Raw genomic sequence first — 144,179 nt, 5'->3', positions numbered from 1 at the left:
GATTTATTGTTTTGTTGATTGTCTGGGCTTAAGAAAGGGATGGAGAAAATGTTAATAATGCAGATTCAGTTTAAACATGTTTCTTGCATACATTCCTCTTTCCTACCCCTCAATCCAGAACTGGTTGTTAAACATTTAATCAGCATATTCCTCTTTACAATCTAATTCTAGACTGATATAATTGCAGATTTATAGATTTAAAGCTGGAGGGGATTCCAAGGGGTGATATTATCCAAATTATTTTATGTAAGGGAAAACTGAGGCCCAGAGAGATCAAGTGATTTGACAATGGCTACATTGGTAATAAACGGGAAGATCTGAACATAAAGTCTTTTGACTCCAAATCAAGTGCTCTATCTACTGTACCATGTAACTGTTTCAGTTTTCAGTTTCAGTGTTCAATATTCTTTGCATTTGGAGATACAGCTATTGGGTAGGATGTATCAAGGCTCAAGAGGAGAAACAAAGAGGAATGCATAAAGAGGAAATGCTACAAAGCAAGAAGTGTTTGGATTTCTTAAGGGAAAACCATTTTATTAATGGTTCATTATCTGTATGTACAGAGCAAAACAGGGGATGATATTTCAAGAAGGGAAAAAAAAAAAACAAGGTAGCCCTTGCAAGGAGCTTATCAATGGACCTGCCACAAGAAGAAATTGGAAATCCTGGCAGATTATGTTGATGGGGGGAGTACCATTGCTAGTGAATGAACAGATATTTGAATAGTTGAAATGTCCATCCAATGTTCAGTCAGGTCACTTTTTTTTCCAAGTTGGGCATCTGGGGTTTGGATTAGCCAGTTAATAGTGCACAAAGTGTGATCATAAGGTCAGCTGAGAGTAACCAGCTAATGAGGTCAAGGTCGAAGGTTCCATACCCTGGGGAAGCTATCATAATCAATCAATAAATGTTTATTAAGTGCCTACTATGGGCTGAATGAGAGGCAGTATGCCATAATACAAGGCTTTCTGGGAAAGCCTATAGACTCCTTCTCAGAATGTTTTTAAATGCAAAAGAAAAAAATGTGTAAGATTATAAAGGAAAATAATTATATTGAAATAGTTACCAACATTATTTTTAGGTTAGATATATGCAGTCCTTTTAAACATATTTCCATATTTGTCATGTTGTGCAAGAAAAATCAGACTAAAAGGAAAAAAACAACTATGAGAAAGAAAACAAATAAACAAAAAGGTGAAAGTATTATGCTTTGATCCACATTCATTCTCCATAGTTCTCTTTCTGATTGTGATAATGATTTTCCATTTCAAATCTAATGAAATTGCTTTGAAATCTAAGCAAGCTAAGTCCATCAAAGTTGATCATCACAATCATCCAATGTATCCAATGTATGTATTTTTTAAACAAGTTAACACCTCAGGTTAACTACTTTTGTCATAATGGATAGACTGAACTCAGAGTCAGGAAAACATGGTTCAAGATCCCACCTCTAATAGATAACCTACTTTGTGACCCTAGGTACCTCTTTAAGTAGTAGAGCAGGTTTTGAGCTGCATGGATAAATTAGACAAAAGAGGGAGAGAACATGCAAACAAATAAGATAATTGAATAGATAGATGGATGTTAGATGGATGCTTGGATGGATGGATGGGTGGATAATTAATTGGAAGTCATCAACAAAAGTAAGGCACTAGAATTAAGGGAAATTAGGAAGTATTTCTTGTAGAAGATAGAATTTTACCTAGGACTTGGAGAAAGCCAGGGAAACCAGAAGGCAGAATGAGGAAGGAAAGAATTCTGGACATGGAAGATAGCCAGTGAATATACTTAGAGTAGGGAGATGGAATGAGTATTCTGTATGGGGAAGAGTAAGGAGACTAATGTTTCTAGATTGAAAGTAAGTGGAAAAGAGTAAAAGATAAGAAGACTGGAAGGGTAGAAATAATTATGGAGAACTATAAAAGTCAAGCAGATTTAAATGTGATAGGGTCTTCCAGTTACTTTTGACCTATGTAGGATCTAGGGCTTTATAGAGTCTGATCTCTGATTTGGGTTTTGAATAAGTTTTCTTTCCTTCCTTCCTTCCTTCCTTCCTTCCTTCCTTCCTTCCTTCCTTCCTTCCTTCCTTCCTTCCTTCCTTCCTTCCTTCCTTTCTCTCCTCTCTTTCTTCCTTTCTCTTTCTTTTCTTTCTTCCTCTTCCCCTCTTTTTCTTTCCTTCCTTCTTTCTTTCTTTCAATTCTAATTATTTTTAGTTTTTTCTTTTGATGAATTTTTATTTGTTTTATCAAATATTTCCCAATTGCATGTAAAGTTTTTTTAATATTTATTTTTAAAAATTTTGAGTTCCAAATTCTCTCTTTCTAGCCCTTATCTCACTTTTTAAAAAAGCAAATATGACATAGAGTATACATTTGAAGTCATGCAAAACATATTTCCATATTGTTGTTGAGTCATTTCAGTTCTATCTGACTCTGACCCAATTTAGGGTTAAAGATACCAGAATAGTTTGTCATTTCCTTCTCCAGCTCATTTCACAGATCAGAAATTGAACCAAATAGGGTTAAGTGACTGGCCCAAAGTCAACTAGTAAGTGTCTGAGACCATATTTGAACTCATGAAAAAGAAGTCTTCCTGATTCCAAACCCAGTATTCTATCTACTGTACCACCAAGCAAAGAAAATGTGTGCATGCTTTAATCTGAACCCAGTGTTCTTAATGTAAGTAGCATTTTTCATCATGGGTATTTTGGAATTATCTTAGATCATCGACTTTATCAGAATAGCTAAACTTCTCATAGTTCGTTATCTTTATGATATTGCTATTACTGTGTACAATGTTGTACATTTTTCCTCTTGCCTGCCAATGAAGAATGCCTGTTTAAAGGTATCAATCAAGCTTTAGCTCAGGAGTTCTTAACCTGGAGCTCCTCACACTCCCAAAAAGGGGATCTACAGAAAGATAGATTCATGGGATCTATAAAATTGAATGGGAAAAATACATCTTTATTTCATTAACCTCTGACTGTAATTTAGCATTTCCTTATATTAATAATGTAGGCAACAAGGCATGTTTACAGGGAAAGTCCATAGGTCCAGGTTGCCAAAGGAGTCTCTGACTAAAAATGGATTAAGAACGCCTGCATTTAACTACATGTCCAGCCTTCCAACACTCACTCCAGACCATTATTGCTCCACAGATGCCTTAATCTCCAGAAACTTTTCCTTCTCTAAAAGGAGGAAATCGCAGGAATGTAGATGGAAAGAAAACTTCCTAAAAATGAGAGGTATCCAAAAGCAGGGGCTGCCCTGGGAGACAATGAGTTCCCCCTCACTGGAATCTTCAAGTAGAGATTGGATGACCACTTACTTTGGGAACGCTGAAGAAGGGATTCCCATTCACGTATGTACTGAACTTGATGACCTCTGGCAATTCTTTCCTGTTGTCCTACTATATGTTTAAGGGTATATATGTGCTTTGGACAGGTTTATTTAAAAAGAAAAAGCTAGTTTTTATTTTTTAAAAAAACATTTCCATGTTAGTCATGTTGTGAAAGAATCAGGACAAAAGGGAAAAATCATGGTAAAGAAGAAAAATAAAACCAGAATAGGATACTTCCATCTGCCTTTAGATTCTATAGTCCTTTCTCTGGATGTGGATAGTATTTTCCTTCATGAGTCTTTTGGAATTGTCATTTATTGCTGAGAACGAAGTCTCTCAAAGTTGATGATCACACAGTTGCTGTTACTGTGTACAATGTTTTCTTAGTTCTACTCACTTCATTCAGTATTACTTCATGTAAGTCTTTCCAAATTTTTCTTAGATCTGCTTGCTCATTATTTCTTATACCACAATAATATCCGATTACATCATATATCACATCTTGTTGAGCCCCAATTCATGGGCATTCCCTTGATTTCCAATTCTTTGCCCTCACAAAAAGAGGTGCCATAAATATGAAAAGTTACTTTTTAGATACTACAAATGGGTACAAAGGATCTTTTTTCATGTAATAGGGTAATCTGACATGTACACTAACTTAGCTTGCTGGATGTACGTTAGTTCTAAGCTAGAGAGCCTTCTGATGACAGATAGAAGACAAACCAACACTTAAAGGGGTGGAGAAGTACATTCCTATCTGGAATAGATGAGCATGAGATGGTAGATAAAAGAAGAAAAATGGTTTTCCTTCCTTAAGAGGGGGAAAACAGAAGCAAGGTAAACTAAAAAAGGAAAAACCAAGGTAAAATCTTCTAAGGATTCCATCTGGGTTTCATTTGGTTTCCCAGATCACCAATCTTGGGTTCCTGTTCTGGGGGATCTGAAGAATGTTTTTTTCATTGTCTTCTGCCCTGGGTTGAGTCCACAAATATAGCCTTTTTTCTATTGATAGATTTTTAAAGTCCAGGTCTCTCTCCCAACCAATCTGAAAGTCTTCTGAGAGCTATTACTCTTTCATCCATGTATCAGGTAATCATTGAATGATAGTTAAAGAAGAACCTCACTCTTCCCATACCATTCTCTGTCTTTGTAACCCATCATCATTATAAACAACTCTCCATCACCTGGAGCATAGTGCAACCCAACAACCATACTTAATCACAGATTCACAAAGGCATCCCAGATCTTCACAAGAAAAATGGAACAAGAGAATGATGGTGCTTCAGTGGCTCTTTTCCCCATTTACTGGAGAAATAGTTCAGGCTGATTGCCTCTCCAAAGCTCTCTCTCTCCAGGTTTTCTGGAAAAGTGAAGCTGAGGTAGGCTATCCTCTTTTTCAATACTCCACAGTTCAGTGGCCCATCTCCTGAGATCAGGGACCATATCCTGGAACTGATGAATGGCTAATGGCTTCATATTTCTTTTTAGTCAGTAAAAGGCTTTGCATGAGCAAAGTAAAAACCACCAAGAAAGTCCTCAAATTGAGGTTAAGTCCCACAGGTTTTTGGCATTACAGAAGTAAAGAATTCACATTGGTGTGTGAATTTTCTAGTTCATCTGAACATTTTGGTCCCATGAAATCATCAATTTTAAGTTTAAAAAATGTAGTTTATCTGTTCTAGTATCATCATGTAGACTAAACATCTGGGTGAACAATAATTGACCCAATATTTTTATATTATGTTGACAAGACTCTGAAATAGTTGAATGATTATCTGGAGCACCAATTAAACACCCTTCAAGAACCTGCTAGTTCTTGAAATGGGAGTGGAAATGGTATCATATGGAAAGCTGAGTTTACCAGATGGATGTAAGTCCAGTGAGCTAAATCCTTGTTCCTCTTCCCTTGTGGACATGTAGACACAGCCTCTCTTTTCTGTGATGGTGAATACATGACTTCGGGGCCAGATTTTTTGCAAACAAATCTATTCTTTGGGAGACTTCCTTCTCACCCTGCCCCAATAGTCCTGTTTCTGCATACAGGAAATAATCCCATTAGCTTTTTTATCTCTGGGGAGGAAGGACACGAAGATAGATTTGCCCTTAAGTTCACTGAACTCAGCTCTTTCACCCCAGAGGCAAGCCACAGAGTTGAAACAGTCATCTTGTACAGAAATGTAGGCTTTACAGGAACAGGACCCATGGGATTCAGATAAGTCTTATTGAGGGGGGATGGGGTTCCAGGCTTTCAGTTTCATTCTACTGCTTCTAAGTGGATAAAAAATATTCCAGGGTGTCCTTTGCTTTCTCGCCCCCACCCTGGCCCTTTTTATTTCATTCCTTGGTTCTGTTCCCTCACTCCCTTTTATTATTTCTTCATTCTTTCCTTTTCCCCATTTTTTTCTCTGCTGTTTCCTTTTATACTGTTCCCCATCACTTAAATTCTGATCATTACCCTTTGTTCTGTTTCAGTTTCCCTTGCTCTGTTTGCTCCATCTAGATCCTTCCCCCAAGCTTTGCTCGGTTTCCCCTGTTTTTTTCTTCTCCCCTTCCCCAGCTTTTCTCTTTTCTTTCCCATTGTTCTTTTCTCCTGTGATCTCTTCCCTATCCTCTTGTCCTCTGGCCACCATTTTCCCTTTCTACTTTGTTCCCCCATTAGATTTTCCTGTTCTTTCTGTTCTCCCTTATTTTCCCTTTCTGCTCCAATTCCCACCTGTTTTCCCTTTCTATTATGTTTTCCTCTCTGCTTTCCTTGTTAAATTTTGTCCCCACTTTTTCCCCATCCCCCATCTCTAGTTTTCTCCTTTGGCCAGAAGGAAGGTAATTCTTGTTCTTTTCTTTTTTTTATCTCAACTTAGTCCCCTCTATATAAGAATATGGTCTTCTTCCCCTTTAAGTGCTTGGGGTCATCCATCCATTATCAGAAACAGTAAGCCCAGTAGCACCTGACAAGCATTGATTAAACATGTATTTACTTCTTATTTTCTAAAGATATGGTCCCTGATCTCGGGAGATGAACCACAAGGTTGAGGAGCTCTGAGACAAGGGGACAGCTTAACTCAGTTCTACAAGGAGCCAAGAGATTGAGAGCATTGGAGAGCTGTTCTCCTGGATGTTCAGCCTCTTAGCACTACATATTTGGCATGAGGGAGTGTCACACCAAATTTGAGTGGTTTCCTCAGAATACCCCTTCTTCCTGGACCAGAGTGGATAATGTAAAAGGAATAACAGGATCATAAATCTAGTAGGGACTTCAAGGAACATTTAGTTCAACTCTTTCATTTTACAGATGAAGAAAGTAAGACTCATGGAGTTTGATTTGCTCAAGGCTTAACACAGTTAATAAGCATCAGAAATAAGATTTGAATCCAGTCCCTCTGACTTCAGAAACAGTGCTCTTTCATTGTGCCACCCTATCAGGGGGCACATCAATGGGCCAGGACAGGTGGGCCAGCAGAAGCCTTGGAGGCTGTTTATTTTGCTCAGCTGTGTGTGTCTCCCTTATCAGGAAGCCTAAATCTCTAAGGCTCCCATAGCAAACAGGGGGCTCCATTTGGGGAGGGAGACTTGAAGAAATTCTTCAGTCTTGTCAGGAGTTTGATGTATCTGCCACCTGTCCTGTTCTCCTCAAAGAGACAGGTACTATCTGCAGGGGTGTATGTAGCCTCATTTCCTCTCACCTGCACTTCCCACAGGATACCTTGACTTCTCTGTTAAAATGTCAGTGAAGTCATTTAATTATTTACATAATTCTTGGCTTTAGTCAATATGTTGCTAAATGTGAATTCTTGATTTCTATTTGTATCTATGTATCCTAGCTGAGTTGGTGGTTTGTTTGTTTGTTTTTTTTTTTGGACAGGACCTGTGAGAAACTCTTTTTACCAATATGGACTGCCAAGTGATTTGTAATATATTATTATCTCAAGAGAATTGCCTGGAAAACTGAGAGGTTCAGTGATAAAATTTGGGATAATATGAACTAGAGGCTATGGCTAATCCTTCCATAGAATTTAGTTTTGTTTATACGCATATATAAACAGATATGCACATAAGTAGCTGTGGAATATATAAAGATGTGTGTGTGTGTTTATATATGTATTGTTGTTCAGTAGTTTTCCACTTATATACAACTCTTTGTGACTCTATTTGGGGTTTTCTTGGCAGAGATACTGAAGTGGTTTGCTATTTCCTTTTCTACCTCATTTTATAGATAAGGAAACTGAGGCAAACAGGGTTGAATGAATTGCTCAGAGTCGCATAGCTAGTAAGAGTCTGAAGCCATCTTTGAACTCAGCAAGGAGTTTTCCTGACTCCAGCTGCCTTTATATATGTTTACCTATACTTATATGTACATATATCCATATATGTATATATTATAGCAGCTCAGATAATGGGGCATAACAGATAGAGTATGCCCTAATTAACTTGGGCATAACTGATATGACTCAAACCTGTTGTTGAGGTAGGGGGATGACTCCCCCAAATATGTGAAGACTTTCCCAGTGGAATGGCAGATGAGAACAATTTGTTCCAATGGCTGCGAAGGCAGGTGAAGCAGGCACTTTGGAGTGCTTAGAGTGTGGCCAAACATTGAAGATGCCATGGTCATCTCCTGTATTCCAGCCATCATCAGTTATCCTGATTTTTGTTCTGACACTGATTTCAATGACTGGAAGAGAAAGTGAGTCTGACATCTTTGTGCAACTCTACCTCACTTAAATCTAGTTCATATATAAGTCAAGACATCATCCACATTGTCAGTAGTTCTCATGGAAAAGATCATCACCATTAAAACATGGAAACCACCATAATAACAATAGTTGTGGAATTATGGGCAAGTCCTCACTTTTTTTTATCTGTAAAATGAAGGGGGTTGGACTCAGTGACCTCTAAGACCCCTGTGCACTCTAAATCTAGAATCCTACGAGCATTACTTGCCTAGGTTTGGAGTGGTTGGGATTTAAATCTGTGGAGGGATCACATATACCAGTGACATCTCAACTTTTTTGAAGAATTGAAATAAAATAGGTTAAAAGGTAAAGGAGAAGAATATTTTGTTTCCTGGGGACTCTCTTCTTGTTTTGATAGCCTGGCCTCATTCTATCAGATGAATAACTCCCAGAAATCTTTGCTTCATTCCTTAAAGGTGTGACTAACTAAAACTAGATAAACAAACAGGATTCTTGTAGCCCAGGCTGGTATCCACTGGCCAGGATGGACAGTCCTGGCATCAGTGGATCAAAGGTCATGGGATCACAGATGTAGACCAGCAAGGGGCCTTAAAGATCATTTAATCCAACTTCCCCTTTTTTTCAGATAAGGATCTGAAATTAGATAAGTGATTTATCTTAGGTCCCACAGCCCCAAAGTACCAGAAGTCTGATCTGAATCTGGATGTTTCTGATCCCAGAAAACTTTAGATTATTACAGCTGACTTTGGTTCAGATTTGTCCTTTGATAAGAGAGGAAACTGAGGCACAGAGACATTATTATTATTATTATTTGCTGAGGCAATTGGGGTTAAGTGACTTACCCAGGGTCACACAGCTAGGAAGTGTTAAGTGTCTTAGACCAGATTTGAACTCAGGTCCTCCTGACTTCCAGGTTGGTGCTCTAACCGCCGTGCCACCTAGCTGCCCTGGCACAGAGAAATTAAATAATTTGTCCAAAGCTACACAGCTAGTGTCTGAGATCTAAAACCTGTGAAAAGCAATTCTTGAATAAAGTAGGTAAATGCTTGAAATTCTCCATCATGAAACTTTCCATGATTAATTCTTCCTAACTCTAGTCACTCCAATTTTGCATCCCCTTAACATATTGTAATATATGATTATTATGAAAATAACAAAATGTGTTAGTCTTTTGGGGCCTCATTTTTTTCACCTGTCAAATGATAGGGTTGAACTAAGTTCTAAGGTTTCTTTCAGCTCTGAAATTGCATGATCCTACATCTTCCAAGAGACTTCTAGTGAAGTAAACTAAGACTTTAAAAGAAAAAAAAGTTACTTTAAGAAAAATAACTTAAAATTTAAAAAGATGTTCTCTCCTTTTCTACTCCATCCACCCCACTTCCATCTATAGGATACTTGATCATGCAAACTTTCAATAAATAGGACTTTACTATCCTAATAAGACAATATCAGAGTTTGGTAGCCCCCAGCTCTTGACTGAAAGGAGTACTCCAGTGTCCCTTTTTTCCCTCATGGGGAGAAGGGACCTGGAACTCCCTGTTCCCTCCCCTGCTCCCTACCCATATACATATTAGTTGAAGAAGAGAACCTCTCTGTCCCATTGGAGGTGGTCTGCTGCCAAAAGAAGATGGAACAGGCGTTCTCTAAAATCTCATCTCTTCCCCACAGACATTTTACAACTTGATTGTTCCTGACCACCCACAGGAGACTTTTGCCGGGCAAGATGAAGGTCCAGAAGTCAAGAGGTTGGGTCTGATTCCAGCAGGGCTGAAGGAGATCCATAGTCCCAGGATAGTGCCTTCTGGATCTGGGGCAGTGTGTTGGTGCAAGACCTCAGGGGAGGGGTTCAATGCCTTCAGAAGGCTCAGGCCTGAGGACAGAGACCTTCTACCTTTCTCTTCTGGGCCTGTTCCTTGGTTTAGCCTATTTGCTCTCTGGACCACCCCATGTCACAGAGAGAAACCTAGACTCTTGGAGGGAACTGTGGGGACTTGGGGGTGGGGGGAGGTTATGTCGGGTTATTTACCCGGCAGGATTTATGTGGGGTCTGTGTGTGTGTTTAACAAGGAGCCGTGCCTGCTCAACTTCTGAGCCTGGAATTTATACAGCCCCTTGCTGGGCGGCTGCAGTTTATCTCAAGCAAAAGAATAATAAACTTGCCTGACAGGATGATATATTCAAAGCATCTTCCCCTGGAAGAGCACGCTGTCAGGATGTCTGGCTTGCCCAGGACCGTGTTATCGGGTGTTTAGCCTGGGCAGATTGTCAACAGCATATTGTTTGCAGGGGTGGGCTATGAGGAGAACAGGCAGGAGGATGAGGGGTGGGGGAGGCTAAGAAACCAACAGCTCACCCCTTTCAGACAGGGAATGGGGGGCAACCTCAAGAAAAGACTAAAGGCTCCCACAAGGAGGCTTTTCTGCAAAGGAGGATGCTATCTAAGAAGAGAGTGGGCAGAATAGCATGAGCTATGGAAAGAAAACTGAAATTAAAGTCTAAATTTGGGTTCAAGCCCTCTGCTGTTTCCTACCTTTCTGGGCAAACTCCAGAATTTCACAGTTGAATGAGCCTCAAGTGGTTCTTCTCTACAGCATACATGATCATCCAACATCTTCTTGAAAACCTACAACAAGGGAAAACCCTCTCCTTTGCACAGCAACCTATTCCTTTCTGAGACTGCTCTAATTTCTAGGAAGGGTTTCCTGATATCAAGCCTGTTTGTAATGCTCATCTACTGACTTTAAGATCACACTGAGCATGTCTAACCCCTCTATCTTATGACAGGCTTTAACATATATATGAAGACAGCTATCATGTGATTCTGAGCCTTCTCTCCCCCAAATTAAATATCCTCAGGTCCCTTAAAGGATCTTTATTTGTTATGGTTTCAAGGTCTTTCACCATGCTGATTGCCTTAGAAAAGTCTCTCCCCAGTTTGTCAATGACATTCCTAAATGGTAGCACTCATAGGATACAGGGGTGGTTTGACCAGGAGACAGTACAGAAGATATCATCTGCTTGATTCAATTAATACAGTTGTTCAGGGGTGTATAGGGTATACAGGGAAGAACAGTGTCTCTGGGATAAGAGCCTACTGAGCCCTTTTCAGGGCTATTCATCTACCTTTGGGGTCCAACTTTCGGCCAGCTTTCACCTGTAAGCTGTAGCAAGAACAATGGCCACATCTAGGTAAAACCATCTTGGCAGATAGGCTTAATCAGGTTGAGGGTAACAGACAGACCTCAAACCCATCTGTGAGTTAGAGGGATGTCTACTTCAAGTTATGTGAAAACTTCCCCTGGCAGAATGGATGGATGAGAACAATCTATTCCAATGACCATGAAGGAGGCTGCAATGATAACAAGGTGATCCACTGTATCCTGGGCAACCATTCTGACTTTTTTCTTGTCCTTGGACTTCGATAATTCTGGAAGAGAGAATGAGTTTGAGGATTTTGTCCAGCTCTGACTCCTTAAATCCAATTCACACACAAGTCAAGATGTACTCCCATGATGTCACTGGTCTTCTTTGAAAATGAAGGATGAAAGACAGCAGCAGTTATATACAAATAGTGACCTTAGCGATCTCACCACGGGATTCTAGATTTACAGATGGACAGGCCTTGTGTTATTGGAAGAGAAATTTGAGACTCCTGAGGGATTGAACGCCTAGAGCTGGGTCACACAAATAGTAAATGGTATAGCAAGAATTTGAAGTCAGATCTTCTGATGCCAAATTCAGCATACTCTGCCTCTGGTTCTCTGAATGAGAAATGAGTTCAAATTCCATTTTTGATGCTTATTGAGGACAGTTGGATAAGTTTCTTCATCTATAAGAGGAGGAGATGGACAAAAGGACCCCTAAAGTCCCCTGCATGGTTGTAGATCTATGATCCTCTGGCTAGATCTCTAATATCCTTTTCAGCTCTTCTCTTCTGACCTCAATGACCCAAATTATTTTAGCCCTTCCACAAATATTCAATTCTCTATCTTTATTGTGCTCATCTGTGGTCTTCCAGGGTCTGCATGGGTTGGGCACCCCTGCATTCAGTCCTTTGATTATAGGCTCTCAGAGGTCAGAGGCTACATCCATTGGACTTAAATTTTTTAACCTAGAATAAATGAGTTTATAACTTTAATCAGCAGAATAAAAATAGCTCCTTCTCATTTACAATCATAATTCTTTAAAAAATTAATAATCATTTTTTATTTTCAAAATACAAGCAAAGATAGTTTTCAACATTCATCCTTGCAAAACCTTGTATTCCAAATTTTTCTCCCTTCCCTTCTCCCTTAGACAATAAGTAATACAATAAAGGTTAAATGTGCAATTCTTCTAAACACATTTACATATTTATTATGCTGCACAAGAAAAATCAGATCAAAAAGGGGAAAAAATGAGAAAGAAAAAAACCAAGCAAACCACAACAAAAAGAGGAAAATATGTTGTGATCCATATTCAGTCCCCATAATAATTTTTTTTTCTGAATGTAAATGACTCTCTCCATCACAAGTGTATTGGAATTGGCCTGAATCACCTCATTGTTGAAAAGAGCTGTTTCCCTTACAGTTAATCATCACATAACCTTGTTGTTGCTTTGTACAATGTTCTCTTGGTTCTACTCACTTCACTTAGTATCAAGTATCAAGTATCAAGTATCTTAGTATCAAGCAGGCCTTTTTGAAATCATCTTGCCGATTGTTTTTTATATAATAATAATATTCCATAACATTCATATATCATAACCTATTCAACTGTTCCCCAACTGATGGGCATCCATTCACTTTCCAGTTCCTTAGCACTACAATTTTTCTACATGTGGGTCCTTTTCCCTTTTTTAAATGATCTCTTGGAATACATACCCAATGGAGACACTGCTGGGGCAGAGAGTATGTATGCATAGTTTGATGGCCATTTGGTCACAGTTCCAAATTGCTCTCCAGAATGGTTGGATCCGTTCACAACTCTACCACCAATATATTAGTGCACTGGATTTATTTTTAAACAGAAGTTTTAAATAACTGATTTCCCCTCATAAGAGCCAGGAAAGAAGTTCCTGCTAACTCTCCTGACAGGCTTTGTACAACAAATGCAAAAAGCAAGATGCCCAGGGACCTGTTCTGGGATGGCAATCATGCAAAACACTGTGAGGACATATTAAAAAGCCTACCAGTTTAAGGATCCTCAACAGAGAAGAGATTAGGGATTCTGAGAGTAGTCAACTTAGAGTAAAACCAGAGTTTGTCTCTGGATAAGATGTAGAATCTTAGATTTAGATTTGGAAGGGACCTTAAAAGGTAAGTAGTCCAAGCTCCTTGTTTTATAGCAGAGGAAACTGAAGCCTAGGGTGATTATTAAATGACTTCTCAAAGTCACCTAGGGATTAATGGAGGCAGAATTTGAACCCAGGAACACTAATTCCAGAGCTAGTTACACTATTTCTTCTTTAAGATGAGCTTGACCCAACCCCTTTGTAAGACAAAATTGAAGCCCATAGAAACAAACTAACTTAGCCAAAATTACATAAGAATAAGGGCCCCCATAGGTCTCCTGACTCCAAATCCCATGCTTCTGCTCTGACCCCTTACCTCCTTCTGCAAATAATCACTAATGCCAAAAGCCAGAGACCAAAGAACAGTTTCTGTGTTTGTGAAAGCAATAACAAGTGCTATAGGAACAGCCATACATTCTCAAATGGAGAGAGTATCCCTGTAAGCTGTGTCACTTCACCTTCGCTGGACAATCATCAGTATATCCAGCAGCCTCATAGCTCATGCAATATGAACCTGTTGTCCCTTCCCTGGTGAGATAATGCTCCTTAACCAATGACGGTACCAGAACCTCAGAGCTCAATTTTTCTAGCATTCCAACCAGTCAGTCAGTCAATAAACATTTTTTAAGTGCCTACTATGTGTTAGTGCCTATTATGTGTTAGGCACTGTGCTAAGTCCCAGGGATAAAGATATAAATAAAAAGAAAGGCAATCAAAAGAATAACTAAGTCATTTTGCTGATTATAAATACCCAAATGAATTACAAAGGACATATGGAGGAAGACACTATCTGCATCCAGAGAAAGAACTGATAAAAGAAGTATGTATAGAATGGCTTTACATGTGTGTGTATGTGTGTATATGCATATGTATACATATATGTACATCCATATTTATGTCTAATGGTAGTTATCTCTAGGTTGGGAGAATGGAATAAAAAAGAAAAACAAAGTTATATGATAACTTTATTGTGCATTGCAAAGGATTAGCAAGTTGTACATAATAGATCTGCAGTTTCATGTACAATAATTTTTTTTCTATTTTACTATGTTATGAAGTTGCTTGTTTTATTTCTAATATTCAGAATAAAATACAAAGAAGGAAGGCTGTTGTTATTGCTATTTTTGTTTGTCCTTCATTTTTGAAGAAGGTAATAATGTCAGAGAAGTAATGTCATGACATGCTAGTGAATTGAATTTGAGTGAGAGAGGGCTGTGCAAGGTCACAGGTTTTACTTTCTCCTCAGGAGCCATCTGGGTTCAATGGCAAGATATAGATCAGGAGGGCTGCAGATGACCCTGGATGCATTGAGAGACCTTGACCTTTTTAATCTAAGGTCTTTAGGAGGTTTCAGTTTGACTGAAGCATTGCCTGTTTAGTGATTAAGCTAGGTAAGAATTAAGGCAAAAGGATGAATACAGAGAGGCTTGGAGAGACTTACATGAACTCATGCTAAGTGAAATGAGCAGGACCAGGAGATCATTATATACTTCAACAACAATACTATATGATGGTCAATTCTGATGGATGTGGCCCTCTTCAACAATGAGAGGATCCAAATCAGTTTGAATTGATCAGTAATGAACAGAACCAGCTACACCCAGAGAAAGAACACGGGAAATGAGCATGGACCACAACATAGCATTTCCATTCTTTCAGTTATTGTTTGCTTGCATTTTTGTTTTTTCTTCTCAGGTTATTTTTACTTTCTTTCTAAATCCAATTTTTCTCGTGCAGCAAGATAACTGTATAAATATGTATATATATATATATATATATATATATATATATACTGTATTTAATATATACTTTAATATGTTTAACATGTATGGAACTATCTGCCATCATGGGGAGGGGGTGGAGGGAAGGAGGGGAAAAGTTGAAACAGAAGTTTTTGCAAGGGTCAATGTTGAAAAATTACCCATGCATATATTTTGTATATAAAAAGCTATAATAAAAAATGTAATATTAAAAAAAGAACTGAGGTAAAGAATGGCCATTGTACACAATAGATTTGCATTTCCATATATAAGCAAACACCTTTTTTTCTATTCTACTATGTTATGGAAATGTTTGTTTTATTTCTTATATTCAGAATAAAAAAATAAAATGAAAGAAAAAAGAAAGAGAAAGAAAAAAGGAAGGAAGGAAGGAAGCAAGGAAAGAAGGAAGGAAGGAAAGAAGGGAGGAAGAAACAGAAAATTCCTACCCTTGAGGAGTTTATAATCTAATTCAAGAAGACAAGCCACAAAAAGAAGCTGAGAAGTAGATGTGGATAATGATAGAAGGATCCAAAAAAGTCCCAAAGTAAAACAAATGATGGCAAATGCAGAGGTGATTGTGCATAAATGGAGGTTTTAAAGCTTGTTTGTGTTCCTGCCCTCCAGAGAGAATATAAGAGCCCCCTCCACAATTACCTTGACAAATACTCAGGCAGGCTCTGCTGAGGGACTTAGTGATAGGGATAGTGAATGGCACTACCCTGTGCTATATCCACAGCTTCTTATCCTATTTCTTTCATGAACAAAACCCATATTTGAGTAATAACTCACTAGGATACACAATTATTGGCTTTTGACCATGATTTCTACCATGTGCCAGGAATAGTGCTAGGAAACAGTATACCAAGATCAGGTATGGAATGGAGTGAAGATTTGTATCTGGAATGGGTCAAAAGAATGTTTTGGGAAGATAGGGCTGATCAGTGTTAGAAATCAGTCAGTCAAAACACATTTATCATGCACTTATTATGTGATAGGTGATACAAAAGGGGGTGAAAGACAATAAACAAACTGTCATGAATAAACAAGCTATAAACATAATAAACAAGAAACAAATAAGAGAAGGGAAGTCCTAGAATTAAGAGGAGTTGGTGAAGGCTTCCTATAGCAGATGAGATTTTAGTTCAGACTTAAGGGAAGCAGGGAAGCCAGGAGGTGGAGATGAGGAAGGAGAACTTGGTACAGTACGGAGTTAGAGAAAATGCTTGGAGCTGAGAGATGGAGTGTCTTGATTGTGGAACATCTAGGAGACCAGTTCATGTTGAAGTTTAAGGTATAAGAAGACTAGAAAGGTAAGACAGGGCTGAGTTATAAAGGGTCCTGTATTATATTTGATCCTGGAGGATCAATGGAGCCACTTGAATTTACTGAGTAGGGAAAGTGACATGGTCAGATGTGTATTTTAGAAAAATGTTTGGTAGCTGACTGGAGGACAGATTAGAGTGGGGAGAAGCAGACTCATGGGCAGCTTACTGTAATAATCCAGAAATGAGGTGATGAGGGTCTGTACTAGAATGACGGCAATGTCAGAGGAGAAAAAGGGGCACGTTTAAGAGATGTTGCAAAGGTGAAATCCATAGGCCTTGCAGTAGCATGGATATTGAAGGAAGAGAAGGATTAAGAAGATGAGGATGACATCTAGGCTGTGAGCCTGGAGTGGGGGGTATTTGGAAGATGATTGGCCAGAGCAGGAGATGAAGGCAGATGGGCAGCCTATGTCAAGAAACCAGAGTTAGATCTCTGTGAATTTAATTGGACTATTTAGGGACAGACAATTCAAACAGTATTTAAGTCTCTACAATGTACAAAGCCAAAATAAACTAATCCCTGCTCTCAAGTAGTTTACATCCTATGGGAAGAGAATAAGGACCTCCATATATATATATATATATATATATATATATATATATATATATATAACACATATATATATATATATATATATATAACACATATATACACACACAGACACACATGTGCAACATGCAGTATATATAACACACTGACATATATATGCACATATACCCAATCACACCTTGCACATATACATATGCAGGTATATGTGTTCCTGTGTGTTCACAAACATTTAAAGGTACATATATGTGTATAGATGTATGTATGCACTTATACACATACATATACATACAAACATTGAATACAGGGTAGTTTGGAGTGGAAAAGCACAGAGCAATGGGAAATCAGAAAAAAGTCTGTTGTGGAAGATGATACTTGAATGAATCATACATTTTTGAATGTGACCAATGTGAAAATGTGTTTCGCATATTTGTCATGAGGATTTTTTCTTTTCTAATTGTTCAGTGGCAAGGAAAAATTTTAAAAATCAATATTTTTAAAAAACAAGGTGATACTTGAGCTAAGTCTTAAAGGAAACCAGAGATTCTAAGGAACAGAGGTAAGAAGGGAGTATGTTACAGGTATGGAGTCAGCCAATACAAAGAGCCAGAGACGGGAGAAGAGAAAGTAGGCCAGTAGGGCTGTATTGCAGATTCTATTCAAGATAGCAATATTCAAGAAGATTAAAAAGGTATGAAAGGGCTGGGTTGTAAAGAGATTTAAAAATTAAACAGAGGATTTTATATTTGAGCTAAGGGTACAAGGAGTTAGTGGGAGTTAAAAGGAGGGGGTGACATGACCAGACCTGCTCTTTTGGAAAACCACTTTGGCCAATGTGTGCAGTACAGATTAAAATGGGAAGAGGCCCACTATTGCAACAGCTGAAAAAGAGGTGGTGAGAGCCTGAATAGGGGTGATGGGTATGTGGGTGGAAAGAAGGGGACAAACATGAAAAACATGGAGGAAGAATTGGCAAGACTTGGCACCTTACTGGACCTGTGGAATTGAGGAATGGAAGATGATACCAGGATTATAAATCTGGGTGCCTAAAAGGAGAGTGGTTGTTGAATAGGTAGTTCATGAAATGAGACTCAAGGTCACACAGGTAGTAAGTGGAGGTTTTCTAACTCCAAAGCCACCATTTTTTCACCTTTATCTCTGTATGTCTCAATCAGTAGTTGATAATTAACAAATATTTATTAAGAGCCAGGCACTGTGCTAAGCACTGAGGATACAAAGAAAGGTAAAAGGCCCTCAAGGAACTCATAGTCTAATAAATAGGAGGAGACAATAACTAAAAAGAAGCTGTAAAGGGGGAACAGGAGTGTGAGGGCATAAAGAAGTTCAGAGAAGTATGGTAGCCATGTGTTGTTTATCTTTTGTTTTGAAGAGGACTAAGGACATAATCAGGTGATGGCTTGACTTCCTTGTGAACTGGATTTAAGTGAGGCAGAATTGCACAAAGTCATCGGCCTCATTCTCTTTTCCAGCCATCAAAGTCTACTGTCAAGGCAAAAGTCAGGATGATTGGTGATGGCCAGAGAGGAAGAGGATGACCTTGGGATCTTCAGTGTCTGGCCAAGCTCTAAGCTTTCCACAGCACCTGTTTCAGCTGCAAATGATTAGATGATTCCCCTGAGCACCATCCTTTGTTTTGGGGGAGTTTTTTGGAAGTTTTTAGGATGATTTATTTTTTCCTCAATAGTATTTTATTTTTCCAAATACATGTAAAGATAGTTTTCAATATTAATTGAAAGACAGCAAGCAATATGATATATTAAATATGTGCAATTCTTTTAAATGTATTTCCATATTTGTCATGTCATGCAGTAAAAATCAGATCCAAAGGGAAAAAAACAAACAAGCAAGCAAGCAAGCAATAACAACAAGAAGATAAAAATATATAATTCCATCCACATTCAGTCTCCATAGTTCTCTCTCTGGATGCAAATGTCATTTTCTACCCTGTTTACTTGAATTTCCTGGGTTCAATCCTTAAATGTTAAATGAAAGCTGTGGAAGGAGCTCTCCAATATTTACTCTTAACTCTCTCCAGTCAGAGGGAGGGAGGAGCCCAAGAGTCAGGGAATGGTGAAGAGGTGTGAGTTTCAGAACTTATATGATCCTAGAGTGTGATGAGTTTCTTGAAATCATGATAAAGTCCAGGAGCACAGTTAAGTGGGAAATGTTTCCTCGACTGTAAAATGAGGATTATAAAAGCACCTACCTCATAGGGCTGATATGAGGATCAAATGAGATAATACTTATAAAGAGCTTAGCATAGTGTCTGGCATATAAGTAGATGGTTAATAAATGTCCTCTTCCCCTCTCTTACTATCCTATTGCCCTGATCTTATAAGCCACAAAGAAGTCATTGCCATGGGAGCACCCTAAGAAAGGAGAAGTGAGTATAGTGGGAATGAAATGTGAGCCTGGGGTTCCAGTAGGCATGGATGTGTAGTTATTAAGCTATTAGTGAGGAGAAGGATGTGAAGGAATGACCCTTTCTTGTTGAGGGGAAGTGGTATTGTGAAGCAGATGTATATGATTACCCCATATATTTGTATGGGTCATGGATGTAGAAGAAGGATGTAGAAGGTCATGAGTACTATCTAATATGCTAAGGATAGCCCTCTAGAGATCAAAGCTTTGCTAATATGGTAAACTTCATGAAAGCACAGAATCTGAGGGTGGAAAGGAACCTCAGCAGCTATCTACTCCAATTTATACACAAGAGGAACCTCTACATTAACATAGCTGACAAGTGAACATCCCAGACTCTATTCAAAGACCTCTAAGGAAGAGGAACCCATCCACCATCTATCAAAGAAACTCATTCCACCTTTGGACAGCTCTACATGTCCCATTAAAGGCAGCCAGATGGTGTGATGGGTAGAGTGCCAGAGCTGGAGTCAAGAATCTTCCTGAGTTCAAATTTTACTTCAGATCCTGGGCAAGATACTTAACCACATTTACCTCAGTTTCCTCATCTGTCAAATGAGCTAGAGAAAGAAAGAGCAAACCACTTTAGTGGTTTGCCAAGAAAATACCTAATGAGGTTACAAAGAGTTGAAAATAACAGAAATGACTGAACAACAATGAAATATCTTGAGAACCTCTGGTCCCTGAAGTAGTTAGAGCCAGGCAGGATGCTGGGGGTCTGGGAGGCTGTCCTATCTAGGAATTTCTTGAACAAGATACAGGCTTCATATAGAGCCAAGGCTTTGATTTACTGGTTGGGAATAAAGTGTACTTTAGCATCTAAATTTGAACTGTCCAAACTGGAGAGCTTCTCAATTCAATTCAACAAACATTTATTATATGGCTACTGTGTGTAAGACACTGTGCTAGATGATGGGATTATAAAGACAAAATTCTTTTTTTTAAGTTGAAGTCAAGTGGCAAGGAGAGTTTTTTTTTAATTTTAAGTAAGCTTTTATTTTACTGGAGACTGAATATTTTCTCTCTCTCTCTGTCTTTTTCTCTGTTTCTCTCTTTCGCTTAATTTTATAATTTTATTAAAGTTTTTTTTTATTTACAAAACATATGCATGGGTAATTTTTCAACACTGATCCTTGCAAAACTTTCTGTTCCAAATTTTTCCCTCCTTCCCCCACCCCCTCCCCTATCTGGCAGGTAGTCCAATACATGTTAAATATGTTAAAATACATGTTAAATCCAATATGTATACATATTGATACAATTATTTTGCTGCACAAGAAAAATCAGATCAAGAAGGAAGGAAAAGAAAAACTGAGAAAGAAAACACAATGCAAACAAAATAACAACAGAGAGAATGAGACTGCTATGTTGTGGTCCATACTCAGTTCCCACAGTTCTCTCTCTGGGTATATATGGCTCTCTTTATCACTGAACAATTGGAACTGGTTTGAATCATCTCATTGTTGAAGCGAGCCATGTCCATCAGAATTGATCATCATATAGTCACATAAGGACAAAATTTAAGAAAATTCCTGCCTTCAAGGAGATTAGATTCTATGGAAAGATATAGATAGGGATAAGATAGAATCTTTAGATAAAATATTCCTGGCCTCTGCAATGTATATTTCTCTAACCCACTGCAAACAGCATATTTTTTGCTTTTTCTCTTAATTGCTGGCAAATTCTTTTGAAATACAATTCTGACATGTTCCTGCAGATTGCAAAGAGACTAGGAGGATCTCAGCACAGAGAAGAAACAAGAGACAGAAAAAGTAGACAAAGTAGAAGAGTAGAAGGGGGACTCTCCATGGACCATTATGGTGCCTGGCAATGCTGGATGGTTACAAAGTGAGCCCATAGAAGCTAGAAAGTCAGGTTTCATGTAGGAGATGGATGTAGGTTGCTCTAACAGACCCATTTCACAGGCTCATAGGTTTATGGCATTTAGATCCCAGAGATCATCTAGCTTAGCACTCCATTTTACAAATGAGGAGACTGATGTCGAGTGAGGAAGTGATTACTTCCAGGTAACATAGCTAGTTAAGCATCAAAGTCAAGATTCAAACTAGAGTTTATGATTCCCAATCCAAGGGTTTTTTTTTAAATGATCATATCATATTACCTTCTATCCCAAGGAGAGAAAATTAATGGTACAGTCAAAAATATGTTGAATTGGAAGTTAGAGAACTTGGATTCAAATCCTTGATCCGCTGCTTTCTAGCTACGTAACCTTACAGTCACTTAATTTCCCTGGCTCTCTGTTTCTTCAATAACTAAATGATGTAGCTGGACAAAATCATCTTCTAAGGTCCTTTCCAGCTCTCACTCCATTCCCATGACCCTTTAACTAATCTTTGACCAGTATCTCCAATAGTCAGTTGAATCATGGTGAGTGTTTACTAGCCTACAAAACTTTTACTACCAAAGTTTTCTTGCCTCAAAACAATCCTAAACTGAAAAATCAAATTATTTTCTTTCCTTTGTATCTTTAAGGTCTTTAGTCCCTGATCCTTAAGTCACCCAAAGTAGTTAAATTAAACCTGTCCTAGGGTCTTTGTAGAGAATTTAGATCTTTGACTATAGTTTGAGGTGGGGTACTGGGAGTCCTACATACCCTAAAAGGAGCCCTGGGTACATATTGTGAGGATTAGCACTTGCCTGTGTATTGAAGCAGCCTAAGAGTACATAATTTGCATTTGTCCTTCTGCCCCCCTCCCCCCCTTGGGGATTGACTTGTATGTTCATTTGCATATATTTGCATGAGACAATTCTATCCATATTCATTTTGAGCTCTTAGATTTATGTCTCCGAAGATCCTTCCCCCATCTTTCCTTTTCTTATTACCTTATCTACCAATTTACCCCCACTTTTTGGTTAATTCCACAAAGGGAGGGGGGTGGTAGTAGTAGTAGTAGTAGTAGAGATAGGCTAAAATAGCAGACAACCAAAACAGAAATAGATAAAAATAGCCAATTATTCCCTCTTCCTCCCCCCCCCCCAAATCCACCATTTTTATTTGGCTTTGAGATAGAGCTAAAATTAAAAACACACGTACATCAGATTTGTCTCTCTGGCTGGGTCTTACTCAGGTTAAAATTAATGTGAGGTTGCATTCTCCGAGAATGCATTAGTTGAGTGGTGTCCTGGAAGTTATCAATTTCCTCATCTGTCAAATGAGGGGGTTGGATTAGGTCCCTAAAGTCTCTTCTAGTTCTAGCATTCTGAGCCCCAGTTTCCTCATCCACCAAGTGAAGGGAATGGACTACATTATTCTTTGGATTTCTTCCAAGTCTCAGAGTTCTATTCTAATACCAAAAACAACTTTGGAATCAGAGAATAGCAATAATGATAACTATAATTATAATAACAGCTCACATTTATATATCACTTTACATGAAAAGCATTTCTCTGCCTGATCCTAACAATTCTCAAAGACAAATGCTATGATAATCAAACCCATTTTATAGATGAGGAAATTGAAGGTAAGAGGCAGGATTTGAACCTCAGACTTCTTGACTCCAAATCCAGTGCTCTAGCTACTCTGGTAGGAAGCAATATTTTAGCATGGAAAGAGCACAGGCTTTAGAGCCAGGAGACCATTTTTCAAATCCAACTTCTGATGCTTTTGTTGTTTGTTTTTCAGTTATGTCTGACTCTGTGAGTCCATATGGGTTTTTCTTGGCAAAGATACTGCCATTTCCTTTTCTAGAACATTTTATAGAGGAGGAAATAGAGACAAACAGGATTGAGTGACTTGCCCAGCATCATACATCTCATAATTGTCTGAGGTCAGATCTCAACTCAGGTAAGGATTCCAAGGCCCACTACTCTATTTACCTAGCTGTTGAGAAAATGCTTATGTAACTTTGGACAAGTGCCTTTACTTCTGTGGGTCTTTGTTTTTTTATGTGCATAATGTGGATGCCCTTTCCAGCTTATGACAAATTATGTTAACTATCATAGTATCATAGATTTAGAACTTGCAAGGGCCTCAGGTGTCATCTAGGTGCTATAGTGAATAGATCACTGGGCCAAGAGTCAGGAAGATTTTTCTTCAAATCTGCTCTCAAATACTTATTAGTTGTGTAACCTTAGGCAAGTCATTTAACTGTTTGCCTCAGTTCCCTCAGTTTCCTCATCTGTAGAAAGGGGATAAAATAGCACCTGCCTTGTAGGGTTGATATGAAGATCACATGAAATAGTACTTAATACATCTGCACATAATAAACACTATATAAATGTTAACTGTTATTGTAGTCATTGTTATTATTATTATCTAGTTCTACACTCTCATTTTATAAATGGGAATACCAAGGCCAAGAGAGATAAGTAATTTGCTCAAAATCTCACAGGTAGAAGATTGATGATAAAGTGCTTAAACACTTCTGTGGACAAGTCAAATTTTGTTTTTTTTTTTGTTTTTACTTACGTTAGCATTCGGGGACACTCCTTAGGCAGCTCAATAACACACTGATCCAGTAAAATATACATAGTCCCATATATACATGATACCCTACAAGTCATTCTACTTGTACAACAAGATAGCTGTGTACAAAGACAAACACAACAGATACATTACCCCACACCCATAACACAAACATACTGATACACTTGAAGAAGAACTTTGGTAATGCCATAATGGATCAGTAGAAAGAAAGGTGACTTTGCCATATATTGACTTAACCATGTAACTTGGGCAAATCACAACTTCCACAGGTCTCAGTTTCCTTATTTGTTATATGAGAAAACTGGACTAGATAATTTCAAAATTCCAACTTTTGGTCCTGTGAAATGATCCACTTCATTGGATCTATGTTGAAGACCCAAGCAAAGACCTAAGAAAACATGGATATGAAGTGGATTTCCTAAGAGGAGATGGATTTTAGCTTGATGTCAGGAAATATTTCCTACCTGAGAGCTATCTCAAAGTGAAATGGGCTGAGTGGAAAAAGAGTGGGTTTCTCTTCAGTGGAGGTCTCGAAGCAATAGGCTAAAGGACCACTTGTTAGAGATGTTTGAAGAAGAGAAAATTGTTAAGGCATGACCTCGAAGGTCTCTTCCCATACCAAGACAGAGTATGGGATTCTTTAGGTCTGTAGGAATCTCAGTTCCATTTCCTCTTTTTCCTTTAAACACACACATGCACACTCTACTCTCCCACTTGCCAATATGGCATGAGGTTTAATGAGTCTCAAAGACGTAAGAACCCTAAGGATGTGGGTGTTGCTAATCACTGGACAGTAATTATTGTTGTAAAAATAGCCTGGCCCAGGATTAGGAATATAGCCAAGAAACTCTTGAAAATGACCCCATTTGGGGAGGGATTCTGGGAAGATGATGGCAGTAGGTTGGTAAATTGCAAGCTCTCCAGATTTCCCCAACCATAGAAAAAAAAATTGCACCTCAGGACTGGTGAAAAATCAAGAAGGGTGGGGCAGAATAAGGGTCCTCCAACTACAACCTAAGAAGATCTGAAGAAAGTCCCCAGGCCAGAAATTAACCCAGATGAAGTGCAAACACCTCTAGGCTACTCCACAGAAACCAAGAGAGTATCCCTGGGGCTAGCTAAGTATGTCTGCAGTCTCAGCAAGAACCATAAAAACTTTCACCTCTGGGACTTTTTCAGGAGTCAGAGGTCTGAATCCAGGAAGGGAACTCAAAAAGAATTTAAAAATCAAATGAGAGACACTGAGGAAAAACAAAAAAAGTATATAAAAAAAGTCAACCAACTAGAAAAAGACTCTCAACGATGAAAATAATTCTTTAAAAATTAGAATTGGGCAAGGGGAAGCCAGTGAAGTATGAAAGACCAAGAAATAACAAAATAGAATATAAAGAATGAAAAAATAGAACAGAATGTGAAACATTTTATAAAGAAAAACAATCTATCTGGATAACAGATGAAGAAGAGAAAGTATTAGAATAATTGGACTGCCTGAAAGTTGTGACCAAAAAAAATTAATCTTGACACAATAATGCAAGAAATAATCCAAGAAAATTGTCCTGGAGTAATAGACCATGAGGTGAAAGTAGAAATACAAAAAATCCACCGATCTTTTGTGGAAAACCCATAGGAATATTATTGAAACTTCAAACTTTGAAAACCCCAGATCAAAGAGAAAATTTTGCAAGGAACAAGAAAGAAAAAACAAAACAAAACAATTCAGATATACTGGAACTACAATTAGAAATGTACAGGACTTATCTATCAGCAGCCACAATAATGGACCACAGATCCTGGAATCACATCTATTGACAATCAAAGGAACTAGGTCTGCAACCAAAAATATCATATCCAGCAAAATTATGTATATTGAATGAGGAAAAAAAGGACATTCAACAAACTTGAAGATTTTCAGGACTTTCTATCAATCAAATCTGAACTTAACAGAAAATTTAACATATAAGAGCCAATATCAAAGATCAGTTGCTAAGAACTCAACATGGACAAATTGTTTATGGTTTTTTTTTTAATATGGGAAATGTATATCGTATGTTTAAGTTTTGTCATCAACAATAGAGTTTCTCAAAAGAAAGTTTGAGGTAGAGTTAAGATAAAAATAGTAATCACAACTGAGGTGCAAAGGAAGAATAGACATAGAGGCATTAGAGGGGGAAAGAGGGCTCACGGTTCTGAAAATATACACAAATTGGGAATGGGTTAAATAGGTAACTACATATATATCATGAAGGTCATAGCACCTTCCAAAATCTATAAAGAAATAACAGGGGAAGATGGGGAAGCAAAGGGTGAGAAGACAAGGGAGAGATCCATGACTTGGGGGAGTTTAAGTAATAGCAAGGCAAGTTAAGGAGCAGAATAAAAGCAGAGTCAGTGAGAATAGGAAAGCTATGTGTCGGGGGGGAAAGGGGATATGTGTATATGTATGTGTATGTATATATCTGCATAAGTATTCATAAATATATCTTTTCTTTACTATAGCTTGTTTTGAAGGTTGTAGAGAATGAAAGGGGAAGAATAAAGTAAAACAGTTGCACAACAAAAAACAAAAGAACAATTTAAAAGAAAGTAAAGATGGACATTCATGAATATAATTTCTTCCACTAATATATATATATATATATATATATATATATACTTGTAATTTGTTGTTATATATTTTGAATTCTCCCTGATGTTCTGCTGGGCACATGACAAGATTCTTTTTTGATTTGTTTTATTTTGTTTTGGTATTTCTTTTCTGTTTTTCTTATTCTGTTTTTTAAAAAATAAAACAAGTTTTTAAAAAAGAAAGAAAAAAAATGATCCCATTCTTCTCACTCTCTCTATACTATCTCCATCTCAATGATGTCATTTGAAGATGCTCTAGCAACCCATGAGAATCTTTTTCTAGTAGCTAGAGGAGGGAAGAGCTGTAGGTTTTACTTGGAAAGACCACAATCTCCCCGATCCTGCTATGGGTTCAAGAAATGCAGGGAGAGGGTTGGTTAAGCCATCCTTTAGGTCCATGGCTGGAAAGAAGCAATTTATCTAGTACAGCTTTTCACTTGTGGTTATTCATAGTCTACACTTGGGGAAAAAAATGTTTCCTTTTGACAGTCCTGCTTCTTTCTTTCTAGGTTCTATCATTTCCTGGAAGAGATAGTTGGGCATCATGATGTTTCTCTTATTTGCCAAACAGCCTATTCTTTCTCTACCTCCTTAGTAAAATTAGAACAGAATATAGAATTGGAACTGGAAAATATTTTAAAACATATAATGTTAGAGCTGAAGTGATTTTCAAACAGAATTGCCCCCTCTATCATTCTTATTCTTGTTAATCCTTTGTCTTTTTCTTCTACTAAGTCCTTCCTTACTGCACACAAACATTCTCAAGTCTTTCATATCCTTAAAAAACCCTTACTTGGAAAAATGTAGAACTATGCTCAAAAAAAATACAATAAAACTGCATACTCTTTTAGCAAACAATGCCGCTACTAGGTCCCTATCCCAAAGAAATAAAAATTTTAAAATGGATATATATATGAATAAAATATTTATGGCAGTTCTTTTTTTTCCTGGTGGCAAAAAAATAGGAAATAGAGGCGATACCCATCAATTAGGGAATGATTGAACAAGTTGTGATTTATGATTGTGGCAGAATACAATTGTGCTATAAGGAATAACAAGTGGGAGTAGTTTCAGAAAAACCTCATAAGATTTATATGAATTGATTCAGAGTGAAGCAAGTAGGATCAGAAGATCACTGTATATAGTAAAAGTCATATTGTTTTGATAATGATCAACTTTGAAAGACTTAGCTACTCTAATCAATACAATGATCTGAGACAATTCTAAAGGACTCATGATGAAAAATGTTATTTACCTCCAGAGAGAGAACTGATAAATTCTGAATGCAAATTAAAGTGTGTGTGTGTGTGTGTGTGTGTATATATATATATATATATATATATATATATATATATGTAACTTTATTCTTTCCTTTTTTGCAACATAGATATTGTGGAAATGTGTTTTACACAATTTCACATGTATAATTAATATCATATTTCTTGGGGGAATGACTGGAGGGAGGCAAAGAATTTGGAATTCAAAATTTTTTTAAATGCTGAAAAGTAAATAATAATTTAAAAACTCTCATTTAATCTAATCATCCCTGCCTGCTGTTCTTAATCTTTGTTCTTCTCAGCTAACCACTCTTACAAAACCATCTTTATTCAATGTCTCCACTTCCTTTCTTCTTACTTTCTCCAAACCTCTCTGCAATCTGGCTTCCAACATAATCTTTCAGATGAAACAGTTCTTTTCCAAATTATGAAAGATTTGTTCTTAATTTCCAAATCTAATGTTCTCTTCTTAATCCTGATCCTTCTCAACCTCTTTGCAGCATTTGACAATGCTTCTCCTTCTCCTCCTGAATATTCTCCTCTTTTTGTTCTCTTCCTCTCAGTCCAACTGTTCTGCTCAAAGTCACTTGCTGGTTCTTCATCTTTGTCATTCCCACTAACTGTCCAAGGGTTGGAATAAGTAAGGAGAAAAGCATCAGTGGTCTGAATTTCCCTTCCCCCTCACACATGCACTGGACAATCCCGTCAAATCATTGACCCCTTTCCTTCTCCAGGATGTTGGCAGCTCCCTGTGACATTGGGCCAACATCCAGCCATAAAGAGCCCAGATCCTTCTGAGTGAATGGAGGCCAAAAGGAGGAAGTAGAAGCAGTGGGAGGTTTTGTTTAATGTGGAGCTTTAGCCAGGATTCTTGGGCAGTCCCTGAATTTTTGCCCAGGGGAGGGAAGAGAAAGGGATGGAAAAAAAAGGGAGAGAAAGTAATAAATGAGGGCTAAGTGCTGACCCATACATGACTTGCTCTTTCTCACCCTTGAACCTTCCTTCTCTGGAAGCTATGTCTCTGTCTCTTTCTCTGGGAAGCTTTCCCTGCCTTCTCTGCTCTGACCTCCCCTTATAACTTTTTATCACTTTTTCATACTGATCTCTTTAGGGGATTTATTTCTTTTGAGGACATTCCATTTCTTTTGAGCCACTCCATTGCTCTTCCAAGTTCATAGCCTTCAAGTTAATGGAGTTGAGGCAGCGAAGTGACAAGTGACTAGAATAATGGAGCTGGAATCAGGAAAACCTAGGCTCAAATCTTGGTCTCAGATATTAGCTGTGTGACACTGGACAAGTCATTTCTCTTATTTGTAAAATAGAGGTTAAAAAATGTCACCTATATTCCATAGTTGTTGTGAGAATAAACTGATATTGGACTATTAGGTGGTGCAGTTGATAGAACACTAGTCCTAGCATCAGGAGGAATTGAGTTCAAATATGACCTCAGATACTTGACACTTAGCAGCTGTGTAACTCTAGTAAATAACTTAACCTGATCATCTCCAAAACAAAAAGAAGAAAATAAACTGTGATAATATTTGTAAAATGCTTTGGAAACCTTAAAATCTTATATAAACACTAGCTGTTATTGTTATCCCTAACTCTTCCCTCTCCTTTATCCCACTTCACCCTCTATTCAGTTAGTGGTGATCCCATCAATTCTACCTTCACAACATTTCTCATATCCATTTTCTTCCTCTCTTCTCATATAAGCACCACTCTAATTCAAGTCCCCATCACCTATTGCCTGGATAGCTCTCACATCATCACCCTGGAGTTCTAGGAGTACTTCTTGGAGTATTGGGATACTTTTGATGCTATTGTCTTAAGCCTTCGTTGCTCTGTGTCTTCCCCAGTATCAAGAATGGTAAATCTTTCAATATTACTTGTAGGTGTTATTTAGTATCTCTTTAGTATCATTTCACCAGCTAATATTAATATCATCAAAAGATAATTTTATATTTCCAGCACTTAGCACAGTCCCTGGCACATAAACAAGCACTTAATAAATGTTTAATTATCAATTAACTTTTTAAAAATAATGATTTATTTTTAACATTGGTTTTTGTATTTTGAGCATTAAATTATCTCTCTCTCTCTTCATTTCCTCCCCCCACCCATTGAGGTGATCAATATGATACTCATTCTACATATGAAGTCATAAAAAACATAATCAGCTAACTTTTACAAAGGGGTATTCACAAGAAAGGTATAGCAAGAACCAAAGTATAAGTGTCTTTCTTTCCCACACCAGAGTACACTCTCCATTCAATACCTTGATTGCTAGGGGAAAGTGGGCTCAAAATTGAAGTGGTAGCTGTCAATATTCTTTATACTACTGAGTTCACTTCTGGGGGATGACACAGCTGATGGATGAGTTACTCTTGCTTGCAAGACATGGAAACTTACTTGCTAGGTTGATCCAATACTGGACTGGGGGAAGCAGGTCACTCCTCAGGTTTAGTACCATTCTGGATTCATCTGGGGTGAATCCAATGGACCTAGTTATTATTCTGATCTGTTGAGATCTCAAAAAATTTTGCACAAAAGTAAAAAAAGAAGCAAGACAAAGCCAGGAGGCCATCCAATTTAAAATACAGGATTGAGGAACTAATGAAAAAAAAAATCAAATGAAGGTGGCCTAGCTATACCTGATCTAAAACTATATTATGAAGCAGTGGTCACCAAAACCATTTGGTATTGGCTAAGAAAAAGACTAGTTGATCAGTGGAATAGGTTAGGTTCACAAGACAAAATAGTCAATAAATTTAATAATCTAGTGTTTTTCAAACTCAAAGATCCCAGGTTTTGGGATAAGAATTCATTATTTGACAAAAATTGCTGGGAAAATTAGAAATTAGTATGGCAGAACTTAGTCATTGACCCATACTTAACACAGTTCACCAAGATAAGATCAAAAGGGGTTCATGATCTAGGCATAAAGAATAGAGATTATAAATAAATTAGAAGAAAATAGGATCATTTACCTCTCAGACCTGTGGAGGAAGAAGGAATTTGTGACCAAAGAAGAACTAGAGGTCATTATTGATCACAAAATAGAAAATTTCAATTATATTAAGTTAAAAAACTTTTGTACAAACACAACTAATGCGAACAGGATTAGAAGAGAAGCAATAAACTGGGAAAACATTTTAACAGGCAAAGGTTCTGATAAAGGCCTCATCTCCAAAATATATAGAGAATTGACTCTAATTTATAAGAAATCAAGCCATTCTCCAATTGAGAAATGGTCAAAGGATATAAATAGACAGTTTTCAGGTAAAGAAATTGAAACTATTTCTAGTCATGTGAAAAGGTGTTACAAATCATTATTGATCAGAGAAATGCAAATTAAGACAACTCTGAGATACCACTACACACCTGTCAGATTGGCTAAGATGACAGGAAAAGAGAATGATGAATGTTGGAGGGGATGTGGGAAAACTGGGACACTGATACACTGTTGGTGGAGTTGTGAACTGATCTAACCATTCTGGAGAGCGATTTGGAACTATGCTCAAAAAGTTATCAAACTGTGCCTACCCTTTGATCCAGCAGTGTTACTACTAGGCTTATATCCCAAAGAGAGCTTAAAGAAGGGAAAGGGACCTGTATGTGCACGAGTGTTTGTGGCAGGTCTCTTTGTAGTGGCCAGAAACTGGAAACTGAGTAGATGCCCATCAGTTGGAGAATGGCTGAATAAGTTGTGGTATATGAATATTATGGAATATTATTGTTCTGTAAGAAATGACCAGCAGGATGATTTCAGAAAAGCCTGGAGAGACTTACATGAACTGATGCTAAATGAAATGAGCAAAACCAGGAGATCATTATACACTTCAACACCAATACTACATGATGTTCAATTCTGATGGACATGGCTCTCTTCAACAATGAGAGGACCCAAATCAGTTCCAGTTGATCAGTAATGAACAGAACCAGTTACACCCAGCAAAAGAACACTGGGCAATGAGTGTGGACCACAACATAATATTTTTACTCTTTCTGTTATTGTTTGCTTGCATTTATTTTTCTTCTCAGGTTATTTTTACCTTCTTTCTAAATCTGATCTTTCTTGTACAACAAGATAACTATATAAATATGTATCCATATATTGTATTTAACATATATTTTAACATATTTAACATGTATGGGACTACCTGCCATCTGGGGGAGGGTGGAGGGAAGGAGGGGAAAAGTTGAAACAGAAGTTTTTGCAAGGGTCAATGTTGAAACATTACCATGCATATGTTTTGTATATAAAAAGCTATTTAAAAAAATACAGGCTTAACTAGGAAGTCATACTCTTATGGATCACGTGAATATGGGGGGTGAGGGACGGAAAGAAAAATAATCCTTCCAACCCAGTTGGCCCGCTAGGGCTTAGAAAATCATTCTTAGACCATCAGGGAAGAAAGAGAAGGATATTTGGATTATTAGTGCCTTTTGTATACACACTCAGTTCTGGTTCAGATGTCAATTAAAAGGCTTCCTGTCATCATGCAGTAAGTTGACAGGAAACAGTCACAGAATACCTACTCATTCTCTGAAATGGAAACAGGCTCCCTAAGCATCCATGTGGATTCCACCTTGGCAGAACAGGCTGTGTAAACTTGAAGGACTGGGTCTCCCCATTGCCTAGTTCCCCATTATATGTTCAAGTAAACAAACACAAAGTAATTTCACAAAGGAGAGTATTAGTAATGGGAGGAGCAGAAAAGGATCAGGGTAGTGGTGACATCTGCAGTGTGTTTTGAGGTAAACTGGGGATTATAGAAGATAGAGGTGAGGAGGGAATCCATTTCCTCATGCAAAAGCATAGCAATGGGAAATGGTGTAGTATGACAATCCATTATTTCGCATACAGTTGTATAAAATGAGGCAAGAGAAAGACAATGACTAGTTCTAGATCGTTCAATGAATTCATGTCATTGCCAGGACAAGAACCCTTTCTCCCCCTCCCCCAGGCTATACTTTAAAGTTCAGTATTGTTTCTACTACGTGATGGAGATTAAGCAATCATCTAGGGATCCTTGTTCACCAGTCCAACTAATGTTATTCAGGACAGAAAAATCTTTGTATCCAAATACAGACCAATTTATGTTGAGTGCTTCCAGTTCCTGCAATTAGGTGGGGCCAGAACAGAAACTCTAATTTGTTTGTATTCTCTTTTTAAAAAAATTTTTGAAGTTAAAAAACTTCAAATAAGATGAGCATTCCCATATGCAAAAGGGAACTGAAAAGAAATAGGATTATACATGATACTTCAAATTTATATTATGCACAGCTTGATTTTATTTTAAAATATATAATAAATTCAGTATGTCATTTTTCAGAGCTATCTTGCTCATCTATGTTTCCTTCTTCCCATTCTCTTCTGTCTGTTAAAAATGCTTCCAAAACTTCACTTTTCTTGCTTTTCTTCCCTTTTTTCAGTTTGGTAACTATTTCCCTTGTCTTCCTTCCCAAATCTCTCACAACTGTGAATAGAAAGAAAAAAAAAATGAAACTCTGGTATCAAATATAGCTATTCAAATAAAACAAATCTCCACATTGATCATGTCCAAAAATGCATTTTATTCTGAATTCATCACCTCTCTTTCAGCAAGTATTTCACTACTGATCTTCTGGAATCCCGGTTTGATTATTGATTAGTAGTCTTTGAACATTGATTTCTTTTATATTATTGTAGTCATTGTATAACTTATTCTGTAGTTGTGCTCACTTTATGTTGCATCAGTTCATACAAATCTTCCCAAGTTCATCTGAAACTATTCCTTTTGTCATTTTTTTATGGTATAATAATATTTATTACATTCTTACACCAAATTTGTTTAGCGATTTTTCTCATGATGGACAACCACTTAACTTCCAGTCCTTCACTAAGGCAAGAAGAGCTGTTATGAATATTATTTTATATTCAGGCATAAAAAGCCTTTGCACATGGACCTCTTTGAGGTACATACTTGATAGAGATATCATTGAGTGGGCCTCATTTTCTTGACCTTTCAAATAAGTGTATAAGATAATGGACTAAGTGTTTGTTGCCTAAGGAGCATCCTAGTTAAGTTGAGAAAGGTTCATTAATTAGCCTGACTACACCATTTAGTCACAATTTAGTGACTTTGCAGATATAAAGTCTAATTCCTTTCCAAAATAACTAGACCAACTCACAGCTCCACTGATACTATATTAGTGCTCTGGTTTTCTCACAGTTCCTCCAACAATTAATTAGCATTTTAGTTTCTTGAAATTTCTGCCAATTTTCCTTTAAGAGCTTTCTATTTGTATCCTTTGGCCTTTTATCTATTAGATAATGGCTCGTGTTCAAATATATTTGAATCAGTTTCTTATGTATTTTGGACATCTGACTCTTATTAGAGAAAGTTAATGCAAATTATTTGTTTCTCTTAATTTTAACGGCATTTTGTTTTTATAAAAGCTTTCAGTTTTTATGTCATCAACATTTTTAATTTTATCTTCTATTATTCTCCCTCTTTGGTTATGAAATCTTCCCCCATTCATAGTTGTGATAGGCATTTCCTGCCTTGCTCCTCTAATTTGTTTATGATGTGGACTTTTATTATTTAAATCACACATTTATTTGGAATTTCCCTCCTATGTGATGTGAGATATTGGTATAACACTAATTTCTGCAAGACAACTTTTCAGTTTTCCCACAAGTCTCCCCCATCCACCATAAATAATGAATCCTTGCACTAGGAGTCAAAGGTTCTTGGATTTATCAGACATTATGTTCATTTGCTTCTGCATATTTTTTAGATTTGTCGATTTTCTAGTTTGTTTTAAGGTAGCATACCGAAATCACTGATTTGTCCTTTCTTTCTTTTGTTGATGAAAGTGGTTTGGGATATACAATTTCCTTTAAGGACTTCATCCCAAAATTTCTGGAACATTGTCTTATTGTGGCAATTATCTCTAATGAAATTATTTAATGTTCCTAGGTTTTGTTCATTGACTCAACAATTCTTCAACATCAAGTTATTTAGTCTCTAATTTTTAATTCTTCATTCAAAGACCATTTATTGAATAAAAATTTATTGTGTTGAGGTAAGTAAAGGATGTTTTTAATATTTTAGCTTTCTGGCATTTGTTTTTGAAGTTTTATGCCCCAATATATCAGTTTTTATAAAGGTATCTTATTTACGTTCTTTCCATATTCCATCCAATTATTGCCAGAATTCTATCATTTCTAATTTTTCTAAAATTCTATTCATGTAATTCACTTCTTTTTAAAAAAATATATATTTTACACGAGAGGAAGAAAGAATGGATCTTTTAAAAATTAAAAAAATATATATATTTTTTGTTAGTTTTGTCTAGGTTTGAAAGAGGAAGACAAAGTTTTTACCTTATTACAATTTTGTTATTTCCCTCTCTAAATCATTTAATTTTTCATTTAAGTAAGGTTGCTGCCATTCAATGTATATTAGTGAAGTAGAATTTATTAGTACGTGTCCCATAAACCTAGGGAGCAATATATACTTCTCAGCTCTGTAGCATCACTAGTGTCTTCTGGTGATGTCATTGCACTGGGGCTGCTCCCCATGGGTGTGGAATATAGTCTTTAATGGGCAGTGCCCTTCCAAATACATGATTGTGAAGTTTCTCCCTGCTCCGGCTGCAATTCTCAGATGAATTGCTGTCTCTAACTCATAAAAGGATTAATGAACTCTATTTTCTTTCTTTAGCTATGTATTTTTTAAAAAATATATTAAGAGGCTAGGTGGCACAGCAGATAGAGTGCTGGACCTGGAACTAGGGAGACTCATCTTGCTGAGTTCAAATCTGACCTAAGACACTTACTGGCTATATGACTCTGGGCAAGTCATTTAATCTTGTTTGATTATTTGAAGAAGGAAATCATAAACTACTTCAGTATCTTTGCCAAGAAAACCTCAGGGGGTGGTGGAGGGAGGAGGGGAGAGAGACACAACTGAAACAATTCATGTTAAGTAGTGATATTAATTCACTCTGCTGCATATTATTTTCCTCTATTTCTTTTAGTAAAGTTAATTTTTGTTGTTGCCTGCATTAAAATCAGGATCATTTATTATCCATGCTTCTTTGAATTCATCTCATCATCAAATATAGTAGATTTTTTCTTCAGCTACTTATTTTAACACTGTGTGAATCTTTGCCTCAGATATGTTTTTTGTAATATGTTGTTGGATTCCGCCATCTTCTTACATTTTATTGGTGAATATTCATATTCATGGTTATAACTGTTAAATTGTTTATCTCCATTTCAAGTTCCATATCTTCTGGCAAACAAATCATGTATGGACTCATCCTCCAATCAGACATCCTCTTCCCCAAGAAGAGTGCCATTATAGAAAACTCCTGCTGCTGGTCAGCTCTTGAACTAAATAGAGTTGCCATCAAAACTAGAAACAGCCATCTCAGGATTACTGTTGACACTTCTCTTCAGGCAAAGATACAAGGCAAAAAAAGGTGGCTGAGTTTTTGAGATCCAGTCTCAGACTCACCTAGCCAGCACAGGTTTCTGATGCTATCTGCAATCACCAGTGCTTCCAGAAAGGTTTTTCCATTTAACAAAACATTCCAGGGAGAGTGTTCTAAGACATATATTCAGGAGTGAGTAAAAAGAGATTGAGTGGAAGTTGTCTCACCTCTTTAAAGTTTACTGATTAGGTGATCCTCCTTGATAGAGAATCTCTCACAATATTGCTATCATGGAGCTCAGGAGATCATTGCTTCATTCTAGTCTTATAGCATTGAGCACTTGTGTTTGCAAGTGTCCAAGGTAGATAGTTCAAATCCATGTGTGCTCCAATGGATTGTACTTTATCCAGAACAGGTCAGAGAAGGTCCCTGAGAACTTCCATTATACATTAATTATTTTTTATTTTGATTCTGTGATTTTGCGTTTCATCCTCTTGTCCTTCCCTATTTATCACCCTAGAATTGCTCTAGTACTTTCCCATCTATATATCTTGTTTCCTCAAGTTGCAATGTAGGTATCTCTTACTAAATATGGGACCCTCTAAAAATTATACCAGGTTCAAAATTACTCCTAGACTGAGTCTGCATCCATTCCAATCTATAGCTTCCGAGTCCCCACTGATATACTTACTTATGCTTGTCAACCAGGAGGCATAATTAGTTCAAAACAAAGGCATTTAATGAAAAAGCAAAGCAAGAAAAATAACAATAAAACTCCCTCCTCCCCATATAGCTGGGACACATCCTTCTACAAATATACCTAGAAACAGCAGGAAGAACGGGTATAACCAGGGAACACACAAGGGCAATACCTCCGAATTGAAGCAATACTGATGTCTTCTAATGATGTCATCCTACCACTATTTGTACTTTTACTGTCCCCCATGGAGTATGACATATAATCTCTATTAGGTAGTGCTCCATTGTTTATGTGGTTGCAGATCTTCCTGCTACCAGTATCTGGTTTCAGCTAGAATTTTCAGACAAACTGCTATCTCTAATTCAGAAAAGGAGGAGTGAATGCTGTGTTCTTTTTAACTTGGGATCCAGAGACTTAAACGTCTGTTCTTTAAGGAAGGAGAAAGGTCCTTTTTTACTCAATCATCAAAATGGGGAAGAACCTTCAGCTTTAGAGAGAAATATGTCAGTTCTATGAATCTTAGATACATATGGCTCTTTCTCTTCAGAGAATCTTTGCTTGGAGCAATTTAGCTCTTCTATAATTCTCTAAGCAAACATTCATGTATTTAATATCCCTCTGAACCTACTTCATTCTACGCACTAAATTTTTCTCTGACTTAGAATTAGAAAATCCTTTCTAGTTTCTGTCAATTCCTAGTTGATAACCTGTACTCCTTTTAAATCATTTTGAGGGAATACCTTTCTTTTTATTTTTATTATATCTTTTTATTTACAAAACATATGCATGGGTAATTTTTTCAACATTGACCCTTGCAAAACCTTCTGTTCCAAATTTTCCCCTCCTTCCCTCCATCCTCTTCCCTAGATGGTAAGTAGTCCATAAATATGGTAAATTATATGTTAAATCCAATATAGGTATACATATTTATACAGTTATCTTGCTGCAGAAGAAAAAACGGATCTAGAAAGAAAAAAAAAAAAAACTTGAACAGGAAAACAAAAATGCAAGCAAATAATAACAGAAAGAGTGCAAATGCTATTTTGTGGTCCATACTCAATTCCCATATTCCTCTCTCTGAGTGTAGTTGGCTCTCTTCATTACTGGACAATTGGAACTGGTTTGAATCAACTCATTGTTGAAGAGAACCACGTCCCTCATAATTGATCATCATATAGTCTTGTTGTTGCTGTGTATAATGAATTCCTGGTTCTGCTCATTTCACTGAGCATCAGTTCATGTAAGTCCTCCCAGACCTCTCTAAATCATCCTGTTGGTCATTTCTTACAAAACAATAATAGGGAATAACTTTCAAAAACAGCCCAAGGTTGTGTGAGTCTAAAGTTTCATGGTTTCTTTTTTTCCACCTCATTTCCCTGTCTACGTCTAATATCCTTTAATTCTGTCATGTAAATGAAGGGACAAACCAAGAACAAAAAACCTTGGTTAGGACAGAAGAAAGATATTGCCATCCATTTGAATTCTTCCCCCCCCCCCGCCCCCGCCAAATCTTTGTTTCATGTATACTGGTCAACAAAACTCAGGTCTTTGAGGATCTTACACTTGTTATCCTCATATAAATATCACAAATTTTGAGTGAGAAGGGATCTTAGAGGTAATTTAATCATATAATTAATTTTACCAAAGGGGAAACTGAGATTAAACAATTTGTGTAAGGTCACACCAGTAGTATATAACATCAGAGATTTAATCCAGCTTGTTTTAACTGTCTGTACTTGGCTATCTAGAAGATCCTCAGGGGCAGGAACTTCTGAACCACATACTTCCTTGCAGGAAATAGCTGGAAATTCATAGCATTCTCCTGTTGACAAAGATAAAAATAGAATTCAAGACATTAGCACATAGAATGTTGGAGATAGCAGGGAATTTAAAAGACAAAGTATAACATTCTAGATTAGAAGGGAACATAAGACAGCCCTGAAGTCAGGAGGATGTGAGTTCAAATCTGGCCTCAAACACTTAACATTTCCTAGCTGTGTGACCCTGGGCAAGTCCCTTAATCCCAATTGCCTGAGAAGAAAAAAAAAGAAGGGAAAGTAGACATTGAATGTTAGAGCTAGAAAGAAATTTAGAACATAAAATGTTAGAACTGTAAGGAATCATCTTCTGAATGCTCTTGTATTATTTCCCCATCATGCCTATTCTGTGGGGGGGAATTCAATAAATGTTATCAGACTGAATGATTCAACTTGGGAGATTGTGGAACCTGGTACCTAGGCAGGAGAGGGACCAATTTCTCTGAGGATTTTTTTTTAATACTATGTATCCCCTAAGGCATTGGGCCTGACTGAGTTAAAATCTGGCCTCAAACACTTACTGGCTGTGTGACCCTGGGCAAGTCACTTAACCCTGTTTGCCTCAGTTTCCTCATCTGTAAAATGAATTGGAGAAGGAAATGGCAAACCATCCCAGTATATATACCAGAAAAACCTCAAAAGGCACCACAAAGAGTCAGACATGAATAAAATGACTGAGCAACTTGCTTTTCCTCCCTAAAATGCAGCAGTCACCTATAGACCCCATCCCACCACTAGTTAGCACAGAAGTTTTGACCTGCTCCATTTCCATACTGGATCAATCCACCCTTCCTTCAGCAGCCTTGTCTGCCCAGCCTCCATCCTTGAAAAGCAGTGGCTTACCATAATTGTGCCAGAATTGATTTGAACCCTTGATCAACTTAGCCCTACTGCAACTCAGTATTCCTGAACTTAAACAATCTACCAGCCTCAGCCTCTTCAATAGCAGGGACTATAAGCATGTTCCCCCATATCTCACCTCTGATTTTTAGAAGCAAGTTCTTTACCTAGTATGATTTGTAGCAAACGAGAAAAACACTAAATTTGGATTTAGAGGAACTGGGTTTTCTATATGCTTACTAAATGGGGTAAGGGGGACCAGACGATTTCTAGATTCCATGAAGCATCTTGGTTGCAAAACAGATAGAGCTCTGGGCCTGGAGTCAGGAAGATTGACCTCAGACATTTACTAGCTGTTTGAGACCCTGGGCAAATCAATTAATATCTGGGTCTTAAATGAGAGTCAACTAGATGGTGCCATAGTGCACAGAGTTCTGGGTCTAGAGTTGAGAAGTATGGCCCTGGACATGTCACTTCATTCTGTTTCAGTTTTCTCATGAGTCAAATGAACTGGAGAAGGAAATGGCAATCTATTCCAATCAATATCTTGTCAAGAAAGCCCCAAATGGGGTCATGAAGAGTTAAGTATATGAAGAGTTGGATATAACAAAATAAACACCAAAAATGGGGATCATAGCACCTACATCACATTGTTGTGAGAATCAAATGAGATAATATTTGTAAAATCCTTAGTACAGTGACTGGCACATAGTAGGTGCTTAATAGACATTTATTCCTTTCCTCCTCCCAAAACTCAATAAGCCTAAGTAAATGGGCCATTTGATCTGAACATGGAACATGATCAAAATGGTATCCAAGATAATTTCAGCCCCAAAGTATCATTCTAAAAACCCAGAAAAGGACACAGAGAGGTTTAGCACTGATAAGAACATAGAATTTTTTTCTCCTTTTTTACTTTAAAAAAAAAAAAGGAGCCCCAAACTTCTCTGTTCCCTCCTTCAAGTCGCCTGGACTAGAGAAGTTTATTTGTTTAAAACTTTCTTATCTTCAACACTTGTTTCTACCTCCCTGTTGGGTGCTCTGCACTGAGACTGGTGTTTCTCTTGCTGACAACAGAATGCCCTGCTCCCATAAACTAGCCCATCAGGTGATTAAGGGGAGGAGGAGGAGGAGGAGGTGTTTAAATTGTACGGCTCCTGCTCTTGCTCCCTGATAAAGCTCCCAGATGCAACCCCCCCCCCCACCCCAGACTCAATGAGCTTGCTTTGCTCCCTATCCCATTCTAACAAAAGAAGTCCCAGAGAAATGAAAGGCACAGATAGCACTTTGCTTCCCTCAGTCCTCATTCTACGTGCTTCATATTTCAGCCTCAGAATAGGGGCTGATTGCTTCTTTAACTTTGAGAACATAGCCCTACCAGATGGGGACAGCCCATGTAGATCCCCCAAACTGGTTATATTTCCATCTCCCTTATTTAGTTTCTTCCTACCTTTGGTTTGTTAAGACCGAGCTCAGATTTCACCTTCTCTGGGAAGGATTCCCTGACCACAGTGGCCCACAATGATATCTCCTCTTTCAAATGCATAAGCGAGATGGTTATCAAGCATTTTACTACTATCTATAACTTTAAGTCATCAGCCAGAGGGGGACTATATTCCTGGCTACTGAAAGAATTTGTGGATATGATTGCTAAGCTACTGTTGATAGTATTTTTAAAACCATAAAGAGAACAGAAGTAGAAGGTGCTATAGGGTTAAAAATGGACAAATTCTGTCTCAATTTTCCCAGGCAGAAAGAAAGTTCATTCTTCAATCTATAGACTGATAAGTTTGATTTTTATTCTTAGGAACATTCTAAAATTTATTAGCAAAAAACAGCTTACACACATTTAGAAAAGGAAATACTGATCATGAAGATCCAGCATGAGTTTATTTTGAACAAGCAGGCTGGACTACCTTCATTTTCTTTATTGACAAGATTACTTAATAAGGGATCAGGGAGATGTCATAGACACAATGGTGCTGGATTTTGACTTGGCATTTGACAAAGTTACTCATGATATCTTGGTGGAGAAGATGGGGAGATGTGAATGGGACAGTAATATGGTTAGGTGGTTTCAAAAATGCTTGAATGACAGGCTCCAAAGAATGATTAATGGACCTATGCCAACCCTGAGATGATATAGCAGAGAGCTCTTCTCTTGACCTTTTTCTGTTTGTTATTTTCACAAGTAGATTGGATAGAAACATGGCCTTATAGAAGCTTAAGTCCACAGATGATGAGAAGTTGAGAAGGACAGTTATAACACGCTAAATAAAAGAATCAAAATATAAAATAACTCAACAAGTTAAATCATTTGGCCAAATATAATAGAATGAAGTTTAATTGCTCTAAATGTAACGTGTTCCTGTTGGGTTAAAAATCAATAGAACCACTGCTGAATTGGACAGACACGGTTATACAATAATTCATGCCACAATGACTTGGACTTTTTAATAAATATTAAGTGCTACTTGAGTTAACAGTGTGATAAAGCTTTAGCTAAAAATGCTAATAGAATCTTTTGCTGCATTTATCCAGGCACAGTATCTAGAAGGAAAAAGTGCTAGTGCTACTATTCTCTGCCCTGTTTAGACTATATCAAGAATATTGGATTCATTTGAGATCCCATGTCTGAGAAAAGACATATCCAAAGGAAGTTGATTAAAATGGTTAGAACACTAAAGAACATGCCATATAGAGATGAGCTAAAGTGACTAGAATGTGTAATCTAAGAAGCAAAAGACTTTAATGATCAAAATAATCTACAGATAACTAAAGGGTGTCCTTCATGAAAGCAGTCAGGTTTTCACAAACTATATTCTACAATACAATTTTTTTTTTACCATTATACAACTGACCGGAAGATGCAGAGAAAACAAGTTCCCATTGAATTTATTGTTTGTTGAGTATAAAAAGACATTCAGTAGTTCCAAATATTGTATTAAAAACTCTCATTATATAAGATATATACTACATATGTGTCAAAATCATACAAAATCCCTTGGAGGACATAACAATGAGCTTTGTCTAGTGGCTAACTCTGATTATTAATGAAGGTGTTAATTATAGCACCTCCCACTTCTTAATGTCAATTATTAAAGACATAAATCAAGCAGACACATGGTTGCCAAAGATAATTTCCATTGTCATAGAAGATCTCCAGCACAATGTTTGAAAGGTTGAGGGATTTATGTGGGTCTAACAGATGCTTCTGCTTGTGAATACCATCCTGTTGAAGGTCTCAAGCCCCAAAATATTACATATCCTTCTAAATTATCACTTGATGAGTGATCACAAAAATTTTTGATTTAATTATCCACATAGGAAAAATCAAGTGGGTGAAGAAAGCCAGTAATACAGATCACTATATACAGTTAGGTGGTCAATTTGTAGAACTATTTATCAGTATATACAAATACAGTGAACAAATATTATACAAAGATTATGAGTGGGATCCATTATTGAATAAGCTGATAAGAGCATCCTGGATTGCCTTTGGGAAATTGCTCAAAGTTTTTAATGATTCCAAAGTTTCTATACAAAGCAGAAGCCTATCTTTTTGAAAGAAAATTCTTCCCATGATAATATAAGGCTTCAAATCATGTATTCCTGATGGATTCAAGTTGTAGGTTACCTAAAGGCTAAGTGAGAAGCACATATTGAAGATGAGAATATTGTAACATATTGTCAGTAATGAAATGCTCAAGAGAAGGAGCACAAATCAGCTCATCAGAAAATTGTATAACAGTTATAAGGTGAGATAATCTTGTGCTAGGAATAATGGATAAGTTGTAGAAATACTGTGTGCTTCTTGAATATCCACACATTATCAAGGGAAGGGAATCAGTATTTATATAGCACTTAGTATGTATTGAGTACTTTTTTAAAAAACAAATATCTCATTTGATCCATACAATAACCCTGTGAGATAAGAAGCTAGAGGAAGGCTTTCAGCATATCACATTGATGCCTTGGGGAGAATTTATTGGAGGGCATGAACAAAAGTCATGCAAAATGAGAGGACATAGATGTATTGACTGAGATCACTGGAAGAGTTCCCATATCACTGATCATAGGTCTATTGAGACATAGTATTTTGAACTATCTTCTTTCCCTAGGTCTTCATCTGATATCTCTAATTGGATTATGAACTCCATGAGGGCAGAAACTGGCTCTCATCTTTCTTGTGTTCCTCACAATGACCATCTCAGAAACTATGTTTTCCAAATTGAGGGAAGTTAGGCAGGAAGATGGTTTGGGAATAAAATAGATGGGATGAAGATGGTGGACTAAGAAACTGGCTTCACTTAGGAGCAGTTTGCTGATAGTTCAGTCAGCCATGGTATTATTAGTGTCCTTCCAAATTTGAATACTCCATTTTCCCAGAATGGCCATGTTTAGTCCCTCATATATTACCTTAAGCTAGTTCCGCTTTCTATTATTGCCAAACAATCCTTTCCCAAAGATTGCCTCAGGAATAGGCACTACTTGGGACTGCCACCAAGTACCACTAGCCTATCTGAAGCAACTCTAGAAAAATGTATAAGAATGTGGGAAAGAAAGGTTAGGAGGGAGGGAGAAAGAAAGAAAGAAAGAAAGAAAGAAAGAAAGAAAGAAAGAAAGAAAGGAAGGAAGGAAGGAAAGAAGAGAGAGATGTAAGAAAGGAAAGAAGGGAGAGATATAAGAAAGGAAGGAAGGAGAGAGAGAGGGAGGGAGAGAAGGAAGGAAGGAAAGAAGGAAGAAGAAAGGGAGGGAAAATAATGAAGGAAAGAAGGGAGGGAGAGAAGGAGAAAGAAAGAAGGGAAGGAGAAGAAAATATGGAAGGAGAGAGGGAAGGAAAAAAGAAAAGAAGGAAGGAGAAAAGGATGGAGAGAGAAGAGGAAGGAAGAAAGGAAAGAAGGGAAGAAAGAAAAAGAGGGAGGGAGAAGGAAAGAAGGAAGAAACAGAGGAGGAAGGAAGAAGAAAGAGAGAGAAGGAGGGAGGGAAGAAAAGAGAGAAAAAGAGAGGGAGGAAAAGAGCAAGGAAGGAAGAGAAGAAATAGAAGGAAGTAAGAAGGAAAGGAGAGAATTTAAGAGGCAGGGGAAACTTATAGGGACCAGAGATAAGAGTTCTACCAATAATGGTGGGGTGCTACTTCACATCTGTCCTGCTCTAGGTTAGAGTGGAAGAACTTTCTCAGATCCAGTCAATATCATCTCCAGGCCACAGAACAGAATGGCAGTAATGAAAAGATCATGATCTAGTGATAAGAGTTCTGGTCTTGAAGGCAAAAGATGTGGACTTGAGTCCTAGCTGTAGCAATCACTAGCTACATAATCATGGATAATTTGCTTCACCTATTTAAGGTTCATTTGGGGGGGGGGGTTCTGGTTCAAAGTAGAGATGCTGTAATAATCCTTGCATCATCCATATCACAAACTTGTGAGGGAAATGATTTGTCAAATTCTAAAAGCTTCACCTAAAAGAGCTGTTACTGCATTGGCTCCGGGTGGGGTGGAGGGGAATGGATAGGAGTCCAAGGACCAATCTGGAAGTCATGCCTTTATGGGTTGTTGTTTGTCCCTTGTTCTCAGAGAGGACCATAACATCAGGGAGGTGATGCCATGAATTGTATTGAAGTGAGGGAGGGCTGTGCAAGGTCACCTGCCTCACTTTCCCCTCCAGAGTCTTCTGGGTCCAGTGGCCAGCTAGAGATCAAAAAGATTGGAGATGGTCCTGGATGCTGTGGGAGACTTTGTCTTTTTGAGCTAAGGTCTTCAACAAATCTCAGTTTGACTGAGGCCGTACCCATTCATTTATTAAGACTAAGTAAGAAATGAGGCAGAGAACAGCCTCTTTTATCTAGTGCACCACTAAGGGAGCCCCAGAAGCCTTTTTGTGCCATAGCTTCTGACCACTCCCAATCCAGAAACTTTGCTTGCCTAAGGAATCAGTTCCAATTCCATTTTGCTACTTCCTGGCTGTATGACCCTGGACAATTCACACTCCCCTCTGAGCTGCTGTTTCTTCATCTGTAAAAGGTATCATCAAATTGCTAACACTTGGTTACTTTCCTCACAGTGTGACTTTGAGGATGAGGGAGATAATGGCTGAAAAAAAAAAAAAAAGCATTTAGAAAGCCTTTTATCCATATAACTATCATTAAGTGAGAGAAGGAATTCATTTCTTCTGATTCTGGGCACAGGGCAAGGTAGACTAGACAGCTGATAAAAGGAGGCTGCGGAGCCAGCCTTCACACAGCAGGAGAGGTTCCCGCTCCTACTTTGAAGTCGGCCTTCTGCAGCCTCTGGGGCCAGCTGAGTGTGAAGTGATGAATTTTATTGGCTCTTCCAAGGCACTGCCCCTACAGGCCCTAGTATCTCATTACTGCCTTCCTGGCTCAGAAGTGAATGCTCCCTGCGCAGGTTCCCACCCCCCAGCCCCTTCCATTACCCCTCCTCCCCTCTTGCCATGGTGAGTTTGACATTGGCCAGTGACACAGATTGTCAGTCACTCAGTCATCACTAGGTTTTTCTTGTTAACTGTATTCAAAATCTTGTGCTGGGCTGTGCCGGGGCCCTAGTGGGTGTAAAGGAAGGAGAAGATGTGGCTTGGGGCCATGGACATCTCCCATCCAATTCAAATAATTTAAAGGCATATATTAAGCACCCGCTAGAAAGAACTCAGGACCTCGCACATCATTGGGGTTTAATTCATATTGGACATCAAAGCAGGTTTCCTGTGAATTCTGGCTCCCTCTCGCCTCAGCGATGAAATATAAACTTCTGTTAGCATTTAAAGCTCTCCACAAAACAGGCTCCAACCTACATTTAACTAACATTATTGTACATTCCTGTCCTTCCCAACACTACCGTCCAACCAGACCGACCCTTTTGCTCTTCGCTCACCCAAGAAATACCTTTTCTCACCCCTGGATTTTCACACAGGTTATGGACTCTTAGAACACATTCCCTCCTCACTTCTGCATTTTAGAATCCCCTTGTTTTCTTCAAAATGCGGCTCATGAAACGCTCCCTCATCTTTTCTGATTATAAAATCCTTATTTTCTTTAAAAGTCAGCTCTGGAGGGCTTCTTTCTACATGAAGTCCTTCCTGATCCCTCCAGCTACTCTGGCTTCTCTCTGCCCCCAGTTCCATTGCATTTGTCTTTATATATTCTCTCTCTCTGGTCTCTGTCTCTGTTTGTCTGTCTCTCTCTCTCTCTCTCTCTCTCTCTCTCTCTCTCTCTCTCTCTGTCTTTATCTCTCTCTGTGTCTCTCTCTGTCACACACACACACACACACACACACACACACACTGTTCTCTATAGAATGTAAACTCTTTGAGAACAGCAACTATTTCATTTTTGTCTCTAGCACAGTGTCTAGGGACATAATAGGCACTTAATAAATATTTTTGGATTAATGGATTGTCAGATCTGAACCCGAGATCACTAAGGGCAAGTATTTTCCTTATCAGTCTTTGAGGTCCCCAAGAGCAGGAGCTATACTTCTCCATTAGACTGTCAGGTTCCTGAGAGTTGGTCTTACGTTTTTTAAAGTAATGTCTAATTCTTTGTGATCCCTTAGGGTTTTCTTGGTAAAGATACTGGAGGAGTTTGCCATTTCCTTCTCCATAAAGTTTTATAGATGAGGAAACTGAAGTAATTGGGGTTAAGTTACTTGCCCAGGGTCACAAAGCCAGTGTCTGAAGCTGGATTTGATTTCAGGTCCTCCTGACTTCAGGCGTGGACACTTAAGTACAATGTCATCTAGACACCCCAATGGTTCTGAATTGCCTATCAGGGTGTCTTGAGGACAATCATTAAACCGCCCCCTCTCCCTACACACACCTTACACATAAAAAGGATTTCATACAATCTCACAGATTTCCAGTGTCATCTTATCTGAATGGCTGCCTCCCTGAGGGTGGGGACTGAAAGCTCCCCTGAACCAGGGCCTGGTTCTGCAGTCAGAGGAGGGGCTTCTCAAGGGCAGGGAATGAGTCTCCTTCATTGTGTCCAGGACCCAGGACACACTGGACACTCCAGCCACCTTCCTGGCCACCCTTGCACCCTCTCAGCCATCATCTTCCTCCATGGCTCCCTCCTGCTGCCCAGCTGATGGGAGGCGAGCCAAGCGGCCAGATGTGTGCCGAGGGAGGGGCCTCCTCAGACCTAAAGTTCCCAGGCTCCCAGCCTGGGATCTGTAACCTGATGACTAGAGGGAGGGGATGGGAGCTCACACTGAGCGTTTCAGGCCGGCTGGAAAGCTTGGCCGTCCCTCTCTTGCTTTATTCAGTTCCTGGGGCCTCCGAGGCCTGCCTGTGTCTGTATATAAGGGAGAGTGAGAGCATTGATGTGTCCCAGGGGAGGTGAAGATTTCACCTCCTCTTCCCTCCAAGAGCCTTAGACTTGTTGGGTTGTCTGAAAGCTCTAGTTTCCTGATGGCCTCGAGAAGCGTGATGAGAACCAGACACAGCATCAGCAGAGGCAGCAGGCGCTGGTGACCAGAGCGTGGGAGGCACGAGGTCTGGGGTCAAATCCCAGCTCCTCCCCTACTGTTCTCTCTGACTTGGAAGAAGAGCTGGCTCTCTCTGGTTCCCCATCTTTGAAAAAGAGAGCAGCTAAAGGAGAGCTCAGAGATACCGGCTGCCATGGCTTGTAAGAGCTCTAGGGCACCCAAAGAGCATGAGCCCCTCTCTCCCTTCCAGGGCCCAACCTGTCAGGAGCCAGCTGGCTCCAGCCCACCACTCCAGCCTTATTTTTCCCTTCATGTACTCTGTGGTCTCACAAGGGGACCTTCCCCTCTCTCTGTTTCTGTCTCTGTCTCTCTCTGTCCTCTGTCTCTGTTTCTCTTTCTCTCTCTGTCTCTGTCTCTTTCTCTCTGTCTCTGTCTCTCTCTGTCTCTTTCTCTCTCTCTCTCTCTCTCTCTCTCTCTCTCTCTCTCTCTCTCACACACACACACACACACACACACACACATGCAACAACAGCTTGTCTCCATACCTTTGTACATGCCTGGAGTGCCCTTTCTCCTCCATTCTACCTCCTAAAATCCCTAGTTTCCTTCAAAGCTCAGCTTAAGCATGTCTTCTACATGAGATCCTTTTTAATTTCTCAGCTGCTGGTGCCTCTCTCTTCCCAACAAAATTATATAGTTAGTATCTATTTATTTTGTTCAGATATATATACACACATGTATATGTATATACATACACACACACATATATGAAAACACACACATACACATATACATATTGTCTTCCCTGATAAACTGTAAGTTGTCATTTCATTTCTGTCTTTGGATTCTCACCACCTAACATAAGACTTACTTAGCATACAGTTCATGCTTAATAAATACTTGATTGATTGTTTTCAATGGATGGAATTTTGAAACATCAGAGACTTCACAAGGTGATAATTCAGGAGAATCATTGAATTTTTATGACCTTAGATGTTATGAAACTCATTCCTATAAGATGTTCTTTTAGAACTAGACACGAAGCTGAAAGGGACGTTAAAACATGAGATGTTAGATCCAAGGACAATAGAATGTCAGGGCCAAAAGGGAGCTTAGGACGTGGAATATTACAACATAGAACAGAATGTCAAAGACAGAAGGGACTTTAGAACATGGAATGTTATATCTTAATTTCTTATCTTGGCTCAACCAGATACTCCAGACAAAGAGGATATAGATCTTTATATTCATCCTCGTGGTTTTTGCATGTTTTTCTAGACCAGAAGTCCTTAAAATGTGATTTGGAGACCCAAGGACCTTTGAGGGTGAGTGAAGGTCTACAAGGTCAAAACTATTTTCATAATAGTAAAATGTTATAATCCCTAAAATAATAAATCTCCATATATATATACATGTATAATCCCTAATATAATAAATCTCCATACACACACATATATGCCATCCATACACAATTACTTTGAAGTCTTCAATTAAATTCTAAAAGGGTCCTGAGGTCAAGAAATTTGAGAACCACTGCTCTAGAAGATATGGGATGAATTGCATCACTCCACTAGAATTTGCTCACAAGGTCAAAGGACCTTGTGTTGCTTCCTTCTCTCTACTTCCATACCCCATTTCCACCCCCAAAAGCAAGTAGATTGGTGACTTCTCCCCTGCCCTAAGCATAAGAATTTGATATAGAACCCTAAGTTTGGAATCCAAATTATCAAGCTCAATCCCATTGCCCTTCCCAGGCATGATCCTGGGCAAATTATACATGTATATATTTCTCATACTACTGTACTATTGCCTGTTGTTCTCTGAGGGACACCCAACATGCAAAAGGCTCTCCTCTGGATCTCTTGGCTTTGTAGGACATCAACAGAGCACAAGGAGCTATCTGTTATCTATCATTCAGTGTCACCCCAGGACTGGTCCATCTCCTTTCCCGTTATGATTCTTTCTGATGCTATCTTTTACATCTCTTCTCATTCAATCCTTTATTAATGACATGTTGCAGCCTCCTCCCTCCCACCATTCATCTCTCTATGGCCTTTGGGTGACCCACAATTTTAATTCTTCAGAGACTATGTTATTCCATGACTCAAAGCCATACAGTATCAGTGGAAGAATATTGATGTTAAAAACATGGGCCTTTGCTCCAGGGAGGAGCTTGGACCATTTCCCAGATATAGTCCAGCTTGTTCTCCACAGAATCTTCCTCTGATGTCGGATTGGAGCATGAAGAAGACCACAGCTTCCAAAGGACTGTTCCTTCAGCTTGGGTTGTCTGGGGGAGAGGTTTAAGGTATGGTCTCATGACAATCCATGATGCTCAGTCTCTTCATCTGTTCAAAATAGGGATGGTGATAATTGTTACATGGGTATTGAGAATTAATCAACAAACACTTATTAAGCACTCACTGTACACTAGTCACTGTACCAGCCAATAAGCATACAAATACAAAGAATAAAATAATCTCTACTCTCAAGGAGCTTTCACTCTAATAGGAGAAACAAAATGTTAATATTTAAATACATATCAATAGAATGCTATGAGAATAAATACAAAATGATTTGGAAGGGAAGATGCTAACTGATGGCAGGATTAGGAAAGGTTTCATAAAGAGCAGGAGATCTTAATTTGAGGTCTACTTAAAGGGGAATCCATAAACTTGGATGAAAAAAAATATAATTATTTTCACTAACCTCTAACTGAAATTTAGTATTTCCTCTCATTTGGAATCTACATAATAATATTTTGTTTTTCCTCAATTACATATAGAGATAATTTTAAACATTCATTTAAAAAAATTTTTGAGTTCCAAATTTTCTCTCTCCCTTCCTCATCTCACCACATTCTCCTAAAACAGTAGGAGCAATTTGATATAGGTTACAGACGTGAAATCATGTAAAACACGTTTCCATATTAGTCATGAACAAACATTATTCTTTAAAGAGATCCATTGACTTTACCAGACTGCCAAAGAATTCATAGCACAAAAAGGATTAAGAACCTCCAATGTTGATTGATAAATGATGTGGTTGTTCAATCGTATTTAACTTTCTTCGACCCCTTATGAGGTTTTCTTGGCAAAGATACTGGAGTGGTTTGCCATTTCTTCTCTAAGTTCATTTTACAGATAAGGAAACTGAGGCAAACAGGATTAAGGGACTAGCCCAGAATCACACAGCTAGTAAGTATCTGAAGCCAGATTTAAACTCATAAAGATGAGGCTTCCTGATTCCTATTCTGAGATTCTATCTCCACCTAGTACCACCTAGCTGCCCTAGAAAAATGATAGATTAAATGATACATTAGTTAGTTCAGTGGTCCTCAAAGTGTAGTCCAAAGAATTGTTGGGGTCTCTGAAACCCTTTCAGGGGGTCTACAAATTGAAAATTATTTTTTATTTCTAATATAGTAAATAGCTATAAATATAAGCCATGTGAACAAAAACTCTTTGAACAGATCCTCAATAGTTTTTTTTAACAACATGAAGATACTGAGAACAAAGGTTTGAGAACCCCTGAAGTAGATAGATAGATAATGGATGGATAGATAGACAGACAGACAGATAGATAGAACTTTTGGTTCTTACTGTGTTTCAGGCACTGTGCTAAGCATTGGAGCATGTAAAGATAAACAAGCAAGACAGGTTCTGTCCTTAAAGACCTTCGATTCTAATAGGGGAAGAAAATAAATAAAGGGGTAGATTGGGAGCAAGGTAGGTGACAGGAGGTGAGAATGCCTTGGGATAAACCTGGCAAGATAAGATAAAAACGCAGCATCAGAGGGGAAAATCAAGGTTCTTCTAAGATGGATATGAGGATTATGGCCAGAGAGCAGGTGATAGTAGTGATGAATGGGAAATGATGTGGAGGGCCTGGGTTCCAGCAAGATAAGACAAAAGCTCATCTATTGGTGCAGAAGATCAAATGATGTCTGGGATGGGAAAGACTCTGCAAATCCCCAAATTATATAAATGTCAGCTGTTATCATGCTCAGGCTTAATTCTATTGCAAAGTCACGAGACCACATATTTAGAGCTAGAAGGGCCCTCTCAGCCCTGAGGAAACTGTTGTTAGGTAACTTGTGTAGGGTCACACAGGCAATGGATGGCTAGCCTGATGATACTGGCTCTTTCCATTATCCTACCCTGGCTCCTATACAGAGTGTGTGCCCTTCATACAAAGTTGGGCTATGTGGCTTTGCAAAAGCTTTCTTTTGTCGTCAAGTTCCTCTATTCTCTGCCTCTCTCAGGCTGCCAGTTTCCCTTCTCACCTGCGCTGAAGATGGAAGCAATTGCTCCACTCTGATGAGAGCTCCTTTCCTAACCCCTACGCCTCCTTAGCTCCCAGGAGTATCGCTATCTCTCCAACTAATTGGCTAATCGTCTGGGGCCCCTGATAGGAGCCTGGTCTAGACATGACCTAGTCTGGTCGAGGCTGTGGGAGCTGGACTCTCATTAAGACCATCAGCCCTCTATCCTCACCCCCACCCCATATCCTTCCAGGTCTGGCCCAAGTATGAGAGGGTGGGATTAAAGTGCCAGGTTGGGTACCAGGATGTGCAGATAGATAGGACTCTCAGGGGTTGAGGAAAGGAAAAGCAGAGGGGAGGCCTGGGAAAGCTCAGAACTAGGACAGGGAACAGGGGAGGACCACAAAAGGAATATGGCTGAAATGGAATAGAGGGAGAGACTAAGACTCAATCGTAGATCACAGACTTAGAGCTGGAAGGTCCTGCAGGGGCAAACTAATTCAATACCATTTTACAGTTGAGGAAACTGAGGCTCAGAGAGTTTGTTCAGTCATCCAGGTAATATCAGAAGCAAAATTTCAATCTGGGGTCCTTCCTGAATCCAAGTCCTATCATCTTGACTCTTTAATTCATTCTTTTCATAAACATTTTTGGAAAAGTGGATGTATGCAGTGAGACCTCTAGAATCAAAGAATAGACTGAAAAGGACTCTGCTGAAGGATGGATAAAAGGACTTAATTGCACTTTGTCTTCAGAGAAGAGAATGTTAGAGTGAAGCCATAACTAGAGCAGGGCAGTTGGTGCTTTTCCTCAGGGAAACAATGGAAGATCAAGAGAATTGCCTTTTCTCTCTATGGTGATCGGGAGACTGTTGTCCCTACTCTTTGCCTTACCACCCTGCCCAAGCAAGATATGCCTTCTTTCCCTTTCCCTGAAATAAACCAGACTCTGGGAAATGGGTTGTGACTGTACCTGCAATCAGACTATCATCCATTTCCACCCCTACTCCTTTTCCCCCAACTGTTACTGCTTCAGATAAATATATTCCTAAATATGGCTCTGAGCTTAAAGGTTGGGCAAATGGAGTAAGATTATGTTGGACAAGAATGATATGGGATTTCCTAAGAAAGATTATAGAATCTTTGAATTCCAGGGTTGGAAGGGACCTCAGACATCAGGTAGTCAAACTGCTACCTGAATGAACACTCTCCTACCCCTTTCCATTACAACATCCCTGACAAGGTCATCTAACGTTCTACTTAAAAACCCCTAAGAATTGGAAATACACCATAGTCCTATCCTTACTCAACCCAGGCAGCCCATTCCACTTTTGAACCAATCTAATTGTTGGGAAAATTTCCTGTATATTTAGCCAAAAATTCTGGCCATTAATTTTGGTTCTGCCCTGTGGGTCCCAGCAAAACAAGTGACTATTTGGAAAAGTCATTTGACCTCTTTAACCTGAATTTCCTCTTCTGTAAAAGGAGGGGTTGGTTATAGATGATCTCTCAAGCCCCATTTGATTCTATTCTCCTATAATTAATCTCTCATCTACATTCTTCAGATACTTGAAGATGACTATTATGTCCTATCAAGTTTTCTCCTCTCAAGGTGAAGCATCCCCAGGACCCTCATCCAACTATATGACCCACTTGACAATTAGACCTTGGCCCCTGACATATGTCAGGTTAGGACATAACATGACCTTGGGTAAACCTCTGTAAAAATTAAGATAACAATAGCTCCATTACTTCCCTCTCCAGATTGCTGTAATGATTAAATAAAAGTAAAGAAAAATATAAATGTCAGCTATTAATATCAGCATTTGGTTCCTGTCTCCCATTAATAGCAGAGCAAGGAAGGGACATAAAGAAATCATCTTGGTCCAACTCTTTCATTTGATGAGGTCCAGAAAGGAGACAATGTTCAAAATGATAATATACAACTCTGCAAAACTTCCTTATCCTTAAAAAAATGATACTGGTACATTTTATCTGTAAGGCTTCCTCTAGTTTTAACATTTTGTGTATTGAATATTGACAGTCTATATTTAGTATTCTAACAGTTCTTTCTTTTCTAATTCTAATTCTAATTCTAAAAGTTCTTTCTTTTAAAATTCTATGATCTAAGATGCCATTCAACTCTGAAAGGTTACGTTTTGTGTTCTAACATCATCTTTAGCAAGGACATTCTGTGGCTGCTGTTCTAACATTTCATCTCCTAAATTCCCTTCTAATCCAGAGAGTTTATGATCTAAGAAAAGAGTTAGTGGCAAAGCTGGACCAGATACCAATTATCCTGATTTCTGGTTCGCTGCTTTAGCCACTAGGATCCTGTGTGTGATGCGGAAATGCTTACAAGTAATTGAATGGGCCCCAAATCCCGGCAGGTCTGTGTTCCAAGACCACAAGTCTCCTAGCTCCCAATCTGAAGTACGACTCAGATGAAAATTATAATACTTAGGTGAAAAATCCCAACTCTGTTTGGAGAATTCCTTCCTTTTTTTCTCTACCCTCATGCCCCCTCACTCCCCTTTTCCCTGATCCTTACTCAGTTCATCTAGTGTACCAAACCCACTTCCCAGGAGGCTTTCTGTGCCTGACACCGGAGGTCCATCTCAGAGTGAGCTGGCTGTTTGGAACAGGCCCCCTTTGTCTCACTGAGTGCACCTGTAGTGTTTCACAGGCGGGTGAGTCAGTTCTTGGCAGGTTACTGGGGGTATCCACTCTAAATGATCTAAAGCTTGAAAGGAAACTTTTCTTTCTCTTTTTTTCTCCTCCTTCCTCTCTCCCCTCTCCACTGGTCTTAATGGGGCCGTAATCTCTACAGAGCAGCAATGGAACATCAATATCTTGCCAGAATTTCCTAAGCCTCCTTAGATGGGAGGCAGGGTGAGACAGGAGGGCTCAGGGTTGAGGGCAGTGTAGGGGAGGGATGGATGGACGACTATTCAAGAGCATTGATATAGTTTCACTGCTGTAATTTAGCACATGTGCTAAAGGTCAAGTATTTTAATTCATAAAGGATTCCTCAGATCCCTTCCTTAGGGCCTCTTTCTTCTAACTTTACAAACAATTTTAATAAGTTTGATGATCTTCTTTTCCATGGTGCATCAGGTTAGAAGCAGCTTTTTGGAAGCAGGAGGGCCAGAGGCAAGCATATTGTCCTTAAATAACTACTCTTTTCAAAAGCTCTGGGCTTAAAATTTGAATTGCTTAATTCTTATGTGATCTTGAAGTCCCTTTCCTGGGCTTCAGTTTCTTTGTAATATGAAAGGAGAACAAAACAGCATTCTGAAGGAGAAAAAGAGTGGATTTGGAATTTGGGAAATCTAGATTTGATGAGAAACCTAGATTTGAAGCCTAATTCTGTTATTTATATTAGCCATAAGATCTTGAATAAGTCATTCATTTTTCCCTCTCTGACCTTTCCTCATTTGTTAAAATGAGGCTGCTGACTTTTCTTCTCTAGGAAGTGGATCCTAGATGGTTGACTGTCTGCCATCCATTGCTGATTAGAGCAGTCTCTACATCTGATGGCCTGATTTATGCTAACTGACTTCTGCTGAGTATAATGTAGGAACATTAGATAATAACTTGTTAATGATATAGCTGTAGAACTTTAAAGAAGAGAATCTCTACTTCAAAGTAGAGATTTATCACCAGGACTCTGTGATGATAAAGTCATTTACATTGACATCTTCCTCTCCTATTAGATTCTAACCAGTTCAAGGATCTAAATAATCATTTTTCTTCTCCCTCTACCTCCTTCTTGTCTTCCTTCTCCTATCTGTTCAGAACTAGAGCCAATTTGTTATATATTTAGAATGTTGGTCCAAGATATGTGTGCTGAGAGGTATAGGTTGTGCATACAATAGTGTCCATTGGGCATTTTTCATTCATTTGGCTTTTATTCTGTGGATAGTTGTACCAGATGGGCAGTGAAGGTAGTGCAGTGGATAGGGCAATTATCTTGGAATGAAGACTCATTTCCCGAGTTCAAATCTGGCCTTAGACACTTGCTAGTTGTGTAACCTTAAATGAGGTAGAGAAGAAAATGGCAAACCATTTGCCAAGAAAATCCTAAACAAGGGTCCAAATGTTTTTATACAACTCAACAACAAAAAGTTGAACCAAACTCTTCTGAAGTATTATAGATCTACCCCTGCATCACCGCTTTCCCCACCCCTCCTTTGCTCCTCATTTCTCCTCTTATATGTGGTTTTAAAAGTTCTTTTTATTTTATGCTGTAGAGAATACTTAGTAACCTAATAAATATTCTGAAATATTCTGAGCCTTGATAAAATCAACACAATGAACATGACAAGAGAATCTGGGGAATCTTGAAATTGAAGGGGAATTTCTTTTCAATTGTACATTCTGTAAAACAATGGGCAAACATCTTTGAGGAGAACATATTGTCCTTTCTTAACACAATGAGGTAAATGCAATTTTGTGGATAATACTGAGTTTTTTGAAGTCATGAGACACATGAATGGGTATACTTTCTCTGACTTCTAAGAGATGAAACTATCAAAACATGCCAAAAATATATTAAAAATATATGTTCCAAATACATACAGATGTATATACATACATGTAATATCTATATCTACATATTCTGTTTTTAGCCGAATGATATCTCTAGTCAAAGAACAGATGTTTAAAGCACCTTCCACCTATGTGACAATATCTTTTCATTTCGTCATTAACGAAGCTTCATCCAGATATTTTATCTGGCTAGATGATCTGTGGTATACAACAATACCCTTTTTGTTTCCTTTCTGTCTCTTTTTTACCCTTGCCCATAGAATTTCTACCATGCTTCCCCACTTAGTTCCTGGATTACTATAATTGTGTATTTTTTAAATCTCCTTTTTAAAAAATCTAGTTCACTTGAACAAGTTATCCTCCATAAAGAATTCCATTGAGCTGTCTCCTTGTATTAATGTTTCAAGTTCACCTTGTTCACACTTATATACTATACATTTATACATTTATCTATTTCTACAAATGTATACATACCCTCATATGTGTGTGTCTGAGTCTTTAAGTATTGTTCCTGGCCAGTTCTCCTTCTGTTATTTATATTCTTTCTTTTTTATTGGGATTATATGAAGGTAAATAGTATAATAGCAATAATGATGTGATTTCCCAGTATTGAAACTATATTTTTAGTGACACTGTTGTTATAGTATTGTTTCATCCTGAATTCAGACTAGCCCTATAAATTCAATAGGGTGATGAAGATTCTCTCCATTGTCTAGATGGCTTAAACTAAGATTTGTAGTGGGACGGTCACTAGAAGCAAGGTCTCTTGCCTCCCAGCTCAGGACTGTCCTGACTGGGCCCCACTAAGGTGAACAGCAGGATATGGCCCTGGTTGTAAATGTGACATGTCAGACCAACGGGCTAATCCCAGAGACTGTGTAAATAGAGCTTCTGTGGCTGAGAAAAGGGCTCTTTATGGTCTGCCTCTCATCCCACAAGCACCTGGCGGGGAGAAGAGTCTGCTTACCACGGTCCCCTGAACTCCTCCCCATCACCACCACCACCGGAGGATAAGAGCATCATGTTTACAAGTTCAATGTACATCCAACCCTCCCCATCCCATACCCACATGCATACACACGTGTGCACAGGGATGTTACCACCACCGACTGACCCCCGGCCCCAACCGCAGAGGCAGAGAGTGAGGGGGTGAGACAACCACAGGCCCTACAAATAGCTGGCAAGAACCCCAGCCAGTGACCCACGGAGGGCCTGTGGTATGCCCAGGGGGTGCTCAGAATGAGCCATGAAGATTACAGGGCCCCAGACCAAACTACACAGAGCTACAGATGAATAGTTTGAGCTCAGAAGTGGAAAAGGTAATTTTTCCCTTTCTCTCTCCTTTTCCTATGACCTATATCAGCTCCCTTCCCAAATCTATAGCTAGCCCCTCTGCCCTCTCTTTTTCCCCTCAGTACTCCACATCCCCATCCCTTCTCCCCTCCATCTCCCAGTCTCCTACTTTCCTCACAGTGTTCTAGTCCCTTCTTTCCCCATCAGTTCCCTCTCCTGTTCTTCATGCAGCCAATGCCTTCTTCTCTCCTCTGAATATTTCTCTCCCCTAGAGTGCCCAGCCTCGACTAATCTCCCCCCTCCCTCATCTCTCTCCACAAAAGTGTCCTCAGGCTCCCTCGGCTCTCCCTCAGGGTCCAAGCCTTCCATATTCATAGCTCCCCAACTTAACTCCAAGGTACTTACCTGATGTTTCTGGCCAGAGCAGCGATCAGAGTAGCTGTGGCCTTGGCTCCGGGCCTGGGAGTTCAGGTCTGAGGTAGGAGCACTCAAGGGGAATTTGTTTATTTGGCACCGGGGAACCAGTGACCAGAAAGTTGCAGTGGTGCCATGAATCGCCTCCTCCCCACCTTCAGTGACTTCCTCCCAGCTTCAGCCCTCCTCTCCCTCCCCCAGGCCAGACCTCAGGGCACTACTGCTCCATCCTTCCAGTGAAAGTGTAGAAAAAGTAGGGTCCCTTTTGAGATCCCCTCACACAAACAGCTCATGCCCATTTGCCCTAGAAAATAGTGACTCCACCTCCTCCCTATCTACCCTTTACATGGGCTCTGATACAGTCTTGATTCTCTGAGCAAGCAAAATGCAAGCATTTATCCACAGTGCATTCATTCATTCATTTATTCATTCACTTATTCATTCATTTGACAAATATTTATTGGACTCCCACTCAAAATCAACAGGGGTTTACAAAGTGCACATTTTGTCTTTGATAGGTATCCCATTAGTCTCTTTTGCCACTACAAAAAGAATTGCTATAAACATTTTTGTATCTATGAGTCCTTTCTTTGAACTCTTTAAGATATAGGCCTAATAGTGGCATTGCTGGATCAAAGGGCATTCACAGTTTAGTAACTTTTTGCGCATAGTTCCAAATTGCATTCCAGAAGGGCTAGAAGAATTCACAGCTCCCTCAACAATGCATCAATGTGCTTGGTATTCTACAGGCTCTCCACCATTTATCATTTTTTTTTTCTGATCAACTTTACTAAATTAAAGTGATTCCAAGGTTCTACTTCATACCCGTTAGATTGGCAAAGTTGACCAAAAAAAAAAAAAAAAAAAAAAAAAAAAAAAAAAAAGGGAGGGACAAAAACAGAGAGAGAAATGAGAAAGGAGAGGAAAGGGAAGGGAGGGGTGAAGAGAAAGAAAGAGAGAAAGAGAAACAGAAAGACAGAGATAGAGACAGAAAAAAAGAGATAAAAAAGCGAAGAGAGAATCTTTATTACAATCTATATACAACAGCATTTATCTAATAAAGGGTGTTTCAAAAGCTTAAAATTGGGTGTATAAAATATTGCATATCATGCAATTATGTGTGTATGTATTATAGTATGGAAAAGGTAAATTCTCTTCCATAACCAAGCGTATTTCTTACAAAAATAAGGTCATAAGTAACAGTGCATAATAGCTTGAACATTGTGTCAAGGAAAGAGCTAGAGTCAGAGAATTTGGTTTAAAGTTTAGGCTCTGTTGTATTGTACTTGTGTGACCTTACACAAATAATCTCTGTGCCTCATTTCCCTTATGAGTAAGATAAGGTGGGGTTAGACTAGAAATGGCTTCTGGGGTCTTTTCCAGATCTAAATCTGATAGCAACCATGGCTTGAGCTGAAAGGGATCTCAGAGATCTAGTCCAATCTCTTCATTTTACCATGCTTAGCACAGCATCTGGCGCCTAGTAGGCTCTTTATAAATGCTTATTGACTGACTGACTATTGGTTATTGATTTTCAGCTTCTTCACTGACTAACTATTACTGAGGGAACTAAATAATCAGCAAGTTAAGGAACTTGCTCAAAATCACACAGGTAGGAAGTTGTCTTGAATTCAAGTTGAGGTTCACTGTTACATTCATCTCCCCAGATTGATGATGTTACAATACCAAAATTGAGGACAAGAATAGTTCCATCTAATTTCAGACTTATTTCTATGGTCAAACTTAAACCTGAAATTGGCTTCTTCCAAAAAGCCTTTCCTCATTGATCTTCCTCAGTCAAGATTGATTTTACTTAGCATAGATGTTCTTAGTTTATCTTATAAGGCAAAGTTAATTTAAGATCCATGTGATAGATTTTAGGAAGGATCTATGAATTTGAATGAGGAAAAAATACACTTATTTCAATATTGATTTCCTTTGTAATTCTATGCATTTTATCGTATGCAGTTAAGAAAATTATTCTGACAAAAGGGCTGACAAGACTACCAAAGGGGTCTTTGACACAAAAAAGGGTTCTATGGTCATTCAGTTGTGGGTACCATGAGTTTGCCCAGTGAGCCATTTTCCTAGGTGTGTTCTATGATTCTCTTCCCTTGTGCTGGGGCATATGCTTGCCTGAGCCAGAGTGCTTAACTTAATGCCTTGAAGCAGGGGATGGGCAGGTAACTCTCTGGAGGAGACCCTTGATGGCTCCGGGTCACTAGATGAGTGGGGCCTGAGGCAGGCAGTATTCCTGGATATAGTCTGTCCCTTCTGTCCTGGGTTGGGTGGAGGTAGGGGTTGGAGAAGCAGTGTCCCGAACCCCTTGGACCAGCTTTCTGGTGGAGAAGGAGCAGGAAGGCATTCCATAGGGCCAGTAAAAGGTCTCCTACCTTGGATAGTAGTGCCTTCTGCTGGCCTCTTTCTTAACCAAATACTCTAATTCTAAGAAAGCCTCGGAGGTGGGGCTGAAAGGTCCATGGGACTGGGGTCTGTGGTTCTTTCTGCCTTCTTCTTCCTGTGTTGGTTGCCAGCTCCCTCTGCTGGGCCTGGATCCCGGGAGGCCAGGCAGGATGTGCTCAGACACCCAGTAGCTGCTGCTGTCTGTCTGCACCCCCACACCACTCTGGGGCTGAGCAGGGGGCCCTCCCTGCCCACATGCCCATCACAGGACAGGACCACCTGCTGTGGCTCTCCTCCTGATCTTTTCCTAGTTGCACGAGTCATCCGCCCTCCCAAGGGAAGGGTGTGGTATTGATGGAATGATACTAGTGTTATTTAAGCATATGCATATATACACACACACACATACACTTATATCTTTACCTCTGACATTTATTAGTGGGGTGATCTTGGGTAAGACAAACTTCACGGGCTTCAGATTTCTTAGCTATAAAATAGGGAAATTTCTCACCTATAAAAAGAGGAGATTGAACAAGAGACCTTTTAAAGTCCCTTGAAGCTCTAGATTAAGGGGTTCGTAGCCTGAAGTCCCCTGACTCTCTCTTCCACCTAACAAATCTGTGGACAGATTAAAAAGAGTTTGTAAGAAAAGATGGAGGAAAACATGCAGCATTGTTTCATTTGTAATCTTGTGCATTTTACATGTTTAAAAACATTCTTCTGGAATTGCACATGTTTAACTTACATTGGATTATTTGCTGTCTAGGGGAGGGGAAGGGAGAAAAATTTCTCCCACAAGGTTTTGCAAGGGTGGATGTTGAAAATTATCTTTGCAAGTATTTTGAAAATAAAAATCCATTATTTGAAAAAAAAAAAAAACATTCTTCTGGGAAGGGATCTGTAGGCTTTACCATACTGACAAAAGGTCAATGTTACAAAAAAGCTTAAGAATGCCTGACTTTGATCTTTGATTAATCTTAAAGGGACCTTGGCGATCATCACTGAATATCCCTACCTATCAAATGAGCATAATAGTTCAATACTGTTACTATTTATCTACCTTATAGGCTTGTTAGGAGGAAAGTACTTTGTAAACTGCAACGATGTTTAGAAATGTGAGTGTTGGTTGTGGTGGGGATGGTGTTACTATTATTTCTTTCCTTCAGCTAAACCTCTAGCCCTCTCTGATACTTTGCTTTTCACTGACAGAGTCTATCTAGAAAAGTTTTAAAAGTCTGCCTATGGGGGGACAGGATGTGTGAATCTCATCTGAAGTCCAGCCTAGCTTGTTGTTTGTCCTTTCTTTTCAAAGAGAAATCATGTCATACAAGTGAATTGGATGTAAGTGAGAGATGGCTGTGCAAGGTCACCTGCCTTACTTTCCCTTCCAGAACCATCTGGGTCCAGTGGCCAAATATAGAGCAGGACAAGTAGAAATGGCCAATGCAATGGGAGACCTCAACCTTTGTAAGGTTGGCCATTAGTGGAAGAATTTGTTTTTTTTAATCAGAGCAACTGAGGAAGGGGTTGCAATGTGCACTGGTGGAATGAGTACCACATCCCTGAAATCCCAAGTCTTTTGAAACACTTGGTTTTATCTAGGCCTATCTGCTGTCCCTTCTTGCAAATCTCCATTTTTAAAAGGAAGAAACCAACCCAGAACGATAGTCCAGTTCTCCTGACTCCACAGTAGTACAATTAAAAGCGTCCCAACTTTGTGATCATAGAATCGTGGAACTAGAAATTGAAGGGACCTCAGAATACATCTAGTCCAACATCTTCATTAAACAATGAGAAAACTGAGGCCCTAGGGAAATGAAGTGACTTGGCCAGGTTCACAGTCAGTAAGCATCAGAAATGGGATTTGACCCAGAGTTGTCCAGCTCCAGAAATGGTACTCTTTCCACCTGAGTTCAAATCCTGTTCCTCTCTGACTACCTGTGTGACCTTAGGTAAATCAGTGAACTCCCCTGTGTCTCAAAGTTCACATTTATAAAATGAGGCATCTGGACTCAATGACCTCAAAAGTCCTTTCCAGTTCTAGATTGAGGTCCTATGCGCCTATGATCCGATCCTAAATTCTTTCCAAAGCCCATACTAATGATCTAATTCTGTTTTTTCTTTCCCAAAGCTTTCTCAGCTGCCTCTTGCCTGGTGCTCCTTGTCATCTGCTCTCCACCTGCTTGCTCAGGCGATCCCCACCCCAGAGCCCAAGCGAGCAGAGTGCCAACCCAGCCCAGGCTCTCTGGGCATGGCACGGCCTCAGGAAAGAGCCTCTCTGACCTTAATAGCGCCAGGACTGTCGTTATATCCAATCACAGGGGATAGGTGACAGCTATGGGGACGTGACTGTCCTACTGAGCTCCACCCCATATTGGGCACAGGATGGCAGGGACAGTGATACCAGAGAGCCTGGGTGACCCATGACATCAGTATACATGACAGTCAGCCACAGCTCTCTCTGTCTCTTTGTGTCACTGCCTGTCTTTTTCTCTGTCTCTACCTGTTTTTGTATCTCTATTTCTGTCTCTCACTTATTCTATTTCTTTATCTCTGTCTCTTATCTGTCTCTATCTGTCTGTCTCTCTATTTTTGTTTCTTTATTTTTGTCTCTCTTTTATTCTCTCTATTTCTTTATCTCTGTCCTATTCTCTGCTTCTCCCTATTTCTGTCTGTCTTTCTGTTTCTATATCTCTATTTTTGTCTCTTACTCTATTTCTTTATCTCTCTGTGTCTCTGCCTGGTTCTGTCTTTGTCTCTGTCCCTCTGTCTGTCTGTCTCTGTGTCTCTTTCTCTCTGCCTCTCTCTGTCTTTCTACTACCACCTGTGCCCACTGAGTGAGCCTGGCCTTTATCCTAAGGACAACAGGAGGAAGGGAGAGATTGCTGGGGGCAGGGAAGGAGTAGGGTACAGATCACTCAGGGAGTAACCTAAAGTGGTCTCCATCTCAGTTTTTCTTTTTTAGAAAAAAGGAAAGCAACAAAGGCTTGAAGCTCTAAATATCCTCCTCCTCACACTCCACTCCCCGCCAGGCCTCCCTGGGCTTTCACAGCAAGATTGCAAATCTGGCTATCTCAGGGCATCAGTCTGGGTCAGAAGCCAGCCTCTTATCAAACTGCATCCTCCCCTCCTGGCAGCATCCCTGGAGGAATTGATCAGTTTCTTGGCTGGGTCTGTCCTTGCTCATCAGCAAATTGGCTGGAGTTACTCACGTCCACGCACGCCACCAGTGCAGCAAATACAGCCTCCTCCCTATTTCCCTGGGAAGGGCTTAGCGTGACCTAAATGACACAGTTCCTAGAATCTCGGGTTTTAAAGCTGGAAGGGATTTTAGAGAACATCTCCAACCTTCTCGTTTTATGGAGGAAGAAATAAATTCCCAGTGAAAGTGTAATTTGCCCAAGCCTCTTATTAGTAAATGTTGGAGGTAGGATTCAAATCCAGATCCTTTGAATCTTCCTTCCCCACTGACTACCTATGCATCATTAAGCAAGTTATTTTCACATTTTATCCTTTTTCACATTTATGAAATGAATGGGTTGTAATCAGTGACCTTGAACATTTCTTCTAGGTCTAGGCCTGTGATCTATGATCTTACGAGTCAGTCCAAAACCCTTCCCAGAATTCACATCTTCCTTCACCACCATATGGTGTGGCAACAGAAACATAGGCCTTGAAGGCAGAAAGCAGGGTTGGAATACCAATTGTGCTACTTTTAATTATACTTATAAATGCGAAAGGGACTTTAGAAGTCACTTAGTTCAACCCATTTTACTGAGGAAAACTGAGGCCCAGCGAGGTTGTGACTTTTCTAAGTGGATATAGATGACTGAGATAGGACTTACTAGAGTTATGCAGTTAGTAAATAACACAGCCAGGATTTTAACTCTAGATTTCCTCTTTTGTAAAACAAGTCAGGCTTGAAGGCAGGAAGACGAATTCAAATCCAACCTCAAACTCTTCTTAGCTATGTGATCTTGGGCAAGTCACTTACTTGTGTTTGCCTCAGTTTCCTTATCTGTAAAATGAGATTAAAAAGCAAATGGTAAATCACTCCAGCATCTTTGCAAAAAAAACAAAAACAAAAACAAAAAACCTAAGTAGGATCACAAAGAATCAGATATGACTGAAATGACTGAATAGCAACCAAAAAATCCAAGGTAGTTGTACTAAATGATCTCCAAGTCACAAAGTCACAAAGTTCTGAGTTCCAATTTGGCTTCAGACACTGGCTAGCTATGTGAAACTGGGAAAGTTATTGAGCCTCTATCTACCTCAATTTTCTTAGTTGGACATTCAGAATAGCATCTACTTCATAGGACTTTTGTCAAATTCAAAGGAGATATTTGTATTTCACACAGTATGTAGCACATTATAAGTGCTTAATAAATGCTTATTCCCTTCTTTAGAAAGATACTTATCTTAGGAAGAAGCTACCCTCATGGCTCGAAAGGTATTGAAAACAAGTAAAAGGAAATGTTACTATCTATAGTAGATTGTAGAAAGTCATTAGCATAAAGAGTGGAACATAAATCATTTCTAAAGGGATGGCTGATGGAGAGCGGTATAGCAGAATTTATACAGTGCTTAAAATAGATCCACAAATAGATATTAAAGGGTATACTATAAATAAATTAGAAGGGAATCGGGTACCTTTGGCTAGGGAGTGATTTCTTAATCAAAGAAGGGATAAAGGCCACCATAAAAGATAAAATAGATCATTTCAGCTACATGAAATTATAAGGCTTTCACATGAACAAAATCAATGCAACTAGAACAAGAGAAATGGGGGAGAAATCTCTGCAACAAATAATCTATATAGGGGCCAATTATCCAAAATGTAGAAGCTAATGCATATATAGAACCAAGGGTCATTCTTCAGCAGATAGTCAGGATAAGAACAAACTGTTCTCTTATTTATTTATTTATTTGCTCGGCCATCTAAATTTTATTTATTTATTTATTTGATGGGTTTTTGTTTATTTATTTGTTTCTTTGTTTATTTATAACACACATTAATCATGTTGGAAGAGAAAAATCAGTGCAAAAGGAAAAAACCATGGGAGAAAAAAAAAACAGAAAAAAGAAGTAAACATAGCATGTGTTGATTTACATTCAGTCTCCTTAGGTCTTTTTCCGGATACAGATGGGATTTTTTTGTCCAAAGTCTATTGGCATTGTTTTGGATCACTAAACTGCTGAGAAGAACCATACCTTTCATAGTTGATCATCTCATATTCTTGCTGTTATTTTGTACCATGTATTCCTGGTTATGCTTGTTTCACTCAGCATCAGTTCATGTAAATCTTTCCAGGCCTTTCTAAAATCAATTGAACAAATTGTTCTCAAAGGAAGAATTGCAAACTTCTCTATAAGAATGTCCAATCCACTGTATGTGCACGAATGTTTGTGGCAGCCCTCTTTGTAGTGGCCAGAAACTGGAAACTGAGTAGATGCCCATCCATTAGAGAATGGTTGAATAAATTGGGGTATATGAATATTATGGAATATTATTGTTCTGTAAGAAATGACCAACAGGATGATTTCAGAAAGGCCTGGAGAGACTTACACAAACTGATGTTGAGTGAAACGAGCAGGGCCAGGAGATCATTATATACTTCAACAACAATACTATATGATGACCAATTCTGATGGACCTGGCCATCCTCAGCAATGAGATGAACCAAACCAGTTCCAATGGAGCAATAATGAACTGAACCAGCTACGCCCAGCAAAAAGAACTCTGGGAGATGACTAAGAACCATTACATTGAATTCCCAAATCCCTGTATTTTTGCCTGCCAGCATTTTGGATTTCCTTCATAGACTAATAGTACAATATTTCAGAGTCCAATTCTTTTTGTAAAGCAAAATAATGGTTTGATCATGTGTATTTATTGTGTATCTAATTTATACTTTAATATATTTAACATCTACAGGTCATCCTGCCATCTGGGGAGGGGGTGGGGGAAAGGAGGGGAAAAATTGGAACAAAAGGTTTGGCAGTTGTCAATGCTGTAAAATTACCCATGCATATAACTTGTAAATAAAAGGCTATTAAAATATAAAAATGAAAAAGAATGTCCAATCCAAATAATTAATAAGTCAAGTCAACAAGAATTTATTCAACACTTACTTTATGCCAAGTATTGTGCTCATGACTATTCAAAATGATAAGAGATTGGTAGAGATAATTGTTGTTCATTTTTCATTTTCAAAGAAGTCTGATGACATCATGGCATGCTGTCTTGACTTTGCTCATGAATTGGATACAAGTGAAACAGATACACAAAGTCATCAGTCTTACTCTCTCTTCCAGAATCACTAAAGTTCAATGGCCAGACAAAAATCAGGTTGACTTTTTCATGCTCCTAGGATACAGTGCATGATCTTAGTTCCCATAAAATACCACAAAGTTTCATATATACACTTCAAAAAATTAATGATTTTGTTTTTGTGGGGATTTTATCCACTAAAGGTCATCCACTGCATCTTGGGCCATCATCACTCATCATGACTATTCAATCCAAAGCCTCTGACTCCAAATCTAAATTTCTTTCCATTGTGTCAGTCTATCTTGAGATTGATATTTCAGGACACAATTTAAGTCTCACATCCCCATGAAGACTTCTCTGAATGCAAGACTGAGCCATAATGGAAAAAGCAAAGGTTATATTGGGAGATAGGAGACCCAACTCTCTCTAGCTCTCTATGTAAAATGGAATATGTGGTTGGAGCCCAGCATGTTGAAGCTCCTTCTAATTCTCATCTCCTAGGTTTTATTAACTGATAGCTGTACCTGTTGCCTTATGACCTTGGGGCATCTGGATGAATTCCCTGGGAAGGACTTGGAACTTGTTGCTCCTTCACAGAAATGTAGGAAGCTTTTTTGGAATCTGATGAAACTAAGGTCAGTCTCTGGACTGAGGTTAAAAGAATAAAAAATATGGCTAAGCTTGAAGGTCATCAGCAGAGGCCAACAACTGGAAGGGGAGGCCTCCAGAGGGCAGTGCAGCCAGATGTTCTATAGAATCCAATCTCAAAGACTGCCTTTCACTACTAGGCTAGTCAAGCAGATGAGAGAGGAACTGTATGAAAAGCATGCTGGACCTGGAAAAGAGAGGGAAAAAGCAGTGCTGGAATAATAGGACAGTTCTCCCCTCTTTTTAAACCTCCATGTTTCCTTTATTTTCCTGCACATTCCAAAAAGGGGATGTTTCTTTATCCTTCGATATCAGTAAGTTCTTTCTGTCATTTTACAAAAGTAGCTTACCTTTTGAGTTTCACCAAAAATGTTTGCATTTTCCCATTCCTCCCTCAAAAAAAGTAGAAGAGGGGAGGGAGAAAAAGGGTTATCTACTTGTAGGCAATCTCTTTTTTTCAGCTTAGAAACTAAGTTTTGAGGGGCTTCAGAGGTGACCTGGAGACCTTGATTCTAAGAAAGTGAATAAGGGAAAAGAGAAGACAAAGCAATTCAGAATTTCAGCAGAGTTAATGGAATGGAGCTTAAAAAGTGGATTTCACCTGAATCTCTCCTGCTTTAGACTCAGCTCATCTTGTGTTGTCTTGTGTTGTTTCTATGGAAACAGTATGTGAGGGGATGCTTGTCCTCTGTAGGATAGCTCAGATAATAATTAATCCCCACCTTATTATAATAATAATAACTAGCATTTATTTTTTAAGGCTTGCAAAATGTTTTTGTTTTTACAAATATTGTGTCATTTTATCTTTACAACAATTCTGGCAGGTAGGTGTAATTATTTCCCCATTTTATATATGAACAATCTGAGGGAGATGGAGATGAAGTGATTTTTCTATTGGAGATGATACTGGAAGTGAGCCTGTACTCATCATACTGTTGGTTTCTAATAATATTCCATTTCATTCACGAATTACAATTTATTTAGCCATTCCCCCATCAATAGGCACCTACTTTATTTCCAATTCTTTGCTACCACAAAAAAGTGCTATTATAAATATTTTGGTGCATATGAAGTCTTTCTTTTTGACAATGTACAGTGTGATCGGAGAAATGTACCAAATTTCCACTTACTTCATAGTGATGTATATTCATGCATGTACCCAAGAGATGTCATTGCACAGTAGATAGAAAGGGGGATTTAAAGTCAGGGAAACCTGAATTCACATCCTATTTTGGGTACATATTAACTATATTAGCTTGTAACTCATAGGGAATAATTCAAAGACTATGGTTGACTAGCATGATGACCTGAATTGCCATATTCTTTTAAAAGTTCATTTCCCCACCTCCATTTTATGATAATTATCTTTGCTGAAAGGTACTTAAATTCACTAATGGAGGCTTTTAACATAATCACTCTAGAGTTTCTCATCTGTGAATTTGAGGGTATGGGTTTCTAGTATAAGGAACAATGTAATGACATTTTACTTTACCTCTCAGTACATCTGGTAACTTCTATGCCAGTGTAACCAATGAATTGCTGATTTTTATCAATGGAGGATGTTTCTTTCGAGTCCTCCCCTCCAACACTAATCCCTTGGGAATGAAGAAACAATAAATTCAGATCACTTTGTTTCCATAAAATACTACAAAATTTCATATATACACTTCAACAAATTAATGATTTCATTTTTGTGGGAATTTTATCCATTAAAGGTCATCCACTGCACCCTGGGCCAACGTCATTCATCTTGAATTTTGTCTGGCCATTGGACTTCACAGTTATTGTTGTCCTTCATTCTCAAAGATCTCCAAAATGACATCACTGTGTTAGAGTCATGTGTCCAACTGTAGTTAATCAGACCAATACAAGCTTGTAATGATCTGCCATAGGTCAGACACAAATAATCCCCAGGAACATTTGGGGTACCTCCCTAACTTTATTCATCTTGTGTTTCTTTTGAGAAACTTCAATTCTGGTTTGTTCATCGGGCATGAAATAGAACCTTTTCTGATGCACACCATTGGATAGTCCTGTATCAATGTCTCCCATGTCATAGAATCAATTCTGAAGTTTTTCTGAAGAAGAGAATGAGACTGGTGACTTTGCACAATGCTGCCTCACTTAAGACCAATTCCCATACAAGTCAAGACATCATCCTTGTGATATCATTGGTCTCGTTTGAGAACAAAGGATAAACAGCAACTACAATATGCTTGGGGCACTAGCTCTAGAATCTCTAACTCATTTTGGGCACTTTTCTTTCCAGATTGCTTTCCAGAATGATTATACTAATTCACCTCTCTAGCAACAATGCATTAATGCACCTCTCTTCCCACTATTTTTCTAGCATTTATTATTTTCATATCTTGTTATCTTTGCCAATTTGCTGTGTATGAGATGAAACCTCAGGAAATGATGTGTATTTTTATTATTATTAACGATTTGGAGCATTCTTTCATGCAATAACTAATGGTTTGCAATTCTTCTTTTGAAAAGTGTTCATATCCTTTGACAACAACTCCATTGTACATATATCCTTGATATCAAACCCTTGGAGATATATTTCATTGTTGTTGCTGTTTAGTCATTGTATCTGACTCTTCATGACCCCATTTGAGGTTTTCTTGGCAAAGATACTAGAGTGGTGTGCCATTTCTTTCACCAGGTCATTTTACAGATGAGGAAACTGAGGCAAATAGGATTAAGCTACTGTCCAGTAAGTGTCTGAGACTAGATTTGAATTCAGAAAAATGAATCTTCTCAATTACAGGCCTGGCATTCTATCCACTATGCCACCTAGCTGCCTATAACATATTTAACACAATGATTTCCCCCCAATTGACTGCTTCCTTTTCTTATACTGTATGCATTCATTTTGTATGTGTGAAATCTTTTTAATTTCACCTAATCAAAATTACTTATTTTACTTTTTTTCGAGGGCTAATTGACTCTTTTCCTAATTTGGGTAAGAACTCATGATCTTTAGTATTCAGGTTACCTGTTCATTTTTAATTTGTTGTAGAATGTGATAGAAGATGTTGTTCTAAGCTTAATTTCTGTCAGATTGCATTCAAGCAATTTTTAATAAATTAGAAACTCTTTCCTTAATAATTTATGTTTTCAGGTTTATAAAAATACTGGCTTATTAGGTTCCAGTGTTTTTGATTCTCCTATTTGCTTGCTTTATGGACATACTTTTCTGTTTTTTAACAAGTACTAAATGGTTTTGATGATTATTACTTTAGAGAATAGTTTTTGATATAGAAATACTATTTCCCTTTCTTATATTTATATAAAAGCAAAAGACATGTCTAACATAGGAATTGCTTCTAGGTCTAGAGGGATTGAGACCATCTCCCATGTATGCATGATTGGACAGACTTCAGTCTGAGGAGAATGTAAACGATAACGAGAGGGCTCCTTTTTCTCATGTTATTAAGTTTATTACACTCCTCCTATTCCCTGACACTGACATCCCAGAGTTGATTTACTTAAAATTGAGATTTGGGTTCATTTCTGGGATCTTCTCAAAGGGAATTCTATGTAAAATATGAATTGCATATGGGACAAGAATTTGGTTTACACAAAGAAGAAATAACAATACAAGAACACTTAATAATAATACAAAACACTTGCGTGTACATATTGACAAAAAGACTTAAAACAGGATTCAGTAACAGTTTATAGCTCCAGTTATTCTATCCCTTCACATTTAAATGTCATCAGAACATAAAGCTGTTTCTAGGACTGTTGAAAAGGAATAGCTACATTTCATCTTGGCTCTGCACTGTCCAATTCAAAGTCCTTATCTTTTGAAAAGCTCTCCTGTAATTAAAGCTCTTCTGTTTGTTCATAGCATGCTAGTTTGGGTGGACAATAGAATATGCAAAAAGGAGTAACAGACAGGTTCCTCCAAAAAGCTTAACCTTAGTAGCTTAAAATATGATAGATTGATGAATGGAGAGACAGACAGAAAATACATATATATATATATATATATATACATAAATAGATACATATATGCATACATATATAGATAGAAGACAAAAACACACATTATATATGCATACATAGAAAGATAGAAGATGGATACATATATGTGTATATACCTATCTAGTTAACTACCTATGTGTATACACATAGGTAGTTAACTAGATAGGTATATACATACATACTTGGATAGATATTTAGATACCTAGCTGGATAGACAGGTAAATGGATGGATGGATGGATCAATGGACAGATTGATAAGCCTATGGATGGATGGATAAATGGATGGACAGGTGGATGGATAGATGGACAGATAGATAGATAGATGGATCATTGGATGGATTGATGAACTGATGGATGGACAGCTGAATGGATGAATGGACACATAGATAATTAGATAGATAGAAGATACATAAATACATGCATACATAGAAAGATAGAAGAAAGATACATACACATATATGTACAGAAATATATACATAGATATTTAGCTAGATAAATACACATAAACATACCTAAGTAGATATCTAGATACTAGATGGATAGATAGATTAGGTGCTAGATAGAAAGATAACTAGGTAGATCAATGGATGGATTAATGGACAGACAGACAGATAGATGAATAGTTGGACATAGATAGCTAGATAGAAGACACATATATACATAAATGCACACATAGACAGAAGATAGATACAATATACATAAATAGATACATATAGATATATGCATACATAGAAGATATATACATAGATATGTATACAAATAGATACTTATACATAAAATATTTAGCTAAATAGGTATATAGCTATAGATATAGATGGATTAGATACATACATAAATACACATATACATATTCCTCATAACTGTCCTGTAGCATAGAAGAAATACTTTATAATTTCCATTTTACAGATGAGGAAATGGATGCTCATGCTCAAAGTTACACAAGGCCTTGAATTCTAAACTAAGAAGTTGCAAGAACTTCTTGCAGTAGGTAGAAAGAGGTAGAAAGAACAAACAGAGAAGAAAAGCCTCTGAACAGAACAGCGCCCACAGTGTATTTTAGCAAAACTACCTTCCCATTTATGGGGCAGCCAGTCCAGCCTTTATCTGGAACATTGCCTCTTTCTGGGGCAATTGCCAGCCAGCCACTCTCAGCCTGTTCCTGGGAAAGCAAACTGCCAGAACTGAATTCTCATAACCTCTGCTGTGTGGTGTGTGAAGGTGGGGAGCAGGGGATGAACCCTGAGGATTTCCCTGGGATCTCTCTGATTCTGCAAGAATTCCAAAATCAGCTCTCAGAGCTAGTGGAATGATTGGGTTGCAAAGGCAACTCACTCTCAAGCAGTACTCAGATCTCTGCAGGGTTAGAATTGGGGCCAGGCCTGGAGCCTGAGGAAACAAGCAAGGAAAAAAAATACCCACTACCATTTGGAATTTTGGCCATCAAAGGCTAACATGTTCTCTGTTTCCCTGCCAAAAAAAGGATATTTTAAGGAAGTTTTGAGCTGTCCTCTTTATTCCCTGGTTGCCGTGGCTGTGACTGTACTGGGGTCCTTTATTGTTCTTTTCATCATATGTCCAAACTCCATATCAGTTCCCTTCTCCCCATTCAAAAATTTAATTTAGGAAGCCTATATTAATTGGTGCCAGGTAGTGTGCTAGTAGCTGGGGATAAAAGACAGTGAGGTGGTGGGGAGAAGAGGAAGAAGAGGAGGAAAAAGAAGGAAGAGGAGGAGGAGGAGAAAGTGAAGAGAAGAGAGAAGAGAGGAGGAAAGGAGAGAGACAGAGAGACATAGAGAGGGAAACAGAAACAGAGAGATGCATACACAGAGAGACAGACAGAGACAGACACAGAGAGATACAGAGAGAAAAAGAGAGACAGAGGCAGAGACAGACACACCCACAGAGACAGAGAGACAGAGGCAGAGAAACAGAGACAGAGACAAAGAGTGAGACAGAAGGAGATAGAGACAGAGAAAAAGAAAGTCAGAGACAGATACAGATAGACACATACACACAGAGAATCCCTGATGACTTCAAGGAGTTTCCAGTCTATTGAGAGGTTCTAGCATAAGAGATTGTAGATAGGAGAATATAGGATTTCTGCGAAGTGAATATGAAGTCATATCAGGAATTGAGCATCCAATGACTAGAGGACTTCTTAAGGGAGACAGCACTTAAACTGAGCCTTGAAGAATGCTATTAACTCCAGCAGGCAAAGGGGAGAAGGGAAGGTATTGTGGATGTTGAGATTCTAGCCCAGGCAAAAGCAGGGAGGTCATATCGGACTGGAATATAATATATATGAATAAGAATAATGTACAATTAGTCTGGAAAGATAGACTTGAGGCAATTGAAATGTTCCCGGCCTAAAGGTTTAAAGATACTCCCATATGTAACAATAACACACAAACATATCCATACTGCTAACCTCCCACTCCTCAGTTCTCCTAGTTTATGTTCAACTAGCTTTCCCAGGCCAATAGCATAAACTAAAAAGCCAGCCTGGAAGAGCGATAAGAGGAAGGTCTGGATTTGAATCCTAGGCTATTACCTCTAGGCGCCAGTCCCTTGCCCTTTCTAAGCCTCAGTTAAAGTGTGTCTGCAAAATGAGGAGATTCTGTAATAGATGGGAAGATCACTGGTCTCAAAGACAAGAGATCTGGATTCAAATTTCATTTCAACTATTCCTAGTTAGTGACCATGGACGAGTCACCAAAACTCACGTTAGTTATCCAGAACAACAGGAACACATCTCACAGGATTTCTAGGAACAATGTATTTGTGTGGGGAAGATTTTTCATGTTATGAGTGCTTTATCTTCCCATCATGCCTTCACATTCACTTCCCGAATTATTTGCCTTGGTCATCTTTGCCACTGGAAAGCTGAATTCGCCCTCTGAACTCTGCTTGGAGGAGGAGCTTTCCTCTGGTTTTGCTCAGACCAGACCTCCATTCCTTGTCCATTTCCCAAACACACACAACCATATGCACTCTCCCTCTGTTTTCCCATTTTACTTTTCCTTTTATGTCTTCCCTCAATAATATATAATTTTCTTGAGTCTAGTGTCTGTCATGCTCGCTTGGGTTTATATCCCCAGAACTTAATACATCTAAGCAAACCATTGATAAGGAATTACTAAATAACTACATGCTTCAGACACTTTTCTCTCCCCACTCTAGTCCATCTTCAACAAAGTTGTTAATGACATTTTCTTAAAGGTTAGTTTAATAAACTCTAGTGACTCTCTATTATCTCTAGGATCAACAGTAAGTCCAAAGAATGAAAATACCTCTACTCATGATAAGCTTATATTCTTTTTTCTATTACAATTTTATTCATTTATTTTTAAAATAATACCTTTTTATTTTCAAAATATAAGTAAAGATAGTTTTCAACATTCATTCTTGCAAAATATTGTGTTCCAGGTTTTTTCTCTCTCCCTTCTCCTTACCCCCTCCCTAGACAGCAAGTAATCCATATATGTTAAACATGTGCAGTTCTTCTATACATATTCTACATTTATCATTCTGCACAAGAAAAAACAGATCAAAAAGGAAAAAAATGAGAAAGAAAACAAAAAGCAAGCAAACAGAAACAAAAAAGGTGAAAATATTATTTTGTGATCCACATTCAGTCACCATAGTTCTTTCCCTGGATGCAGATGGTTCTCTTCACCACAAGCTATTAGAATTGGCCTGAATCACCTCATTGTTGAAAAGAGCCACATCCACCAGAATTGATCATTGAATAAATAATCTTCTTGTTGCTATGTACAATGTTCTCTTGGTTCTACTCACTTCATTTAGCATAAGTTCATGTAAGTCTCTCCAAGACTTTCTGAAATCATGCTGCTGATTGTTTCCTATAGAACAATAATATTCCATAACATCCATATATCATAACTTATTCAGCCATTCCCAAACTGATGGGCATACATTCAGTTTCCAGTTCCTTGCCAGTATTAAAAGGAGTGCTACAAACATTTTTTACTATGTGGGTCCTTTTTCCTTTTTTATGAATTCTTTGGGATACAGACCTAGTAGAGACACTGTTAAATCAAAGGGTATGCACAATTTGATAATTCCAATATAGTTCCAAATTAGATGAAATTATATTCTAATAGGGAGTTGTACATTTGAAAAGATTTATGGGTAAATAAATACAAATATGTACAAAGTTGTTCAATACAAGTAGCTTGGGAGAGAGAGATACCAGCATTTGGAGATCAGGAAAGACTCATGTCTGAGTTGTATTTCAAAGAAAGGGTTTCTATGAGATAGAGAAATAAGGAGACAGTTCACACCAAGCAAAAACCTCAGCCCTTGCAAAGACAAAGGGGGAAGGAACATCATGTGTAAAGAAAAGAAAAAAGGCCAATTTGTCTGGCTGGATCACAGAGTGCTAGACATTGTAAGTGCTCAATAAATGTCTATCTGCCCCTAAAGCCCATTTTCAGTTAGTGGGAGAGTAGCAGTTTGAGTCTAGCCAAAGTGACAAAGTGTTGTTTTTTTCTCAGTTACACATCATCCCATCCTCCCATCATCTTCTAAAGTACCCTCTCTCCTTGCCTCTACATAGAAAGACCCCTTTAGAGCATCTAAAAAGGAAGGAGAGAAGCATATTCCATTTCTCCTTAATTCTATTGTCCAACTTCTTTTTGGATTTCTTTCTTCCTTTTTTTGGCCCTTTCCTCTGGGTCCAGCCAGAATTGTAGGTCCAAACAACCAAGTTCTCAAAATCATCCAAGCACAACCCTAGGAACAGACAGCCCCTCTCCTAATAAATCCAACCTCAATCTCTCCTGTCATTATTTCTTAGGTTTCCTAGACATTAGAACTGAAAGATCAGAATCTCTACAGCTAGTAGGGATCTCAGAAACCATCCAGTCCAACTCAGTAATTTTAGAGATGATTAAAGTGAGGCACAGGGAGAGAATATAATTTATCCAAAGTCACACAGGTAAACACCGGTGTCAGCATTTGAATCTAGACCCTATGAATCCAGTCAGGTCTTTTCCCACTGTACCTTGCTGCTGCTTTTAGTCCAATCCTCTCATTTTGCAGAAAAGGAAACTGAGGTCCAGAGAAGAAATGACACATCACAAAATCATAGGGTCTTAAGCAGCAAGAGATTTTAGAGACTATTTTATCCAAACCTCTTTATTTTTCCAGATGAGGAGACTGAGAGGGAAGGGAATGAGCATTTACTAAGCATCTACTATGTGTCAGCCTCTGTGCTGAGTGCTTTTTAATATCTCATTTGATTCTTACAACTCTGCAAGATAGGTACTATAATTATTTCCATTTCGATTGTTGTTCGGGCATGAATGTCTTTGTTTAATTGGCAATGATACTGGCGTGGTTGTGGTTTGTTATTTCCTTCTCCAGGAGCTCAGGCAAACAGGGTAGAATTGACTTAGCCAGCTAGTAAGCTCCTGAAGCCAAATTTAACTTTGGGTCTTCTTCAATCCAATGCTCTATCCATTGTGCCACCTAGCCGCCAAGTGAGTAAGATCCACAGGTGTTGAGCGGCTCACTCAGGTTCACTCCGGTAATAAAATGCCAGAGCTGGCATTCAAACTTGCCATCCCCACACCTCTAGCCGGAGGCTAAGACCAGTCATTGAGCTTCCCTGCTGATAGTGCTCCCTGTTTCCTGGTGGGTGTGGGGATGGGCTTCCTGCCCAGGATGGCATGGGGGAGGGTGAGCTGAAGGTGGTGGGGGAGGGCCAGTCTTTAAAAGCTTTGAGGATTCCCATGCACACAGATGGCAGATGAAGCTGGGACCGCGGCAGCCTTGAAGTCCCTTACGTAACAGACACACCCACCCAGAGCACACACCACCAGGATCCCTCCAAAAAGAAGCGAGTTTCAACAGTAACAGGCAAGTCAGAGGCCTGGGCATTCTGCCATCCCTGCCATAAAGACAAGGAGGGACAAGGTGCAGGTCTCCCTGACTGGGGAAGCAGGGCACGGGGCAAGGGTCAGAGAGTCATGGCTTTCTCACCCTTTCCTTAGGAGATAACCCGAGTCGGTATCCAAAAGGGACTGCAGCAGGAAGGGTCCAAGGCCGAAGCGGGGTGCTCTGGGGCAGCCATGGATTGCAGCCCAGGCCTGAGGGAAATTGAGCAATGGGCTAAAAAAGATGCAAGCAACAGGATTAAAAGGAAGCCAGGCACTAGGATAAACAGAAGTCAGGCTTCAGCACTTAATGAATGGCAGTATTTACATGAAACGTAGGTGCCTCCACTCTCCTTAACTCTTGGCAGTCTGGCTTCTAATCTCATTATTCAGCAGAAACTGCTCTCTGCAAAGTGACTGGGAATCTCTTACAGTGCCTGGTTAATGGCCTTTTCTCAATGCTCAGCCTTCTGGACCATTCTGCAGACTGGCACCGATGTCCACCTTCTATTCTCTAGGTTTTATTGACACTTTTCTCTTGATTCTCCTCCTACCTCTCTGACTCCTCCCCTTCTGTCTTATTTGCCGGATCTTAGGCCACATCACACAGGCTAACCATGGGAGTCAAAGTTCTATCCTGAACCCTCTTCTTTCTCTAAACTATTTCACTTAGTGATCTTATCAGTTTCTATGATTTCAACGATCATTTCTATGTAAAACTCTCAGTGGTTAGTGGTACAATGGACTGAGCCCTGGGTTTGGAAGCAGGAAAGACGTCTCTTCCTGAGTTCAAATCCAGCCTCAGACATTTATTAGCCTGGGCAAGTCACTTTTTTTTCCCTTTTTGCCTCAGTTTCTTCATCTGTAAAATGATCTGGGGAAGCAAATGGAAAACCACTTCTCAGTATCTTTGCAAGAAAGTACCAAATGAGGTCATAAAGAGTTGAACATCACGGAACAACAACAAAAAGTATGACTCTGAGATCTACTTGTCTAAATTCCAAAGAACTCATGATGAAAAATGCTATCCACATCCGTGGAAAGAACTCATGGTATCCAAATGCAGATCAAAGCATCCTATTTTCACTTTTTTTCTTTTGATCTGCTTCTTTTTTCACAACATGACTAATATGGAAATTTGTTTTACATGATTGCATATATATACACAACAATTTGGAACTCAAAATTTTAAAATACATGAATGTTAAAACTTGTCTTTACATGTAATTAGAAAAAATAAAATAACATTTTAAAAAAGAAAAAAAAAGATATGCTTATCTAGCTCTAAACTCTCGCCTAGTTTCCAATCTTATATCTTGACATTTCTAACTACCTATTAGATATCCCAGACTCTATATACTATAGGCCTCTCAAACTCAACATGTTCAAAATTGAATTCATTATCTTTTCCTCAAAACTACTCTCTCTTCCTAACTCATAAGAATAATAAAAACAGCTAATATTTGCATAGTGACTTAATGTTTGTAGAAATTGCAGATATTATCTCACAGGACTTGGTAGATTTTTCTGACCCCAAGTTAATGACACTATCCACTGTGCCACTTTGCTTCCCTACTATTGTTGGAGGAATCCTCCTTCTCCTAGTTACCCATGCTTGCAACCTAAGTATCATCCTCATCTCTTCACTCTCTCTCATCCCCTCCTATCTAATTTGTTTCTAAGTTCTGTGGCTTTTACCTTATAAAATCACTAATATACATCTCCCTCTTTCCTTTGATACTGCCATCATCCAACTGCAGGAACTCATCACTTTATGCCTGAACTACTGCAAAAGATCTTTGGTGGCTTCCTTGCCATAAGTCTTTAGTGTTCAGTAACTGAACACTAGAATCAGAAGATCTGCATTTTATTTTACTATAGGCTCAAATGGAAGATTAAAGATTAGAATTGAGTTCCTGCTTCCTTGTGACCTTACTAGGTCACACTCCTTACTGTGACCTAAGACTAGGTAATGGGCAATAGAACTGTTAGACAGCAATACTAATACAGGAGTCCCCTGGGATCTCTTCTGACTCTAGTGTTCGGTTACTGAACACTAAAATGTTTCCTGCTACTTCTGCATCTTCCACTGCTTTCTGTAGCCAACCTCTATAGATGTCATCACACTGCACTCCTGGCCAGCCTCTCCTCCAGTATCCACAGATCTTTTCATCAATCTTCCTAAGTTTCCCTAAATGACTCGATCTGACTTTTTCTTAGCTTTCTGCTCAGAAATCAATCTGGTATGTTTTCTACGTTGTTGTGGAGGAGGTTATAATAGAACTAAGGCAAAAATGCTATCTCTCAGTCCACCATCATTATTTCATTTCCCTCAACAATTATTTATTAAATACCAGCTATAAGCCAGATACCATGTTAAATGCTAGTGATAAAAAGAGAAGCAAAAAACAGTTCCTGCCTTCCAGGAGCTCATAAGTTAGCAGAAGAGATCATATATGAACAACTATGTATAAACAAGCTACAAACAGGATAAATTGGAAATAATCTCATAGGGAAGGCATTTAGATTAAGGAAGATTGGAAAAATCTTTTTGAAGGAAGCAGGATGTTAGTTGAGACTTGAAAGAAGCCAGGGAATTCAGGAGGCAGAGATGATGGAGAATGGGAGACAAGCAATGAAAATGCTTCTGATTGAGAGACTGAGAATTGTATTCAAGGAATACCAAATATAACAGTGTTAGCGGATCTCAGAGCCTAGACATTATATTTCAGGAAATAATTTTTTAAAACTGTCCAAACATCTTAGTACCAAGAAAGCAAAGTAGAAACTAATAAAATCCATCAATCCCATCCTGAAAGAAATCCCTAAATGAAAACTCCTAGAAATATTATAACCAACATCTACAACTACTAGGTAAAGGAGAAAAATATTGCAAGTAATCAGAAAGAAAATTCAAGTAGTAAAATTCAAGTCTATAATCAGAATGACACAAGATTTAGCAGCCACGACTATAAAGAAATGGGGAACTTGGAATAAGACATTTGAGAAGGCAAAAGATTTATGATTAAAACCAAGAATAATATATCCAGCAAAACTGAGTATACTATTATAGGGGGAAATTGACATATTAATGAAAAAAGAGGACTTTCAAATATTCCTAATGAAAAGACCAAAGCTAAGTAGAAGCATTTAAAAAGTAAGTATGATTGTGAAATCATAAGGGACTAAATATGGTCAAACTGTTGACATTCTTATATGGGAAAATTATATGTATCTCCTTTCAACTTTATCATCAACAGGGATCTTAGGGGGCGTCTTCTTGGACAAAGGCCCTGCATGTGTTTATGTTGGGATGGACTCAAAAGAAAAATGGAAGGGTCAGAAAGGGGGATGCACTATGAAAGGAGGAAAGGAACAGGAAGGATTGGGGAAATTATCTCACATAAATGAGATGCACAAAGAAGAATTTATTCAATAAAGGGGAAAATAGGGGACAATTATTGAACTTCATTCTTCATCTAAACTGGTTCAAAGAGGGAGGAAAACATGTACATATATCTTAACCTATGGGGAAGTAGGAGAGAAAGTGGGATGACATAGGTAAGATGGAAAAAAGATTAAAAGAGGCAGTGATCAAAAGCAAAATGGATTTTTGAGTAGGATACAGGATAAAAAAAAGATAAGTATAAAAGAATAAAATGAGAGAAACAATTAACAAACATAATTATGAGTGTGAATGAGATGAACTCATCCATAAAATAAAAAAGGATAGAAGAATGTATTAGAAATCAGAATAGAAGCATATGTTCACAAGAAACACACTTGATACAGAAAGATACACATAGAGGTAAAATAAGGGGCTGGGGCAGAATCTAGTTGCTATGGCTGAAATAAAATTGGCAGGGTAGCAATCATGACCTCAGAAAAAGTAAAAGCAAAACCACATTTAATTAAAGAGAAACTTTTATTATTTATGTGTGTGTATATATATATATATATAATTATACATAATATATAATTAAAGGAAAACTACATTTTGCTAAAAAGGGATAATAAATTTATATCAATACTGAACGTATATGGGCCATATATGTTCATATGCCATATATGGACCAAATGGCATAGCATTCAAATTATTTAAAGGCAAAGTTAAATGAGTTATGGGAAATAGAGGAAATAGTTTTACTATATACTAGTTTTACTATTATACTATATTAGTGAGAAACCTCAATTTATTCCTTCTCAGATCTACATAAGTCTAACCATAAAATAAACAAGAAAGAAATTAAGGAGATTAATGGAAATTTTTTAAAAGTTAGAAAACAATGTTAGGAAAATACTGAATATAAGTGGAAAGGAATATACCTATTTCTCAGATGTGCATGGCACCTTCACAAAATTTGACCATGTTTTAGGGCACAAAAATCTTACAAAGGAGTATACTATTGCATATATCTTTTTCTATCTATAATGCATAAAGATTCCATTCATTAAAGGGTCTTTGACACACAGATGAAAAATAAATTGAAAACTAAATAACTAAAAAAAAAAAGACTCAAGAAGAAGAAAAGGAAAGTAGTAGTAAGAGCATCTCTAAACTAATTCTGGCTTTGGTTCCTTGTTATGTAATAGGAAAAAAAATTAAGAGTTGTAGGACCTGGTTTCAAGTTTCATCTCTGTGTCACTAACAATTTCTCTGGAGCTAAGGCTTCCTTAGCTATATAAAGAGGGGGTTAGACTAGACGATCTCAGATTCCTTTTTAACTCTAAATTCTGAGAATCAAAGCTAAGTCATAATCTTAGGCAAATCACTTAACCTCTCTGGGTTTCTTCATCTATAAAATAAAGGGGATTAGATTGGGTAATTTTTAAGGTTCCCTTCCAGCTCAAAAGTTATGCACAACTTAAGTACAATAGTACTTAAAAGAAAAACAACAACCACCCAGACCTGTGATTTCATTGGTGTACGGAACTCTAGTGAAGAAGCCATGCAGCCAATTCAGATCAACAGCTGCTCTAAGACTGAGAGTTTTAGATTGTTGCCTTAAACCATTCAAAGGTTATGACTTGCTCAGGGTCATACAGTCAAGATGTGTCAGAAGTGGGTCTTCCTAACTCGGAGGCTACCTCTCTCTCCATAATATTGCAGCTGTCTGATATAATTATGCATATGCATATTGTGTACAGAAATGCTTATAGCATCATGTACCTTATAATTATGAACAATGATGTCATGTAACAATCAATAATTGTTGATTGATAAATTAATTTGCTGCATATTTCTAGCATCTAGCACTGTGAGGTGCTTAATATATGTTTGTTGATTAATTGGAGTGGGAAGAAACTTTAGGTATCATCTAATTCAACCCTTTCATTTAACATATGAAGAAACTGAAGTCTAGGGAAGGAAAGTTTTAAGGTCAGATAATAAGATGAAGAACCAAGATCAGACTCCAGGTTCTCTAACTTCCCTTTCTGGATCTTAATATACACTTAGAGAAGAAAATGGTGAGTACAAAGAGCTAGCATAACAGGCCAGACATAGTTCATCTTCTTTATAGAATTACTTTGCTACTTTGCTTCCTATATGAATTTAGGCAAATTACTCTCCCCACCCACAAAATTAAGGAATTGCACTAGACCTCTAAGGTTCATTCCAGCTCTCAGCTGATCATCTTGTGTCAATAAGATTATCAATCATTTTATATGAAATTTGATTTGTGGAAAATAAATGTTATTTATTTCTTTTATATTTATAATCTGTTCCTCCTACTGTGTTCCCCCTTTATTGACTATCAACAGCAATAAGAAAACCAAAACAAAAAATAAAACCTTCATGCTAAACATACATAGCCAGCAAAATAAATTCCCACATTGACATGTCTGGAAATATATGTATTTATGTGCTCTACATTTGTCATTTCTCTGGAATGAGGAGAGAGTCCAATTAATGTGTGTGTGTGTGTGTGTGTGTGTGTGTGTACATTTGGGCTTAAATGACATGCTGAAGGTCACAGAACTAGAAAGTATCAAGTGTCTAAGGCTGAATTTGAACTCAGGTCCTTCTGATTCCAGATCCAGACTTAAGGACATCCATCTGCACCATCTTGCTACCCCTCCCAATCGATATTTACTACATTTTTACTGTGTACTAGGAACTGGAGCTAAGAAGACAAAAGCAAGATAACCTGTCTTCAAGAAGCTTTCTTTGAATGGGGATAGTGAGAAAAGCTTTTTCTAAATCTTCATGACCTATAGAAAGCTAAATTAATATTTCTTTGTTTTGGTAAAACTTAAGACTTTGGCCCTGTCAGATCCCCTTTCTAGCTACCAGGCTTGCCTTCTCCAAGGGCTATGTACTGTTCTGCTCCCCCAACCAACACCAAAACCTCTTTTGGAAAGAGAAAGGTTTGATGATGGGCCTGGGGGAAAGGTTGCTTGGCTACAGTGACTATCATGCTACAGAGAAAGAGGGGTTCTCTCATTTTCTACTTCCCTAGTTCCTTCAACAAGAGAAAAGGAGCTTAAGGTGAGTTATGAAAAAACCTCCAACCAGCTTCAGACAGAGACACTGGAATTCAGAAAAGAGGAAGAATGGGAGGGAGAGAAAGATAGAGACAGACACAGAGAGAGATAGTGAGAGACTACCTTCCCTTATGTCTGATCTGGGAGAGATAGGAAGAGACCTGATCAGAAGTAGCAGGATGGACAAAAGAGTTTGCTTTGTTGGCTTTGGGCATTTTCCATTTTTTTTTTTTGGTCTAAATCTGTGAATTCTGGCGTAGAAATCCCTTTTTTTGAAAGTGCTCCTCACTGATATTTCTGTAAATTTGTGATCTTAAAGAGCTACCTGGAGGCAATGAAATCTTAGGGGACTTGTCCCAGGTCACTCAAGCAATTCATGTCCAACACTGGACTTGAACCTAGGTCTTCTTGATGCCAAATTCAGACTATTCACTCTATTTGTTGTTTCCCAAGGATATTTCTCTAGAAATTCAAGAGTTTCAGGAACTTCATCTATGTCCTGAGACACAAAGAGTTGCCATCCAATCTCCCCTGATCTTATTCTTCACCCTCCCTCCTCCTATTCCCTTACCCCTCCCAGCTGCACTCCCTCCCATTTCTGTCTTCAAGAGGCCAGACACATATTATCAGGACTCTAAATGCTGATCCTGGTGCTGACCTTCCTTGCCTTTAATTCAATCAAGAATCATAAGTCCTTTTAATTTAGGAAATAACGGGCAGCTGCTGGGCAGACTATAGATTGATTGACAGGGCTGCCACAGTGACTGGTCAGCTCCCTGGATGGGAGCAGAGACCCATGACCCCAACTGGCCTCCCTGGAATGAATCTGCTGCCTGGAGGTCTGGGGGAACAAAGGGATAATGACACCCCCTTTTCCCCCTTTGCCCACTCTGCCAGCCCCCAACTAAGGAGAGACAGAGGCTGCCAGAGGGGAATCCTGACCCTGCTGGTCTCCCTGAAGGAGGCTCCGCAATAGCAAACTAAATGCAGTGAGAAAACATTTGGGGTAGACATGAGAAAGAACCTTTCAATTGTTGGGGTGTGGAGAGAATGGGGAAACTAATGCCTAAAGAAGTGACGTGTCCAAGTTCATAGAAGTGTTACATATCGGAGGCAGAGATTTGGCCCCAAGTCTTCTGATTCCAAAGGATTTACCATTAATTTACACTACATGAATTGACCATGTAATGAAGGCACTCCAAATAATATTATTTTTATTTTTCAGATAAGGAGACAGATTCAGACAGTTATATTGTTTCTATGGTTACAAAGATTTTAAGTGTTAAGTTTTATGTACCTGCCCTTTCCCCAACTATACCTCACCACCTCTATAATTGAATTTAATATAACTTTAGGAAGGGCATCCAATTCACTTGCATGACATGGCTTCACCTCCCTGAGGCCACTGTTGTCTTTGAGAATGAAAGACAAAAACCAACAACAATAATGGCTAAGGGGATAGAGCACTGAGCCTGGTGGTCGGGATGATCTGAGTTCAAATTTAGCCTCAGACAGTAACTAGTTGGTACAACCTTGAGCAAGTCCCATAATCTCTATTTACCAAGGATGCAATTAGATTGCTCAGTGGATAGAACTCCCAGCCCAGCATCAGGAAGAGCTGAGTTCAAAGCCAGCCTTAGACACTTACTAGCTGTATATGACCCTTGGCAAGTAACTTAACTGCTTTTTAATCTATTGGAGAAGGAAATAGCAAACTACTTCAATATCTTTGCCAAGAAAACTCCATAGATAGTTGGTTTACAAGGTCACAAAGAATCTGATATGACTGAACAACAACATGACATGTGAACTGTTGTGTTGGTTGCTGGGGGTGTGAAATTTTAAAATGACATAGATGCTGCCCTTTGGAGCATGTGGGTTTGGGGGGTAAGGCATGAATATTTCAATACTTTTGTGATCTGTGATCCATGTGGGCACTCCCTGTGGTGATACACATTGCCACCCATCCATGCTCCTCATTTCATTTGACTCTTGTCCATATCTCCCCATGAGTCCTTCAAAAGGGGGCTGACCCAACACACTGGGATCCCTTTTTCTGGGGTCCCTTGACATTTCACGGGTGTCAATGAAGCAAGTCTGAGTTATCTTTCACTTTTGACCTATGACAGGCCCATACATGTCTCTGATGCCATTTTTTTTTTAACCAAGATCTCTTGTGTCTTCTGTGGTAATGGGTCAAACCTGTTCATGTTCCCTATGAACTTCTCTATTGACTTTTAACTAAACCTAGAGTTGAATTCTTAGGATATTGTAATATCCATACAATCACTGGAAAAGAGTTATTTAAAAGATGGGCTTTTCCTTTCCTCAATGTGGCCAGAGGATATGAATAAACTGTTCTCCAAAGAAGGATTGCTTACAGTGAACAAGCATGGAAAATGCTTCCATTCACTAATAATAAGAGAAATGCATTCAAAACAACCCTGAGTTTTCACCTCATACTAAGCACATTGGTACAGAGGATAAAAAATCCAAATAATTGTTTTTGGAGGATTGTGGGATGCATTATTGGTGGAACTTTGAACTGATCCAACCATTCTTTTTTATTTTTGATTGTATTTTATTTTCTCCAAATACATGCAAAGATTGTTTCAACATTCATTTTTGTAAAACTTTGTATAATAAATTTTTCTTTCTCCCTCCTTAGTCTCCCCTCTCTCTAAGACAGCATGCAGTCTGATATAGGTTACTATGTGTAATTCTTGTAAACATATTTCCATATTTGTCATGTTGTGCAAAAAAAATCATACCCAAAGGGAAAAAACAAGAGAAAGAAAAGAAACAACAGGTGAAAATATTATGCTTTGATCCACATTCAGGCTTCATAGTTCTCTCTTTTGATGTGAATGACTCTTTCCATTCCAAGTCTATTGGAATTGCCTTGAATTAGTACATTGTTGAGAAGAGCCAAGTCTATCACAGTTGATCATCACATAATTTTGTTGTTACTATGTATAATGTTTTCTTGCTTCTGCTCACTTAGCATCAGGTCATATAAGTCTTTCTGAAACCAACCTATTCATCATTTTGTATAGCACAATAAAATTTCATTACATTCATATACCACAACTTATTCAGCCATTGCCCAACGGAGGAAATCCATACAATTTCCAGTTCATTGCCACTACAAAAAGGGTTGCTACAAATTTTTGTACATGTGGGTTCTTTCCCTTCTTTTATGATATCTTTGGTGTACAGACTTAGTAGTGATACTTCTGTGATCCAACCATTCTTGAAAGCAATTTGGAATTAAGCAAAAAAAAAAAAAAAAAAAAGTAACTAAAATACCTCTAATGACCAGAGATTATACTACTTAAAGGGATGTCAACAAGAATAGACAATTCCCATATGCATCAAAATATCTATAGCAATACTATTTGTACTAGGAAAAGATTGTAAATAGAAATGCCCATGGAATAGGGAAGGGACATGAATGGAATCTTATTCCATTCCCATATTCTAAGAAATGATGAAGACAAAGAAATATTACAAGATTTATGTGAACTTCCTTGACTTCTTTCTTATTTATTTTTTGATTACACTTATCTAATTCTGAGAGGGGAGGATTAATGGTTATACTTATCTAGTTCCAAGAGGGAGGATTAAAAGTCTCCCACGATAATAGTATTACTATATAATTCCACAAATAATCCATTTAACTTCTTTTAAAATTTAGATGCTATAGTGTTTGCTGCACATAGATACATTATTAATATTGATTTGCTGTCTGTGGTATCTTTTATCAAAATGTAGTTATCCTGTTTGTCACTGTTAATTAAATCCATTTTAGCTGTAATTTTGTCTGAGATCATAATTGCTACCCCTGACTTTTTTTTGCATCAGCTGAAGCATAGTAAATACTACTCCAATCCTCCGTTTTAACTCCAATTAAATGAGAACTGGTGCAAAGTGAAATAAACAAAACCAGGAAAGCAATATACATATATAAATAGCGATTGAAACAATTCAAGATTTACAAAGTGATATAACATAATGTATCATATATGATATTTTACATTGAACATAATCTATTTAGCATATGTATTCAATGTGATACAGAATATAAGCCATAGGTTAAATGATTTGGTCAAAATCATAACCACAGTAAGTATTTGTGGTAGGATTCAAACACAGGTCTTCTTAGCTCCAACTTCAATATTCTAACAATGTCAATAGAGAGAGAATAACAAAAAATAATTAAAATGCAATACTCAGAGTGATTGGTGACCTTTCCATAGGGAGGAGTAAAAACTGCTTGACTCCTACTAGGATTGCATTGTATGTATAATGATCATCTATATAATTTTTATATGAACAATAATTTCCCTTTTTAATATGTCAGATAAATATTTGTAAGAGTTATATTTTCACAAATGAAATTATGTTAAGTACTAATATATTTTTTTCACATTTCATTGCTTGAATAAAAACTGTTTATCACTGTTTTAAAAAATGGATTCCTAAGAAACAATTAGAACAAATTTGGCTCCAAGGAAGAGATTAGAAGACACCTCCTCCAGTTTCTTGGCAGAGGTAAAGGTTTGGATTTGGAACGTTGCATATAAAGTCAGATTTTTTTTAATATGTTGGATAGTTTTGCCAAAATTATTAATTCTTTACTATAAGGGATGGCTCTCCAGGAAGAATTCAAGTGAATAATGTAGTAGGTAATGTAAGTGACGTAAAAACAAAAGTTATCAGTTGAAAAAAAATTTAAAGATCTGTTTTTGTTTCAGGGAGAAGAGTATATATGAATGAGATTAATGTGAAATAAGGCTGAGAATGCATTTAGGAGCTAGATAATGAATGACTTTAAATGTCAGCTTGTACTTTATGCCAGAAGGTACAAGAAACCACTGAAAACTTTTGGATAAGCCAATGACAGGTTAGATCTGTGCCTTTGAAAGATGACCTTATTACTTGTGCCGAGGCTGGTTTGGGGAAGGAAAAATCTGTAACCAGGAAGGATAAGAGGCTATTTGGCTAAATGTTTGTGGCAGCCCTGTTTGTAGTGGCTAGAAACTAGAAAATGAATGGATGCCCATCAATTGGAGAATGGTTGGGTAAATTGTGGTATATGAATGTTTTGGAATATTATTTTTCTGTAAGAAATGACCAGCAGGATGATTTCAGAAAGCCGTGGAGAGACTTGCATGAACTGATACTGAGTGAAATGAGCAGAACCAGGAGATCATTATACACTTCAACAACAATATTGTGTGAGGACGTATTCTGATGGAAGTGGATTCCTTTGACAAAGAGAAGATCTAACTCAGTTTCAATTGCTCAGTGATAGACAGAAGCAGCTACACCCAAAGAAAGAACACTGGGAAATGAATGTAAACTGTTTGCATTTTTGGTTTTTTTCCCGGGTTATTTTTACCTTCTAAATCCAATTTTTCCTGTGCAACAAGAGAACTGTTCAGTCTTGCACACATATATTGTATCTAGGATATATTATGACATATTTAACATGTATAGGACTGTTTGCCATCTAGGGGAGGGGGTGCAGGGAGGGAAAGGAAAAGTCGGAACAGAAGTGAGTGCAAGGGATAATGTTGTTAAAAAAAAAAAAAAAACTACCCAGGCATGCGTTCTGTCAATAAAAAGTTACAATTTTTTTTTTTTTTAAAAAGAGACTATTTGGCTAAAAGTGATGAGGGCCTAAATCAGGGCTAAGTGCCACATTAGTAGAGAAAAGGGAATGGGTACAAGAGATGATATGGGAAAAGGACAAATGGCATTTGGAGGAGAACAGAGGGAACAAAGATCACTCCAAAGTTCTATGCTTGGATGGCTGGAAGCATGATAATATTGATATGTTTAAGGTCCAACACTAAATGATGAGATTGATGTTCAGGCACCAAGTGATAGGATTTGGGAGAGTAGCTGGCACCAAATGTTGGAGTTTGTCATGTGAAGAATTCACAATGATCTTTTTCTTTGTCAAAAGGTAGTTTTACTTACTTTACAGACAAAATGAAGAAGTAAAACAGGCACCAGGAATTGTAAATATGAATAAAAATGAAAATAGATTTGAGAGTTTATAGCTACAAAGGAAAAGGGTTTTTAACAATTATCAATGGAAAGGACAAGTTCCCCAGTGGAACTCACAATTAACTAGGAGGAAGGGATGCACCATAAGGTGGGGGTATACTCTTAGCTGGCAGGCTAAATTCATAGGAGTTTAGCACCCTAAAAGAGTTGATTAGCTAGGAGAAAAATACCATGAGACAGGAGGGAGAGGATGAGAGGAAAGATACCATGAAACAGAATGCTGTGGTGGACTAATCCAAAGGGATTCAACAAAGATGGGGTGAGCCATGGACAGATTTATAGGGGAAATTTAACGTCAGAAGTGTGACATTACTCCACTTTCTGACTAGATACAGTAAGCGGGGATTTTACCCAATATCTCCATAGGGATTGGGCCTATAAGGCTGAGTTGATCCCTACCAATGCCCTTCCCTGCTTGCCTTAGGGGCTAATCTTATCAGTACTTCAGGTTTTCTTTCCCACCTGGTAACCTGTCAGTATAATCTGCCAAAATAGGGAATCTGGTAGACACATGCAGGTTTTTTGAAGGGTGAAAAGTTTAGTTTGGGTCATGTTGATTTGGAGGTATCTATGGGGCATTAAAGTGGAATTGTCCAGGAAGTAGATGGAATTATATAGAGTACAGGGGAAAGATTAGGGCTAAATATATAAATTTGAGTGTAACCCCTATAGAGATGAAAACCGAATCTTAGAGGGACTCTTAAGAAAGCAGAGAACTTGAGGAAATGGTCTGAATAAAAATCTAAAAAAAAAGCAAATAAGGAGAAGCAGGAGTAGAAATAGCAAGCTGAGTCAGGTATTCCCTGATTACTGTCAATGAATCAACAACTATTTGATGGCACTTTCCACTATCTAGCACAATAATAAGGACAGATTGCATGTCTAGTTTGCAAATTACTTTATGGATAACAACCATATTAAGTAGGTAGTGCAAGTAGCATTTCTCCCATTTTACAGATGAAGTAACTAAAAATCAGAGGTTAAGTGACTTAATGTTTAATAAGTTGCCCGATGGAGAGAGCACCAGTTCTGGAGTCAAAAAGATCTGAGTTCAAATCTAGCTTCAGATACTCTCTAGCGGGGTGACGCTGGGCAAGTCATTTGACCTCTGTCTGCCTCAGTTTCCTCATCTGCAAAATTGAGATATTAATAGCACCTACCTTCCAGGCTATGAGAATCACTATGTTAGGCAATTAAGATGCAAACACAAAATAGTTCTTGCTCTCAAGGACCTTACATTCATCTGGGGAGGGGAGAGGGAAGTATACAATATTTATATAGAATACAAGAGAAATAATAATGTGGAGGATACTACCCTGGCAACAAGGGGAATCAGGAAATCATCTCTTGTGGGAGGTGACATGAAGTGAGTATTGAGGGAACTAGTGCAGAGTTGTGGAGAAAGCCTTAGTGATAGAGGACAGTTTAGGAGGCTAGAGACAGGACATATAGGCAAGATCAGACAGATCACTTTGACTGGACCAGAGAATCCAGGAAGTGGAGTGATATGAAATCAGTTTAGAATGATAGGTTAACTACATAGAATTCCCAATCTCTTTATTTTTGTTCGCCTGCATTTTTGATTTCCTTCACAGGTTAATTGTGCACTATTTCAAAGTCTAATTCTTTTTGTACAGCAAAATAACTGTATAGACATGTATACATATATTAGATTTAAGATATACTTTAACATATTTAACATGTATTGGTCAACCTGCCATCTGGGGGAAGGGGTGGGGAGAAGGAGGGAAAAAGTTGGAACAAAAGATTTTGCAATTGTCAATGCTGAAAAATTACCCATGCATATATCATATAAATAAAAAGCTAAAATTAAAAGAGAGCATTGCCTTGCAGAGTCAATTCTTTTTCCTTTTCAATTTTTCTCCAAAGAGAGTCCAGGACCATATGGATAATCTCTCCCATAGCCCTTTCTCTGCATGTGGATGGCTCTTTCCATCATTAGTCTATTGGTTGGCCTGAATCATCTCACTGTCAAAAAGTAGCTTTTTATTTTCAAAACACACGCAATGATAGTTTTCACCCTTGGGTGACATCAAAGTTTCTATTTTTCCAGAGAAAGCCAGAAGAAACATTATTCATCATCATCACAACAGTGCTGATGGAAACAACCACAAAGCCATCCAAAGAGGATGCTGTGAGATGATAGTAACCACTTTTTTGACCTAAAAGAAGAGATAAGAGACAATACTCCCTCTTCCTCCTTTTTTGAAGATGTATGGAATGCTGCCTATGATGTCAAAGTTTTGTGATAAATAGGCTAGTTTTAATAAACCGGGTGTTTTTTGCTCTTAAAAGAAATGATTCACTAGGAGGGGGAGGGAAATGCACTGGAAAATTATAAAGTGATGTAAAAACAAAAGAAAGTTTAAAAAATACAAATAATCAGATAGTTCTGTGGAAAGTGATGATGAACTCAGGACAGAATGAGAAACTGGGCTCAAGGTGCCTCAGGTGAGATTAAGGGTTACAGGGAAAGAACTTTTAAGAAGCTTGGATGATGAGACAACTCTCAAGCATATTCCCAAAGTTGAGAGTCCCCTGGGATTCTAGTCAAATCATTTCTCTAAGTTTCACTTGCCTCATTGGTTCAATCATTGAATTGAACTAAAGTATAGAAGACAGGATTGGAAACCCAGCTCTGTCCCATATTAACCATATGACCTTAAGCATTGCCCCAAATTCTTGAAGTCTCTTTCTGCTCTTTTCTGATGCTTCTCAATTCAAAAACAGAGGCGGTAGACAATACAGTGGATATAGAACTGGGGCTGGAGTCAGGAAGACCTGAGAGTGACCCTGGCAAGCCTCAGTCTGCCTCAGACTGCTTCGGATCACTTTCAGTATTTATAAAATAGGGATAATAATAGTACCTATAACCTAAAATTGTTGTGAGGATAGAATGAGATATTTGTAAAGTGCATAGGTTCATCTGTTTGCCTCCATTTCTTCATCTGTAAAATGGGGATATAAGAGGATCTCTACCCTAAGATTGTTGGGAGGATGAAATGAGAGGATATTTGTAAAGTGCATATGTTCCTCTGACTCAGTTTCTTTATCTGTAAAATGGGGATATAATAGTACTTATACCCTGAGGTTGCTGTAAAGATCAAATGAGAGAATATTTGTAATGTGCTTAATACAGTGTATAGCACATAGGTTCATCCCTATTTGTCTCAGTTTCCTCATCTGTAAAAATGAGGATAATAACAATATCCATAATCCAAGGTTGTTGTGAAAGACAAATGAGATAATTTTTGTAAAGTGCATAGGTACAGCTGTTTGCCTCAGTTTTCTCATCTGTAAAATGGGATTATAATAGGACCTATATCCTAAGGGCGTTTGGAGGACCAAATGAGAGAATATTTGGAATATGCTAAGCACAGTGCACAGCACATAGATTTATCCCTGTTTGCTTCAGTTTTCTCTTCTGTAAAATAATAGTGCCTGTACCCTAAAGTTTTGGGGAGGATCATGAGAGGATATTTGTAAAGTGCACAGATTTGTCTGTTTGACTCAGTTTCCTCATTTTACAGATAGGGATATAATAGCACCTGTAATCTAAGATTGTTGGAAGGACCAAATGAGAGAATATTTGTAAAGTGCATAAATTTGACTGCTTCACTCAATTTCCTTATCTGTAAAATTGGGGAGAGAGAATAAATACTTGTACTCATATTTAATATTAGAGTCATAGGAAGCCATTGAAGCTTATTGAGTGAGGATTTAGGGGACAAATGGGTAGCAGCATGTAAATAAATTTAAAATTATTTTTAATCAATATTAAATATATATTTGTTGAAAAGTATTGAACTATTGAATTGATATTGACATAACATGATATGATATATGAAATTAAGATAGAAATTATGAAGTGTGATACAAATTAAGTTAATACTTTATCATAGAGAGATGTATTACTATATCATAGGAAGATAAATTAGATCATCTATTTGATACTAGTCTAGCTTTGGGATGAGATACTTATTCTCTCTTACTCCTATGAACTCTCTTTTGGGTCTCTAGACCCCAAATTAAGGCAATTAAGATGCAAACACAAAATAGTTCCTGCTCTCAAGGATCTTACATTCGTCTGGGAGGAGGGGAGAGGGGAGGATATAGCATTTATATATCATATGTAAACTCAGATATATATCATATATAAACCCACCTACCCCCACCTCTCCAGGGAAAGTGGTTGAAATGTCATTAACATTCCAATTGTCCCGCTATCCACAGACTCTCAACTCACTTTACATCATTCCTTGGACTCTGTTCTGACTAACCTCACCTCCTATTCCCACCCCCAATCCAGTGTCACTGTTAGAGCAAGCAGTCCAAGGATAAAGACTAAGAGTAGATTGAGGAGGGCAATTATTGTGCCTCAGATTTAATGGGAGCAGCTTTTTTATTCCCAACATTCACCCTCCACCCTCAACACTACCACCAGACCCCCTCCCAATTCCAAGATAGCAGAGAGCTTCTTTTCTTCTTTCCCTCCCTTACTTCCAAGTTCTTACTGTCCAAGCTCCAACTCTTCCAGGACATTTTCCTTAATCAAATTAATATGACGAGTTCCAACAAACGTTTGTTGAAATCCCAGCTCTGCAAGATTACCTTTGTAACTTCATTTGGACAGTCACTTACTTTCTTTGGGTTCCTAAAATGAGGAAGATGAACTGAATTATCTCTGCTATCCCTTCCAGCTTTAAACTTCTGGTCTTATTTAGATTTCACCCCTTTCTGCCTTGCTCAACATTGTTCCAGGACTATAATATGAATCATTACCTCAAGCTATTTCTAGCTTTTCTGGGGTGGTGGTAATGGTGGTATGCATGTATTTGTGAGAGAGACAGAGAGAGACAAAGAGAGAGAGAGAAGTAGGGAAACAGACATACACAGAGAGAGAGAGATAGAGACAAACAGACAAAGAAAGAGAAAGAGACAGAAACAGAGAGAGAAAGAGAGAGAGAGAGAGAGAGAGAGAGAGAGAGAGAGAGAGAGAGAGAAGAGACAGAGAGAGAGAGAGAGAAGAGAGAGAAAGAGGAAAGAGAGAAGAGACAGAGACAGAGAGAGACAGAGAGACAGACAGAGAGAGAGAGACAGAGACAGAGAGAGAGAAACAGGACATACACACACAGACAGAGACAGAAACAGACAAAAACATACAGAAAGACAGAGAGGCAGAGACACAGAGAGAGAGAGACAGACAGACAGAGAGACAAACAGAGAGACAGAGAGAGAGAGGGAGAGAGAGCGAGAGAGAGAGAGAGAGAGAGAGAGAGAGAGAAGGATAGAGAGAAAATTTGTTTTCCAGTCAAAGAATACACCATAACTTTGACCAATAATCACAGATATGTGTCTTTGGTCACAAGATGAGACAGGTGAAACTAAGAATGGAAAATGGTTCAATGAGATTTCATCATTATTAATAACCATTTTTAACTTTTACTTTAAAAGATCATAGATTTAGAGCTGGAAAAGATCTTAGAAGATGACCTAATCCAATATCTTCATTTTATAGGTAGAGAAACTGAGTTCCAGAGAGGTGATAATCACTTGTCCATAATCACACATGTAATAGCAGAAGCATGATTCCAATTTATGTTATGATCCTAAATCACCTCTTTCCACTAAACCACACTATTTCCCCACTTTGACTACTGCATATATGGTGACAGTACAATCCATAATCTCTTCTTTTCTTTTAAAATCTTTCCCTCTTTGAAATAAAAAAATTGATGTTTGGGTATCTTAAAAATTATCCTTCCTTATAGAATCTTTTGCATGTATTATCAAGTATGGTTGTCATTTTTAAAATGGCCATTGTCTCTTCAATGCATAATTCCTTGGGCACTGAGGCCATAGAGCCTAAATGTGGTGGGTTTACTGCATTGCTAATGAAATGCATAATGACAATATGTCAAAATATTGAGAATTGAGGAGATGTCCATCAGTTGGGGAATGGCTGAATAAGCTGTGATATATGAATGTAATAGAATACTGTTGTTCACTTAGAAATGATGAACAGACAGATTTCAGAAAAACCTAAAAAGATTTGTATGAACGGATACAAAGTGAAATGAACAGATCTAGGAAAACATTCTGCACAGTATCAGCAACATTGTGTGATGATTAACTATAAATGACTCAGCTCTTTTAAGCAGCACAATGATCCATGACAAGTATAAAGAACTCAGAAAGGAAAATGCAGTCCATATCCAGATAAAGAACTGAAGGATTCTTAATGCAGATTAAAGCATATTTCTTTCACTTACTTCATTTTTCTCATATTTTTTTCTCCTTTTGGTCTGTTTCTTCTTTCACAACTGTGACTAATATGGAAATATAGCACATGTATACATTATATCAAACTGCCTATTATATTTGGAAAATGGAAGGAGGGAGAAAAATTTAAAACTCAAAATCTCATAAAAACTAATACTAAAAAAATTGTGGAATGTAACTTGGGGAAAAATAAATTAAATAAAAGAAAGAAAAGGTCGCCAAAGAAACAATAACAGGTTTAATCCATTTAACAACTGTTTGTTGATCTCCTTACAATTTCATCCATAAAAACTCTCAACAATAAATTGAATGAGATAGGACTTAGATCAAGCTCTCTGTCAATTCATTTGCCTTTCATCTCCTTTTTGCCATCTTTATCAAATCTGAGAGTGTTTTTCAAACCTTATCTCCTTCAACTATCTGCTCATTTAATACTGTTGATCCTTTTCTTCTCCCAGATATTTACTCCCCCAGGACCTTCATAATATTACTCTCTCCTGGTTCTCCTCCCCCATGTCTGACTACTCATCTTCAATGTCCTTTGATGATTCATCATTTATATCATTAACCTCCTGATTCCTCATCTGAAAAATGTTCTTTCAAAGAAGACCATTGACATCACAGGATTTAAAGGAGGTATGATTGCACAAAGACATCAGTCTCTCTCTCCTAGAGTTGTCAGACTGGCAATAGCCCAGGATGCCATGGATAATCTTGGCATTTTGGTGTCTGTCAAAGCTGTAAGTATTACATAGAGCCTGCTTCATTGGCCTTTATGGCCATTGGAAAAAATTGTTCTGATCTGCCCATATGATCTGGGAAAGTCTTCACGTGCTTGGGTAGACATCCTCCTAACTCACTGGTGGATTTGATACTTAGCTGTTACCCTTGACTTGGTTTAGTCCATCTACCAAGAAGATTTACTGCAGTGTGGCTGTTGTACATGCTACAATTTCTTGGAGCCACAGGTAAGAGATGGGTGAAAGGTAGACACCAAATGTGGATGAGCAGCCCTGAACAGGGCTTGGCAAAAGCCCACAACAGAAGTGCTAGTCCTCCCTAAGTGAAGTGAAAGATGTATTAGATTTGAAGATTTGGGTTGTAATCCTGCCTTCATCATACAGCCTGTGTGACTTGGAAAAGTAACTTACTCTTGTAAAGGGATTAAACTAGACAACTTTTCAGGCTCCTTCCAGTTCTAACATTCTATATACTAATATTCTTTCAGGCACCAAAATTTATTCTCCATATTCTAACTACATATTTTAAGGCTTCTTCCAGCCTTAATATTCTATATTCTAAGATCTTTTCCAGCTCTCTCATTGTATAATCTAAGATTCTTTCAAGCACTTACATTTCATGTTCTATGTTCTAAGGCCAACTTTATGTTGTGCTCCTACCTTAATTCTGCATTCTAAGATCCCTTTCAGCACTATCATTTTATATTCTAAGTTTCCTTGCAGTTCTAACATTGTGTTCTAACCTAATGCCCCTACCAGTTCTTAAGTTCTTTTCCCCTTTGCCCTTCTGGCTGCTTTCTCCCAAAGGTGAATTCCTCCCATTTTGGAAGGGCCCAGACTAGCTATCATTCATTATTTTGACTTTGCCACCATGCTTTAAGAAGGTATCTCCACCAGCCTTTTCAGCTCCCTTTTAATGTGTTGCTTTCCCCTTTTAGAATATAAGTAACTGAGGGCAAGAACTGTCTTTCTACATGGATTTGTATCACCATTGATTAGCACAGTGCCTAGTACATAACAAACATTTAATAAATGTTATTGATTTGACAAAATGTTATGATCCTGTGCTAACTGTATCTCACTGTTTCGCATAACATCTCCATAATTTATATCCTTGTCATTTGTTACTCAAGGCTACATCTAGCTTTGGTGAAAGAGTATGCATCTATAAACCTGACAGTTTACTACATCTCTCATCATACTGAAAGCTCTCAAAAAATGGAAATGATGTCTAAGATAACTATATAGTTCTGAATTTGTTTGGTTCCTGGCATGTTTATTTTTGAGTTATTCTTTTTGGCCAATGTATATTGTTACTCTTTTTGATCCTGTAAGTTTGCTATTTAGAACATGGCATGGAAATAGTCAAGGTAAGAGATTTAATCTTTAGCCAGATATATCAACTTTACACAGATAAAACTTCTTCTTCTTCTTCTTTTTTTTTTTTTTTGTTATAAATTGTACTGCTAACTCTGACCGTAATCAGAGAGCTGCCCTGGTCTTGTAGGGATAATAAGAGAGTAAGGAGAATAATGATTCAGTACAAACCATCCCCACTAAATAATGCTATCTCAGATTTGTATAGTATAGGTTACTTTGGCAGTTGACATTGTATAGTAGAAAGAGAACTGGATTTGGAAACAGGAGACCTAGATTCAAATTCTGGTTCCAAGATTTACTAAGCTATTTCAATTTGGACAAACCACTCAAATTTTCTGACCCTCAATCTCTTGCTCTGTAAAAATAAGACTTAAATTAGCTACCTCTTAAAACTCTTGTGAGGAGAATGTTTGTAAACTTCAGTATGACATATAAATGTCATTTTTCTTAATGCCTTCTTCTGACATTTCCCAATTATTAGCAATAGCTAGTTCCTCCCTCTTACTTACTTCTTCCCTATTATATTTGGTTACCTCTTTTCTTTACTCTCTTAAAAGAAATTAAGCAAAATAAAATCACTGCTGCCCCTTTTACAGTTGAAAACAGTGGGATTCTGAAGATGCTTATAAATTTCCTCTGCTCTGATTGAGATGTGAAGCATTTGATCATCATTTAGTTCCTTCATTTTGTTTAAATGTATTTTCCTTTTTAGCTTTCTTATGTCTCTTGTGGTTTTATTTCTGATTTTCCTAAAATAAATGTTTAACAAGTCATTTATTCCATTTTTTCCTATAGGGAAAAATTCTGTTATTTAGGCAGTCGTTCTTGGTTATAAGTCTTTTTCTTTTGCCCCTAGATATATCATATTCCAAGATTTTCTTTTCTTTAAAGTAATCATTGCATAATCCTGTGTGATCCTAACTGTGGTTCCTTGGTATTTGATTTTTTTCTTAATGGCTGTTTGTAATATTTTTTATTTTATTTGGAAGATACAGATTCTGGTTATGACATTTCTGGGCACATTTAATTGGGGGATTTTTTTCATGAGGAAACTAATGATTTTTTTTTTCTGTTTTCATTTTTCTTTCTGGCTCTAGTAATTGGGGAAAATTTTCTTTTATAATTTCTTTTAACATAGCATTTGGTTTTTGTTTGGTTTGGGTTTTCAGGGAACTGTGGGCTTCTTAAATTTTCTCTCTTCACTTCATTTTCTATTTCCATTTTTTCCTCATAGGAAATGCCTCACATCTTCTAGTTCATTTTTTTTTTCAGATTTTGGAATTTGTAATACTATTCCACATTTTATTGAATCCGTTTTGTTTTCTCTGTTCTAGTTTTCAGTGTGTCCACTATGTGGGTTACATTTTTTACCTCCTGTTCTTTACTGTTTCCAAATGCACTAATTTCATTCTTTACTTCTTGTTTCAGCTCTTTCTTCATGTCTTCCATATAATTGTAATTATTGTGGAGTTATTTCTTTCCTCTGGAAATTTATCTTGAGATTCTTTTAAATCATACAATTTTTTCATTGTTTTGGGGAGTTTTTCCTATTGGTTCAATTTTTCAACCTCAGCTCTTAGATTGAGATTTTATGTCAAGGATAGGTTCTGCTCCCTTCTTATCCTTGGTTAAGATGATTAGGCTTAGATCTTGCCCTTTCTGTGATCTGAATGTTTCTGCTTACCTAAGGATTAATTGAAACTTGGATGTCTGGGTCCTGGTCCCATATCCCCTACTTTATTTCCTGGCTAGGACTGATTGGATCTAGGTGCTATGTTCTTTAGCAATCCTGTTCTGAGACTAGAAACTGGACTTGGAGCTCAGACCAATCTGCAAATCTGCAGCTCAGTTCTCTCTTCCAGAGAATCCCTGACCCCTTATCAGTCTGACCTTGCCCCATTTCCTTGTTCAGTCCCTTGCTAGAAGGTCTATGATTTTGAACTTTTGTTTTCTGGAATGCTGACCTCAACTGGCAATTATTCTTGCTTCTGGCCTCATTCTATTAGTGCAATCACTTGAGGGATGGAAAAGCTCAGTATTCTCTATGGGTTTGCTGAATCTTTGTTCTATATGGCATTCTTCCTCATTAGAAGGTGTTTCTCAGAGGGGTTGGGTTTGGCTGCAACTTTTCATGTAATCATCTTTGCCTTAATTATTATTAATTGGGTGTTAGATTGAATTATTTCTTTTCCTAGGTAAAGAGCACAACTGTTTTATCTTTTATGAGAGCTGTCCTCTGATCTCACCCACATTCACTTTGAGAACAAGAAGAAATTTCTTAGATATTATGTAGAAATAAGGAATGAGTACCCCAAATCCATCAGCAATCAGAAAGGTTTTCAATTGACTGAGTGTACTCTGAAGTTCAGACCAAAACACTCTTTCAGCCTGTTTTTAAGTCCAGTAGCAAAGAGGAAATGGAGATTCTGAGAAGTGAATCTTCTTAATCTCTTTGGTTGGTGTAGATGGATCCTGAAGTATAGGCTCCAGGCCAAAAAAAGCAACATGGTCAAGCTAGTCCTATAGAATTAAACAATAAATATATATAAGCTTAGATGTTCCATTCTATTAGCTGGAGTAGGAATCATTTCCATGAACTTTCTTCTATATAATTTTTAGTAATTGATTTTTTCCTTTCTATTGTAAATAAATATACTTAAACTCAAAATGACCCAGATGTGGTGAAGGAAAGAGGCAAGGGATACCAGGATTAGTGATTTTGCTATGGGAGCATGAGTGAGAACAGGGATGTGCTAGAGCCAACTCAATTAAGCTCACATCAGCTGATTGTTAAATTTTCAATGTGAGTGTTTACATTCTGAAAATAGGAAACCACTACAAATCAAATCAATTTTCTTTGATTGATGAACTTAAGAAAGTGTTGGAAAGTCATGGAAAGTGGTGGGTCAGAGTATCAATAGGAGAAGTAGAGGGAATACATGGCACATCCCTCTTCTTTCTTAACCTATGTTATCACAGTTATGGAGAGCTCCATCTATCACTGAAGATTAGTAGCTGTTGTACAACTTATAATTTACATGTCTTGGAGAATTGATTAAGTGACTTGCTCAGGTTCACATAGCCAGTGTGTATCAGACACAGATTTGCACCTGGTAGCCATCTTCCTGCTGTTGAAATATAGTTAGGAACTTAATAAGTATTTTTTTGAATATACATGAATATAATAGATGACTATTACAATGGAAATATTATGAATGTGAAGAATCCAGAGAAGCATGGGAAGACTTATATAAACTAGTACAAAGTGAAGTTAGCAAAATCAGGAAAACTAAATTCACACATGATTATAACAGTGCAAATAAAAAAAAAACCTGAATGTTATGTAATGATAATCAAGCTTGAACCAAAGGATAATTGAGAAAATGTACAAATCTTCCTTCTTTGGAGAAGTGTGAGACAATAGATATGAAACATGGCACATACTATCAGGTTTGATTCTAAAGATATTGTGAGTTTTGTGAAACTGCTTTCTTTTCTTTTTTTGATTTTTCATTATAAGAGGTGACTCATGGGGGATGGACATTAGGAAATGAAGATAATGTAAAACAAAAACTATCAACAAAAAATGAAAATTTTAAGACTTATTGATTCATTGATTACTATTCACACTGCAATTGCAAGAATATTGGCTATGGAGCCTAGTCACACCACTTGAATAATGTATTATTTCTCTATAAAGTGAACATTTTCAACTAGATGAACTCTAATGTCTCTTCCAGGGTTAGGACTATGGCTGCATGATCTCAAAGATCCATCTAATTCTTAAGTCCTTTGATTTTGGAGATCAGTGTTATATTACTGAATTCAAGGAGCAAAGCAGGCTCAGGAGCCAAAGGTTCCTGTGCCTGAAGCTGGGGCTTCAATGATCATGGAAATGAAGGCTTAGTAAAGATCTGAAGCCCTTTGGAGCTGTCTTGAGAAGCACCTGGTGATTGGTTAAACTGGTATAATTCAGTCATATAGCAGCTGAATTTACAATAGTAACTCACCTTGCATTTATTTTTTTCATTTTATTGCCTGCAGTAATGTTGTGACATAGGTACTAACATCAATCCCATTATAGTCTGAAACACCTCTGCCTCCTGACTTCCTTGACTTCCTTTAAAATTCAATTTCATTGCCTTTTGCAGGCAGTCTTGCTCCAACCTCCCTTTACCCCCAAATCCCTTCTCCTTAAGATTATTTTTCCATTTACCCTGTATATATTTTGCGTGTGCACAATTAATTTGCCTATCATCTCCTCTATTAGAAGATGAATTCCCTAGAGGAAAAGAATTGGTCTTGCCTTTCTTGGTATACCTAGAACATAGCACAATGCTTAGCATGTAGTAGGCATTTAATGAGTACTTATTGACTGACTAACTGAATTTAGGACTTCCTGACTTCCAAATTCTACATATTCTGTCACATTGCCTTTATAATAATTTATGAAATGGGTTATCTAATTCCTTTATTTGATCCTTTCAACAGTAATGGAGATCAGAGGTCTGGGAAGAGAGGTCACTCAACCCTCTATGCACACACCCTCTTCCCCTATGGCTGGGTCCCTCAGAAGACAAAACTGGGGCTCTTGGGAGCATAAAAAGACAGCCTTCAGGGCTGCTAACATATGTGATGGTTCAGTGTTACTCTAACTGAAACATTCCTAATTTGATGTTCCAAATGTCTTTAGATTCTTCTGGTAAAGAAAAAGGAAATAAAATAAAAGAACCATAGCCAGAAAGGATAAATGTAAAGCCAGGCCTGGGCACCTCACCTGTATCACTGACAGTGGGTTATGGCTCCCAGCCATTTGGGAGTTGCTGGATAAGGGTAGGGAAAAAGAAAGGAGGTGAGTCTAAGAAAGGGGTATAAATTTGTCTTCTTTGCTTCCACTCCATGTTACTTGCTCAGCAGGGAAAAAAAAAAAACTTAAAAGGATGGGCAGGGTTGGGCCCATGGATCACAAGCATAGCTCTGCTTCTGGGGAGTTCTGAGAAAGGGAACTTCCAAGGGAGGCCACTTATTTAGAGATCTTTATTCTTTTCAGTCTCTTGGAATGCCACAATCCTATTTACTACTAGATGGAACTCTACATTTATCTTTTAGATAACATTAGGACTTTCCTATATTTAAAAAAAAACAACAAATTTTTTTTATATCCCTGTCACCTCCCAATAGCTTCCCTTGCAATTATGTAACCAAAAAAGAAACCAAAAAAGTCAGTTAAATAAAACAAATCTTTACAGTTCCCACATATGAAAGTGTATATAATATCCTATACCTGTAGTCCACCACCTATCTGGGGGAAAAAGTGTATATCCATATTCTAGAGATAAATTGTTCTTTTATTTATTCTGAATTTAGGTAGCTTTTAATATTGTGGGGTTTTTTTAGATTTATATTATTGTGGTCATTCTCTTGGATCTAATTTCGTAACTCAGCATCACTTCCTGTAAATCTTCTCAAATTTGGGTTATAGCTGAATTCCTTATAATATTTTATATGGCACAATCATATTCAATTCCATTTATAAACTATAATTTATTCAGTAATCTTTTAATCGAGTCATTTCTTTTGTTTCTAGGTTTGTTGCTAAGTTGTTGTAGGTTGTTGTTTTTGGGGGGAAGGGTGGCTAACACAAAAAGCACTATTGTGTATATTTATATATACATAGGATTTTTCTTCTTGTCTTTGACCTCTTTGGGACCAGTATCTGATAGTGAGATAGCGTTATGTCAGGATATGAACTGTTTAATTCATTTTCTACTATCATTTCCAAATTGTTTTCCAGAATTGTTGGACCAGTTCATAGCTCAGCCACCACAGAAAATATGCCTGTCTTCCAACATATTTTTCTTTCCAACAACTATTTCTGACTCTTGACATCTTTGCTCAATATTCCAAGAAGGCTTAGAATGGTTTTAATTTACATTTCTTTTACTAGTGACAGAGCATTAAAAAAAAACAAACCATTACCCTTACTTGCCCATTCTTCTTTTGATAACTGCTCATATGCTTTGGTTACTTATCTAAGGATTTTTAGTCCTCTCTATTTGGGTTATTTCCACTCTTGGCTGTTCTTCTAATTCATCAGACTTCGACTACCATAACTCATCTGCTTTCTCATCCTGGATTTTCCCTTTATACCTCCTCCCTTCTCATGAGTTTCAGCTCCTTTTTGTATATTGTCTTCTCCAGTTTGAACAAAATTTGTTGCCATTTTTGTTTGCTTGTTTACATTTGTATCTCCAGAGCTAAGCACCATACTTGATACACAGTAAGTGTTTCACAAAAGCATATTGTTGCCTCGCCTGCCTCCTTTTACCCAATCAGCTCTGATAGCTATGTCAGGCATATCCTCCAGGTTGCAGAGGAGAGAAACTCTGCTCATCCTTTTTGGTTTGGTTTAGTTTTTCTCTCAGTCACATAAAAGAAAAGCCCTTATAAAACACTCATATAAAATCCTCCTTTCTAAATCAAAACTTTCTTTTAATTTCCAGCTCAAGTCCTTTCGTGTTGGCCAATCATTCAGTCACATCCGACTCTTTGTGACTCTCATGGACCAAAGCATCAATGATACCATCTGTACGTCAGAGAGGAAGAAGGCTCAGCAAAGAAGATGTTGCTGTTGTTCATCCTTCATTTCCAGAGGACCAGTGACATCATGGTGTGAGTAGTAATATTTTGACTTGTGTATGATTTGAATTTAAATGAGGTAGAGTTGCACAAAGTCAACAGTCTAACTCTGCCCTTCCAGAATCGCCAGACTGGCAATGACCTGGGATGCAGTGGATGGTCTTGCTATCTTTGATATCTGCCATTGGGACAAATTATTCTAATCTGCCCATTTCATGGGGTGGAAAGAGTGGGAGGAAACATCTTCACATACTTAGGGTAGACAAACTCACCAATGATTTTGAGGCCAGTCTGTTACCCTCAATCTAGTTTAGCCCTCCTGTGGAGACAGTTTTACTAGGGTATTGCTGCTGTGCATGTTACAGCTTCTTGGAGACAATAGTGAAAGTTGAGTAAGAGGTGAATACCAAATGTGGATGAACAAACCCTCCCACCACAGGTACACCCACACACAATCCACAGAAGGATATTGCATGTAATGAGGAGCACTCCAAACCTAGTCTTTGCTTAGCACAATGAGTCACATGCACTCCATAAGTGCAGAGGGAAGGTGGGATGTATTAAAGGGAAAGGGATGTATTTCTGTCCTTTCGAAAGGAAAGCAGTTCCATGCTTTCATTCACATCTCCTCACTGCTCTCTCCATTCAGTTCCCTTTTATGTGCTGTTTTCCTCTATCACAATGAAGGCTTAATATTTGTTACCTATCTACTTACCAATTTACAATATGTTTTGAATATCAGATATTTGATAATTTACTTATTAATTTACAATGTGTTTTGAATATCAAATATTTAATAATTTTTTTCTCACTCCATTGCTTGTCTTTCTTCTTGTTCTGATTTTGTTTTTTCAAAAGCTTTTAAATTTTGGCTCAAACCTATATTTGTTCTATTGCTTTCCGACTTTCCCCAGTAGGTTCTTGTAGAATACCTCCTTCCCCAGATTTATGATTGGGTAAAACTTGCATTCACCTTTTTGGTGATATTGCCTCCTTTATTTAAGACATAGCTTGTCTTGAAATGGATGCCAGTACTGAGGGTCTAGTTATGACAGCAGCAAAAAGAAAGGCATCATAGCATAAAGTTAAAATTTATCTTCTGTCTCAGAGGACTTGAATTCAAATCCTGAGTCATTTAATTTCTCTGGACTTCTCCACTGCAAAATAATGAGGATTAACCATATAATTTCTAAAGTACATTTCACATCTTCTGAAAAACATTTAGGGTGATCATATAGAGTCCTCTCTCCATGTTCCTTCTTCTTTCTCCTATGTGTTGGTAGATGTTTAACAATAGATCTCTGAAAAAAAAGGATATGCACATGATACAATTTTAAGTTTAATCTGTCCCTTTTTTTGAGGCAATTGAATTAAGTGACTTATTTGGGGTCATATGATAAGTATCTGGGGTTAGATTTGAATTTGGGTCCTCCTGATTCCAGAGTCTGTGCTTTATCTACTATACCACCTAGCTACCCTTACTCTACATAATTAATTTGTTTGTTTCACTTTTAAAGTCTAGACAATAAACAAAACAATAAATCAAGTCATGAATTGTAGCACAAGCCAATTGGGACCAATTAAAAAATATCACTTCCTTTACCCCATTAAAATCCTGTTTTAAGTCCTCTATTAATCTTAATCAAGACAAATCTTGCTTTCAACTTCTGTTTGGTAGTCTCATCTCTCTACTTCAGGTAGCAAACTTTCAATTTCTTGGTCACATTTCTCTTTTGCCTTTTCTTGTATGGATTTCATTCTCTACCTCATGATGGTTAGCCTCTATACCACTTACTTACAAAAAATTTTCTAATTTTGCCTAAATAAACATAAGCAAAGATTTTTTTAAAGTCAGCAGGACCTGACTGCAATAGAATATTTTAGGTCTTGGTTTTGATTAAATTCTTACCATACAGATACACACACATACTTCTGTTTCTAATACAGTGTATCTAAGTACAATAATTACAAAAACAATAATACTAATAACTGATAATCTCTTTTTAAAGATAAGCTTCTTTAAAACTGCAGACCATTGTAAACCTGTACCTCATTTGGGTTTGACAGAAACCCTAGGAGGTAGTTTCTACAGATATTATTATAGGCAGCAATGGTGTAATGGAATAAAACTTTGGCTCAAAGTCAAGAAAACTGGCTTCTAGTCTCAGCTCTCTCTCCTATGTATACTTTTTAAAGGCACTTTTCTTCTCCGGGTCTGTTTCCTAGTCTGTAAAATGGGAAGGTTGGACTATATCACTTCCTTTCAGATACTCTGAGATTTAATCAATGGCACCAGGCTCCTTGCTGTTCCTTAAACAAGAATCCATCTCTCTGCTCTGGGAATATTCACTGGTTCTCCTCTGTGCTTGGAAATTTTCCCCCTCCTCAATTCTACCGCTTGCTTCCCTGGTTCCTTTCAAGTTTCATTTTGCAAAAAAAATCTTTCCCATCCCTCTTAATACTAGTGCTTTTGAGGTTATCTCCAATTTGTCCTGCTTATATGTTGTTTGTTCTCATTTTGCACCTTTTTTGCATCTGATTGTGAGTTCCTTCAAAACAGGGACTGTTTTGGCCTTTTCACTGAATCTTCAGAGGTTAGCATAACCTCTGTTGTGTAGTTATGTAGCATGTGCTTAATAGATGGTTTTTGGCTTGATCAAATCATCCTCCTTCATGTGCCAAGATCCCTTCCAGTTAGGAGATTCTATGCTCTGTTTTTTAATGGTTTCTATTCTAAGGTTCTTTCCTGCTTTTTTCTGTGTTTGAACATTTAATATTCTTCTAGCTCTGGCATCCTATGCTATGTTCTGTATTAAGTACTTGAAAGGAATCTTCTAGGTTAGACCTAAATTCCTTTAAATGAAGTCAGAACTGTGGCTCTCTTCAACAATAAGATGATTCAAACCAGTTCCAATGATCTTGTGATGAAGAGAGCATCTACACCCAGAGAGAGAACTGTGGGAACTGAGTTTGGACCACAACATAGCATTTTCACTCTTTCTGTTATTGTTTACTTGAATTTCATTTTCTTTCTCAGGTTTTATTTCCCCTTCTTGATCCGATTTTTCTCATGCAGCAAGATAACTGTGTAAATATGTATACATATATTGGATTTAATATATATTTTAACATATTTAACATGTATTTGACTACCTGTCATCTAGAGGAGGGGGTGGGGGAAAAGATGGGAAATTTGGAACAGAAGGTTTTGCAAAGGTCAGTGTTGAAAAATTACCCATGCATATGTTTTATAAATAAATAAATGAAGTCAGAACTAGATCTGTCTGCAGCATGAGAATCCATGTGGAGCTAAAAATCATAGCAGTTAAAGGAAACTAGATGGAAAAGGGAATAAAGCACTGGATCTGGAGTCAAGAAGATCTGAGTTTAAATCCAATCTCAGCTACTTATTAACTATGTGACCCTATGTGACCACTTAACCATGATTGCCCCCCCAAGAAAAGGTGATAGTTCTTAGAGCTAAAAGTTATCTAAGCGATACATTTTCCCTCTTCTAGGTTATTATAGAAGCCTAGGATGACACTTTTAGAGATGAAAGGAATCAGCGGCAAATCAATCCAATTATCTTATTTTGCAGATAAGGAAACAGAGCATCGGAGAGGTTAAAACAGCAAGCAAAAGAGCTGAGATTTGAATCCAGGTCTTCTAATTCAAAATCCAATGTTCTTCCCAATGAATTGTACTGCCTCCTAATAAAATGCCTTCTTCTAATAAGAAATACTTTGACACAAAATAGAATACTGGCCTTAGAGCCAGGAGACCCAGGGTCAAATTCCACATCCGATTCTCATCGGCCACCAATAGGTCTTAGGCCAAACCCCTTTTGGTCATTGTTTGGATCCTGATTGACTCAGACTGAATGTAAATAGCAGTCATTTCGGCTTTTACCAGAAACCCTGAAATTCCTCCTCTCCCAGATTCATTCATTCATTTATTTATTTAGATTTTTTTGGACTTGATGAAAGAGGAGATTCTTTGCCTCAATTGCTACCTAGTCTTAATCATTGAATGAGTGTGGGCTCAGTCAAACTGAGACCTGCATAAGACCTTAGCTTAAAAAGGTAGCGGTCTCCCTGTACTTAAGACCATCTTCAGTCATCTTGATCTATATCTTGCCACAGGACCCAGATGGCTCTGGAGAGGAAAGTGAGGTAAGTGACCTTGCACAGCCTCCCTCACTTAAATCCAACTCACTTGCACGTCATGGGTATCACCTCCCTGATGTCATGGTCCTCTTTGACAAGGAAGGACAAACAACAACAACTATAAGAACAAGCTAAAGGACCTTTAGCAAGTGACTTCATATGTCAGTGGTCTAGGGTGACAACTCTTTATGACTTAAGTTGTATATATTTTGGATTACTTGCCATCTAGGGGATGGGGTGGAGGGAAGGAGGGGAAAATTTGGAACAGAACATTTTGTAATGAAAAATTATCCATGCATATGTTTCGAAAATGAAAAGCTTTAATAAAAAATAGAAAAAAAAGATGAAGTTGTAGAGAAAGTATAACTTGGCACTGGTAGAGGGTGTTCCCTCATTCAAGAGAATGAGGAATTCTCAAAAAAAAAAAAAAAAAAAAAAAAAAGGATGGCTACAGGTACAGTGAATAAGAGCACCAAACCAAGAATCACAAAGATTTGAGTTCAAATTCTGCCTCAGACTAGCTGTGTGACCCTGGGCAGGTCACTTTACCCTGTTTGCCTCAGTTTCATCATCCATAAAATGAACTGGAGAAGGAAATGGCAAATCATTCTAGTATCTTGCCAACAAAATCCCAAACGGAGTCACAAAGAGTCAAATACAATTTAAACAATTGAACAACAACAAAATACAAAAAAAAAAAAACACTTCAATTGTAATTCCTGTCCTTATCTTTTCTCAAAATAACTTCCAATATTTTTTATCTGATTCTCTGACTCTGACTTCTATTCAGTTAACCACACTGGAGAGTCTAAAGTTCAGCATTCTACTTGAATCCTCATCAGTGGTCCTACCAATGTGGCAAACCACAGCCACATGAGGCTGGAACTCCAAACTCTGACACAGGCTTTGATGGAATCAAGTTAGCTACTAATAGGAAGGATTTGATTGCAGGATTTAGAACTGAAGGAATTTTTTGGTTGTAGAGTTCTTTAAGGCATATCTGACTCTTTGTGACCCAACTAGGTTTTCTTGGCAGATATACTAGAGGGTTTGCCATTTCCTTCTCATTTTACAGATAAAGAGACTGAGGCAAATACAGTGAAGTGACTTGTCCAGAGTCACATAGCTAATAAGTGTTTGAGACTAGGTTTGAAGTGAGAAACCTTAGAGAACATTTTATCCAATTCCTTCCCTTAACAATTGAGGAAATTAAAACTTAGAGACCTCCCCCGCCAGATCATATACCCAATAAATAACACAACCAGGGTTTAAATGTAGATCCTCTGCCTCCATATCTAAAGTCATTTCCTTTATGGTTAACAGGAATTTATTCACAGGAAGGAGAAAATAGTCGATTACAAAAGTCAAATAAAATAGCTGACTTCATTATGTGCCCAAAGCCTACAAGAAGCATCATTTCATAGGATTCTTGGTCATCTTGATCATTTTTAGGACTCATGATGAGTGTAAATGAAAAAAACCACTGTGAAGATAATTCTAGTTTATACAATGGTGTCCATAGCAGAGGGTGAAGAAATAGAGAAAATCTAAAAGATTTCAACAGGATCCTCCAAACCAAGTCAAAATAATCCTAAATATATCTGACATTTACAGAATTCTTTGAGGTTTACAAAACACTTTGCATGTATTATCTCATTTGGGGGGTAGTTAGATGGCACATTGGATAGAATGCTAGGCCTGGAATCAGGAAGACTCATCTTCTTGAGTTCAAATACACCCTCAAGCACTTACCATCTGTGTGATAACTGGACAGGTCATTTCATCTGCATGGCCTCAGTTTTCTCAATTGTAAAATGAGCTGAAAACGAAAATAGCAGACAACTCTATTATCTCTGGCAACAAAGAGATAGACATAATTGAAATAATTGAACAATAACAACAAACTTCATTTGAGACCCCACAACCATGCTGTGATAAAAAGAATCATGGATATAGCTAATTGTTTTATAAATGCTGAAACCAAAGTCAAGGAGGTGGGATGATAATAAGCATCTTAGGCTAGTTAAGCATCCAAGGCAAATTTGAATCCAAATCCAACTCATTGTGTAGCAAGCCAAGCTATCTCCAGAGATTCAGATGTCTAGTCACTTTTGTGCCAAGATGGACACAGAGGAATGTGGGAGGAAAAGATATTTCAGGAAATATGTTTCAGAATTAAGAAATGAAAGAAACCAAAAAGTTGTAGATTACTCAGAAACCCCAAGTCTGTATGCTATGAATACTTGCTTCCAAAATTAAAAAAAAAGGTTGATAGGTGTACGACATGGTAAGCCCCAAACAACATCATTTTTAAAAAATGAGAATATGTCTTCGCAGACAGGAAATGTCTGGTTACTGACTGGGGAGTCATTCCCAAATCAACTGCTTTTGCAAACAATGACTAGTTAACTATGACTAGTTGGAGCAAAAGTCAAATTTACCACCAGATTCAAAGAAAAGATGATAAAACTTACAACTAGATTTCAATAAATATAGATTTATTTACCTCCATAATTTATGTACCTCCATAATTGGTTTCATTTATCAAATTTATGCTGTATATTTCATTGGCTGGGACAGTTATCATTTTTTTATATAATTATAACTTTAAAGAGTGAAAGTTTGAAAACATGTGACTACTTCATCAGATTCATTGTTCAAACTCACCACAATCTGACTGTACTTGTGCAATTGCTTCAGTTCCAACCAACTTATTTTTCAAATATTTGATTGATGCTTTTGGATTTCTTATTCCACAGTCACTTCCTAATAGCCATCCTCTCTAACAAAGAAAATTGGTCAAGCAAAACTAATTAACACAGCAACCATGTCTGACAGTATGGTTCACCAATACTTTCACCTCTGTTCTGCTAAGAGCAAGGAAATATGCTTCATCAAGAAGGCAACATAGTACAATTGGAAGAGGACACTGGCTAAATCTTAGCTCTTTAAATTACTATCAGAGGACAAAAGTCCATTTCATCAAGGGGGGGACACCATGGTATAATGGGAAAAAAAACTAGTTTTAGAATCCAAGCAAATTTAAATCTTAGCTCTTTGAGTTACTACCTGTGCAACCTCAGAAAAGTAACAACAACACTGGTCCTATTTCTTTATCCATAATAGAATGATTGGGCATCATGATCTCCACCATTTCTTCCATCTCTAAATCTATAATCCTCTGGATTCAAGATTGACCATTCCATTCACTGTAATCTGATTATCTTTTAATGTTCTTTTCATTTATATTACTGCAGTTATTATCTACATTGTTCTCTTGGTTCTGCTTTATTTGCTCTATATCCTTTCATACAAAATTTTTCCTTCTAACTCAACCCAACTTTAAAAAGTTGTCAACTCAAGAAAAAAATATGGGAAATGGACAAAAGTAAAAACATTGACTCAGATTATAACTATTTCTTAAAGATATTTAACAGATTAGAAAACATTCCCCATAATAAGGAGGCCAAAGAACCTAGAAAATGCCTAGTAAACAATAATTTCAACTCTTGGACTGGCAGAGAGAGATAGATAAAGCATCTATTAAATGACTATTGTGAGCCAGCACTATGTTATATGCTGGAATGATTAGAAATAGGAGAGCTAGGATGATACTATTTTAGAATATTAGCTCATTTGAAAAATATTACAGAAGAGGAAGATGAAAGGGTTTTTTTAATTAGTTTGCCTCACAAAATAGTTAAAAACAGCAAAAAAAATATGGTTCTGAAGACAGCTTGATATGAGAATCAACTAAACCAATTAGGCCAGATTAGCCCAATAACACTTGGAAATGAACACAAGAGGGACAATGAAAAGATATTAAGTGGAACAAATCTGTGTTTCTATAGCAACCTGTTTTCTTCATTGATGTAATTAAGTCATTTTGACTTTTATACTTGTGACCAACATGGAACCATCACACTTTGATTTTAATATTTGTGACTATTGTGCCTTATAAGCAAGTGGAAAAAAGAAGTGATTAAGAAAATATGGTAGAAAAAAGCTGCTATATCAGACCAAAAATACATAGAATAAATCTTTGCTAGAACTAACACAATTTGAAAGATACTCAAGAACTAATTTTTCAATATATCTCAAAGAGAGGAAAGATTTCAAAGAATAATTAAGATCAAATATTATATTTCATCTCAAAAACTGAGAGGACATCAATGACTGCCTGGGTATCCTCGAAGAAAACATGAGGAGGGACAAGAAAAGGCATTCACAGCAAATTTTCCCTAACACATCTAGCATTTTTATAGTCACATAGTTGATGGAAAGAAGAAAAGGATATACGATCTTACTTGTATTTATTGTTTGTTGATGGGGGAGAAGTATTTGATTCAATAATACAAAATACAACCTTAAGACATTCCTCTAATAAAGTATCTTCTGTCCTCTTAAAGATCAAAAGAGATTCTTTTGATAGAAGCAATGACAGAGACACTTTTGTTCCACAATCTTCCAATTTTCAATATCAAGAGAGGCATACAAAAGGAAGTTCCATGTTTATCAAAGGAGAGATTGCTGATCTGAAGGATGAATTAAACAGAATTTAAGTGGAAGAGAAGTTTTCTGGAGATGATGAGGTTTCTCCAAATCTCCTGTTTGGGAATGGTATCTTCTTGGTGACAGTAATCCTCAGGACTTTGTGAGGCCTCCTCAGCAAGATAGATATTCACTCAAAAGCAGTCAAAACATCCAGGAAAAGAAAAAGATAAATGGATAAAAAAGTATATTTCCCAGATCATGAAATGAAATTAAGTATATTAAGTGTATCAGGGTCTCCTTTGTTGTGATGAAAATAGCAATAATCGGGAGAGGTAAAAAGACCATGGACAATGGTGGTGATTGTGTGAATAGAGAAATGACTAAAAATCTATGGACTGTATACTTATTGTGTATCTAAGTTATATTTTAATATATTTAACATCTACTGGTCATCCTGCCATTTAGGGGAGGGGGTGGGGGGGTAAGAGGTGAAAAATTGGAACAAGAGGTTTGGCAATTGTTAATGCTGTAAAGTTACCCATGTATATATCCTGTAAATAAAAGGCTATTAAATAAAAAATTAAAAAAAAATCTATGGACAAGGTGAAATTGACAAGATGATGACAAGTCTATCTTGTCTTATTTTCTTTTGTATTATGTGAACACTTTGCTTTAAGAAGAATCAAAATTGTGGGCAACACAAAGGGCCATGGAAAGTCATGTAGTAGGTACAAATAAGTTACAGAATGTTGCCAGCAGCAATGTGTATACCAGAAGTAGCATAAAAGGATGAATGAATGAATGAATGAATGAAAACAAGTTTATTTTTTATCATGTGATAACTACAAAAACAAAGATAGTCCTTGACCTCAAGGAGACTTCGGGGGCAACACACCAGAGGAATGGTGTATTTTGTTTTGAAAAGTTAATGGGATGATGAGCAGAGTCAAATAGAAGATATTTTCAAGGACCTCGATGACCAGAATATTAGGTGAACTAGTCATATAAAATGATCAAGAGATAATGGATGGATATCTCAAATTTTAAAGTATCCACAAAAAATAAAAGATGAAAAAGAAAACCCTTAGCATTCTGGATAAGTTCCATACAGACATTTTAGGCAAGCATACGCATCTGTCACTAGTAAGGTCTTATAATTTCACAATCCTTTCCATGCTTGTATAATTTTCCCCTCGTGATGATATCTTGAAAACTGAAACTTGTATGACTTTTCTTGAATGAGATTTCATACATATATATGTATAATCTTAAAATAAATATTTGCATGTAGTTTATTAAATGAGAATTATATACATGTGTGTATATATATATAAAAGTTTACAAATCTTAAACTGCTACCTATTATTAACTATTAGAATGTTTTATATATTATATTATATATAATATATATTATATATTAAATATATATTAATTATATATAATATATATATTATATATATAAATATATAATATCTATTAATATATATTATATATATTTATATATTATTTTATATCTTGCTTCCTACAGTAGAGATTTTATCTGTATGTATTGTGAGATCAAACTCTTTTTTCCAAACTTCATGTTAAATATCATTTCCACTTCCTCATGTAGCAGGTGCTCCTTTCCCTGTTGTGTCCTAATAGATACAAGAATACAATTGGGGATGAAGGTGCTATTAATTCCAGGTTCTCCTCACATTGGCTTGTTTGCCCTCATCTCATCAGAAAATTCTCCATTTCTTCTTAGATCTTACATATTATTCAAAATTCAAGGCTCAAGTGGATAATTAGTAAATACATGGTCAAATAAAGAGATTATGCTAGCAATAAGCCAACATCCATGTCCTACAGAAGGCATTTCATGGTCTCCCAACTTTTCAGGATAGAAATTTGTGTGTCCAATTTTTCCTTACTTCCTGGGCCAATTACATACCATGAGAAGTCGATGTGAAGGAAAACCTTCTTTTATTCATTCATCCATTTATTCTTTCATTTACAGCAATTAATTTGCTAGGGAATGGCAATTGTTCAGGGAATCATGAATCTCTCCAACAGTAGGTAAGAAGGGGCTGGGCACTGTGCTTCTGCACCATTATGGACACTAGTTCGCTATATGAGGGTAACTCTGATTGCTCTATCAAATAGATTGAGACCTATCAATCACCCAGCTGCTTTTGCATTAGAGGATACTACCTACCAGTCCTGAGACTTTGATGTGACCATGCTAGTTCCTTCATCCTATTATCTCCATATCTGTTTTTCCTTTTTCCTTTTAGAACTCCTTGAGTCTTGGGTCATATCAGGTCATCCAAGCTGAGTTCTCATCTCCCAGGAGCTAAGCATCTCAGAAGAAAAGAACAAATGAAGCTATACAGAAATATTAAAGATTCTAGGAGTATTGAAATGCCCTCTCCACTAGGATTGTAGGTTGTTACTGAGGTGATAGATTCCAATGGCAATTACTCTTACAAATAGATCTCCATAGAAATTGTGGCAGATGTTTTCTATTTTGTTTCTCTTTGTTGACCTCCTACCAGTTTTAATAGTGTTCTTGGGGTGATCTGGTTGATATGGGATGATCTGGCTTATACTGAGCTTTTGGTAAGCTTGTTTTACCCTCCACTGTTTTTCGTCACTTCATGAAGCAATACTTTTCATAATCTTCCATCATCTTTCCAAGTATGTTTTGAAAATTAGCTTATTCTCTAAGCCAGTGTTGCCCTTGGCTGCCTTGTCTCTCTGTTTGACAAGGAGATCCAGTGTTTGCTGGCTGAGGTGAATTCTGGGTGCTTTTTTTTTTTTAACCTCCTTGCCCTTGGTGACTATTTTGCATTGGTTCAATTGTGTTAAGAAATGGTGACAGAGATTGGGTTGTTTAAACAGGCTGGTTTGGAGCTGGTGTAATTGTACACAATATCTTCTTCTTATCTTTCTCCTTTCTTCTGATTTATAATGATTTTGACCTTTACTACAAGCAGTGGCTAATCTGACTATACATAGATTGTGAAATGCCTGTCTTGTCAGCATCCAGTCATTTCCTATCTATTAAGATAAAGTCTATTTCACTTTTGTGTGATGTTGTTCAGTGCTTGCCATGACCAAGGTCTCTGATTCTTTACAAAAGTACTACTCTGATACCTCATTATGCTACAGATCTGATGATGGGTTTGTTTTTTAAAGTGTCTTTTGTTTTTACATCTTAATCATTTCTGTATATACCCTCCCCTCCCATCCTATCCCACTACCACCATAAAAATCCCACCTTTGAAACAAAGAAAAACAGTTTAAAAAAATAGCTAGCATAATGACTATATCTAACTGGTTATGTGATATTCCAGACCAATATTTCCCCATCTTTCCAATATTTCCTCCAAGGAAGGAAATACTTCCTTATCTCTTCTCCAGAAACAAGATTGGTGATTAAAATTGTTCATTTATTGTTCTCCTGGTTCTACTTTTTCATACCACATCAATTTTCTCACCTTGCCCTCATACCCTTACGGCCTTTCCTAATTGTACAACAATATTTCATTATGTTCATATACCACAGTTTGTTTAGACTTTCAATGAGGGCCTATTTTATTTGATTTGTTGCTATCACTATGTAAAGATGATGCTATAAATATTTTAGTATCTATGGAACCTTTCTGTTTTTGACCTCTTTAAGAATCTATACCCATCATTGACATCTCTGGATCAAAGGGCATAAATAATTTAGTGATTTATCATGTGATTCAAAATTGTTTCCCAGAATGGTTGAATATTAGTTGCCTGATATTTCAAAACCCATCCTGTATTATTTTTGTCTTTTGTCATCTTGGCTATTTTTTGTGGGTATGAAGTAAAATCTCAAAATGAAAATGAAAACAATTTTTATTAGTGATTTGGAGCAATCTTTCATGTGATTGTTGATGATTTGCACTTTTGAGAAGCATTTGTTCATACCCTTTCACTACTTATATTTTGGAACATGGCTTTTAGCCTTACATATTTGAGCTTATTTCCTCTCCATCTTGGGGATGTCTTTTATCAGAGAGAATTAATGAAAATATTTTCCCTAATTAAGATTCTCCTTTTATCCTAATTTTCATTATGCAAAAGTTTTTAAGATTTTTTTATTATAATAACTTTTTATTGACAGAACCCATGCCAGGGTAATTTTTTACAACATTATCCCTTGCACTCACTTCTGTTCCGATTTTTCCCTCTCTCCCTCTACCCCTCCCTAGATGGCAACGTCCTATATTTGAATTTGATGCAGTATATCAGATACAATATATGTTTCAGAACCAAACAGTTCTCTTGTTGCACGGAGGTGGATTCAGAAGGTAAAAATAACCGGGAAGAAAAACAAAAAATCCAAAAGTTTTTCATTTTGTTTTTCTTTGGGTGTGCCTTCTTCCTTCATTGATCAATTGAAACTGAGTTAGATCTTCTCTTTGTCAAAGAAATCCCTTTCAGAATACATCTTCATATAGTATGTTGTTAAATTATAAGATCTCCTGGTTCTGCTCATTTTCACTTAGCATCAGTTCATGTAAGTTTCTCCAAACCTCTCTGTATTTATTCTGCTGGTCATTTCTTACAGAACAATAATATTCCATAACATTCATATACCACAACTTATTCAGCCATTCTCCAATTGTGGGCATCCATTCATTTTCCAGTTTCTAGCCACTACAAAGGGGCTACAAACATTTGGCACATACAGGCCCTTTCCTTCTTTTAAATCTCCGGGGTATAAGCCCAGTAGTAGCCTGCTGGGTCAAAAGGTATACGTTTGAAACTTTTGGGGCATAATTCCATACTGCTCTCAGAATGGTTGGATTGTTCCCTCCACCAACAATGCATCAGTTCCCGTTTTCCCAATCCCCCAACATTCATCATTATTTTTCCTGTCATCTAGAATCTGACCGGTGTAGTGGTAGCTCAGAGTTGTCTTTTTGCATTTCTCTGATTAATAGTGATTTGGAACACTCTTTCATATGAGTGGTAATAGTTTCAATTTCTTCATCTGAAAATTGTCTGTTCATATCCTTTGACCATTTATCAATTGGAGAATGGCTTGGTTTCTTATAAATTAGAGTCAATTCTCTATATATTTTGGAAATGAGACCTTTATCAGAACCTTTAAAAAGTTTTTAAGTTTTAAAAATCATCCAGTCAATAGCCAAAAATCACTTAACACCTAAGATGTGCTGATCCCTGTGCAAAATGCTGGGGATACCAAAAACATAAAGGATGATCCCTGCTCTCAATCAACTTATCCTTTCTTTTAAGTATCCTTACTCCATACCTATCAAATTGAATAATATGACAGAAAAGGAAATGATAAATGTTAGAGTAGAAACTGAGACACTAATGCACTATTGGCAAAGTGGTATAGTGATCCAACAACCCTTCAGAGAAATTTGGAACTAAGCTCAAAGGGCAATAAAATCATGCTTTACCCCTCAACTAAGCAATACTATTACTAGATCAGTACTTCAAAAAGAATTTTCAAAAGAAGAAAAAAAAACCTTATAAGTACAAAAATATTTATAGCAACTCTGTTAATGATGGCAAAGAATTGGAAATTGAGGGGAATGTCCATCAGTTAGGGAATGGCTGAACATATTGTATATGATTTTGATAGAATACTATTATGTTAGAAGAAATGACAAGCAGATTGCTTTCAGAAACACCTGAAAAGATTTATGTGAACTGATGCAAAGTGAAATGACCAGAATCAAGAGAACATTGTACATAGTAAAAGTTTATGTTATTTATCAAACAATGAATAAAGTAATTTTAACCAGCACCAAATAATGTTGATGATTACTACTTTAAAATATAGTTTGGGATCTGACATGACCATATCTTTTCATTTCTATTTTCTTGTCATTATTTCCTTTGAGAGACTATAGTTTCATTTTTCAGAACTCATCAGCAAAGTCCTTGACACTATCAAATAGTTCAATATGAAAAACTACTGTGATTTTATCAATAGCCTCCCTCATTAGAATGTAAGTTTCTTGAAAGCAGAAACTACCAAACTTTTCTATTTGCATCCTCAGCACTTAATGTAGTGCTTTGCATATAGTAGGCACTTAATAAATGCTTTATCACTCAGTTCATTCAAAATTTGTCTACCCATTGCTCTTTAGCTCTGCTCTCTAGAGATAAGAAAAACTAGTTTGACTCCTCTTCCACAGGAAGATATCAATCATCTGCTTCTCTCACCCCTGTACCTCACCCTTCTTTTCCCTAACCCTTCCCCTCCCTGCCACATACACACAAATACTTTTTCTCTGAATTAAATATCTCCAGTTTCTGCAGTCCATTTTTATAATGGCATGGATTATGGACCCCTCACCATTTCAGTCACCCAGTCCTAGACACTTTTCCAGTTTGTCAATATTCTTCCTAAAATGTGATCTCTAAAACTGGACAGAACATTCCAGATGTGATCTGATCAATTAATTCTAGGGCTCTCAGATCCTGTGTTCTGAATGTAATGACTCTATTAGAATTTCTGCTTAAGGTCCTCTTTGATTTTTAAAAAATGTTCTTGTCACACTGTTGACTCACATCCAGAACTTTTTCCTATGAATTACATGAACTGTGTAGTCTAGCTATGACTCTCCCATCCTCTTTTTCCATCTCTATAACAGCAAATAATTTTTTAAAACCCAAGTGTAGCGCTTCACATTATTCATATTAATCATATTACATATTAATCATCATACATGATTAATATTACATAATACATGGTTAATATTACATTAATCATATTAAATTTGGTTTTCTAAAAAAATCATGCAGCACAGAGCTTATAATGTCCCTAAACTTAGGTAGAAATCATGACCACCTCCCAAAGCCGAGTTATTCACATTCGACAACAAAAATTTAGAAATCTTATCAGAGGTTACTGTTTACCTAATACTCATAAAGAGTCCAACTTGGTGCTCAAAACAGTCTTCCCCAATGCAAAGGCAATTAAAAAAGGAAAAGGAAAAAACATCAAGCTTCTTATGTCAGAAAGAAAATTGGATTCTTATAGAGTTCCTTCAACAGAGATTAAAGATCTGGGAATAACTAAAAGTTCACTCAAGTGAAATCAATTTGGTTTGTATTTCAGTGAAGAGAGAGTCAGCCTCGAAGCCAGGGAGAGCTGGATTCAGGTCCTGCTTCTCAACATAGCAGCTGTGTGATTCTAGGCAAGTCTCCTTACCTCTTAGTACCCTGGGTAGCTCTTTGAGAGAAAATGCCAAATGCATTGGTAGTAGTTCCTTTACTGGGAAGTTCCCTTGTGAAATCACTTAGATTTGTCCCTAGATTTTGTACATCAATCTAACTAATCAAAATCTTTTAGGATTCCTGATTCTATCATTCCATGTGTTTGTTACACTGATAAGCTTTGTAAATCTGTAAATGTGATAAGGATGCCTTTTTTTCCTTCATTGAAACCATTGATAAAAACCCTGAACAGCAAGCACAAGGTCAGGGGCAGATCTTTCGAACAATCTACTAGAAACCTTCTTCTTAGTTAGGCTGCAAGATTAAGAAATTGAAGGTCCTAAAATCAGGAAGAACTGAAATTGAATCTTATCTCAGACGCTAGCTGTATGATCCTGAGTAAGTTGCTTAATTTACTTCAGTTTTCTCATCTGTAAAATGGGTATAATCATAGCACCTACTTCCTAGGATTGTTGTGAAGATCAAATGAGACAATATAAGACACTTTGTATAGCACCTAACACATAATATGTTTACTAAATGCTTTTTCTTTTCCCCTTCCTTCCCCCCCACAAAAAATTTAACATTAATCCAATGACTAAGATTTGGTTGTAGACATTATAAAATGAGGATAATTATAGCATAGGCAATTAGGTAATATAGTACATAGAATGCCTGAAGTCAGCAAGACTTGGCTTCCCAAGTTCATATCTGGCCTTAGACACTTAGTAGCTGTATGACTCTGAGCAAGTCATTTAACCCTATTTGCCCTAATTTCTTCATCTGTAAAATGAGCTGGAGAAGGAAACAACAAACTATTTCAGTATTTTTTCCAAGAAAATACAAATGAGATCATGAAGAGTTAGACATGAGTGAAATGGTTCCAACAACAACAAAAACAATCATGGCACCCACCTCTCAGGTCTGTTGTAAGGATCAAATAAGATAATACTTGTCAAGCACATTGAACATAATAGGTGCCTAATAAATGCTTGCTCCCTTCTCCTTTGCTCCACTGACTAATATTTGGTTTTCATTGCTCAATCAATTCAGAATCTCCCCAAATGCACTATTCTCTAGTTCAAATCTCTTCATCCTGACCATACAGATAATATCAAGTCTTTGAAAAAAATGATGCATTACAATTTAAAGATATGATTCCCATGACATCTTTCTGATTGATCTACAAGTTTTGTGACCATGCCAAAAAAAGAAATAAGGTTTATCTAGCATGACCTATGCTTTATGAGTTCATATGGCTTCTTTGTTGTCACTGCTTCCTTTTCTTGATGTTCACTAACAAATACTCTCTGTCATAATACATTCTGGAATTTTGCCAGTGTTGAAGTCAAATTCACCAATCTTTAAGTTTAAAGAATTTACCGTCTTTCCTGAATTGAAAATGGAGACACTGGGCTGTGATCAGTCCTAGAGGAACTTTCCAGTCCACTATGATTTTTTTAAAGGCTTAATAAAAGATATGGTGGTCTCAGCAATAGGTTTGCCTTAGAGGGATTTACCTAAAAAACAAAACATAAAAGAAAAGAATATTATTAATTTTTAAAAAAATCTATCAATAATCATTTGTTAAGGGTCTCTCCATGATAGACACTGTGCTAGCTCAACACAATGCAAAGACAAATTTAAACAGTCTCTGTTCTCAAAGAACTTACTGTCCATCAGGGTAGACAACTGAGATACCTATAAATGTAGCTTCTTATTAGCAAAAGAGTTAATGGGAAGCATAGCTATTCCCAACTTAAAGAAAGAATTGAAGGATCATAGGAGGTAGAAGCCTTGAGAAACATTGAAAGTTAAGGAATTTTTGTTTTCAGGAAGAGAAGAGAGGATAAAAAATCATGAGGGTTAACAGATTACAAGGGAAGAGCTCTGCTACCAAGAATCAAACATACTCATGAGCAATCAGAGCCTTGTCTGGCTGACTGACCTTCTTAAAGAGTGATCTGCCTGAAAAGAATTATCTATTTTCTGAATGGACAAGTTTGCCACTCCATAGGACATGATGGAGTTGGCCCCTCTCCATTCTCTCTCCTTTGCTTTATTGCTGCTTGGCTAACTGGTATTACTGTCCTCTAGAGTTTCCTATTCTATTTAAACCTCTTTCTTTGCTGTCTGCACTTTTATAAAGTGCTTTGTCTCTAGGTAAAGATAAGCTGATTTCCGTTGCAAGTGTTTGTTATAAAGGTGTGGACCACATAAGAGAGGAAAGCTTAAAGGGGAACTTGAGATCAATTTTGATAAACTTAATTGTAAATCTGTATTGAACTCCCTAACAGGTTGTACAAAGGAGGGATTCATGGCTAACCACAAAACAGATACCAGGTAACCTTGGGGAGGACGGTACTAGCTCTTATGGGTATCAGAAAAAGCTTCATGCAGAAAGTGAAACAATCTCGGATAAACTATTCTTTGGGATTATCCCACCTCAGGAGTTTCAACAATATTCCATTCCAAGAGGGCAATGAACAATCTGGGAAATTTGCCGAGAAAGGTATATTCAGTGATCTGAGTCCCTAGATAGCCTGTATGATAACAATAGACATTATTTTACTGGACCCCTATAAACAACCCTTTAGTATCTCCTTCATAGGATTGTTGTAAGGGTCTAAAGAGTAATGTTTGCAAAATGTGTTGAAAATAAGTTGAAAATAGTCAGAATTTCAATTCAGTTCTTCCTGACTATATTCTAAGCCAGGGTTCAAATCCTGCCCTAGAGTCTTAGAACCTTGGACAAGCCACTAAATCTTAATTTACTCATCTATGAGATGATTGTTGGATGAGATGTTGTTGGATCGAATGATCCCTTAGATTACTTCCAGCTCTTAATTTTTGACAAAGAAAATGCCATAGTGCCTCAGGACCCCAATTCCTCAACTAGTCTCAGTTAAAAGTTAAAATTACCTGTAGGAATCCAGAAGAGGAAAAGGGCCAGAGAGGAAGAACTGAGGTTTACATCTCTGTGGTCTATAATTATGCACAATGAATGCATTAAGAGAAAGAGGTGTTCCAAAGAAAGTGCTAAAGAAACCACCATCCCAGCTTCTGTTGCTGTCATTTAGTCTTTCACTGAGAAAAAAAAGTCATTGTTTGATGACAGGTTTTATTTTCTCAATCATTTGCTATAAACGGAAGTTGGGATTAGAGTGAGCATAAATCAGTGCAATCTATTCTCACTAAAACAGTCAGAGATCATGACCTATTAATGGGAGCTGGGTAGCAAGAGTATCATAGAATGCACAGCTGAGAGGGACTATGATTAAAGTAGGTAGAATGCTGGACTAGGAATCAGAAGACCTGAGTTCCAGTCTTGACCAAGATACTTACTAGTTGTATGACTCTATTTAACGTCTGTATTTCTCAGTTCTCTCAATTGTAAAAATGAAGAAAAGATCATATGTTTACTGGTTTTTTTGAGAATCAAGTGAAATAGCATGTAAACCTATTTGCAACTCTTATAGTGCTATCCACAGAAATGTTTGTTAATCTTTCTCATTTAAAGCAAGATACTCCAGTTGAAACCACACTTTTAATGTGGCCACTTTGAAAAATCATTTATTTGGTTCATGATGCAAGCCACTACGCAAAGAGAACTTTTTCTGTCTTGTAAAAGAACACAAAAGTCAAAGATTCAATAGCAGTAATATTTAATTAAATCATGAAATAATAAAAACCATTAAAGAAGGAAATAAGCAATGGGTCAAAATATTCTCTATCTCCAAAGGAATTATTTCTTTAATTCCATTGATTCCCCAGCATAGTGAAAGATAGGGAAATGACTTGTCTAAAGTCACAGAGGTGTTGTTTGTCCTTTCTTCTCAAAGAAGACTATGATATCAGGGAGCTGATGCCATGACATGTAAGTGAATTGGATTTAAGTGAGGGAGGGCTGTGCAAGGTTACCTGCCTCACTTTCACCTCTGGAGCCATCTGGGTTCAATGGCCAGATAGAGATCAAAAGGATTGGGGATGGTCTTGGATGTATTGGGAGACCATGGTTTTTTTTAAGCTAAAGTCTTCAACAGGTCTCAGTTTGAGTGAGGCTGAACACATCCAGTGATTGAGGCCAAGTAGGAATTGAGGCAAAAATCTCCTCTTTAGCTTGTCCAAAAAAACCTTAATTAATTAATTAATCTGGGAGGAGAAGACCCTCAGGATTTCTAGCCAAAGCAGAAATGGCTGACATTTACATTTAATCTGAGTCAGTAAGGACCCAAACAATGACCAAATGGGACTGGGTTTAGGGCCTATTGGTAGCCAATAAGAATCAGAGTGATCTTGGTTTAAGGCCTTTCCTTGAAAAAAGAAATATAACCAGTAAACCCTAAGATATCTTGGGAAGGTTCAGAAGTGCAAAAGACAAAAAGAAATGCTTTTAGATAATACCCTATTGTGGACAGAGGGAAGGCAAGGAAGGAAAGAAGGAAGGAAGGAAGGAAGGAAGGAAGGAAGGAAGGAAGGAAGGAAGGAAGGAAAGAAGGAAGGAAGGGGAAGGAAGGAAGGAAGGAAGGAAGGAAAGAAGGAAAGAAGGAAGGAAGGAAGGAAAGAAGGAAGGAAGGAAGGAAGGAAGGAAGGAAGAAAAGAAGAAAAGAAGGAAGGAAGAAAGAAAGAAAGGAAGAAAGAAAGAAAGGGGAAGGAAGGAAGAAAGGAAGGAAGGAAGGAAGGAAAGAAAGAAAGAAAGAAAGAAGAAAGAAAGGAAGGAAGGAAGGAAGGAGAAAGGAAGGAAGGAAGGAGGAAGGAAGGAGAAAGGAGGAAGGAAGGAAGGAAGAAAGGAGGAAGGAAGGAGAAAGGAAGGAGAAAGGAAGGAAGGAAAGGAAGGAAGGAAGGAAAGGAAGGAAGGGAGAGAGGAAGGGAGGGAGAGAGGAAGGGAAGGAGAGAGGGAGGAAGGGAGGAAGGAAAGGGTGAGGGAAGGAGGAAAGGAGAGAGGGAGGAAGAGAAGAAGGAAAGAAAAAGGGAGGAAGGAGGGAGGGAAGGAAAGAAGGAGAGAAGAAGGGAAGGAAAGAAGGAGGAAAGAAACAAGGAGAGAGGGAAGAAAAGAGGGAAGGAGGAAGGGAAAAAAAGAAGGAAGGAAGGAGGGAGAGAAGGAAGGAAGGAGTCTTCCAACTGACCAATTTTCAGTTCTATTTAGGCATGGCCATGGCATCAATGCTCTCCAGTTCCAGTTGTGGGAGAAAGATCTTAGTCTCCAATGTCTATGTCAGCATTGAGCCCAACATAGGAGTATTTCCTGAGGCCAGCAGCAGTGGGAAAGGATTGCAAACAGAGCCTGCAATAGCTAGAGATATGCTAGAGGTCTGTGAAAAGAGGAAGAACTCAGGCTGAGGCCACCCCTGGCATAGTCCCACAATCTGAAGTCTCTTAAAGCAAGGATCTAGTCTGACCTACTATATTCAGTAGAAGAAAGAACCTGCCCACAATATTCACTTGAGTCAATTAAAATTTAATTGAAATAATTAGTAACCAGAAAAGTTGCTAGAAGAAAAATCCAAATAAATTATTAACATTCACCAAGAAGAGCTAAAAAGAAATTCCATCCAAAATAATTACAGTAGCTAAAAAATATTTGGGAGTATCAACAAAGATTGATGAAGGACTATGTGACTTTCTTTGCAAAAATATAGATCTGAATAATTAAATAAACATTAATTCTCCAAGAGTTGGTGGAGCCATCATGATTTTTTAAAAATCACTACCTAAATTTCAGTGCTGCACCAATCAGTTTCCCAAAAGACTAGTTTATAGATCTGGAGGAAAAAAATCACATGGAAGAATCTCAAAGGTAATAATGAAAGAATGGGAAGAAAATAGATCTCTCAGTAATAGATCTCAATCTGTACTACAAAGAAGTAACATTTAAAATGATTTAATACTTGTCAAAAAAAAGATGCCAATAGACACATGGCAAACAGAAGCAAATAAACACAGTGGCATACTATTTGATAAACCCAAAGACTCCATTTATTGAGGGATTTCATTATTTGGCAAAAATTCTAGATTTTTCCAGTTTAGACAGCAGTCTGGAATAAATTAAGTTCAGAATTATACTTCAACATAGTCCAAGATAGACTCCAAAGGGATGCATCATTTAAATATAAAAGGTCACATAATAAACAAATTAAAGAAACTAAAAGGATAGGGAAAGGAAAGGAAATAATCTTTATTAAGTGCCTTTATTAATGTGCCAGACATTGGGCTAAGTGCTTTATAAATATTATCTCATTTGATCTTCACAAAGGGCATATGAGGTAGGTACTATTAACTATAGCTATCAACTAGCTAATAAGTATCTAAGGCCAGATTTGAACTTAGACATTCCTGATTCCAGGCTCAGAACTTTATTCATTTCACCATTTAACTGCCTTGAGGAAGAAATTAATTTTTAGATCTATTGGACTAGGGATCTCATGACTAAACAAGTGATAAAACGATAAAATAGACAATTTTGGTCATATGACCAAATTTAAAACAGTGAAAATTAGAAGTAAAAGAGAAAACTGGGATGAAAATATAAAGTTTTTTTCTGATAAAGGTCACATATCTTTGCAAAACTTAAGAATCATTATACAATAAACAAATAAATGATCAAAGAATGTAGATAGGCAATATCTAAAGGAAGAAATCCAAGCTCTCAAGAATATAAGAAGAAATACTCTAAATCACTAAAAGTCAGAGAAATGGAAATTAAAACAATTTAAGGTTCCACCTTACACTTATCACACTGGCAAAAATGACAGAGGAAAATGATAGATGTTGGAGGGACTGTGTGAAAACAGGTATATAGAGTTAGTGGAGCTGTGAATTGATTCAGCTATTCTAGAAAGCAATTTAGAACAATAACGATAGAAGTTACCAAACTGCATATTCTCTGATAGCTATCTCAATACTAGTCCTATACACCAAAGAAATCAAAGAAAAAGGAAAAGAATCTATATGTACAAAAATATGAATATAGAAGTTCTTTTCCTGGTAAAGGCTATTTTATTGGGGAAATGACTAAACAAATTGTATATAATAGAATGTTATTGGGCCATATGAAATAATATGATGGATTTTTTTTTTTTTGGAAACTGAGAAGAATTCTGTGAACTGATAGAGATAGAAATAAACAAAAGTACGATAATAACTTATACAATGATCACATTATAAAGAAAAACAGCTTTGAAAGACTTTAGAACTCTGATCAACACAATGATAAACCATGAGTTTGAAAGAATGAAGATGAAACATACCATTCATCTCCTAACAGAGAAATGATGAACTTAAAAGCAGAGACAGGCATACATTTTCAAACATGATTGATATGGCAATTTGTTTTATTGGACAAAATAACTATATATTGAGGTCTTTATTCCTCATTATTTCCTTATTTCCTCATTATGAGACTGTTTTGGAAAATACAGATTAATAAAAATGACTTTTAATTGAAAAAAATAATAAGTAATAATTATCAAGGCACTGATGCAATAGGAGACACAAAGTTTAGATGAAACAATATCTATGACTTCTTGGAATTTACATAATCGGTAGATCAACAAACATTTATTAAGCCCATTCTCTGTGTCAGGCACTGTGCTGAGCACAAAAGAAAGGCAAAAATAGTTCTTGTCTCCAAGCAGCAGACATTCCCCATGGGGAAGAGTTTATTGAAAAGCACATTTATCCTGGAGTGAAAGGATCTGGATTCCAATCTTCTTGTGGGCCTCCATTTCCCAATTTATAAAATGAGGTTGGACCAGATGGCCCATGAGGTTCCTTCCAGCTCACTGTGACTCAAAAACATAGCTATACTACCTAAGGTCATTACAGACAAGGGATCTCAGAAGGATTTGTGAAAGTAGCAGGACTGTCTGTAGTGAGTTCAAATAACTGATTTATAATCAAGATTGCAGAAAACAACTACTTGCTTATTAATGAGAAGGAATTTTTTTAACCTTTGAAAAGAGGTCATATTCTAAAAAGATTGCTTATAGCAAAATTATCTTCTGGAACATCTTTTCTACTTGAGGGAAAGAAAGAAAGATAGAAAAAGGAAGGAAAGAAGGAAGGAAGGAAGGAAGGTAGGAAAGAAGGAAGGAAAGTAAGAAAGAAGGAAATATAGAGGGGAGAAATAAAAAGAGGATAAAAGAGAGATATAGGAAAAGAAAGAACAAGAAGAAGGAAAAGAAGAAAATGAAGATATTATACCCAGCCAGCAATTCTGAATGCAAAGAATGCTTTCTTAAAGGGCAAGAAATTTTAAAGCTTCCATTTATATTACTCAAGTAATTACAAGTAGCCATCATGGTTAGAAAGTCCTACTTTGTTCAAACTGAAATTAGAAGCTAGTTTCTTTCCTTTGCAAGTCAACAAATATTAATAAAGAAGCTACTATGTACAAGGCACTATATTACAAATTGACATTGTAAATGTAATTTTATACTTGAGCTCAAAAATCAACTTCACAAGGACAAGATGCAGGAAACAAGGCTAGATACTGTTTTTCTGGAAAAGAAATGGAAGTTTTTAATGGTTATTGTTCAGTTGTGTCTGGCTTTTCATGTCTCTGTGGATCATACTGCCTCTGAGCTTTTTTTGGCAAAGACACTGGAATGGTTTTTAACAGAGGTTAGATTACTTGTCTCAGGTAACACAGCTACTAACCATTTGAGACTAGATTTGAATTCAGATCTTCCAGACTCCATATCCAGTTAGTTTTCTATCTACTGAGCCTATTAGATGCCCCTATGTTCCAGTGGACAACAAGCTCAATATGAATCAACAATGTGATATACACTGCCTCAGTTTCCTCATCTGTAAAATGAGCTAGAGAAATAAATGGCAAAACATTCAAGTATCTCCACCAAGAAAACCCCCAATTTGAGGCACTACTGAAGAACTTCCTAACTCCAGACCCTGTCAGGACTCTATCCATTGAGCAAGCAGAAATTAAATTATTTACCCAAAATCAGACAACTAATAAGTTTCTGAGGCTGAATTCAAACTCAGGTTTTTCTTACTCCAGATCTAATGCTCTGTCCTCAGAGCCATCTTACTGCCTCTACACTTTAGGGGATCACAAGCTCAATATGAGTCAACAGTGCTATATGCAATCCCTCCCCCCTCCCCCCAAAAAATAACCAAACACAGTACAATTTGAGAGCTATAGCATACAGAATGTGGAATCTGACCTTGACTAGTAAGTCAAGGTAATCAGGAGAGTGAAGAACCTCAATACTGGCTGAACAAAACAGAAATGTTTAGTCTGGAGAAGAAAAGAATTAGAGAGAGATAGGTCAAGAGAATAGATTTAAGACTGGAAGGGATCTTTGAGAGTCATCACTCATTTGATAGATGAGAATATAGACCCAATGAGCTTAAGAATATAGACCTAGTGAGCCAAGTCAAATGACTTGGCCAGAGTCATTTGATAAAAGTGGGATTTGAACTTAGGACGTTGGACTCAAAATCAAGGACTCTTTATATAATAGCTCAGGCATTTTAAAGGCTGTCATACTGGAAAGGAATTAAATGTGATTTGGCCCTAATGATAGAGTTAGAAACATCAAGTGGAAGTTATCAAGAAGTAGAATTAGATTTAACCAAAAAAAGAAAACAAACTTTAACATTTTGAACATTTCAGAAATAGAATAGGTTTTATATTCTTAAAATAATTTTCCTTTTTTCAATAATCAAATACATTTTAGTTTTCTATCTATCCTATCCCTCTCTCAATGAAAATGAAAAAAAAAAAAGAAACACAAAAACTCATAAAATGTAATCAAGCAAAACAAATTCTCACATTGATCACTAGTCCAAAACATAGGTCTTATTCTACACATTAATCTATAACCTTTGTCATGAGTAGACAGTGCTCTTTTTTACTATTCTTCTGGAATCACAGTTGATGATTACATTGATGAGACTTCTTAAGTTTTTTGAAATTGTTTGTTTTTGTAATATTGACATAAAATAAATTGTTCACTTTGCTCTGCATCAGTTCATATTACTCTTTTTAAGTTTCTTGAAACTGTCTTTTTTCTTCATTTATTACCTCAAAATAGTATTTTATTTCACCCATATAACCAAATTTTGGATTTGTTTATCTTAAGAGCTAATAGTTTCTTTCCTGAAAGAATACTTTCTTTGAGCAAAGGCAGGATAAACATATGTCAGGGAATTTATAAAGGAATTTTCAGACAGAGATTGGACTAGGGAGAGTCCCTAAGGTCTCTTTCATCTCAGAAATTCTATGATTCTGCAATTTTGCAGTAAAAAAAGATATTTCTTAACCTCAAGGAGTTTGAACATTTCTTGGTTTAGGAGAACTCCATGTCCTACCTTTCTCAACCCTCAGACAAGCTATCTGTCAGCATTATGGTCCTTAAGTAAATAGAATCCTTTTTGACTAGAAGCCAAGATTTAGGCCAAAACAGCTGTCTAAGAGGCTGTACCCACAACTTAAATTGGTCCCTACACAGATATTTCTCTCCACTAATATCTCAATAATTCAAATTGCTATCTTCTTGTTCCTGTTTTAAGGAAACAAAAATTCACCTTTTTCAGATCAAATTAAATATTTGCATTTCATTTCATTCATTCATTCATTCATTCACAAATACAAAATATTTGTAAAGCACTTAGCACAGTGCCTTGCATGTGGTAGGTTCTTAATAAGTGCATTTTCCCTTCCTCCATCTTTTCTAATAAGTTTTTGTGTACTTTTCACTTCACACCAGTACAACCCATGTATATGATTGATGAGTCTCCTTCACATGTAATGAAGAGGCTCTACCCCCACTTCAGAGTACATTCAGTTATCCTCTGCCTATTTTCTATCATCTTAACACATGATACAAAAAGTCTTTTTCATTCCAACTGAGCTGGAACCAAGTGTGTATATAAAAATACTGCCTTTCTTTTCCCTAGTGTTGAGTGGAGCAAAAACTGCTGTAGATGTTTGGGGCTCCTTTCCCATCTAGTTGCCACATGTTATGAATGGATGGCACTTGATTTCTTTTGCCTCTGTTTTGTTTATTCTTTGCTGATCTATTAGGCGAGTGAATTTTGGTGATAGAATGAATGCAATAGACTTCATATTAATTGATTAATTGATACTGATGAGTTGTTAACTGGCTAATTTATATTGGGAAAACCCATTGGTTGGAGGCTTAAGAGGAATAGTATTAGTATTAGCAATAGAACTAGTATTAATATCTAATACCCCCTCAATGACTCAAGGTAATCGCTAAGCCTGAGAGGAGATGTAACCAACCTTGCTTGAGAAACCAGTTTATTAATCTGAGTACAGTTAAAAGAATAAAAGAATACGGTTAAAAGACTCTAGTCTGCACTACACTTATATAAAATAACTTACAATAGCAAAAAATGGGCTAGATGTGATTAACACAACAGAAGAGGTTGGGGGGGAGTCATTCAAGTCACCAGTGACCTCACACCCATAATCTAGACATCAGGAGGCAAAAATCTGTTTCACTACAATGCCTGCAATTATTTACAAGGATAAATTACAAGTTCAGAGCTCTTAGAATGGTACTCCATGGCTCTCCATCTTCTTGCTGTGCATTATCCTGACTCTTTTCAGACTTTGTTACTGCCTTCCAGATTCATCTCTACAAGAAACTGTTCCCTATCCCTCTCTCTCTCTATTTAAACTACCTTACATTTCTCATGTGTATATTCTGTATGTTTTGTCTTTCCCAATGAATATGAAATCAGATATTATTTGTTTGCTTGTTTCTTTCCTTTTTTTTTTTTTAAAGTATCCTTGGCCCTATAATGGTGCCCAGAACATAATAGGCACTTTATCAATGCTTGCTGATTGATTGATTATTACAGGGTTCAATCTGACCTCACTTACATAATTCTCTAGTTCTTAGAGGTATACTTTGTTCCAGATTCTCTACATCCAATCTCATCTTTCCTTCTACCCCTCCCACCTGATTGCAAATCAATCTTGCCTCCAGTCTGGTCACTGTGGAAGCAATGTTCCTTCAGGCATAACGCCCAAGTGCATTCTTCTTCACATAGCTTACCAAAGACTTAAAAAAAAACTATTATCTTGATCTGATGTCCCACAAAATATAATAGGGTCACAGTATTTGATAACAGATCAGGGAGAACAGTGAATAAGTAGGGCTAAGTTATAATTAATCAACAAGCATGTTTCCTACCACGAAATAGACTAAGCATTAGTACAAGGTACAAGAACAAAACAATCCTTACTCTCAGGGAGCACACACTCTAATAGAGGAGACAAGTCTATAAGAACAGACAAAATAAATAAAAAGAATAAATTCAAAGTAGTTTAATATAAGGTAGTTTGGGAGTCCCAGGAAAAGTTTCTTGTAGAAGGTGGTACTTAAGCTGAACTGAAGAAAATAAGAAAGTTTATGAGACTTATGAAAGGTGAGGACAAATATATCCCATCAACGGGAGACAACCACCATAAAATCATAGAGATAGAAAAGGAAGTAGCTTGTGTTTGACTGGATTGCAAAGTATGAAAGGAGGTGTAATATACAATGAGGCTGGAAAAATAGATGGGGCTAGATTATGAAAGACTACAAATTAAACTGAAGAGTTACCATGTTATCCTAGAGAAAAATAGAGAGTTACTGAAGTTTATTGAGTAAGGATATGACATGGTCATAATTGCACTTTAATGGAAACCACTTTGGCAGCTTTGTGAAGAATGAACTGGACTAAGGAGAGACTTGAGGTGGGGAAACTAGGGGTCAGTTAAATGAGTAAAGAAGGGGTCAGATGTGAGAGATCTTATGAAGGTAGAAATAGCAAGGTTTGGCAACTCATTAGGATATATGAGGGGAGATTAAGTAAGGAGTTGAGAAAAAGTTGAGATGATGAACCTGGGAGACTTGAAAAACATTGGTGCCTTTGACAGAAATAAAGAAGCATTATCATACAGATAATGAGTTCTGTTTTGAATACATTGAGTTTGAGATATTCTCAGGTCATCCAATCTGAATGTCCAATAGATTGCTGGTGACATAGGACTGATGTTCAGGGGAAAGACTGACACCTAACATATCATCTGCATATAGATGAAATTAAACCCTTGGGAACTGATGAAGTTACCAAGTGTAAGAAGAAAAGCTCAAGATAGAGCTTTGAAAGAATATTCCCAATTATGGACTATATTATGGATGATGATCTGACAAAGGTAGGAAGACAGTTGGGAGATAGCAGCTTCACAGAAACCCAGAGAGGGTGATCAACAGAATTACGGGCACCCCCTTCTCTTCTCTGACACTACTGCCACTTTGACAAGTCCCTATCATCTCATATCTGGACTATTGCAATAGCCTGATGGTCCATCCCCACCTCAGGTACCTCCCCTGCTCCAATCCATCCTTTACAAAGCTATCAAACTGATTTTAAAGAACAACTTTGAGGAGGCTATTCTCCTACTCAAAAAACTACAGTAGCTCCCTATTACCTTTAGTACCAAATATAAAATTCTCTGCCATTCAAAGCCCTTCACAACCTAGCAGCATCCTACCCTTCCAGTCTTCTTATATACTCTCCGTCCAAACCTCAGCCACATACACACACATACTTTGTGATCCAATAGCATTGACCTCCTTGCTTTTTCTTGAACAAGATACTCCATCCTCAAACTCCAGACATTTTCACTTGCTTTTAGTCCATGCCTGTAATATTCTTCCTTCCTTCCTTCACCTTTAAGTTTTAGTTTCCCTGACTTTCTTCAAGTCCTAACTAAAATCCCATGTCTTTTTTTTATAATAGCTTTTTATTTACAAGTTATATGCATGGGTAATTTTTCAGTATTGACAATTGCAAAAGCTTTTGTTTCAATTTTTTCTTCCTTCCCCCCACTCCCTCCCCCAGATGACAGGTTGACCAATACATGTTAAATATGTTGAAGTATAAGTTAAATACAATATATGTATACATGTCCATACAGTTATTTTGCTGCACAAGAAGAATCAGACTTTGAAATAGTGTACAATTAACCTGTGAAGAAAATAAAAAGTGCAGACGGACAAAAATAGAGGATTGGGAATTCTATGTAGTGGTTCACACTCATAAAATCTCATGTCTTAAGAGAAGCCTTTCCTGATCCTCCTTAATACCAGTACCTTCCCTCTGTTGATTATCCCCAATTTATTTTGTCTGTATCTAGTTACTGTTTTCAAGTTGTCTCTCCCATTAGATTGTAAACGTCTTGAGAGTAGGAATCATCCTTTGCCTTTCTTTGTATCCCTACAACTTAGCACAGTGTCTGGGACTTAGCAGGCACTTGAGAAATATTTATTGACTGACTGACTCCCCATCTTCCCACAATCAAAAACTCCCTTCTAAGCTGTAATTGTGGGCAAATCACTTTTCCCCTCTGGATATCACTTTCTCTATCACTTACACGGAAGAGCTAGAAAAGACAATCTATTCCAAGTTCCTTATTTTACAGATGGGAGACTAAAGTCCAAATCACTGGGCCAAGGTCATACCAATTAGTGCAGAGTGTAAATCCCAAGCCTCCACTACGGGGGGCAGAATGGCCAAGAGAGCAGAGGAATGGGATCAGGCAAGTGTATCAATGATGACCTTGGGCTGGAGTGTGGACTGAGGACAACTTGGAATGTTTCCTTCTCCATACCCAAGGAGAGAGCATGGCATTTAAAGCTGAAAGAGATCACTTGACAGATGAGGAAACTGAGCCTAGAGAGCAGAAATAATGTGCCTAAGTCATTACAAGTATTAGGTATTAGAGCTGGCACCCAAATCCAGGTCCTCCAACTCCATTCCAGGGTTTTTCCACTCTACTATGATATTTTTCAGCCTCCCTCAGGGTGTATTTATCCTGCCCAAAGGTAGAGTGTTGGACATGATGATCTATCACATTCCTCTCTCCCATTCCCTTGGCCCCATGCCATTGCTAACTTCACTGCTGCTCCAACTGATATTGGTCTGGATTAGATACCAGGATTCTCTCTGGAGGAGGCCCAGAGACCTATGTTTGTTTTTAATATCAGCATTTCCAAAAGGGTCAGAGGACCCCAGAGGAGGATCCCAGAGGAAACTGTCCCTGAGGTTAGGGTCCCCAGAGAGGGAAGGAAGGTGGTAAGTGTTCACTAGAAACCACCAGACATGACTGAACTGCTTTCCAATAAATGTAGTGTCAACTGCATCTTCTGTTTGCCAACATCTCTCCTCTCCATTAACATAACTGAGATCCCTATAAAAATGGTCCCTTAATCTGGCCAAGAGACAAGGATTCAAAATGGAAAGAATGTCTACTTTACCAACTCTGCCCAGAGATGACAAATAATACCACAAGATCATTTGCCAGGGGAATAATGGGGAAAAGAACTGGATTTGGCAGCAGAAAATCTAGGTCTGGGTTCTTAACCTAGAGCTAATCAGTGGTCCAAAGGGTCTGTGAATATAGGGAATATTACCTCTTTACTTCAATAAAAACTTTTGTCGTTCAGACACGTTCAACTTTTTGTGGATTTTCTTGGCAAAAATACTGTAGTGGTTGGCTATTTCCTTCTCCAGCTCATTTTACAGTTGAGGACATTGAAGCAAACAGGGTTAAATGACCTGCACAGGGTCACACAGCTAGTAAATATATAAGGCTGGATTTGAACTCAGGTTTTCCTGACTTCATGACCAGCACTTTATCCACTGGGCTACTTCACTACCCTCTATAAAAATTCATTTCCTCTGTAATTCTTTTGTATTTATTCTATGCATTTAAAAACACTATTCTGAGTCTGGGGGTCTGTGTTCTTCACTGGATGGACAAAGGGGTCCATGACACACAAAAAAGCTAAAAATCCCCAACCTAGGTTCAAATTCTAGGTGAGCTACTTACTGTTGCAGTGACCTTGGGGAAGGTTTTCCCTCTGGACCTCAGTTCTCTCATCTTTAATATAAGGGGGTGGGGGAGGATAGAAATTGAGTAACCTCTGCCATGAGCTGAAGAACGTCCAGAGTGGGGTTAACCAAAATCAAAACCAAGAAAACAAAGCAAAACAAAAACCAGCCTTACTATGACACATCAATCAAAGCAGCCCTGCATCCTCCCTGGAATGCCACCACCCCCTCACCACCACCAATTCCTATCCACTTCAGCACATTGTTTAAATGATGGCCTGACCCAAATACTACTCCATCTCAGTCTCATCGCCCATGCTCCCAAGCTTCTAACTTCAGTGTCAGAATATTCGTGGGCTGATAGCCCCAATCTGAAGGCATCTCTTTCTCCCACCCAGCCCCAGGAAGAAGGCAAACAGGGCAAGGATGGGTCCTATCCAGTTTACCTCTGCCCCTTGGGAAAACTGTAAGCCTTCTGGCCAAGCCAGTTGCTGCTGGCATTATGGGTGTGATTCCTGCAGCCTGGGGAGATGGTTTGTCTCAGTTCTTCTGTATCCTGCCATGCCTTCACCACAACCTGGCAATAGAGAGGAGCCCATCACTCCTCACCCCACTCTCTGATTTTCCCCTGGGCAATGGCTGGCAGTCCTCAGGAGTTGTCATGGAGGCTGCTGCAATCTCTGGGAGGCATTTGGAACAGGACGTTTTGCCAACATCCTCTCAAGCCAGCACTGCCCCAGCAGGGTGGGCAGCACAAAGAGAACCAGGCAAGAGAGTGCTTCCAGAAACTGATGCCTGACTCTTCCCCTCCTCCATAATCCAACCCACCGTCAGCTCTCCTTGCTCCCTTGTAGCCTCAGACGTCTCAGGACTACTTGAGCCACCTCATTGTCTGAGAAGGAGCTTTTTCTAAGTCTCATGCTGGGGCTATTACCTGGGGAATCAGGCTAGATATGGAGAAAGTCTGGCCACTGCTAGGGAGACTGAAGGAAAATATGACTGGAATTCTGTAGATATCTTTTAAAAAGAGGGCTATTCTCATCTCCAGGAGAGAAAGAAGACCCATGCCTTCTTGAGGAGAGGAATGAAATGACCAGCTTCACATCTTTGTCGGCTCCCAAAGCCTGTTGTGCCTTCCTGCATTGGATGAGAGACCAGTTACGGCATACTTGGTGATTTTTACATTCCTTCTCAGTTCAAGGATCTTCCATGGCTCCCCATTGCCCATGGCAACAAATCTAAATTCCTAGCATTCAGGCCCCTCAATCAACTGCATCCCTCCTCCCTACAATTATTATCATCTTCTGGCATATCCTCTATGTCCTAAACAAGCGGCTCCAAAATCCTGCCTTACACACACACACATACAAATGTACACATATACATATACCCAAATATACACACAGGAACATACAAAAATATGCACACTTACATGTACATGCTTATACACATAGCTATATATATATATATATATATATGCAAAAGTATTTACATACAACTATATGTACATAAATATACAACACAGACATCCAACATTTGCAACTTTGCAGAATACATTTCCCACCTATTTTTCTCCAATACATGATTTTACCCTGCTCTAAAACTTTCCTCTGTTGCAGGAAATCTCTCTTAATTAGTTCCATGGACCTATTTTACTCTGTGTACTCTCAGTACTTACTTATGACTAACAGCTTAGCAGGAAGGATCTGTGATTTCCTGCCAGTATCTGAAACTCTTCAAAGTACTATTCCCTTAATAAATAAGTCCTAGGGAACTGCCTGAGGTGTAGACCAAGATAAATGACTTACCCAAGGCCCTATGTCCAGTATAGAAAAGGCAAGACTTCAATCTGACTATGTATTAAGGTAACAGATATTTATCAAACATCTGCTATGTGCCAGGTATTGTACTAACCACTAGAGCTACAAATGTAAACATACACACACACAAAAATAGACAGGGCAAGTAGTTTTCTAAAAGATTCTAAAGATGGAAGATAATATATAAACACACACACAAGAAATGAAAGAAGAGTTTGAGATGATGATGATGATGATGATAATGATGATGATGATGATGTTATAATAGTAAAATCTGGAAAAATCAAAAAGAAAGTCAAGACATAAATCAAGGTTGGCCAGTTTGGGTTCCTCCCCAAAATGGAGGTTTCAAGAACTCCCTACTGAATCTTCTTATATGTTTACTTATTGAGTAAATTTGTAACCTGTCGATTGCCCTTTCTCAGAAATTGTGTCTAGCCCCATCAGACTCGCCATGTACACAAAGATTACGCCTCCCTTGACAAGGTCTCCCAGTGCATCCAGGGCCATCTCCAGTTATCTTGATCTATTTCTATATCTTTGCTACTGGATCCAGGTGGCTCTGGAGGGGAGAGTAAGACAGGTGACTTTGCACAACCTCCCTCACTTAAACCCAATTCACTTGCATGCCATGGCATCATCTCCCTAATGTCATGGTCCTCCTTGAGGATGAAGGACAAACAACTTCAACAACAACCACAATAGCTCATTCAATTGTAGTTATTATTTGGTCCAAGTAATGACTTCAGCTACTTCTCACTGGTTCTCAGGTCTTTTCCCAAGATTCAGTTCAATCTAACACCCATTTAGTAAACCTGTGTACAAGAGGAAAACCTTCCTGGAGCAGTAGATAGAGAGGTGGCTTTGGAATCAGGAAAACCAGGAAGTTCTGACACAAACTGTGGTCTTGGATAAGTCTAACTACTCAACCAAGCAAAACTTCATAGATTGAAGAAGAGTTACTGATCTCTATCAGTTAGAGGGAGTTTCTTCATTGAGAGTTCCCTATACCAAAGAAATCACAAATCTAGAGCCAAAGGCAAATGCACTAAACCCTAGGAGAAAAACATTAGGTGTGTAAAAAGAGCAATGAATTTGGAATCAGAAGTTCCAGTCCCGACCTTGTCACCTACTACTGTTAGGACTTTGGTTGAAGTCCTATCTGGGCTTGATATTTTCCATCCATAAAATGAGGATGTTTCATATATAACTTATATGAAATTGCTTGCCATTTTAGAAGGAAAGGAGAAAAATTTGGAACTCCAAATCTTGTAAAAATGAATGCTATATATAATTGGGGAAAAATAATTTTTAAAAATAAAATGAGCATCTTTGACTAGATAACTTCTAAGGTCCCTTCAAATTCCAGATCTGTGATCCTATATTACTCTCATTCTATGACTATTGTAGACCTCCCCCATAATTCACAGCTTTCTCCATCTACATTATAGAGAGAAAAAGTAAAGAGGAAAGTGGAGGGAGGGAAGAAGGAAGGAAGAGACAGAGATAAAGAGAGAAGGAGGGAAGGAGGGAAATTAGGAAGGGAAGGGAAGGAGGGATAAATAAAGAGAGACAAAGAAACAGACAAACAGACAGATATAGAGTGAAGGAAGAAAAGAGAAAGGGAGGGAAGGAGGAAGGGAAAAAGGCAGGCAGGAAGGGAATGAGGGAGAAACACACACAGAGACAGAGAGACAAAGACAGAGACAAGAGATAGAGATGGAGACTCACTTGAACTCCTGCTTGTAGAAGTTAAGGGGATAAGAAGAGCAGAGAGAGTAAATTAGAACACAGTGGTTTTTAGGATTGGGAGAGGTGATTGCCTTCATCACCCACCCCAGCACCGCCTAACCCTCTTCCTTATCCAAACAGCTATTCTCCCTCTCCTCTTTCATCAGCTGTGCCCATAAGATGCATGGAAAAAGTCACTTTCCAGGGTAATTTCATAATTTTCTGTTTGGAAAAGATTGCATTTTCCCACCAACTCCTCCCTCCATCCCTGCCTCCAAAACTGAATCCCACAGGCAGAGAGTTTTTATTCATATGCATACATATATAGAAATCCAGAAATCCCTGGCTATATATAAATACATGTGCTTTCACATACACATATATGTGCTTTTAACATCCATATTCTATATAGATATACATTTGTATATTTTCCCAAGATTCAGTTCAATCTAACATCCATTTAGTAAACCGGTGTACAAGAGGAAAAGCTTCCTGGAGCAGTGGAATATGTATAGTCACAGGAGATGGATTCAAACCCTGTCTTGATTTTACATGTATCATCTTAGATAAATCATTTAATTTCCATGACCTCAGTTTCCTCATCTGTGTAATGAGAAATTTTATTAGATATCTCTCAGAATCTTTCAGCTTTAGATCTGTGAGTCTATAATCTAGTCCAGAGAGGAAACTGAATTCTAAAGACATTAAATCAAGATTATACAGAAAATAATTAACCAATCCAAGATCCAAATATAGGTCCTTTAACTCTGGATCCAATAATCCTATCAGATCTAGAGATGGAAGGGAATTTAGCAGCCATCCTTTCCAATCTTCTCATTGCAGTGATGATGAAAACAAGACCAGAAGTATTGTGACTTACTTATTACACCACTTGAGGAAGGGAGAACTGTGCAAGGAACAAACAAGGTTCTGTATAGCAACAAGCTTCTATGTTCTATATTTCCCCACTCTAGAATGCAAGATTCAATCAACAAATCAATAAACATTTTTAAGTATCTTCTACATGCCAGACATTGTGCTAAATTTAGTTCCCCTAAATATATATATATATATGATATATATATACATATATATATATCTTATATATAAGAAAAAAGGCAAAGGGCAGTGTTCACCCTCCCTCTGGACTCCCATTCATCCATTTATGTTAGGGTTCTACTTACATCAGTGAAGTAATGGGATTCTACCATTGATTAGTTAGGGGGATGTCTACTCTAAGCATGTGAAGACTTTCCCCAGCAGAATGGGAAGATGTGAACCTTAATGTAGCTTGATTGTAGAGTGGAATGGAGAATGGAAATTGGTGTAGCTTGATTAGGCCATCCTGGAATAGTGTCTTCCAATGGCTGTAGAGGTGGCTAAGGCAGGGACGGTGGAGCACTTAGAGTCTGATCAGACATTAAAGATACCAAGGACATCCATTGCATCCCCGGCTATTGCCAGTCATCCTGACTTTTGTCTTGCACTAGATTTCCCGACTTTGGAAGGGAGAATGAGGCTGACACTTTATACAACTCTGCCTCACTTAAATCCAATTCATGATTAGTTAAGACATCACCCATTTGTGATGTCAGTAGTTCTTTTTTGAAAAAGGACAAACGACAGTACCAGAATTCTAAGGAGTCCTTCCCAATCCTGCCTACAATTGTCTGAAGGAGGTGGGAAGAGGTAGGGAATGACAGTAATAACAGTAACACCTCTCAATTACCCCTCCTGAGTATGTAAAATAATGGTAAAATAACGAATTAATCAGAAACCAATGAGGGAAGGCTTTGGAGATGTCTCTCCTTAATTTGACAAACATTCAACACCTATTATGTGTGAGGCACTGTGCTGAGTTCATGAAGACAAAAAAGGAAAGATCCCTTGTCTTTAAGGAGTTTACTTTCTACTGAGGGATGCAGATAAATAGGTAAAGAAAGTGAATCCAAAGAATTCTTTGTTCATAGTGGGAGTTTTCCTAATCATCTGTTAATATGAGAGTGAGGTTCATCATTAGGTACTGATCTAATTGGAGAAGTCCCTCAAAATCTGATGGGATTGTAGGAAATTGACTATTTAATGAAAGCAAATGATGACTCCCAGGGAACTACCGGTGTGATTGGCTGAGAAGATTAGCCATGACTTTTATGGTCTAGTTAAGAAGCAAACTGACTCTACACTAAAAATCCAGAATACACAGTCAACTCTTAGAAATTGACTGTGGATAAAAGACTAAACTCTTGAGTAAATTCAAGGGTCATGAGGACTCATTCTTACAGATTGAAACAAGATGGTGATGGGGGAGGTGGAATTCTCTCTCTTTCTTTCTTCCTCTATAGCAGAAACACATGCTTACACACTGCCTTGAGGACGTTGCTTCCTGAACCCCATTTTTCTCGCTCAAAAAGAAAAAGAACATGAAGCTGAGATATGCCACAAAAAGGCAGAAGAAGTGAGAGTGAGAGCTTCAAGGGAGCAGATCTGGAGGAGCTTTTCACTGGTCCTAGGCTAAGGAGTTCTGATTTATTTTTCTTAAAAAAAAAAAAAAAAAAGCCTGGCAATTGTGCTAGCCAAATATTTCAGTTTATTTAGAAATTGAAGATAGCAGAGACTGTTATTTGGAAGGGCAATGTACTCAGGAGAGATCAAGTCAAATATGATCCCCAAAAAATCTGTTGATTGTCTGGTGAGGATCATCAAGGGAGCTAGTATGAGAGGATATCAGGGACCTTGCAGAGTCACAAGTATAAATTACCTGTCTTTATATGTTCCATACATGTGAGATCTTCATCTGTGATCTCTGTACTAACACACTTCCCATTAATCATGTACATATTTGCAGAAGAGTATAATTTAAATTTGTGAGGATAAATGTTTTGTTTTAAATTATTTTACTATGCTATTCTAGGAAACAACTTTGACTTCAGATAATTGTATTCCATAGCTGATTTCTGAAATAAAAACATATTGGAGCTTCTAAGCTATCATTTTAGGATTGTGAACTCACAGAAACTTTGGACCTAGAAAATACACTTAACCCTAAGGAATCATGCTGTAAGTTGTGTGGTAGAGATAGTTGATGTTTTATAATGGTTTTCACTGCTCTTGGCTGGGTGTGTTGCTTTGTTTGCTAGGCTCATTTGATTTGATCTCCCTTAATTAAACCCATTGCTCTCCCAGTTACAGTCTCTGCTATCTTCATCTTCTGTGCCAGGATTTGCTCTGTTCCATCTTTCCCCTGCCTTTCCTGGAGTCTCTTACCTCCCTACCAAATCAGGTTTTTCTTTCTTATCTTCCATTTCATTGATAGCTTATATGTCACATACTACCACCCCCCATCCTATGCAACAAATGATTCCGTAATAACAAAGAATTTTTTAAAAGAAAAAAAAGTTACTGTTAGAAACAATCAACATTATCAACCAAGTCTGATAGTGTATGCAATATTTCTCACCCATTTCACACCTCCAGGGCCAAACTTCTTGTTCATTATTTTTAACACAGTGCTCATTTTCTTTCTTTCCTTTCTTTTTTCTTTCTT

The 144,179-nt window shown here is 37.6% G+C and overlaps 1 long non-coding RNA gene across 2 annotated transcripts; it reads left to right on the top strand.

Annotated features, from left to right (window-relative positions):
- The first annotated feature begins 48,607 nt into the window (after positions 1-48,607).
- LOC116423187 lies at positions 48,608-109,137 on the top strand. Of its 2 annotated transcripts, XR_004233686.1 has the most exons (4): positions 48,608-49,284; positions 50,174-50,267; positions 105,192-105,360; positions 108,926-109,137. It is a non-coding gene; the product is annotated as an uncharacterized LOC116423187 (long non-coding RNA). The 2 variants fall into 2 exon arrangements; XR_004233687.1 differs by lacking the exons at positions 48,608-49,284; positions 50,174-50,267 and adding an exon at positions 105,022-105,090 and having other exon boundaries at positions 108,926-109,135.
- The last annotated feature ends 35,042 nt before the right edge of the window (positions 109,138-144,179 follow it).

This window comes from Sarcophilus harrisii, chromosome 4 (assembly GCF_902635505.1).
Source record: "Sarcophilus harrisii chromosome 4, mSarHar1.11, whole genome shotgun sequence".
Taxonomy (NCBI): domain Eukaryota; kingdom Metazoa; phylum Chordata; class Mammalia; order Dasyuromorphia; family Dasyuridae; genus Sarcophilus; species Sarcophilus harrisii.
Note: the sequence above shows the minus strand (reverse complement) of the source record. Positions and strands in the feature narration are given on the sequence as shown.